Genomic DNA, 136,934 nt, shown 5'->3' with positions numbered 1-136,934 from the left:
TTTTCAAGTATTGTAAAGCACTTGAGTGAAATGTTCACACACACACACAATTATCTCACTTGTCATTTGGCAGAAAAACCCTGTCACATGTGTTTATTATAGCAGTAGATAAAGCACAACTTAGCGTGTCTAGTGAGCAGATTTGAACTCTAATATGTGATACTAAATGTATAAACAGAACAATAAATAACACATTCCCTGAAAACATTCAGTAGAAAACACATTAGCAAAGCCCAAAATTCAACAAGCATGAAACACAAAAAAATAAATTGACAAGAGCCAAAAAAGGGAGGAGGAGGGGGGGTTATACAGTAATAAGGGGAAGGGGATAATATCTCTGGCGTGCAGCCCCACACTAAAGCCACTGGTTGGTCATGGCTCTGGGCTGTAGACGGACCGTCTCCTCACAGTGCTGGGTGAATTAGGCTGTGGTTCCACAGCGAACCTCAGCCAGCCTCAGCAATGTGCTAAACCCAGACGTGACTTATGGCTACCCACCAAAGATTTGGCCTCTGGACGCAGGACTTACACCGCAGAGCGGAAAGGCAAAATAAGTTTCGTCACAAGCACCACAAAACGAAAGTGGGACAACACATTTGCCTAAAAGCACAGTTTTGACCAATCACTGCCCCACCGTGTTCACATCCATGGTCTGAGTAAAGTCATGGGGCAGAGATGTTCTCCTGAGGTCTCATGACCACAGCTCAGAGGGATACTCCCAAGTGGGATAGCAATAAATACTAGTGGTTTAAACTGGTTTGAGAACATGATCTTCTTTTAATACGATGGTTGCTTTTCCAAATTTCCCCAAAATAAAGGATTATGTTTACCCAAATCCTGGAAAGGAAATAATTGTGTATTTCTAGGAAGAGTAAATAAATCATGACACCAAGACCATCTCATCAAACAACTTAATGTTCAACAATGAGAGAATGCTATGTGTATACTTAATAAACATTTCAAAAAGTATAGCGAAAAGAAAAAAACAACACTTTTTGTCTCATTTCCAGTCACAAGGCCACAATTAAGTCATTACATAACAAATAAAACCACAATGTCTGTGCTGTATTCAGCCGACTCTGCACATTCTCACACAAAGGGATGGCTCTCTCCTTGTGGAAACATGTTCTGATAGTTTACAACTTTGAGTGAAAGTTGATACAGGACTCAGTGCCGCTCATATCACAGAGGGTAACGCTCGGTTAATCAGACTCTGTTTGTGCATCATGCTTTCCTGTTTGCCATATAATCTGTTTTTTATTCTTCAAATGTTAGACGCAATGCCCTGTTATCAGGCTCCAGTTTGCCCCAAGACATACATTGGCAACTCATGTATTAGTCAAGGATGCTTAACGTAAACCTGGACTGTATTTTTGCAAATTAAAACAATTGAATAAATTAAGATTATGCCATTGTAATTTTGCTTTGGCCCAGTTTGAATAAATGTGAGGTTATGATTTTTACTCAGGGTCAACAAACACATCTCTGACAACTTCTGCTTGACGTAAGACTTACTCTCCATCCCTGATGAGTTTAATTTGCAGCATGAAGTCCTTTATTGATCTGGGAAAGTTTATTAGCAATCCATTCCACTAGTCTCTCACACAAATGTATCTGTTATCCCTCACAAAGCAGCAGGTTTCTTTGAGAAATATATGGCTTTGTCAGTTACACTGTAGGGAGTTAAAGTTTGCCCTGCCTCTAATACACATATTGATACTTACAGCGTCGGTGTGTGCTCACGCTAATCAGAATTTTGGAAGAAGTCCACCCTTTACCTTTTTTTGTGGAGTTTATTTGAAAAGTGGGAACCACTAGCTGTTACAACTAAAGTTGTAATCAAGCAGTATTTAAATTCAACATTCAGACAGTTTGCAAAAGCTGTTCCACAACACAGTAAGTATGCTTATAGTAGTCAAAGTAGAAGTGCAAGCAAAAGCTCTACTTTCATTTTCAATCTGTTTACTGGTACTCGCGGACATGCCTTGAAGCCCCACAGCTTCTTCACTCTGATTACTCGTCTTTTTTTTAAAGTGAAAAGCATAAAATTGACATTCTTAATGCTCCATTCTGCCTGAACACGTGCTACACAGTGTTTTCATATCGTTGATATTCACTTGTACTGTACAAGACACACACACACACACACGCACACACACACACACACACACACACACTGTATTTCAACATTGCTAAGTCTGCAGCACTTACAGGAAAGGACATTTTCAATGATGTTGTTTACCTAGATGATTGTGATACAGATGCAGTAAGGTGCGGTGAGTTGGACAGATCTGAACTTATCGACAAAAATCTGGAGCAAAGGCCTGAAAACTATAACCTCAAGTACCTATGAATCTATGAAACACCCGTTAAGTTGAGGTATGCTAAAGTCTGATTTTGATAAATCATAAAGTGGGGATCCAACCTCTGCCTGGGCTGATTTAGCATCAAGAACTTAACCCAATACACCTGGATGACGTGTAATGCCACAGACTCACCCTTGCTTCCTGTTGGGATTTCAAACCACCCACTTATCCCAGAGCTTTTATACCGCTTCACTCTAACATTTTTATTGGCCATCATCAGTCTTGTTTAAAGCAACCATGCATTAGAGATGGGGTTGCTGAGGGAAATTGCCTTAGTTTGATCATGTGGCCTGCAAGAGGAAGGCTGATGATGGTGGGTGGGCTTGGGGAAGGAGACTGAGTAATTAAACTGTACCGGTGATTCATTCAAAGAGAAGGCAGCTGCATGAGAGTTTGACAACATTGCAGTGAGGACGAAGCTTAATTGCAAACGCTGGCTGTAGCTGAAATGGATTGTTCTTACTGGGGTGTCTGTCTTAACAGAGGCCTTGCTGTGAGGATGAGTTTATTTTTGAGAGCCTTTACTGCTTTCTTTTATGTGTGTTCGCTTGTGTAAATACGAGATAGGTCAAAATGATTTAGCTCGTGTTCTCAGTACCAAGCGCAGCCTGAGAAATGGAAGCCAATGCCCGACACAGATTTTCCGTTTCTTCACCTCAAGATGGGTCATGCAATTTGTACATTACATAGTTCATCTGATGTTATTGTCATTGACCACTTTGTGACGATATAAGATCATAAAATTTGAAGCAGAAATGCTACTGGTAAGTTAACAATTACATCAATTAACATGCTCTTTAGTAGGATTCTGCCTAGAACTGCTGTAGGATCTTTTGGTACGTGATTATGAAGTGAAAAGTGAATAATCTCTGTCTGTGTTGTGCAGTTTGCTATTCTTTTGCACATGCTGACACTAGATATGGCAATCATCAGATTTATGCTTGAATTATTTCATAAAAATGGTTTTCATAGGCAGGAACAGCTTCCTGAATGCTTTAATAACATGACCGAAGCCTGGGATTTGAGTTTGTAATGATCTTAAATGGCTTAATATCATTAACTTGACTGCTCATCTGTTTACAATCTGGGAACCATATTCTTGTGACCAGTTGTTGGGAGATGCCATTGTAAATAGTTAATGACTCAACATTTTTCAGGTGCCTTTATGCATGGCTAACTTGTGTCTCTGTGTCTCTGTTATTTTGCTCGACAATATACGCAGTAAAACATTATATTCTTAAATTCCTATTGAAGAATATTCTTGTATTGTCTGATAAACACATACAAATAAAAATAGTTGTTTTTTGTCAATTCTGGTAAGTGGTTTAATGTCTTGCTGCCGAGGGCATAATAAAAAAATACATATTTATAATAGTTTTCTGTCAAAACTGCGAAATAAGAGAAAAGTAAGAATGAGCAGAATAACAGCTCTAAAATGCAGAAGATAACTAAAACACGGAGTCCCATATGAAGTAACGGATTTACTGAGTTTAATCCCTTCTCAAACAGACTATACAATGAAGCTAGGCCCTAATCTCGGGGAATTTACAGTCCATTTCCAATGTTTGGGCAGAGTGGATCCACAGGGGTGTCCTGGCCTATCACTGCTATAACCTTGAGTAGGAATCCAGCTATTCCATGCACAATAATTGCTCTTATTACCAAGAAAGAAATCTGGTCTGTACTTATTTCATGCTCAGGTGAAGTCTTCTCTCACAGGAACATGTTGAATTAGTTTGTTCTCCAGTCTGACAGTGACTGAGCACAACATGTTCACTTCTTTTAACAGCAGGCTGGAGAAGAATATTGGATTTCAAACTTCCATGCCATGTGAGCTTTTTCCAGATATTCATATTCACACAGCCATAACCAAAACCTTCTGAAATTGATAAATTCCATCACCTTGGTTTACTCCACCATGTGCCTTTCATGCTAGACATACATATTCGTATTAATTCTCTACGAAGAGATGGAAAAAAAGGAAAGGAAAATAGAAATCCAAACACAAAATAAATCTATGTAACATAATAAACACAAGGCATTTAAAAGTGGCCAAATGTATTCTGGACAAAGAGGTAAGCGATGCCACCAGTTTCACAAAGAACCCTGATTTAGCTCTGAATAATTAATTCCAAAGACTGAAAAAAATGCTATTCATGACCTTGATAGTGGGCACATTAAAGAGGGGAGCATTTGCTAAACGTGAAATTATATGCGACTAGAAAGGCGTAGCTACATCACCGGAGTCACCCCAGAGTAAACAAACGAGTTCAGCAAGCTGAGGAGGGATTACCATATCTCCACTTAACTTATTTCATCCTGTGAGAATCATCAATATTAAAGGGTAAGGAGAGGGAGAGAAACTGCTGAGGTGGGCTTTTAGCAGCAGGGTGAACCACTGTGTTTAAGAAGAGAGATAAATGAGAGATCTCCCTGGAATCTACAAAGAGAGTAAACATAGTCTTTTTATCTTTGCCATACAAGGTCTCTTCCTTTTAACACATTTTGATGTCACAGCCAACGCCTTTCCCAGACTCGGCTTTTGTTGAACTGCATTTGATGGTTAACTTATGCGTCAGTTTGTTAGTTCTTTTTTGTTTTACTGTGCAGAAATTGACATGCATTTATTGACTAGATAGCGTTTTCATATTTGCAGCCATGCTAATATTTGTATTAATTCACTTGTGGTTGCATTCTGCAGCTCATTGCAGTTTTGACACTTAATGAGGATAATTCTAACTGAAGAGTGACCTGTGTTTGTGTGCCTTTCGGCTAAATGCCAGTGAATATGCTGTGTTTGCCTGTCATGTTGGTGTAGTGTGTACTGTATGGAGGTAGATACTGCCTTAGGGTTGTCAGAATCAGCACGGTGTCTTTGTCAGGTAGTGACCCTGCAGGGTAAGTGGCAGACTGATGATCTATGGACTTTACTTCTGTTTACTTCAACTGTCAGCCCAAAAACCTGTGACATTAGACTGTTCTCAAACTAAAAGCAAATGCTAACTTACACGATCGTTATACAATGCCATCTCACACTAAATATAGGCAGAATATTTGGGTCTTGTACACATATGTACACCCACAAGCTCCTGGACACATGCCAGCTGGGGCTGACACAGCTCAGCAGGGGGTCTCCAGCTACCTGCCAAAAATCCAGCCCGGACTCCAGCTGATATTAGTTATCGATATTTTACTAGCTGCCATTAAAACTTTAAGAGGCTCCGATTAGATGCAAAAACAAAGGAGATCGTTCATGAAGAGAGGTCACATGGTGTTGTAAAAGATGTCTTTAAAAGGCTTTTTTAATGATATAAAATCCACCCTGGTGTGTGAAGCTGTGGGGTCGGACAGCTATAGAGTGCTGCAAGAACGAGTCCTGAAACCTGGAAATGAGTAAGCATGTTTGCACTTCCGGTTCCCCTCAACTTGAATGGATTTTTTAAAATTGTTTTTTGGTTAGATGCCTGAAATAAGTTCTGTGATCAACACAAGCTAAAGATTTGTTTCACGTTATAGTCTACGACATAAACTATCACTAAATATCTAACATGTGAATTTTGAAGATTTTACTGATTTCTAAAAAGACATTTGGTAAAATGTGTCTCAATGAGATACCAAACGTCATCACATCAAATAGTAGTCGTCCTTTAGCTTAGTGGTGGTGAGGTGAAGTCATGTGTTTATAGTCTAATGTTAGCGTTTTACTTCTGGTGATTGCATCTACACTTCAAAAATCCTAAAAGTGGTTACTACAGATCTTATTTTCAGAAATTAGCCAACATCCAATGGAAAAGTCTCTTTGGCTTTTGGTTTGGGCGATGATAACTTCCTGATTCGCCTAAAAACATGTCATTGCACCAGCAGGTGAGTAAAAAATAATTTAGATATGCAGGTGACAACAACTGGAATAAGGTTCCCAATACTATTAAACAGACTTTAATATAAATCATAATAGAGGCAAACCTGAAACTGTTGTGGAGGTACTGTGTACTTTATCCTGTCTGTTTGTCCATATGTGTGGTTGTCTCGATGTACACATGTTTATTAATGTCTGCGTGTTGTGTTGTTCATGGTACGTGAGCCAAGGTTGGCATGGACACTGTAAGTAGGAGATCTCTTATGGCATCATTTCCATGTCCTCTGACCACGGTCATGACAAGGACGCCACAATGATGTGGAATTTTAGCATTGTGGTTACAGTAACACAAGTTGGCCACAAACAACGCCCCTCCCCATCAAACTCTCCTTACTGTTTTACCCTTTATGTTTTTTTGCTCACCTAGTATTCTCTCCTTCTTCTGTATCTCTTGTCTTTCGGTGTCTCCTTCCTCTCAAACTTCCACTAAAGCCCTTGAGGCTCTGGGTAGCCTGAGCATTATCATCAGAGGCTACGTGAGGTTGAGGTGAAAGATGAGCTTTACACAAAACAACTATGACAAGGCTGTCTGTTATTGTAGCTCCCGAACAATGGCCTCATACAAGCATCTGCAGTTACACTGACATTTCATTCTAAATGTAGAGAGTTATTAAGAACTGTATGTTTCTTTATATATTTTTTTAAAAGCAGGTCAGCTCCCCCTAGATAACCTCAGTGTAAGTTATAATTCCACAAGAGTGATGGGAAAAATGTTTTAAAGTAGGTTAAAAGTGGTGTTACGTGTGTGTCCATGTGCATGTGTTTCGTGTTTCTAGGGGCCGATGTATCAACTTATTTGTTTGATGCAGGCACACGCAAATACGCACACACACACACACTTACACACGCACAAACATACACACACACACACACACACACACACACACACACACCATGTATTTGATAACTCAAGACCATCAACATTATTCAAGGTACTTACCATTACCTGAATTAATTAATTATTATCTTGGCTCAAATAAGTGGAGTGAGAAAATGTTGATATTGAAAAAGCACATTTCTTTCAATTTACTACAAACTGTGTGCCTTCATGTCCTTTTTACTGTGGAAGCCTTTTTCCTTGCCAGCCCGCAATTTACATAAAAGCCTTTATTTTATCATCACGCCAGAAATGAAGATGTACGGATCAGGACTTTTATTCTTTCAAGGGCTATGGAGGAAAGACATTACTTGTATTGTAATAAAATGATCTACTTCATTAAATGCGTTTCCTGTAACTGGTAAAAGGTAAATTTGGTTTGGATTTGTATGGCTTCTCCTTGTCTCATGCCAGTCGATCCCAGAGTGAGACACTGAGCTGGCCTCCACACCAGACACTGAGCTGGTTTTTAAAGAGAAACTTGCAAATTCATTTAGTTCCATGTACCCTGTAGTTCTTTTTGTCTTTGCATCACTAGGCTTTCTCTGTCCTCTTCCTCCTTTCAATCTTCTCAAACGTCCCTCACCTCCAGACTTCCATCTATTAATTGCACGGTTCCCTGTGTGCCGTTACCATTCCTGAGGGAGGTTCTGCCATGAATAGCCAGCCTTGAAGGTTGGCTCTTTGGCCCGGCACCACGTCCCATTTGGCCCAGCTATGGTGGAAAAGCCGAGTGGCGACCACATAATGACTGGTGTCTGAAGGGCCTGGCTAATTTTTCATGTTCAAACAGGCGGCTGACTCCTAGGTTTGTCAGTGCCCTACAGGGGTCGTAAAACATGGCAACCAACCTGAGCTTCTGATCCGTTTTACACGATCTACACCAATAACTGCCTGACAGCCTTTAGTGGCATTGACAGACATACTAAATCACATAAAAATGTTAGACACGTTTTTCAAACAACTTCTTGATACACATAAACGTATTATGAGTCTTCCAGTATGTTTTGGAGACAGCTAAAATTTGATATTCAAGGAACGTCCTCCGTATTCTCTGAGCTACTAATATAGATTTTTAAGTGATCAACTGAGGGGTAATCAAACAACCAAGTGTATGTGATGTCATCTTGCATGTATTAATGAAGACAAACCGGATGAATGACAATGTGTGAGTCAATGAACAGTTTCACTTGTTCTCTCTGTAGCTCTGCTCTGATCTCATCTCAAAGACCTCTGAAGCAGTAAATATTCCTATAGCGTCATGTCTGCTTTCTCTTCATGCGGTCAGTTCACCCTTGTCCATGTAATCTGACACTCAAGGCTGATACTCCGGGTTCTGGCCTGTAGCTGTTGCCGATGGTTATTTATTTTTTGAGCTTTTTAAGCCTGTTGCTTGCATTCTTGAAACTCTTCTTTCTGCCTGGTGATGCTACTGTTGACTTGATTATGTGTGGTGTTGCACCAACTAACTTAAATCATACTTCCAACTGGCGGAAATATAAACACCCTCGATGTATTAGCCTTCTCACTGCAGTATAGCACAGGAAGGGAATTATAGTTTTGGAAGACCTGATTGTTTGTTAAATGCAGAGTTGGCTGCACTAGGTGTGTGGGACTTCAGATTTTAAATAGGTTAGCAAGAAGAATGCAGCTAATGCAAATGTGTTGTGCTGTCTAGATACACTAATTATTTGTAGATATAAAAAGAATAACAGATGAGCTAGAGTAAGAAAAATAGACCACCTGTATGGTGACCCACATAATCCATTATGTTGATGAAAGCAATATTCACAATGTGTGTTGTGTGGGTGTGAGAAGTTCAAAATACAACTGTCGAGATTAATTTTCTGTGTGTGTGATTGTCTCTTTACATCCTAATGCATGCAATGTATTGTGAAAATCACAGAAAAAGAAATATAAATCGACAATAAGGGATTGACACACAAACAAGATGTAACCATTTCACATGATTTGAAAAATCCTCAGAAAAATGTCTGTTTTTATTTGTGCACCAAATCAGACACTAGAATTGGGATTGGAGTTGGAATTAAATCAAATACTTTGGAAAGTGTTGTTATTTTGGTTTTTACAAGAGAACACCAGCAGGGTAACACAAATCAAGGTGATGAAGATAGCTGCCTTCATTAATTGCTGGCAAATCTGCTTTATCATGCTGATGCCTCCCTCCCTAACATAAGTAGTCTATTGACAGAGTTCCAAAAAGAAAAGCATGAGGTCATCTATGCAGTATGTATTCATATAATAATGCTCTGCCTGCGATAATGGTCCAATTAGCAAAATGTATTCATATAATAATGCTCTGCCTGCGATAATGTTGCAATTAGCAACTTTTTCAAAAACCGTCATCACACAAAATTCAAAGAGTGAGAAGAATTTGCCCTGGCTTGAACACTGAGTAAAATGAACAGAAAAGCATGCTGAAGTGCTTCTGTGATGTTTATTGACCATATATAGAACACGTACTTCATAACTATTACTCTATCAGGAAGACTACTAAGTACTGAACTGAGAAACCCTTTATCTCTTACTCGAAATACCTCTCTGTGGCTTTCCTGTGTGAGGAACACAGACCAGTTCTCAGCTTTACTGGATCCGGACTTTTTCTTAAGATCTTCTCTTGAAAACCTGCAACACAGGATGTAGATCTTTGCTATCTTCACCTCTGACATGTAACCTCAGAGAAAGTACCTTGTGGCCTTGTAAAATGTCGCTCATTGAGAGAATAAGGAATAATTTTATCAAAACATCTTCATTGTTGTACATCATTTTAAATTTGAATGATATATGTCTAGAGGTATTTCCTACAGCTCAGGAAAGTGAGAAAAGTTTACCATTTGTGTTGATTTAATTGGATGATATGCTCTGGAAATTAATGTCAATATTTTTAAAGAATCTAGTATGACCATTTTGAAAAAAGACTTTAGGGTGAGGTAGAAAAGTTTGTGAAAACCAATTAAGTAGAGGAGCTTCAACAAAACGGTGTCATTGCCTAAAGAGAGTGCTGGTCACTTGTACGAAGCAGGTGCTTTCTGATGTAGTGCACTCCATGAAAGAGTTGGTACTGTTGGTAGATTATGTAGGACGAGACTATGCAACCCTTCCAGAATCAAACCATGTACTTTGATGTAGCTTTGTTTGTGATGAACAAATATTGAGTATTATACAGAGATAAACTCATTTATTGGTTTTAAACAGCATTGGATATGATACATAGCTCGACTGAAGAGGGCATGGGTTCCCAATTAGCGTTGCTGGTACAAAATAGCAGTGATGGAATTGTGTGTTACGCCAGAGGCTGGAAATTGAATGAAAACGTGACGCAACAAAGAGTTATCTAGGGAGGAGGTTGGAAAAAAAACGGACATCTACACCCCTTCTGGGTTTGTGGCTACACACTAGCTGCCAAAGCTTAGACAAATGCCAACAGGCATTTATTGTGGCAAGAGATTCAAAAACATCAGATTAACAAAAAAAGCAGAATAACGGTCGAACAGGAGTGAGAAGTGAGTGGTTACTTCTGGAATAATTCTTAATCTGCTTTTTGAATGTACATCATGAGGGGGCAAACTAAGATTGATACTCCAGATATAAGACAACAATATTATATGATCTTTAGCTTTTGACTTCTTGATATGTCTATATGTTCACTCTCCTGCGGACCATAGAAAGTAAAGACTGTAAATCTGTTTTGTTTTACACATTTTCTGCATTTTCTATTGGTGTATATCGCTAATTTTTGTAGCATGGCTAGCCAGCAACAGAGTTTTGTCCGTGAAAAATAGTTTCAGAAAATGTGTGCAGATGAGATCGATACAGCTGAAGTTTGTTGTTTGCAGCTTTACCAAAATCGCAACTCTTAAACTGGCACATTTAGATCAACAATAACAACTTTAAGCGTACTGCTCCAAATGACCACTATACCGCCGCTTTCATGTGAAAGGACACAAATATTTGTTCTAGTCTGCACATGCGTGTATATTTTGTGTACGGGAGGAGGAGGAGCTGTCAATGACTTGTCTCATCTGCAGGCGGGCCTTACATCCGTCAGGGCTTAAGTAGTTTTCCAACAGTACATTGACCTTGAGTGCCTGGTATCGATTTCCTGTGGTGTCGCACTGAGAGGGGTCGTTACCACACGGCCCCTGCTGTGGGGTGTGATCAGGAACAGATTCCTGAAATCCCGATGCGATGGTGATGGATTGCCAGCCTCTGCAGACCATCAATCCTCACCTACCGTAACCAGGATGACACCTGCACTAAATTTATCATCATACAAGTCACAGGCGGGGCAAAGACTGCAGGTCTGCAGAGTGAAATAAACTTTCACACAGGTAGAAAAAAATATAATCTCATTCATGTGTGCTATATCTGACTTAAGCAGAGAGCCATATCAATGCATTACCTTCCCTGACAGTCCTGTTGCTATTTACTTGGGACTTGGGATAAGAGCAAAGATCAAATTTAGATTGCTGATGTGACAAGATGATTCATACGGCAAGATAAGAGCATGTCCATGTATAGGTGTTAAGCTATATATAAAAGGCACTTGCTTAAATACAGACGTCCTTCCTCTGACTCTGTGACATTGTGAGGAGGAGAAACTATGAGATAGGATCAACATCCTGTTGTAGAGTTTGGAGGAAAAAACATGACCATACCAACATAATCTCAATCTCAATTTGTAAAATATAGCAGATGCTTTAAACTATGACAATCCCGGTGCCCTTACAACGTCAGTTGTGGAAGTGCAGACGTGTCAGTTCCTGTTTGTTACATGTATACAGTGTTCACATAAAACATACAGTTTCTACTAATAACATACATATCATAGATTTTCTTTTTTAAATGCACTTTTAATGTATGTTTACTTAGTTTTACTCACACAACGAAACCAGCTGTGGAAAATGAGGTGAAAATACATTGGTTTATTATATAAAAAACATTATCTATAGAAATACAAACGCAGCTACCCCACTATTTTTCTTACATATGACTTCACATGCCTTCATGTCTCAGTCTTATGCCATCTCCATTGTTTCTCTTTCAACATCTTTATCTTGTGCATCATTTGTTCAGCATATTTTCTAAGTCCCTCATCTTCTCTCTGGGCAACGAGTATGGATATTGCTGGAATTGTCTCAAAGGGAGAGGTCTCTGGTGCCATCCAGGCCACAGCTCAGAGCCTTGACTTCAGGCCCCATGTGGAGGAGAGGGGCTTACAAGCTTTACCCACCAGGAGAACACTCCCACAGCACAATGCTCCTTTTCACTAAGTTTCTCCATAGGCCTCACACAAACCCACCATGAGACTGAGCCAGAGGTTTAAGGGCATGTACACACACTGACATAAAGGCATGAGCGCACACGCGCGCACACACACACACACACACACACACACACACACACACACACGCACACACACACACACACACACACACACACACAAATAAGTACAGCCAAGATCGCACATACATCTATCTCCCTATTTCATTAACTCTGACAGCAAAAGAGATTAATGCAACGCATCACTAATAGCAAAAAGCAGTACCTAGGGCCTGAAACTTATCGATATGCAGATGCTTTACTCCCAACATCTCCACACTAAGACTTGGATTAGGTTGCATCAAAGGATAAGGACTGTAATCAATCGATTCCTCTATTCTTTTCTCTCTCTCTTTTTTTTTTTTTACTTATTTAAATCTTGGTTCTTCCTTCTTTCACCAAAAGTAAAACTTGAAATTGCTCTTACTTTTTCATTAGAATTACAATCGCTAACATACTTAAATATATTTCCTAAATATGTTTTTATTGCTGTCTACTGTTTTTGTCAAACAAGAAAATGTATTGTATTATATTGTATTGTAACATTACCCTTTTCAGCAGTTCACATAACAAACTGATGTTACATTGATTAAAAATAGCATCAAGGATAATGATAATAATAATAATTATTATTATTATTATTGTATAAAACAAATGTCTTTGCAAAGGCTAATGCATTTTTTTCAACACTCCTCTTTGAAAAGTTCCTCTTTGATCCACTCAGTTTGACACTGGACTGTCCTGTCTCACCAGTTTGATTGAGAGCCAAAGAAGACAAGACTAATCTATCCACACATAGAGGACAGCCCACATCATGCTCCTGAACACCCTGCTTTGATAAGGAATGGCTTTGGATGATTCCTTAAACTATTGATTGGCTTGGAGATGGCATTTGAACAGCAGAAGAAAAACACAAAAGAGAGATAAAATCAAGGGATTACTACTATCATACTTTAAAGGAAAGCTTTATGGATGTGAATATCTAAGGGTGTTCCCGTCCTGGTACCACAGAGACTCAGTCTCATTTGAATATAAGATTTTGCTGCTCTTTCTATAGTATATATATATATATATATATATATATATATATATATATATATATATATATATATATATATATATATATATATATATATATATATATATATATATATAATACATCTGAACAATCTGTGTTGGTGCATAGGCTAATGTTAATCAAGCTCCAATATCATTTTCCAAATTAGGCACCAAATGAAATTATTCTGTGCACTAAAAAAATATACAGACTATAATACATTTAGCGGAGCACACCACTAATGTTAAAGGACAGCACTTAAAAATAGACCTGTACTGGCATCAAATTCCATATTTTCCTTCATATTTGTGGTTTCAGCATGGTACAAAAAATACATAAATAAAGGCATGGGCTTGGAGGGGTTGCAGTGGTTCTTCCTGTTTCCACTTGTGGTGTCCTTGTCCGTGGTCTGCTTCTGGCTGCGCTGGCTGTTGTAGGAGCAGCCTCCTTCTACCAGTTATTCACTCTGCGCACCACATAATTCAGCCTGGGAGGTACAGATCACCCCCTACAGCAAACTACTGTAGTGACAAGGCATTACTCATTTCTTCCACTCGTCCACAACTTGTCTTTCTTTCCTTTATTTTTGATGGAGAGGGGTAGGGGGTCATGACATTCTGTGTTGTACATTTAGAAATTGGGAATGAACAGAGGGCTGTGAAGCATTACCTGAAATAAATAAAATAGCAGCAAGGCAACTTCAGTACTCTATAATCCTTTGTCTGTATCTCTGGGCCCTTCCTAACCCGGTGCTCTCTTCCTCTGTCTTTCTATCTCCCCTCTCAGCATTGACAGCAGTGTAATTTGAACTGCTTTTCCCAGGGGCCTAATCGTTTACTTCCTCCTTGCAGAATATGCAGCTATTGATTAGTTATCAGACCCTAATTGGGGTGCAATCTCTCTAACCCTCAGATGTTCAAATCTATGATGGAAATGGCAGCAAGTAAATAAGCTACTAATACTTGTTAATAGTTTTGGCAGCGTGCCCTGCCACCCGTAACGACACTCACTTCTTATTCCTCCATCTTTTGAGAAGTGGAGGATTAGAAATGTACAACAAACAGATGATGAATGCATTAACATCCTAATTTAAAACCAAAAGTACAGAGGGGAATATTACCGGGGTACGGCATCTGTTTATGAGATCTCCCACTGTCTCTCTGTGCATGGTGTGCATAAGGACTGACCTACATGTCTTCACACACCAAGAAGTCTGCACAGCTTTCTCCCGTTCTCTGCTTCCCTGAGCTCTCACCTCGGCCTGGCCGCCCTGCAGCTCCGGCCACAGTTCCCGCTGTGCCAGAGCACGATGCAGAGAGTGGCTGGAATTGGAATAGACAGTTAATGGGCACTTAGAAGATGGTGAAAACATTTTCCTCTGGAGACGCAGCGGTTTGGAGATTTCTCAGTGGGACATGGCCGAGCCAGCGCCCTGTCATTCTCTGCCTCTTTTTCTCCGCTATGTCTACGTCTATTTTTCAATTCACTCACCCACCCTTTTTTTCTTCAATTCATGTAGATTGCCCCGTGTTTGTCATGTCTCATGTTCTGCTTATTCCAAATCAGGTGTTGCCTCCTTTTATCATTTATGGTAAACTTGTCAACCAGTCAGTCTTTTGGCATGACTAAAGGGTGTAGAGACTCACCATTCATACCAGCCTCAATGCAACTACTAATACTGACGGAGTTAATCTACATGAGTTATTCCTTTTCCTTAAAGTACCTGTGGCCCTATTGACCCCTTTATTTTTCCTTCATCCATTCCATGCTGCTTGTTGGCAGACACCAAAACTAGCCTGCGTACAGCCGTTTGTGAAGCTCTGAGTGTGGAGCCTTTTGCTCGATGCCCGGCGGCAGTGTCTGGTGATGAGAACTGGCTGAGCCCCAAGCCTCACGTCCAGTCCAGACATATGAGAATGCGTTTGAGTTTGGAGTCATTTCAGGATAAGCTGGAGTCTGATGCACATTTTCCAAACCTTTCAATCTGCTTTCAACTACATTGCTATATCACTGTCTCATTTCCATTCAGCCATTCTGTCAATTTAAACTTTCGTAATCGAGATAGAGATAATAGGTGTAGTCACTCATGTTTTTTGTGACACTATCTAAAGTGTGTCAATATCTAAACACACACCCAACATTTTAATGTGTTACATTTCAGTGGTTTATTCTGGTTGTATAAAACTGAAGGAGATGACCACATTTGAGGCTCCGTATTGTTTGTAATATTACATCACATTCCCACAGTAACTGTGCAAGTAAAAATTTCGGGAACGTTCAAGTGTCAAAGCCAGCTAATCACTCCTGTCTTTTGTGACCTTGTACACAGTGTGTTTTCTACCACAGTAAATACCACACAAAAAACATAGGTGCTCATGCTCTGAGAGTGAAGGATATGTGCGCCTGTGGGAGGGAAGAAATCTGCAATGGGAGGCAGAAGTGTCCAAATGTGACCCCCTCAGCAGAACCATCCAACTCTAAAGACTATCTCATTGACTGGCTGGTGCTCTCCTACCTCCCTCTTCTCCTCCAATCCCTGTGGATTGCCATCGGATGGATTGTGTAAACTTGCCCCTAATCAAGACCCATTCACCACTAATGAGAATATGCTTAATGACCAAATAATGTGTGTGTGCATTCGTAGGTCAGTGTGTCAGTAAGGTGGGGGACGCGAAAAGCTTGGAAGCTTGGAATAAACAATAATCCTGGAAAAATAAACTGAACTAAGTAAAACACAGCTTTAAAAATACATTACATATTCCTGGGAACTAAAAGCAAGGCAAAAACTAATATAGTACTCATAATTAAAGTTTTAATTTAACAAAGTCAATGATTAGCATGAGCAGCATTAACTAATATGGATAAAAATACGTAACAGACAAGTATCTGCAAAATGTGTTGTTGTTAGTATCTTGTCCACATGAGTGATGGATCACATTTGGCCTGAATGAAACCTCTCAGGAGTTATAGAGGAATGCAGTGAGAATGAATGAGTCAGAAGGAATAGCAAACCTGATTATAAATATGTTTCACTATACTGAATAAATACACAAGGCCCACTGACAACTGCAGTAAAAGTAATATTCTAGGACAAATGTGCATAGGGGACAATAAAGCATGTATTATCTTATCTATGCAAGGACTTTTAGATGGACAATTATTCTATTCGTCCAATTCTCTGTTGTTAAACTGAGTTAAAGACATATTTTGTTTTAAGAGTGAACACTGGACAAGAACAATGACTCCAGTAGGATGCCATGTTGCTCTGTTTCTACTGGATTCCTTTCAGCGAACATACACATTAGAACTTAATAAGCTGATATAAGAGATCTCTCACTCCACAGAAACTCTCTCTCTCAGTAGCAAATGCAGAAGTAGCTTCACATATTTCATCGTCTTTTTAGGCTGCTGATCACGGTGGATGTTGGGTCAACACACTGTGTGGCTTCGACGTGGTAGATGTATTCAAAGAAAAATGGATTATGACTGTGATTTTGTTTTTTATCTAAGCTATGACAGTGATTTCAAAACACATTTTTGCTATGAAGGTACGGTGACTGGTTGGAATATCAGTGTCTCTTGCTGTCGAAATCTTATGGCAGCTTTAAAACTTTGATGATAAAAAAATGAACAGAAGCGCCTTTATGCGTGTGAGGGAGAGAGGAGATAGTGGGGTTCAGGATATCATCTGATCTCAGTCTCCCTATTTATCACTCCACAATCTTCATCTCATCCATAGAGGATCTCTTCGGATGTAAATAAATAAGAAACATGGACGTCGTTTTTTGACCAGAACTTAAATAGACCCTCTAGAGTCCAAGTCTTCAGTGTGCTTGGTGTCCTTATAGAGTATAGCACTAGACACCCATTAAAAAGGCCCTGGACGACCATTTACCAGTCTCCGATACCCCTTTAAGAGCACCGGATAGTGCATTAAATGGGCTCCTTCAAGCTGATTGCATGTCATCTCCAGAGCAGATTAGACAGCAGGCAGCAGGGTCTTTGGTGGAGCAGCATGCTCCCTTCTGCCACAGGAGAGACGACTGAGAGGAGTCATCCATCATTGCTTTTGTGATGCCCTTTTGCAAGGGGATGCACGGCTAATGACTGCTTTGCTGGAGCTTGGGATGGAGCACTAGGGGATATCTGGGCCTTTTCTTGAGGTACAGACTGAAATTTGGGGTTTGGACATGATTTTGGTTGTGTGATTGGAACAGTGACTGAATGCAAAGTATTTCGAAACAGAGGGAACACCAGGATACTATTTGACAAAGTGTGTATGCATGAGTGTAGCTGTGCGTGTGTGTGTGTGTTTGTGTGTGTGTGTACATGTGTGTGCGTGTGTGTGTGTGTGCGTGTGAGAAGTTTTGGTTAGTGTCACATTCTTGTTCAGCAGCACACTGTAGACAGAGAGCTGCTCCGGCTGGATCGTATTCTCTGCCTCCACACTGAGCAGGGCCGGGGAGGGGGAAGGGAAACAGGAGATTTATGTCCTTCTGTGACACACGCTGCTCTAGGTCTCATGTTAATGGAAAATGAGATGTTTAAGAGTCTGGCAAAGAAATACAGCTCTCTTTAAATCCTCTGCTTGTCAGCCAGTGTAACAGCATTATAACTGTAGTCCAGCATGATAATGCTGTTAATGACAGTAATATGTCACGTTTTCAGTCGACTTTCATGCTTCTTTTACTCTGCATCTCAGCTCAGTCTTCAGCTTTTTCAAACACAGCTTACATGACGCTGCATGCATGGTTTATGTCAGGCCACAAGCTGCGTCTACATGAAATAATTTGATATGGCATAACGAAGCCAAAGGAGTGAAAGTAAAAGTGTTTCTTTGATTGAAACTGATCACTATTCAGACAGCAAGCTCATTCACAATAGACGCTTAGTTTATCAACATGGCTTCCCCCTCCGCGCCTGTACACTGAAAGGCCTGTCAGTGAAACAGACTCACAATGACTTACCTAAGGCCTGTGGGAAAGTGACATGGGCCATAATCGTGTAATGTTTTCCAAATAAGGAGGGACAATTTCATACTTTCCAGCCATCACAGTTAGCCTTTGTCCATCCAATCCGACATTCCCATAATGCCCACATGTTTCAGATGCCTCCTTCTTCCTTGTTTCTTCAATTCTGTGTCTGTTTACTTTCTAAAGGCCTCTCTCTGCCTTCTGTTCTCAGCCTTGCTGCCCACTGTTCTGTAGGAGAGGAATGGAGACCGTAATAGCTGCTGGACTTCCAGTTGACATGGAGGCCCATGGTATAAGATTCATTTAATGAAGGAGACACAGAGACTCTACAATCCAGTACCGGAGCTGAAATCCGCTGTTGATATTGCCATTCTGACAAACAACATGTAAAACATGAAATATAATCAGGCTAAGGGGAATCGAGAAAAACTATATTGTCTCAATTCTCACTTTTATTTCCTTTCTTTATCTTTATTGTTTAATTGTCTTCAAAATCATCTCCACGGGTGAACACTTTTGTGAATATTGTGTGACAACCGATTTAAAGCTTTACCATAATGCATTATGAGTAGTATTGTAGGCATTCATAAAGTAATTTGACACTTTATTTTTTTACTTCTATTGTTATAAAAATCCAGATCAGAACACATAGCCTACATAAATGGCATGTCTGCTACTGAACCATGAAAGACATGTTATCTCATCTGTAATGGCCTCAGCACCATCATCAAACTTGCAATATACTGCTTTGAGATAGTTATCAGTGCCGGACATCCCTCATCAACACTTCAACCCCAGCTTACCCTCATCAACCAACCAATCCCTAAAACAACAAAAGGGGAGATACAAGCAGTGCTGGGTAAACCACAGAAGCCCTTCTTCCTCTTGAACACAAAACCCATGGCCACTGCTTCCCTTGTCAGAGATTGCAGCAGGATTTCATCCAGGAAAGGATGATTATTCTCATAGTTAATCCTGCTTCTGTGGTCTTGGTGTGACCAGTCTATGTGACCAGGAGCACTACCATGAAAAGAACTGAAATGAACATTAACTGAAATGAAAATTTAAAAAACTATTAATTTAATTTCATGTTAATAGTTGTGTTTTTTTATAATATATATATAATTTTGTGACGAATTATCAGAGGTTTTTTGGTTATTTGATCTTTGATGTGGAACATAGAGGGAATATTGTTCTTCAGACGGTACTTAGTAAGTGATTTGTAACATTATAACCTACAGATTATGCTGTTTGTACTCCACACAAAGCGGCTCTATTAAATCTCATCAAGTATAACAACCCATATTATGTCGTCTCTGCCTCACACTCCTTAGAGATACAAGCTGCCTCATCTATCCAGTCTGGACCAGGTCCAAAACCCTCCAGCAAAACCTAAATTTGTGTAACAAGATCTAGGCCTTGAGACGCACGCCTGCCACAACAAATTGGCCTCATGTAGAGAGAGAAAAGAGGGGAGTTAGGGGGAGGGCTGCAAAGCTAGTGAAGATGTAAGCTAACAGAGGGAGGTAATCTTAGAGCCTCCATGGCCTGGAGGGGCCCTGCCCCCTGAAGCTCAACATTTGGCCCCGGACCAAATCGTGAGGACAAACATCATGTCTTCTTCAATTAGACACACTTCTCTCTGGGCAGGCAGAACGTGTTGCTACACAGAGTGTTTTTTTTTTTAACAGGACAAAGTGCTTAGGTGTTTTACACATGTTTTCTTACCCTTGTGCATTGAGAAACGTGTTGTTTGAAGTCAGGAGATCTGGATTTGGAAATGAGCAAAAATAATTATCGGATCTCTGAATTGTACATAAGTAAGTTTAGTTTTGTGCTTGGTTGGAAGAATAGTGTTTATGTCTGTTATGTTATGTTTTGGACTCTATGAGGCAAAAAGATAATTTTGAGCTCAATTTCAAATGGGCCAATAGGTGGTCTTTTTTTAAATACTGAGCGGGGCAGGTTCTTGCCACCAGCTGCGGAAAGCAAAGAAACAAGAGCTCCGTGGATACAGTGGTTACTTTCCATTCCTCGTTGAAGAGTTATGTTGGATGTACCTCTCCTCTTAGTGCTTCCAGAACATAATGGGTTAATACAGAAACGCTCTGTCTTGGCAGCAATCCCAGACTAGGACATGCTGCTGCATGTGGAAGTGCAGACTATGAAACAGCTGTATAGCAGCATTGTGGCAAACGCACACACTAACACACATGCAAACAATTTGCAATGCTTTATGTGCAAAAACAAAACTCAACAAAAATCATCCTTCTGGCTCGTCTTTTCTCATATTTCAAGACAATAGCACGACTTACCAATTTCCATCAGATCGAATGCAAGAACACTCAACCTTTCCTTCTGCAAACTGACAAGTCATTGGAAACGCGAGCCACAAGAAGTGAATTGAAAGATGCTGTGGTGTTGTATTTAATTGATTTGGGATTGATGTATGAAGTTAATTACCTTTCTGCAGTTGAACCTTCTTTTTTCAAGAAAATAAATGTCACATGTGTTTTTCAAAAAATATTTATTCTCATTTTTTTTCTTTCGGAAATATTTCTCATGAATAGCCACTGTTGCCGAACAAAAATGGTTTACTGTTTATCTTTTAGGGTAAAACGTTCGTATAGACAAGCAGTGCTGGGCATGATGTTTGGAAAATGTCATCAAAGGTTATTTCTTTTCTTTTGGTAGACGTTAGCTGCCTCTTTGCAGCTCCAGCCACTGCACCAAGCTAACTGTCTCTCCACTATTGGGATTAAAAACTGTCATTTCAAATCGTAAACTTATTTACTGCTAAAAAATAAATCCTATTGCTGTTTAGGCAACCTGGTCTCACTTCAGTTTGTGAAATAGACACAACATTGAAATCTAGAGATTTGTGTCAATGGACAGTCCACATTAAAACAATGCCAATGAAAGTCAAATAGGATCTTTCAACATGCTGGACACACAAATTAAACACACTTCTGCTGGGTGATAGAAGTGGATGGGTCAAACAAACTCAGGACTTTTAAACCCTGGAACTGGTGTTTGAGACATGTCCCAGAGTGTTGTTGTTAAGTGATGTGTTAGTGATGTTTTTGTGGTGTTGTGGTTTTGTTGCCTAACCTAACTGGAACTACTCATTTAAGCTTGGCCATGGTGTTTTTTCTAAACCCATCATTTGTCTTGTTGCGTAACATCTTACCGACTATAAAACGTAGTGCAGGCATGAAAGATTCTTCCAATTTAAATCTATTGGCTCATGATGTGCTTGGAGACTTTGTTGTATCATAATATGCAATTTTGAAATTAATTACAGTCAGTTTGTTGTTATAACCTGCATGAGTTAACTACAGCAGTGGTTAATCAAAGTTTAAAAAGGTCAACTCTAATACTTGTTGCTACCAACAAAAATGTGTAATGACTGAGGGGTGAGGGTCTAAGGACACAGTGCATAATGTAAAAAGGACAATTTCTCATATCGGGCTATGTAAATGTATTTCCTTGAATGTTAGTTTGAGTAATCCACCAATTTGGGTGACACACTGATTTCTGCCCCCTCCTCTCTCACTTTTACTTATGTTACATGGTGTAAAAGAGGGGCCATTTGTTTATTTAAGACCCACCATGCCAGATATGCGGTTTGCCACACTAGAGGTGTGGCGCTCTCAAGCAATAAAGTAAATGAAAATCTCAACACTTGAAAGCAGCGGAAAGAAACAGCTGTTGTGCATATGCCTTACTGGAGTGAAACTGAGGGTTTAGCTCCCTGGCCTACAACATTGTACATTTAAGATTATCAATATGGACTTAATTTACCTGCATTATTATTATTTGCAGTCTGTGAAATCTCTCACAACATATGCTTTATCTATGCATTTTTATCTCCAACTCATTGAAAAAAGCTGTCGGAGTGGATTTGTGCCCACAGGGGGTTGAGCATGTGGAATTACTACCCTGACCATGCCACTCGACTCGCTCACCTCCTGCTCCAGGTGTGTTGTCTGATCTGGTTGTCTGGAAGAGTCAATTCTCTCTTTGTTCTCTTCCCCTATTATTGTGTTACTCTTCCAGGAAAGGTACACCCTGAGCTGCCAGTAAAGCATCATGTACACATGTCACACCCCCATCCGTCGACCCAGCTTATGTCACACTCACACACTAAACTGAGGTTACGGTTCACCAAGCTACAAAAAAACCCTTTATGATCAGCAAAACTTAAGAAGATGCAGCACACGTGCCAAACCAGACAGACACCATTACAGCAATTAGGAAACATTAGATGTTGTCTTGATAAGGGATTTGAAGTTTATTTGGAAATTTATCTTTTGACTTTCCCCTCTTACAACTCAATGAGATTCATGGGATGTGTTGAACTCAATGAGAAGAAGAAGAAGAAGAAGAAGAAGAAGAAGAAGAAGAAGAAGAAGAAGAAGAAGAAGAAGAAGAAGAAGAAGAAGAAGTGTAATCAAAGGTATCAAAACTTTTCTAGGACTTCTGCTCACCATGATACACCAGCATACAGGAAACGCTGCATTATCCTAACATGCTGTATAGCTGACAGTGAACAGTGGGATTCCCCAAAATCAGAGGACATGCATACAAACATGCAGCATCACATCCTGCCTTCTTCTCACTGCTTTACCACAGCACATTAAAGGAAATACATACACACATAGAAACACATACCCACACACACAGAAACACATACACTTGAGCACATTCCCACACAACAAATGGGTTGAGTAATTTTCTGTGGTGTTTCAGTTTTGTTTTCTCTGCTACTGTACTTCACCTACTTTCTAGGCTTTTTCTTTGCCGCTTGTTTGCAGCTAAACCTCTTTAACCAACTCCAGATCTTCTAAAATATAAAAGGAAGAATGTAAAACCCTATTTAGTGTTTATCTGAAAAGGTAGATTGCTTAGCATGTAATTAACCACGCGACACAGAATTTGGAGAAAATTAAATAAACTTAATCAAGAAAGAGAGAGATTGGTTTCACTTTGTAAGTATCTGACTGAATGTCCAGTGGGCAATACTTCCAGAAAAAAAGCGCACAGCAGTGATCAGAGAGATAAGCTCTCAGACCTTCCATACACTCCTCTTCACTCTAATTGACGAGTGTAATTTGATGGCACTCGTAACAGAGTTAGAAAGCAATTAGCGTCATGGCCCATCGGAACAAACAGTGCAGAGAGCCCACCTGTGGGTCACTTTTTAATTTGGTGAAGTGCAGAGTGCTTAATGCAGGACTCTGCCTTTGATATACTCAGTAGATAGTAAATCCTGTTAGCGCTAACTCCACAAACTACACCACCGACCAATATCCATCTAATCCGCTGGTTAGGAGCCCTCCAAGCCACACAACAAATTATTATTGTGTCATCTGGTCTTGGCTTGAAATACAGAGTCCTTCGCATTAAGAGAGGAGAAAAAGTAGAGATGAAAGCAAGGGGAGTGAATTGGAGGGAAGGGATGTAGCTATGATGGGGGAGGGTGTTTAATTAAAGCGACTGATCCGTGCTGTTTGTTGAAGGACTAATTGTCTCTCCCCCTGAGGAGGCTGTTTCCTCAAGGAGCCTCTCCAAATTACACTACAGACGGTAAATCCTTGTTGGTGGGGAAGACTACAGGACTAACTGGAGAGGAAAGAATAATTCAAGGAAATAAGTTTATTTCAAAACAATATCAACACACATGGAGATTCTCTTTGTTCTATTTACTCTTCTGAGATATGGTTAGTTCCTGGCGTCTGTATTTGTTCTAATTAGGGCATCGTTGTTGATCTTGTCAGACATTGTGCTGTCCCTCTTTTTCCCTGGGGAGTGTGTTTAACATGTAGTCCCCAGGCAAGGTACTTGACCCAGAATGACCTTTGACCTCTCATTAAACCAGCTTGGGTTTATTTTACTAGCCCTGCTCCTCTGGCCCAAATGATTTAGATGTTGCTGCCTTTGACTGTAACCCAGCTCTTGATCAAGATAAAAAAAGAGCATAATGGCAGATTATTATGGTGTTTTATACCAGGATATAAAAACACAATTAGACTTCAATTAGACTTCATCATGTCCATTTTGTGGACATGATGAAGTCTAATGTCTTCATCATGTCCATTTCATGTCTACTTGTGGACTTGATAAAGTCCATCTAATCAGCACAACTGGTAAATACCAGAGGTAATATGGATGCCCAGTTGGGCTCTGACGATAGGTCTACACATGTTTACTCAGTCCTGGTGACCAACACCTGACCCAGGACACGAGTACTGGATCCAAATTACATTTATTCTAATTCATTTCGGGTAGGGTCTTGATATATTGTTATCAGGCATAGTTCTGTGTGTCATTTATCATGATGTCATTACCAGCTCTGGTCATCAGCTTTGCCATCATCATTTTAGGAGAAAAAGGTGTTTTTGGAGATGAGATGAGTGATAATCTGTGATGTGGAGGATAATCTATATAACTGCAGATGCTCATTCAGTGCTGCTGCCAGTGGTGGTGTTCTCTATTCAGGTTTGTTGGGATTGACTGCATTTTGGATCTCTGTTCCTCGTACCTGGTTTACTGAAATAGCTGGATAATTTCCAGGATAAGATGACGCAGATCAGGCTTTTCGCTTCCACGAAGCCAGTTTAGATCAATCACAATAGCAACACATCGAAATCCCCTAACCTGCTCAAGGGCAGGTTTAGTGAAAGCTCACTGGACAACTTGGCCACTCCCACCGGACAAAAAGCAGCTCCCCTCCTCATTGATGAAGGAGTGATATTAGTTATATTAGTTTTATAGGGAGACAGTTCTTCCAGATTGCCAAGATCCGTTTTCACATCATGATGACTTCCTGTACGAACACTATAGATTCTGCCGACAAGGACTCATTTATTTACGAGACTTTCTGGAGCCGTACATTGAACACCGTCGCAGCCGAGCATTGTCTGTCTCACATAATGTACACAATACATACTGTATGCAGACTGGATCAAAGAAGGATTGTGTAAAAAAAAAAAGCACAAGGCCACAGCTCGCTTTTTTTTTACAAGTGTTACATGTTTTTACAGTGTCCACTGTTCGTAACATTTATTCAGTGCTTAAGGAACTTATAGATGTGTTGAAAGCACTCATAATTGTATGAGAGTGTTACAGTACACCATACATATCATTATTGGAGAATATGATGAAGGTGGACTCATGATAAGAATACTTATCACTGCTTCAATTGATTGAATTTCTGATTATGAATAATACATACATACTGATCCGTCCATACAATTCAAACTCCTAGTTATATGGTGGTCTACACACACATACATGAATATACACATATATAGTACATGATACGTGCATACAGTACATATATCCTCATAAGTATTAATTTGTGTGCTACTGCCAGCGGGCACATTAAAATTAATATAATCTGATTGATTTGGGTGATGAGGCACTTAAAATCATCTGTAACATTTCCCCAACACTGACACATTTAACTTGTCGGATCTTTTGCGATGTTGATGTGACTGTTGTCTACCCTGACCAGCGGAGGCGGCGTTACGCTGCATTCACAACAGGAAGCGTTGCGAATATTTGCTATGCTTTGAATGTGAAAGCACCATTAGACTTTGCCATGAATATGGACTTAAATTCATCATATGTAGTCATGATCATCTTCTGCTCGTCAGCAAAGAAAAGAGACGCTCTTTATCTGAGTTTTTTTGCTCTTTTAAAAAGAGACATGTCAACATCTCTATGGGAGGATTGTCATAAGGTGGGCACAACCAAGTACACAAGATTGTCACTTTTTTTTCTCCAAAATACACAATATAAGTAAACTCACGGTATCAAAGAATCAATACAGTGAATTACGACAGAGTATTGGTTGTTTGTTTGCTAATTCCTTTATCAGCATGCTTGACTGTTATCCAACAACTACTACTGTGTCCAACAGGGTTAGTTATGTGTTCAGTCCCAGCAGACTCTGATTGGAGTATAGCAAACGGTCACTAGGCAGTTTAAAAGTCCGATTTCCAAAACTCCACCTACATAGACATAGACAAACCTCTGGCCCCCACTTAACCAAACAAAAAAGGAAAGAAAGGAAAAAACTGAGAGCTCCCACAGTGCTGGACAATGACAGAGTGTAGATTGGACATGTGAATGTGAGTGTGCTGAAAGAGAGAAAGCTAACAAAGAAGAGGCATGTCTGTATTAGCTCACTCAGTTGATGTAGCTGCAACGTCATACAAGTCTGAGTCATAATACTGTCGCCTGAGTCACTAGAGTCATACACATTGATAACATGTCAACATCGACAACATGTTCACAGTCTACTTGACTGTGTTGCGAGGAGTCGAAATGGAGTAGTGTATTGGAAATATTTGGAATATAATATCGATATTGTAAACCCACTTTGGTGCACAATGGTGCTAACATCTGCTGGTAAGCATGTGAGATCAATATGGTACTCCATTGGACATTTAATCACAAATGCTAATTCTACTGACATTCTGTAGCTACGGTTTGTCGGTGAGTCTGTGTTTAGACAGGAGAGTCTACCTGGCACCCTTGCAATATTTCCAGCCTGGTTTAATATGTTTAACAGCCAGCTGCAGCCTGAATGGGGCGCAACAGGAAACACATAGCTGTCATCAAAACACACTCTACTGGCCAGGGGTCTTGGTGATAAAAAAAAAGGGGCTTAATTTATGCAGTGATTATGTTTTCATGATCCCAGAGAGGGTTAGTGATTCCTTGTCATAGATAGGAGTTGATTTATCATTTTCATTTTATATTTTTGTTGGAGAGAGAAGGTAAAAAAAAATAAAATCCAGCAACAGCATCTCCATCTGCATTGTAAGAAAGTGAGCCGTACTGCCTGTTTGCATCAACTCTGCATGGAGTGGGAGCAGCAGTCACAGATGGTGAACAAATGTTCTTTTGAGGGAGCGTTGCACAAGACTTGGTTCTTGCGCAGCACAGCAGTGAGTTAGCTCTTGCTGCAGATGGTTTAAAAAGCAGCCTGAAACAAACATGCTTGTGGCAAACATGACTTCCATTAATTCATGATGCAATGCATGAGTGGGATACAAGTTTGCTTTATTGCATTTTTCACTCCGTTTGTGGAAGAGCACTCGCCGAATCACGTTATTCATTGATTGGTGTTGAAGCGGGCAGCTTACACATGACCTTGTTAATATTGAACTTATCAGTCATTATTTCATCATCATCCCCTTAAACTCAATTGTAGGAACTGGTTCATACTCTGAGGGCTTTACATGCGATACAATATATATAATATATTAATTTGGAAAAATCTACAGCCTGTGTAATTAGTGGCCATTAGAAACGGCTGCCAGCAGCACTGTGTCTGGCCAACATGCACTGTTTTCAAAGAAGATGTATAAAAACATTACAAGACTTCAGTAGGACTGGTGCTATTTCCATTACATATGGGATAATTTATCTCACACTGAATTACAAACCAGATTTTGTTCACAACATTGCAGCATAGGCCATTAACACATAATAATATGGTGTGAATAATTGCTGTGTGTAAGAATCACAAGCATTTGGACAGTATTTACTTTTTTAATTATATGTGTCTGAAAGAAACTGAGAAAATATTAACGGAACATGTCTGGGAATTGCCAGGAAAAGTAGACATGGTCCAAGTGCATATGAGTTAACAAATATGCTTTATTTTGACAAGCAATTTCTCCTTCACATTACTTACACACGTTTTCATCACATGTTTTTGAAAATTGATATACTGTATTGCTAAAGCCCTAGTACAGTACTCTGTTAGCTATGTCAGGACATGAAAAATGAAAATAAACAAAAACAATTATGTACATATGATGGAGCTACAGATAAATCATCATAGAGTAACTTTAAAAGGACAAAGCAATTTGAAACTCAATTGCGATTGAGTTTCCACTGGTAGCAAACACACTGGCAGGACCTGACCTGTTGTCCTGGTCATTACATTCATGTGAAAACATATGACTTCTAATGACCAAGTTAAGATTAATAACACGATTGGACCAAGAGCAGTGGGGGAGAGGGGACAGGAATGAAGGGTGTCCAAAGAGGGTTGCCCTTGTGTGCAGACAGTGATGCCCATTGTTTTCGTGAGTAGGTGTTTTGGTCTGGATTGGTGGGCCCGGTGCTGTAATTGTTGGTTGGAATGTCAGCCTGGTTAGAGGATGGGCTCCGACTACTGGGTGTCATTGTCCATGTGGACTCCAATGCCACAACTCTGGAGTCACTAAACACAATTAAGATTAATAGTTTTTATTAGCCAATTAAGTCCCTATGTCTCTATGGCTAGTGTGTCCAGCACTGGGGTCATTTGACTTTTTAACTCGTCTGAATGAACAACAACCATGTGATGTCTATCTTGAGAATTAAGCTAATTCACATAGCATACATGCATTGTATACTTGTGTGTTTTTCCATTTATATGTGTGTACGTGCAAGTGTGTGAGTATGAATGCATCTGTGTGCTGATAAGACGTTGAGGACTTTTTCGCATGTCACAAAGCATCTGAGACTTCTTACTTACAACTACACTTAGATACACATTGTGTAGGAAATTGTATGTTGTCAGCCTGTTGACTCCCTGAATAAGCATTAAACATTATCTGGCCTAATAGTGAAATCTTCTTTCAAAAATATATTGTATTTCGTCAAACTGTAGTTTGCTACTTATATTAACAAAACTGAATTAAACCTTTGAACAAATAAATTGTACAGTACAAATGCTATGACTGTGTATGACTCTAAACATATTATGTATTGTCCTTTACAGCATGGAGTAGATAGGGTACTGTGACTCAAAGGTAGGCGAGAGTCCAAGTTGTTGGGATAATAGCATGTTCCCCATGCTTCAGTTAAAAACAACAAGAACAATTGAGCCTCAACTGGAATTTTCCCAACAGTTCTTTAGTATTTGCTTGGAAAAGTTAATGTTCAAGTTCAGAAATGTTTGTAGGTATGTGTTAAGGTTTGTAACAAAGTCGCAAGTGTATCTGACAATTTGTTTCTTGAGACTGACAGAATGAAAATGTATATTAGTGGGTAATTATTTGAATGTTAAGCGGAATCCCTTTGCATTTTGCATTAATGTGTGCTAAGTGTAGCAGAGGCCTGGCACTTTAGAGCTTCTGGTGGGAATAACAAGTTAGTAAATGTTTGTATGTGTGTACAGCCATCCTGGCAGAAAGCAAAGGTTATCAAAATGTTCAGAAATGATTATCACTTCATTAATTCAGAATATCTCAATATCTCAATCTCTCTCTCTCTTTCTCTGTCTCTCTCTCTCTCTCTCTCTCTCTCTCTCTCTCTCTCTCTCTCTCTCTCTCTCTCTCTCTCTCTCTCTCTCTCTCTCTCTCTCTTTCTCTCTCTCTCTCTGTCTCTCTCCCCCCTATCTCCTGTCTCTGTCAGACAAGCTTGGAGTCTCATTGTTCTGCAGGAAATGCTCTCACCACACAAACTGCAGGGTTGTATACTCTAGATTTAACCTTATAATAGCGTTACAAGCATTTAACCAACCAGCTTCCGCTTGCTTTATGTTACAGCCGGTTCCAGATACAGAATAGACTTTGACCAGACACTGTGAGGGCCACGGCAGCAGCAGCTGCAGCTTCTGCCACTTGTAAAAACTGACACATATTTACTTGCATACACATGTGGAGGTTCTCTCTGTAACTTTCAAACACATACACGAATATGCACTTGGAGAGCAGTGCAAGAATAAGATTCCCTTTAATGGATGGTGCAGGTGTGAGGATGAGGATGTTATAATGATAGGTCCAGGAGTAGCCTCAGCTTTACAACATGTGTCCTGAGGAAGTTTTTTTTTTTTTACTGTAGCACACCTGCCCTGTAAATAGTGTCTTACCCCTCACTCACCTTTCTCTCTGTTATATCTGATCCGCCCCACTCATCCATCTCTATTGACATCTGTTTAAATTAAATAGTTACTTACATTTTAAAATGCATCATCTTGCATGAACTCAGTAAGCTTGCCTTTTTGAGGATAATTTAGCAGTGATGGATTATTTGTCCAATAGATGCTTCTCTGGTCCTTTCTATCGGCTCAGATTGGCTTTAACTATCATGTTATGTGTTCAGCTTCGTCAGTATCTCCCCAGTCTTTTTCATTTCATTAGGAACCACTTAGCACTTCAGAGAAACATTCAATTACGCTCCAATAGTAATTAAATGTTCCTCAAATGAGTTCATTTAAATCATTTTCATTTGAGCTTCAGTCAGACTTTTAATGCCGAGTGCTGAACGCAGGGCTCAAATGAACATTAAGCGCCTCACCCAGGAGTGTTTGAAGGGCCATGCTCACAATCACAGTCAGATGACATTTTAACAAGCTTAGCAGCGTAACAATTGAAAAGATATCATTATTAGAAACAGACACAGACTGCAGGATTCAAACACACAAAGGCCTTGATAATATTGGTAGCACAGTGAAGAAAAGTGATGTGCATTTGCTGGTCAGAAATAGCACTGATTAAGATAATTCCATAACCTTGCAATTTGAATGTGGCAATAAGTCTTTTTGCCACAAGACCAAATGTGACATTACCCATGATTACTTAGCTCAGTATGTTAGATTATGTCTGATTTGACACGGGTAATAGGAATACTCTGAGAGGGGACAAAATTCATCCGCTCACGTTTCATCGTGACAAAGGTTTTCATCATAAAGGTTCAGATTGTATAACAATAAAGGACTTAAATGTCATTGCAAATCCTACAATTAGGAATGGCTAGAATTCAGGACCAGACTTTTGAAGTTTCAGGATATAATGGGAAAGTTGAACATGATGAGCCGACCTCACACTAAAGCTCTGTGTTCTCTCACTCTGCTCTAATGGGTTTTCTTACACTTATCAGACAATGCACTGCACATGCTACATGTTTAGTTTAGTTTTGGCTAATGCAGCACTCCAAAAGCTGTAAATGTGTTTCTTGTGATATTAATTTCAGTGGAACATAAGTAAGTGTATTCATAAAAAATAAACTTTTAATCACCTGTATTGTGTGTTAAAAGGTCCATCTCTTGCCACAATGGCCCAAACCTGTACAGTCCAACATAATAAATGTAATAATTATGTGTTAGTGAAATAACTGTAAATCATTTAATGACCCTACAGGGCGAGAGTTATTTTTAAAAGGGGATTCATCAATATTCTCCTGGGGTACATGAAGAAAGGTCAGAAAATCTCTCATTAGACTATGAGCATGCGCATGTCTGTCCCCTTACGTGCAATTGTGTAGCCATGCATGCATTTGGGAATGGGTTGGTGTCATTGTGCCCACTTCTGTGTGTTCCTATTTACCTATTTGTGTGTGATGTGTGATTGGTAAAGCTATGGTATTGCAAGAACACAAGACAAGAGGGACATCAACAATATCCTAATCATCAAAATGCATGCAAAGTTATTACTTTTCTAATAATTATGATATTATCTATGTTATATACAATAAAAACTATCGAGGACAGATTGTGTGTGGTAACTGTTGAAGAAATGATGCAGCTTTTGTCAAACTATGGTTAGGCACCGCCATTGCTCCGGTGTATCTTCATTGCGTCAATGGCTTGTATTGGCTTATTTGACAAACACTGTACTGAATACAATGAACTGAACGTCTCATTAAATGCAGTGTAACGACCCTGTAATAAGTGAGGAATTATTTGGAAAACACAGAAGATAGGAAAATATCTGTGAGTTAAACAAGTGAGATTGTGTGATTTTTTTTTTTATTGACTAGACATGTGGACATGTGATTAGTGTGTTATCTTCCACCACTGCCACTCCCCATACAGTACACACACGAACCCACCACATCTACACATTTTCATGTGCTCAACAATAGACAACAGGGCGGAGAGTTTTACAAGACAATTCAGCTAGAGAGGACAAACAGTCGTGTTCGCTGATATCCCTACTGGATCTCTGATGTAATTGGCTTGCTAACGCTCTGTAATTGTGAAGATTATACTTTATTGTAAGTGTCAGTTTTATGCTGCAGTAGCTCAAGGGCACCAGAGCAGCTGGGGGTGGAGGCTACAGACTTGCCAGACGCCTGTAGGAGGCAACACCTCCTGCATACATTGCTGCAATTCCTATTGGCCCTATCTTTAAAGAGGTGGACACACTTATTTATGAATGCATTTTGCAAGCCAATACAATATCCTTGAAACTGACAAACCTAAATATTTTTTGTTTTGTTTTGCAGCAGATACATGTTGATAACTTATTACTCAAGCACCACACAGACAGTTAGAGATGAAGTCTCAGTTGTGTGAAAGCATCGAGGTTAACAGTTAACATACCATTAAATTGCCAGACACACTAACCTTACCCATGACAGCAAACCAATACATTATGTTCATGTGAATGTAATTATGGCTAATTTTCAAGCCACTCTGCCAGCTCTGCAATATTGACCAATCTTCTTCGATTACTCTACATGTGGTGAACCGAGCAGCCTATATTTACAGGCTAATTCACAACCGTGGTATTTAACTTGACAAATATTCAGTTAGAGTGAGAAGTGGAATAAATATGAGCATTAAAGCTCAAAACTCTATGTCCCCCCATGTCATGTGACACTCAGTCTAGAAAACATGAGTGTCTCTGCTGTTCACGGGACTGTAAGACATTCACTGGTTTACTGCTGGTCCCTCTGCCTCAAGCCGGACTGATGCTCGCTCAGGGTTGTGCGCTAGTGTTCTCCAGGCAGACAAAGCCCACAAGCTGCTGGCCACCAAATACTTTCCACCAGTGTCAGAGTGGCCATCCAAACGCTATCCACCTTAGACTACAGATCTGCTCTCTTCCTGACCTTGTTTTGTCTGCTCTGTCCTCTGTCGCACCCTTCGCAGCCTCACCCTCCTTCTGACTAATGGATTAAGGTAATAATGACTTGCTGTGCCCACATTCTGTTGGTCGGGTGAAAATTGATATTCCAGCTTTTTTGTTCTCACTAAACTGTTTATGAGATTGCATTGCCCCAGAGCAATACCAGCTCTACATCTTAGCGGAGGTGTAAAGCACGGGTAGCGTTTTTGTCTATTTCATCCTAAAGTTAAACGCGTTGCTCAAACAAAGTGTTTTTGTCACATTAAAAGCTGTGTGACTTTTTTTCTCCCAGTTTTGCCTCTGTGTTTGCAGCTGCTATCAGGTTCCAGGTACTGACCACGGCAGACAAGGACACTGCACTAGGTTCAGGTAAAGGGCTGCTTACAAAGGTGTTGGAATGTAAAGCGGCTGATTAGATGGCCTTATCGAGCGCTGACTGGAACCAAGCAACCACAACACAGACACACACACAAACAGTAACAGACATACAGCAAACAACTCACTGACCTCTGCCCGTTCCACTTATGCGCCTCCATTGCTCACCATAATGAGACGAGTTTAGACGGATACCGTCACCAGTCGTCTAATCTAGATGACGCTCATCGTGTTATTGCTGAGTTCAGGTTAAAGGATTGATGTTGTTTACATTTCAAAGTATTTTCTGAGAAACTATCAACATAGCTCTTGCATATCTCTCCAAACTTAAAGAAGTGTCAATATGCACAAGCAGTCAGTACAATGGAAGCAGTATGTTAGCGTATTTCACCAAGGACTAGGAGGACTTTTTCCTGATGTTTACTTTTTACAGGGATGATATTTCAATCGTGTTCTCCCACTTATTAAATAAAACCCTTCTGTTGAACCAAACCAAGTATTTAGAAGTCATCATCTTTCCTTCATAAGATCAGCAAGCACACATAGATAGCAGGAAATGTCATCTTGCCGCTTTCTTTTCTTATGTAATATTTTAGATTTAGCTTTCCGAGTCACCCAGCGTGATCTTTGAAGTGTCTTTTTTTTAAACGTAAACTTAATTATCTTCGCAACTACGTTCATTAACTTAATTTAAATTACTAGAATACTGTAACCCTTGTGAGAATATACTTATGTTTATAATATTAAATAAAGTAACGGTTAAATTTAAGTACTTACCTAACTCCTAACTCTGTAAACTTGATGCAGCGACCATAACGTTTCACTGAACTTGTGATGAGTACCCTTAGCAAAGTCAGATTTCAATAACAAACACCCAGATCCGTAAAGCTTGTGGGAATCTAACAAAGCAATCCATGTCCTTATAAACCCCCTATTTCTACCTGTAAAGTCACAAAATGGCCGCAACTTTCTTTTTTTTCGCCAGCGGACTATTTTGAAGGCAGAGGCTTTCCTGAAAGGTTTCTGCATCCGGGTCATAGAGCACCAGCAGAAGCGCCTGAAGATTTAAAGCAAAAATCCAACAATGTTTTCCCATAAAACAAGTAACTTTTCTATTTTTGAACCAAACGACCCTTTTTTTTTTTTTTTTTTACTAAAACACCTTTCCAGTATGTCAAAGCTTTGTTTTGCAGTGATTTTCTTCCTGTGTTATTAGTATGTGGGGTGTTGTTAAGGCCCTGAACCATAAAGATGGAAAAACTCTGAAACCGCTCGAGGACGGATTTTTGGCAAATCTTGTTCAGAATCATGCTGGATGTTATAAAATGTTATATATATATAAAAAGAAATATATCTTTTAACACAATAACACAAGTATTAGAACTCGTTTGTGGTTCATATGACGACTTCAACACGGGGAAAAGAGGTACAGACCCCCATTGGGGTCCGACATGTTGGGAAAGGACAAGGTCTTCAGACGTAGTGAGTAAAATAAAGTCACAGAGCCTTCAAACACTTGCCAATTTCACAGTGAGACAGACTGAGCCCCCACAAACATATCAGGCATGTCCGTCAAAGTATGTAAATGCCTAAAGGGAGACATTGCAACTCGGCCCTGCTCACTTTAGAAGAAAGACTGACAGTTATAACAGTATCCCATTTTTTTAACACCACTCAAGGAACAAAAACAAAAGTCATCTTGTGGCATCAAATTTATGACAATACGATGTTAAAGTAAACTCCTAAGGGGCCGATCACACCAGACGCGACTCTCAAAAACACGTCGCAAGCAAAATTGTTGTTCTCCTATGGCACGGTGCTAATATTAGTGGTATTAAATTACGCAGAGCTTTATTATTCTAGATGGAAACACGACTCTACTGCTCAGAAGACGCTCAAACTGACTCCTGCTCAGCTGAAAGTACAACTAAAAGCACTCGTCATCCAGACACAATTCGCGGAATAGATGGTGGTATTCGCTGTACTTTTTCCTCTTTTTTTTTAAAAATATTGTGAACCCAAAACTTTACGCTTTTTTCACTTTTTCTTCCTCCTCCTCATCCCACAACACAGCAATGGCAAGAGTGTGATGTCTGCTGGAATCCATTTTGTAAATTAAGTTTTATCGCCCGGTTGTGCGTGCAAGCCCGCTCAACAGGAGCGTTTTTGTCAAGGCGTTTTTGAAGCAGCTGCACTTTTAAAAGTCGAGCCTGGTGTGATCGGCCCCTCAGAATATTCTGTATATTTTGTATTTGCAAATCTAAATATTCAGCCAACGCCAGATGCTTATTTGCCATTAGTCAGTCGAAAACCTAACAATGTGAAATACAAAGGTACATGTATCACATCACAAAATCCTCCAGTTTTATTATTGTCTTACAATTGGGATTGATGATATATATATTGCTCTTTGACCTCATCACTTCTTCCTTCCTTGTTTGATAAGTTCTTTTCACAGCGGCCGGATTCCTCTCCATGTAGATCTCTCTCAGCTCTGCATCATCAATAACTTCAGAGAAACAAAAGCAGCTAAATTAGGTCCGCCACTTTCTTCTGTCATGACTAATGAGCTCTCCCTTCGTTTGTGTATTAGTCTCGCTCTGCTGTGGCTGTACCCCAGGGAATGGGCCACTGCTGTGCCTTCCCATGAACAGGTAAGCCCAAACAGATGACACGGCAACAGAATGGAAATAGAAACAATAGGGTTCTATTTGAGTTTTGTTTGAGCCACACGCACAGTGTTGTATCGACCAGATGCATCCATTTACCCCTTTACTGGAACATTCTGCAACTGGTATCGAAGCATGTGTGTTGGGTTGACTGCATTTTTGTGTCTTTCATGAACAGTCTGTGAACCTGTCTTCAACCGAAGTAGCAGACACATATTGAATTCCAGAGTTTACAAATGTGAAGCTAAAGTTCAAAGAAACTGATATACAGTATTTATCAGTATGTATGTGCACTGCAGAAACATTTTAAACAGGGGAAACTAAAAGACTTGGCCACACTGTTGGACTCCTTATGGTTATGAAAGTCTCTGTCTGATTGTCCAGATCATCTTCCAGAGCTTTTGGCAGCAGGGATGTGACTGATTTGTACTATCATTAAATAGTGTGCACCCAGGAATCTAAAAATACACAACGATGAGATCATACTTGGAAAGGGAGAGAGAGAGAGAGAGAGAGAAAGAGAGAGAGAGAGAGAGAGAGAGAGAGAGAGAGAGAGAGAGGGAGAGAGAGAGAGAGAGAGACAGAGAGAGAGAGAGAGAGAGAGAGAGAGAGAGAGAGAGAGAGAGAGAGAGAGAGAGAGAGAGAGAGAGAGAGAAAGGAGAGAGAGAGAGAGAGAGAGAGAGAGAGAGAGAGAGAGAGAGAGCGGGAGGAAGAGACAGCCTAAGATTATAGTCTTTTGTCACAGGAAAGAAATGGTTATTTGTCAGCACCATGTCAAAAGAGGCCGCAAAAGAAATCAACACTTCGACTGGCCAACGAGACCCAGCTTTATAGCTTAGATCACTTTTTTCCAAACAAATTGCATTATTATTGAATGCGTAAACTGCTATGTGTTATCAGTTAATTACATTTTGCCAGTAATGCAATAGGGAACTCAAACTTAGGGGTATGAATCCCAAACTAAAGGTATATTAGTAGATCCAGGCTAATGCTTACGAACCAAGCGAAAATAAATTATAATTAGATGGCTTTATATCAGGGACTGTCTGATGAGTCACACTCACAAGCCTGTCCGCTGTTTGTGTCAGTATCACGTCACACCAACAGTGAATTTCTGTTTGATAAATATATGAAATAAAAATATAGATGTAGCATCACAAGGGTCCTTGAATGCCCCGGCTAAATCATAAGAGTATTTACAGCGTATAGACCAAAAAACACTGTTTCATCCACATGATTAAGCCCATATGACCCTTGCACTATACACGACACACTGTTTCACTGAAAACTAGAAATACCCACACTGACTTCTTTTACTGTTGTACGTGAGTCAATTAAAAGTAGGAGACCTCTGAACCGAGATAAAGTGCAATGTACGAGAGTGGTTTATATGACTCCACAGCAACGCCTGGACTAGTGCTGAGATAAAGTGGGTTTTATGGCAGTGGGACATAACATCATGGAAGGAACACTGGGTTCATGGTATTTACTTCCACTTTGTTACATAACTCCTTTGAGATATATAAACATTGGTGTATTTTACTTAATATGAAGAAAATGAAGATACACTTCAATTGTATGGATGTTCTTTTAATCAATATATTTTTTTTTAACCCTTTATTACATCTTTTAGTTTTTGTTTGGAATTTGTGTGGACTATCGTAATGATTGAATGGGGAAGCCCGTGCACTTTTATGTCCAAAAGGTGGCAGTGTTGAGTTTTATAATGGTACGTAGACACATGACGAATCTCCTCGCTGCACCTTTCATATTTTCGGTTAATTGTCTGAAGTTACCGCTCAACATCGTCATACATGGCACAGAAATTAAAAATTAGATGTCACTTATACGCTTAAGTAATGTTTATAGAAGAGAAATAGCCTACTTGTGTTTCATACTGTCATAAATACAGCGTATTTATTGCAAGATATAAAAGTTACCCAGATGACAGTTCCAATATCTCTATTCAATAAAAGGTTGGTAGTTATGATACACGGTAGATGTTTTTAGAGACTAGATGCATCAGTTTATCTATTCAACTTTGGATCTAATGATCATTGTGTTCTCTTCTCTCGCTTTGACCAGCACAAGGATTCATGTCAATCACGTTACAGTGTGCACGCTTCACATCATTTCACTGATTTTAAACGTGAATCCATTGCTGCTGCACGTAGAAAAGGCGATTTAAATAGTAGTCAAAGAGACAAGAGCCTGTGTCCCAGCTGACAGTCAGCTGATGGCTTTTGACAGTTGCGAAAACTTTTGTTTCTGTCGGGCTACTAATATGTTAATTAGCTCTGCGAGTGTGAGACCCTATTGGCTCTTCGTCCGAGTCAATTTCCTATTTCCAGACTGACGTCAGGGCAGCTACAATGCTCTTAAACTCATCTGCTGTGTGATCCCTCTAAAATATCGCCCTACCAGTGAGCGCCGTGTAACGCGCGAGGCTGCATTCACTCCCCTACTTTCGCCTGTTCTCCCTCTCCGCGTGCGCAATGTATTAATGAAGAAACCGTAAAGTGTTAAATGTTTGAAATACAAAACCGCCGAATTCCAAATGCTGAGAAAGGACCCCGCTACTCGTGCGCGCGGCACTGGTGTGTCTGTGCAATAGACTCTGCAAAGAAAAACTACTTCCACACGACTGCAGGTCCGCGGCTGAGAAAAGGACGCTGAAAAGCTTTTTTTGTTGTTGTTGTTGTTGTTTTCTTCAGAATCAAGACAAACGCTTAAAAATCTAACTGGCTCACGTGCTTTCTAACCAACCCAGTTTGACAGCTGCTCTTCACCCCACTTGGAGGACTGTCAGCAGCAAGAGGATGGCATCAGAGCTGGCAATGAGCAACTCCGACCTGCCCACCAGTCCCCTGGCCATGGAATATGTTAATGACTTCGATCTGATGAAGTTTGAAGTGAAAAAGGAGCCGGTGGAGCCCGATCGCAACATCAGCCAGTGCAGTCGCCTTATCGCCGGGGGATCCTTGTCTTCCACCCCGATGAGCACGCCGTGCAGCTCGGTGCCCCCTTCTCCAAGCTTCTCGGCGCCCAGTCCGGGCTCGGGGAGCGAGCAGAAGACACACATAGAGGATTTCTACTGGATGTCCGGTTATCAACAGCAGTTGAATCCAGAGGCGCTGGGCTTCAGCCCCGAAGACGCAGTCGAGGCGCTGATCAACAGCAGTCACCAACTCCAGTCATACGATGGCTACTCCAGGGGCCAGCAGTTTGCTGGCGCAGCCGGAGCAGGAGGCACCATGGCCGGGGAGGAGATGGGGTCCGCCGCGGCGGTGGTGTCGGCAGTTATCGCTGCAGCAGCCGCTCAGAACGGAGGGCAGCACCACCACCACCACCATCACCACCACAGCAACGGCCACCACCAAGCACCCGGGGTCCAGTCCAACGGCACTTCTGGGTCGATTCACCCTCACATGCGCTTGGATGACCGGTTTTCAGACGACCAGCTGGTCGGCATGACAGTGCGGGAACTCAACCGGCAGCTACGGGGGGTCAGCAAGGAAGAAGTGATCAGATTGAAACAGAAGAGGAGGACCCTAAAGAACAGAGGTTACGCTCAGTCCTGCCGGTACAAGCGAGTCCAGCAGCGGCACGTCCTGGAGGGGGAGAAGACGCATCTCATCCAGCAGGTCGATCACCTAAAGCAGGAGATCTCCAGGCTGGTCCGGGAGAGGGACGCGTACAAAGACAAGTATGAGAAGCTCATCAGCAACGGCTTCAGAGAAAATGGATCCAGCAGTGACAACAACCCTTCATCTCCGGAGTTTTTCATGTGAGTCTCGACATAATCGTGAAAAATCAGATGGGTTACTCACCCCCGCTTACAAAAGTTTTCATGAAACATTTTTTTTTCTTCATTTGGCGCAAAAACTACTAGACCAAGAACTAATTTGTCAACTTTTTTCTTTTTTTCTTCATTTTATACACTCTTAAACGTCTGCGACTGTTTTTAGATGTGTAGCGCTTTGTCCTCCTTGTTTTTAATTTTGGAGCGACATATAAGGAAAACTGTCATCTACGTTTTGCTATCATACTCAGTATATTAGCCTGTTTGTTTTTCATCGTTGTTCATTAGATTTGAAGTGTTTAGGTAAAATCTGATTTTTGAAAAGTTGATCCAACTTTATGCTGCAGTATACGAAGTGTGCATGCAAGCACTAAGTATACTCCAGTGTACAGTGTACATATCCAGTGTACAGATTCCTGTCAAACTGCATCCATCAACAATATGTTTTGGTCTTTTTTTTTTACCTTTCTTTTTTTTCTGCCAAACTTGGAGGATTGCGAGCCTGTCGTTTGACGCCACCTCATCTCATGCGTTTGCTTGCTTTTGTGTTGAGCAACAAAAGACTGTATTCATTACAAACTATTCATTGTTTTTAAAGAGATGTCTTATTGAACTTCCCTGCATGCTGGACATGTATGGTTTTTTTTTTTCTTTCTTTCTGTGCTTGAAGATGTTCTTCTTGTCGGATAACTCCAGCATGGCATTCATAACTTCATTTCTGGCCTCCTCACTTTTTTGGGACAGCAACAAAAAAGTGACAAGACTTCCCAACCCCTCATACAAGTGCATTTCAGCTGTGTTGAAGTGCACCACCGCCGGCTGTCATTAGGCTGCAGTGAATGCCCTATGTTAAGGAAGCTGATCGGCGGGGATCCTGGTGCGAGAGGAAAAAGAAAAGACTTCACTGTAAAGGAAATCAACGATCCCTTTCCTGGAAGTTTAGTCCGATGCCTATTGCCTATATTGTTATTTAAAGATATTCCTCTCAGCATTTGACAACCATTAACCACGAAGCGTAATTTAAATACAAAGTTGAACAATTGCAAAATAAAACGTGCTACAGGTTGAATCCTATTAATATGATCATTATTAAAGACGATTGCTAAAAAAAGAAGAAGTGTTGAAACTGGTTTAGAGAAATTGGCTCGGCTCCAATGTGTGCAATTGTGCAGTTCATAAACAACGCTTTTGCAGCAACGTACTGACGTCTTTTGGACTGAAATGCACTAAACACCATGTGAACGTTAAGGAAAGAGTTGGTCTTCTCCACATCACACATTCTTTTACGATTTGATCGTAACATTTTGATACTTTACTATCAGTTCAGAAGAGACTGTTGTTTTGTGTAAAACGAACTCGATATTTGCAAAGCAATAACAATTATTATAATGAATAATGTCTGGACATTGTTTAGATCGTCAGGGATTGACACTGCACGTATAAAATGAGGGAGTACCATTCGCCAATAAATCTTGAAAATATGTTAATTAATATTTCATATTATATATATAGTATATATAGATTTTGCTGTGCAAAATTATTTCACCCACTAACCATATGTGATGTTCATATGTGCTCGTTCTTTTCATTTCATACAATTAAATGATATGCAATAAATGTATGTAATTGTCTTCAATAAGTTTCTCACTTTTCTTTTGACTTGTCTTGCATTTTTATTTGCTTTTGTGATTGAAACACAATGAAACCAGAATCAAAACGTGATGGAGATTATTGCACTACATATTAACACTTTTTATATGAGCAGTTGTCGCTCTTTTGTGTTTTCTTACAACGCTAATTTAAAGACGCGTCATGCACACTGACCGAATCAGAAACATGATTTTTTTATGCAAACAAGCTAAAGCTATATTAAGCTAAATTTTCCTAAACCCATACAGCAAAAATAAATAAAAAGGAAAGCAGATCAGGTCAACACACTTTCTCCGGAGCAACAATCTGGTCCGGTTTTACTGAGTTGATGAAATTACAAACAAAGATTGGCTCACATTTTACTTTTGTTCTCACACATTGTCTGATAAAAGTTCCTTCTTTTTCTTCTTCATTAAAATCCCCAAAATAACTGTTAGCCTTTTTCACAATATAATGATCCTAAAAACGACTTCTTATTTGTTGACATTTTTTCATTCAAACATAATTTAAATTCTAAATCAACTTTGTACTCAAACCATCATGTAGGATGAAATAATATCTAATCTGAAATATTTTGGGCTACAAATTACATACTCATCTGTGGAAACGTAATACATTTTTTTGTATCATATAATCACATTATGTTAATGTCATTGTAGAATGTGACCTGCGATTGGTGTGTGTCTGTGAGTCACTCTCTTTCCATCTTTGTGTGTGTGGATGTGCACGCATGCTGTGAACTTAATTAGGTGTTAGTGTGAATGTGTTTTCCTTGAAGGATGTAGTGAGAATGACATCTCTATATGACTTTCTTGTTGCTCTGCATGTTCTATATTTGCACCATCCGCTTGCCCTTTTTCTCAGCGCTTGCTTCCTGATCTTTGTATGTGTAGTGTGCCCACTGTGTGTGTTATTCAGACCCTGTGTGCTCACTGTCATTCCTGTCATCGTCTGGCTTTCCCAATTCTCGCCTGCTTTATCCTGTTTGTCAGAGGGCCTGAAGAAGACATGCTCTCGGTGAGGGGGTTGCAGTGAGGGCACAGCCATGTCAGGCATGTGAGGGGGTGCTGGAGAAGGTGCCAATGTATGTCAGCCCTTGCGGTGGGCAGAAAGAGGCTCGGCTCCCGTACCCAGTCGTGCCTTGCAGTTGCTGTTCAATCCTCTGACTTTGTCTTCTTTTAACATAACTTTTGCACTGTACCGGTGCACAAACTGAAAGGGCCACTTTTCGGAAACACAGGAGGAAAAGTTATTTGTAAGTTCTGGGACAAGAAACAGCCTTGTGGGCATCTCGTTTCACTGTTCAGAACAATTTGTTTGCTGAAACAGGAAGACCAATGTGCCAAAATCCACTTTGAAGAAACACTAAGGTTTCTGAGGACATATTCATTCTGGATTAGTTTTGCAATTTAGCCACAGTTTGTGTGTGCACGGCTGTGAGCAAAGGATATATACAAAGGGTACCTTTCATGAAAATTACCCACTGTGTCAGTTTGTTAACAAAACACTCAGTGATCAACTGTTATTCTGTGAGTCTTTATCATTGTGAATTTAAGTCTTGTTAAATTTACACACACAAAAAACAAAAAAACGTGTGCACCATCTGCCAGAGATCAGAAAAGAGAGCCTGTTTTGACCCAACACTTGTATCCCACTCTGTTTTGTGTTATTTCCTCTGAGGTGCACGCTGCTGCTGTGGTGGCTGATTTGCCCAGAGTGAGGGAGAGACTGAGACAATAGTCAGGCTTGGGCTGAATTAAATGATTTTGCTGATGATTAATAGTGGTGTGGCCCACTGGCTCCTGCGACGTAGAGATGATAAATCGTGAGTGCAGCTCTGTGCAGCTGTGCCAGTGTTGGGTCTTAGCATGCACACACCATGCAATTTACAGCCAAGCCGTTCTCCTTCTTCCCCAATTTATCTAATTACATCTATTTGATCTAAATACTAGCGCTGCTATATTTTGATATTTCATATTAACCACAAACATGCGTTGAATGCCTTTAGAGAGCATGATTATTTGCCTCTCTGTACTTGCCATTTCAAAAAGAGATTTAGTTTTTTATCCAAGAATTATGTTTTGCTTCTTTTATTTGTGTGGTGGGTTTTTTGATCTGTTTAAAGTGGTTTGTAAAAAAATGAAAACATGGTTTCTGTTTAAGGCTGTGCAGTTTGACTCTTTAACTTGTTTTTTTTTCATCGTTTCCTTATTGAAAAAGACCAGTTAGATTTAAAATGTCCCTGCAGTCAAACTGAATACTCACCACAGGGACTAGAAATAAAAACACACTCAGCCTGCAGGCAGCGGCACAAATACAAATCCACAGACAGACAATAAATGGCCCTGCATATGTTTGGGCCAGCGGAATGAAATTTGTTTGAAGACAGATCTGATTTGCAAAAGATGTTTCCCGTTATATCTGTGGCACCAGTGTGCAATGGTTGTGTAAGCAATAAATGTATTGATTTTCCAATGATGCACTCAAATGGAACATTGGTTCTATCCGGACTTACTGCACAGGACGCAGCACAAAGTTCACTCAAGTAGCAAAACGCCAGTGGACAAACCCCCAATAAGAGACCTGGTTGGGGGTCTGAATTATTCCAGGCTCGAGGTGGTGCCAGGGAAAGGGCTAAAAAAGATCTGCCACCTTGCTGTTTGTGTGTGATTCTGCATCTCTTAACTCATGCTGGCCTGTGTGCAAGGTCGATTAGTCCCTGCGTGGGTAATATGTGTGCTTGTGTGTAAATGTGTTTGAATATGTCTGTGAATGTGTGTGTGTGTTTTCGTCTCTTGGAGAAGAGGATGAGCAGAGGTCAAAAGTTGCGGCGCACAAGGCTGCTCTCAAAGTCATTAGAGTAATCCGTGCCCAGGGGAGCTCAAGCTCATTTCCTCTCCACAGAACTCACTGAATGAGATGTACATGCACATCCGACATGGGACAGTACATAGTAAATGCAACACTAGTCACTGCCATTTTGTTTTACCCATTTCCGGTATTTCACCATTGTCTCAGAGCGTTACAGTCTCGCAGCATACTCTCTCTTTATTACACAAGTACGTTTCTGAGGATTGGAACAAAATGTAATTACTTTAACACAGAACTAGCTTTTAGAAGAAGTGGTCCTTGTTCTTGTGTGTGTAAAACCTATGTTATTAGGTAATGTGTTAAAATAACATAGCTCTCAGCTTGTGGATTCAAGCCTATATGACTCAGGCTTGAATACACACAAGGTGTTTGTGTACTTACATGTATGCAGCACAAGAATGTGCTAAACGCATGTAGTGCAGGACATACATGATGGCCATGATTGTCACGGACAGTAGTTTGTTAGTCTGACACCCACATCATTCAATCTCTGACAAAACTGGTGGCTATAAGCTAAACTCATTGTTGTTCCTATTAAAATTTAAAGAGTCTGACTGTAGGTGATAAACTGGGTTTCTCAGTTTCGGTTATGAGTTCACACTTTAATCAAATCTAAAAAAAAACATATGACATCTAAGACTAAGAATTGCAATTGTGTTTTTTGCAGACAATGTGTTATCAACCCCTCACTCGTGTAGTGCAATGAGTCCAAAAGTAGAATTTATTTTTACTTTCTTGCTTTTCTATTTGAAAATGAAGTTGGCAAAACAATGTCATGTCATTTCATTAAAAGTGTTTGGATACAGTTTCTTGATGATTAATGAGTTTGGATCTGAAAAACAGCAATGCAGAAACAGGATATACTGGATGTGCAACACTAACAGAAGTCAGGTGTCTCAGCACAACCAGGTGGCAGCCACATCTGTGAATGTGACCAGGCACAAAGACAAAACAACTCCTCTCCCTTAACAGTGGACAGTATATGAGAGGTCGGTACAGAAACACGCACTCCGTCAGAATGAAACGGACATCAGGGATCAATTAAGCTGCTTATTTTATCAGAGTACACTTTGCTCTTTCTATACATTTCTTTCTTTCTTTGTGGCAGAGAGTCTCAGTGTGCTTCAAATAGACCTTAAGCGGAAACGCGCAGTGTCATTAGAGAGTTGTCCTTGAAAGACTGGCAGCAGGTTATGTTGGTAATGAGGTGGTCGGGACTTGCTGGGGTAATTTTATATGTCTGTAAATGGACCCAAACCAAGAGCCTGTGACTTGAATAAATGAAACACCATCTTTCAGCAGTACCATTGCACAAATGATGAAAGAAAAGGAAAGATTATATTCTGTCAAAGTAGCATGTGTTTTTCAAGTTCCTAAAAATACAACCCAGATATATGATCAAAATCACAGTTTCAATACATACATCTTCGGCTTTATAGTATTTGAATGAATTGTGGAGCTGCGCATTCAGAAAACACATTCAATGAGTGTTTAGTCAGAGAAGCACATTGATCAATAATCAGCAATTTGCACTTTTACTTTATAGTAGGCAGTTTTGTCTTTTTTCCAACATGCATTCTTGCATATTCCACACGGTTTATATAGTTTTTTAATAACTGTCAGTCATCAAATGAAAGATTACACTTTGTGATTTAAATGCATCGGCTCTGTGACGGCTGCAGTGCTAAGATCTCCATGCTGCGTCACTGCTGTTTTCCTGCAGGGTCTATATATTCCATAGAACCGAGTTATGTTGGCATTTATTTGAACATCCAGTTATTTAAAAGTTACTCCACTGCGGCGTATGGGCAAAGTATTTCCTCAACTGTCATTTTCCACAGCGGTTTAGAGGGACACTGCTTGGTATCAGCGCACTGAAATCAAGCAAATGTTTTGACTGTCGCAATATTTATAGGTAATATGAAAAAGCCTATTTGGACGCCTCGAGCATCATGCGTATACTCGTGAGTGTTCTGACGATGTTGCTTCTGAGAGTGTTCGTCATGAGGTGGTACACATCTGAAATTAACTCCCTACACTGTTAATTTTTCACTGTAAATTCCCTCCCTTTAAGAACAATTAGTTTTGTAATTTAATGAGATCGGCAGTAGTATAAAGGCCTTTGCATATATCTCCTTCTCCCTTTTTGTACGACGGCACACTGTGTGCTTAGATATTTTAGTTTTGTCTCTTGTGGTTACAGTGTTTTGATGCATGAGTTCTGCCAGTAGAATCTATTTGCATGCAAATTTTTACATTTCCCTCCGCATCAAACGCTTACTATGATACATGTGCTGTGTTTCACTAGACCAGCAAGGTGAGAGTGAATCTCACTCAGAAGGGATCTATTGGTTTCTTTGGATGATTGTTGGCCTGACAGGGCGGCAGAGAGTGACACAAGCAGTAGAAGAAATGAAGGATGAAGAGAAGAAGACAGCATGTGTGTTGGCCTTAATATTTATTAATCTATTCTTCTATTTTTTTGTCCAATCTTATCTGCTTCTTTAGGTCATCAAGAAAATTCCTCCATCTGTGATTTCAAGCCCCAATCCTCCGTGCCCTTCCCTCCCTGAGGTAAAACACTTGTTTCTTGATCTCTCTCTCTCTCTCAGCTGTTTGTTTTTTTATTTTCCCTGTAATATCTGTGACTTCACAACGGTGAATGAAGTCACATTTGTTAAACAGGCTTTGAAAAAAATGATCGCAGCTGTTTATTAATATCAAACTTGATTATATAATGTGCAGAATTATTACTGGTCATGTTGTTTCCTATCATGCAGCAACACAATGCAATCCATATTAATTATTCATTAATATTAGACTCATATTAAATAGAGAGAGGATACAGTCACTGCATATAATATTGAGTGTTTTATAGCATATTGCAAATGTCTGTAAGGCTTCCATTGTGGACAAATAATATACCATAGTTTGACAACTCCTATTCATATGCTAAAGAGGACACCTTCTTTATGTTGCCACTATGTCTCTCGATCACATCTCTCTCTATCTCCCCGTTTCAATAACTTTGCACAGAACTGTATGCATTTTCCCACCTTATTTAAATTCACAAAGACACACTCACACACTCACACACACACACACACACACACACACACACACACACACACACACACACACACACACACACACACACACACTACACTAATATTAGGTTTTCAGTCGTCCTGGATCAACAGAAAAAAACAGCACATTATAACCATTCATCCAAATGTAAATCACATGTTAAGATTGTTTGTGAAAAAGGCAGAGAGGAAAAGCAGACTTTGTCGTACAGAAGAGAGAGGCGGAGTGAAGAATAGTCCTGAAATCAATTCACAGGAACAGATAGGAAACTGGGCAAACTTATATTGCAAACCCAATTGTTCCTGTAATGGCGTCACTGATTGTTCCATAGCGAACGCCGCGATGTGCTTGGTCATGAAACATAAGGATGAGAGAAGATCTAAGCTTGTATTCATGACTTGGTGAAGAAGAATGTACGTATGCACAAGTGTTTACATGTACGTGTGGGCAGTGTTATTTACTTGATTGTGTCTAAGTGGGGCGTGGGATCAGTAGCTGGCCTTTCTCCAGCTCCACTTAACTTCAAGAGGGGAAGCAGGACAGAAGCCATCAGGGAAGACAAGGACAAATCATCTTTAGATGAAGTGTTTTAAGTGCTCTGATTCTCCTCCCACGTCATCACTGTGAATTAGGTGCCCTCTGCTCACTGCTGAGGGGTGTAGAATATAAACAATGCCAAGGTAACGGATGTTAAACGAATGAAAGTGGAAAACCATGAGGGTGTCTATCTTAGTCAGCCTCGTAAATCTCAGCTCCCTTGCCACGCTGCTGCGCTGTACTGATGTTGCGCTCTGACAACCTGCCAGCCGAGCTCAGAGTGGCTGCGTGCGGTGTGGTCTGGTCGATCCTGCTCCTAGCAGTTTCACCCAAGGCAGACATTGCAGGCAGAGCCATGTCTTTGTTTTATGCAAATCCATGCATATGAGGGCGTGTGGGGGGGAGATGAGCAGTCTGGCCACGTAGCTCCGGGAGGACAGGCTGAGTGATGGAGACGGAGAGCCAGGTCTTCATGTCCTTGCCTGGGGAAAGAGTGTCCTGACTCCAGCCTGGGATGCCTCGACATCACCAGGACACTGTGTCACTGCGCCTTTTCACCACCAATACAAGAGGAAAAACATTTTCCAGGCCGCACATATTTACACTTTGATGTTGATGAAAAAAGAGAGGTGAACGTTGGTATGCGGCTGCCAGTGTGTCTTACCTGTGACTGGTGTGTGTGTTTGTGTGTGTGTGTGTGTTTGTGTGTGTGTGTGTTTGTGTGTGTGTGTTACGAAGGCAGGCATACCTAAGGGGTTCATCGTGCAAAGAGACACTGGAGTTCAGAGCCCAGCAGGGAGGTGAAGGACTCAAAATATGCTGACAAAGATAAAACACCAGGTGTGTGTATATGCACAGTAAGTGTGTGAAAGAGGCTGTGAGGAAAAGAGCTGAGTGCAAATATAGATTGGGAAAGCAGGCTTGTGTGTATGTGTGTGTGTGTGTGTGTGTGTGTGTGTGTGTGTGTGTGTGTGTGTGTGTGTGTGTGTGTGTGTGTGTGTTCATAAGCATACTGTAACAGGCAGGTAGGCCACAAACTATGTGGCCAGTGTATGGCAGAGTGGTTTAAGTAAAACCTGCTGAAACACTGTCACCCATACATAGTAACAATCATTCATTTCCCATGTATTTTGCTTCTTTATAGCAATGTAGTCCACCAGTGCAGTAAATTATGTCCTGTGAATGTTTTCTAAATGTTATGTCACCCCATCCTTTCTCACTCAGCTCACAGCTGGGTGCTAACGGTAAAGCTTGAGGCTTTTCTATCACAGCAAGCTCTATTTCTGGGTGCCAGGATGTTGGTCTCAGTCATCGAGGGCAGATGAAATCGATCCAGATTGACCTGTCATGTGGAGGAGAAAATGAATAAGATAAAGGAGGGGAGCAGAGGCCATAGAGAGAACGGGGTAGCGCAAAAGTACAAAAACAACCTCCTGCTCCATATGGGTCAAAAGTTGAGGGCTGATTTACCCCCCCCCCCTCTCCCTTCTCCTCCTCTCTTCTCCACCTGCCTCTCAGAAAGGAGTGAGAAACTGGAGACTGCTCAGGAGGCATTGACTATATTTAGCCTTGGTGACCAAAGACACTGTGGTCTAACTTTAAAGTTAAAAATACAGACATCCATGTACAGTGAGATGGGCACAGTTTGCGTCACTAAATGGAACCAAGCACAAGTTTTTCATCTTGAACTGACTCAAAGAATTATTGCAGAGCAGCTTGTAGCTGTTGCTGGGCGCTTCTTTGGTCGCCTCATTCATCAGAGTTATCTTTAGTACTGCAAATTAATAAATTCAAATGTGTAAGCATAAATATAAAACGTAAACATAAAACTCCTGATTGTGAGAATGCTGCTTTCCTAGCAAAGAAAGGAAGACAGGGAAAGATTTATGGTTACATTTGTATGTGAAGTGGTAGATTTAGCTCAGTGTGTTTGGGCAGAGCTCCACTTTGCTAATTATTTTCCTGTGGCAGAGTTCTCAGCATGGCGCTCATCTCTCGCTCTGAGGAGAGAGGCTCAGCAGTAAGTGCTTAGTCAGCCCTGCTCTGGGTGTGAGATACTGTTGGGTCTCTGGTGGACTGTCGGGGAGGCAGAGCAGCATGGGACCGATCCATCGCAAGGGCGAAGGCTTTGAGGAGAGGGCAGGCCTATCATCACCCATCAACGAGAGGAAGGGGAGTAAAATACTATACTGTATGAGACAGTGAACGAGAGCTCGGTATTGTATTTACCTCATCCTCATCCTCATGTGGCAATACTGCTTTCAGAGCTGGTAGTTTGCTGAATGTTTGTGGAAATTGGATGCCTTTTGCAGAGAACTAAGTTCTTAGGAAAGTCTTTATGGCAGCAAGATTTACATATTAGCAATTGGCAAAGGCATGGACTTGAAATGGTTTAAACACATTGTTGTTAGTTTCCATACTGCCTTTGTGTCTGTGCAAGTCCGTGAGTCTAGAAGAAACTGCCTGTGTTCCGTTTCTCTCCTTCCTCTCTATTTATACTCCAATGTCAAAGTTGTCTTTCTTTCTATCTCTACCCCTCTTTTTAGAGTGACACACAGCTCCTCCTCTTCTGTCTGCCCTGCTATCCTCTAAATGACTCTCCTCCTCCTCCTCCCAAACAAACTTAGCTTCCTTCCCCTTGCCTCTGTACCCAACATCAGATCCCCTCCCCCCTCTGCCTCACACTGCACCTGCTTCCCTCCTGCTCTCTGCTCCCTCTCCAAACGTCACTTCTCCCCCCTCCTCTTCCCCTCCACTCCTATTCTCCCCCTCGTTAGCTTGATGAATGGCTTCACTGCAGGGAAAGTGCTGATTTTCATCCCTCTGTCTGATTTCTGCTGGCTGTTATTAATTTCAAACACTCAGAGAAAAGCAAGTGAGTCAATAAATAAGGAAATGAACACACTTCATCCTGCCATGCAGCGGCTCTCACAGTCATTCACCCAGGATGCGGGTCCTCTGTGGAGCCCGTCATTTATACTGATAGAGTTCATCTGCACTCTTAAATCACAACATGTTTTAGTATTTTTTTACAGCAAAATATAAAAGTCAGCTGGTACCAGTGCATCATATCAAATGTTTTTGGAGTATTTTCAGTATTTCATTTCCCTCAGACAAACAGGACCAGAGGGACTGACTGGTACAAAGCAAATAGCTCCGAAGAGACCTGCAATGTCCTATCTCATCTTTCACACAAGTTGACCATTTAAGAAATGTGTACAGAGGGTGACAATCAGAAGAGATATAGAGAAGATGCAGAGTTAAAGTGAGGCAATGAGAAACAGCAGCCTAACAGAGTTATTGCTGCACATTAAACTATGCTGTCCACACAGTGTGGCTGGGGCTCTGTGTCTAAGTGCACATTACTTACATTCCAGGCTTAATGCATTGGGCTTGCCCGTTAACATCAAATACAAATAGCCTTTGAGACGTTATGATTCCCTCACTTTCATGCTGTCAGACAGGAATGCTCGCATCAAAAGTTGTTATTCTCTATTTTATGTATTTAATTAAAATGAGTTAGGATATCTAATCAAAATAGGATCATCATAATGCATGCACATACACAGTAATTAAAGCCTGGGATATCATCACGCTGTTTACAAAGTGTTAAGACAAACAGTCTGGTGGTGTATCCTATTAATACACGTCTGAGACACATTTAAATGTTTCTCAGTTGTGTGGTCTATGCTCCGCAGCGACAAGGCTTATGTTTCCCTTGGCTCAGACAATTAAAACAACTTTTGATATCACATAAATAAATATAAGGCTTTACACACAGAGGCCAACACTTCCTAACTTTGCTGGTATGTCCTTGACACCTCTTTCATTTTTTCAGCTTCAGCTTGTTCAGCTTCCTTGGACTGTCCTCCTGACAAACATAAATATGTTTCTGTAAAACAGGTATGATATAATAAATTAAATGTAGGAGATTTGCATGTATAAATGTACCTCACACAATGTCTAGATCTTTAGTTTATGCAGATAATTAGCATTAATTCATAGAGAGAAGTGTGTAGGACCGAAAAGGTAGTGTTTAATTTAATTTTGCCAGTATTGTATTGCATTGTATTTCAGTATCCCAGGTATTATGTGTGCCTTGTGTTTTATTTGTAGGCTGTGGATTCATACACTGTTTTATAGCAAATACCGACAAAAATTGATGCACCATTTATATTCATATCAAACCCAAGTAATGAATTTGTATATAATCCAGTTATGAACCGGTACAGGTGACACTATAAAGAGCAAAGTCTGTGTAGGGGTTAGGTCGGGTTGGACAGATGGGTCTAAAAACACTGAAGTGTGACCTCGGAGATTACTGTTTGTGTCCTATGTGAGACCAGAGGTCATTGTTGACTTATTTATTGTCTAGCTTATGTACTTCAGGTGCTATACGTGATTGAAAGCATTTCCTATTGCATCTCAACGGCTCTCAACATGGCCATGGCTGAGCTGGTAGTTTGCAGCAAACCATGCTAACAGAGCCAACCAAAACGTGTTGACAGAACACACAAAAAAAAACTAAATAACTTTTCAAGTTGGAAGGAGTTGAAAACATGTGACAATATATTGAGGTACAAATTCAAAGTTTTATTTATATATATATGTATATATATATATATATATATATATATATATATATATATATATATGTATATTTGCATATATATATATATATATATATATATATATATATACATATATATATATATATATATATATATATATATATATATACATATATATATATATATATATACATATATATATATATATATACATATATATATATACACATATATATATATATATATACATATATATATATATATATACATATATATATATACACATATATATATATATATATATATATATATATATATATATATATATATATATGTGTGTGTGTGTGTGTGTGTGTGTGTGTAGTTTTTAAGACGTTGTTAAAGACAATGTGTCCAATATGTGAATACAATATGTTTAATATGTACAAAATGTACACAGCTGTAAATATCCCATTGACTTTCTCTCATTCAACCTTAATTATATACATTAATCAAATATTTTGAAAGCTGAATGTTAAGACACCAAAACCTTGCCAATATGGAGTGGCAACATAAATATAGAGGATGATGTGAAAAGAGGAGAGGGGAAGAGAGGAGCAGAGCTTGTATTAGTCGTAGCTGCAGGGGTAGTGGAGCCTGTATGTCTGCTTCATGGCTCTGTGAGCGCAGACATAACTATTGTGTTTACAAGGCTGAGTTGCTTTAACTGTTAAATTATTGGGGTGGGGGCGCGTTAAAGGAGGAGGAACAGAGGGAACGGGTGGAGGGGGTAAATATTTGTCCCTCTCGCTCATAGTTCTGGCTAACCAGACTGAGGAATGCTCTTTGCGTTTTATAATTACAGAGTTTGGGTTGTGTCACCCTTGGAGAGTACATGGCCTCAGAGACCTGACAGACGAGTGCTTTTGTATACCCAATATAGTGACTTGGCTTCAAGTGTTGTGGCTGAGGAGCGGCACACTTCTGCATGTCACTACTGTAATGAAGAGGCACGTTCAGTTAATGGCCATGTGTCATGAGGTCACTCTCTGAAGTGTAACAGAGATACGCCAGGCGAGACCAAGCCGTGAACTCAGTTGGACACCTCACTGTCTTCTTTTGTTGGCGTGTGTGACCTCTGTGAAAGAATGTTGTGGCAGAGACAAGAACTGAAACCGAGAGACCCACAGTCCTGATCTGCTTACTTGTACTCTGCGCTAAGGAAACCATCTTCTCTCACACAGCCTCTCATATAAACACACAACAGCTCCACTGATTTTCTTTCTCTCTTTGCGAACTGGCCATTAAAGGAGAGCGATGAGTTCACAGCTGATAGTCTCTGGTTGCAAAGAGCGGAGAGCAGTGTAGGATGACATTATCGGAAGCGGCTGCATATAGATACTAGAAAAAAAAGACACAAACAGAAAGAGAATACTATGGCGCACTTCTCTCAGTATAAACTTCTGTCTGCTTGGATTACACTAATGACCCCTGACAAACCAAAATAAGACACATGCATCTCGATGGATACTAGCCATGACCAAAGGAATGGCTCTGTGTTTACTTTTTAATTTTAAAGTAAGATACTCTTGTTAGCTAAAACTAAAACATCATACGTTTCCTGTGTCCTTAAACCAATAGGTCATGGTAGAAAAAAAGAAAAGGATACAAGTTCATGCATTCTCAATATACAACCCAGTATGCCACAACTACCATTAGAGAGAGGGATGTGAAAAGAGGGTGATGGAGAGGGACAAAGCTTTCCCTCTATCCCTGCGGCTGAAGTGGAATAGTTGTGGTGATGGGTTGTGACAGCTGAGGGAGCGAGGGAGCAAGAGGGGAGTATCACTCCAAAATCCCCAGGAAACAGAGAGGAGGGACGAGTAATTTAGGATCAAACGCTTGCCCTAGCCTCTCAGGCTGGCTGTTTCTGCAGGCTTTCTCAGTTTTTGGACAGAATCAAGTCTCTTTCTCTCTGACGCGCAAACATGCTTTGGGTAATAGATATTTTATTTATTAACTTTCTAGTAATATTACCATAATCATTCAGCAAATGCGTATCATCGCTGGCTCCTTGGCCAGAACTCTGGGTCAAAATCAGACATACATCAAATGCATATGCCGTACCAGAATTAGATGCACACAGGACAAGCACACCGACTCTCATTTCGTTTCCCCGTCTCTTGATAGTATCCCTAATAGACCACTCTCCCAGTGGCAGACTGCTGTTGCAACATTCACCTACTATTGCTTTAATGAGATGTCTGTGTCGTGTGTGTGTGTGTGTGTGTGTGTGTGTGTGTGTGTGTGTGTGTGTGTGTGTGTGTGTGTGTGTGTATCCATCTGTGTGTGCCTGAGAAAGAAAGATGTTAGCGATCCTTGTGGCCCTGTTTATCTCCACCCTTGTGTTGGAGTAGAGGGAGGTCAGAGGCAGGGCTGCCTGTATCCATCTCCATTCCCACGGCTGCTGTCTCACAGGCACAGTGGTCACAGGAGGATGAAAAGACTATGGATTTTTTTCTCCTCCTTCCTCCACTCACAAGAGCAAGAAGATTAGACAGAAGATGAGCAGAGCCTGGCCCATTCAAAGCAGCTTTAAGCCCAACACTGGAGGCATCTGACCCCAGCTCTCTGGTTCATGGAGCACAAGACCTGCGTGCATGCAGACAGAGACAGGCAAACACACACACACACACACACACACACACACACACACACACACACACACACACACACAAATCAACAAAGAACAACATTTCTTGGTCGACTTTTCTGGTTCAAAGCTTGGTCATATAGTGCCCGGGTGTTAAACATTGTCCCTATGACCTCTGCAAACACACACCGCTACATACACATAAAACACTGAGTGAAATAAGCTCTCACATGCACTTACCAGCAGCCCCAGATGGAGGCTGTCAGTTGCATGTGTATAAAGCTATATTTTGGGTAAAACTTGATTGACAATGAGGTGAAGAGTCAGAGGGTGAAAGCAATATGGGGATGGATTGTGAGAAAGTTGACATGCAAGCAAAGAAAAACGAGGATAAAATTCAAAGCTCTGCTGCACTCACAAGCAATTAAAAATAATTTCAGTATAATTTTAGAAAGGCCCAAGCTGTCTTATCAATTTCCAGATAAGTCTTCTCCTCTCTTCCTCTTCCTCTTCCTTCTCAACCAGAATGCATTAGAGGTCCTCATGACTGAAAGCGGACACAGCGTGCACTGAACGCTGCTGCCATATGGCCGCCCCCTAAATTCCATTCAGTTGCTTCAGCACAAACACTTAAAGTCGCATGTGCTCACACAAACAAACTAGCACACAGGTCAGCCGACAGGCAGTACCAATATTTTAAAAGTGAAGTAGACACTATCAAAAGGGAGCATCGACTCAACTGGTTATCTCCCTTGCCTGCTTTTCAATATTTTGGGGGAAATGTACTTGCTATTTGTGCGCAACTGTGTGTACATTGAGTTTTCACCATATAGTAGAACATGCTTTCTCACGTCAGCCAAGAAACAATTGTCAAACGTTTGGCTTCCTAATTGAAACCTGGGATGGAAATGTTGATTATCAGGTTACGAGAACGAAAGGGAGAGGCGCGTAGATAAAGTGTGGGTGAGCAGCACAACTACAGGGACCGAAACCTACGTCACGGTGTCTCTATACATGAGGTTTACTTGCTAAATTAAAAATAGCGGGAGTCAAAAACGACACTAAGGTAGTTGGCGTTGTCAAAAATCGGCTCTTTGGCCACAACAAAGACACACAGGGTTTTTAACGAGGAACACATATTTATTAGCCACACATGGCAAACTACAGCATCAACAACATGGGGTTGCTGGAGGGCGGAGGTCCAGGCGCAGACTGGTCTTGAAGGCTCCCGGGAGAACGGCCAGGTGCTCCCAATTGGGCTGATTAGCTCAGACTACCAGGGACCTGCAATGCACACACACACACACACGCACGCACGCACACACACACGCATACACACACCAGGGAACACGCGCACAGCAGGCCCTGCCTAAAGCCAGAGGGCCCTCACAGCGCAATGACAAACTAAAAATGTCATTGGTCAGAGTGACACTATAGGTGAGACCTCTTGCAATTGTCTTGTATTCGTTTGATACAACTAAGACTTGGTCAAGTCATTAGTGTGCAGCCTGGAAAAATTGGAGGGAGTACATTCTCCAAGACTCTTTGACCTGAGCATATGTCAAACCTACTTGAGTCAGTTTGCAAATGGGTGCCTCTCTTCCATCAAGTTAGGCCTTATGGGAGCCAGCATCTAAGGATTCCAACATAATAGAGATGATTTCACAGTGACTGACAAACTGAGTATACCCCTGGGAGACAACAATCATGTCCGATTCGTGGAGGAGTTGTTGAGGTCAATCTGTTGACACTGCTTGGTACTTGATGTGACAAGTGACAGACTTTCGGCCGTTTAGTAATATAAACATTGGTGGCAGAAAACGGTCAGTGGCAGTTATGGATGAATGCGTGTGTGGGGTAATGACAATGCGCTAGGTAGGTTTACAGCGCTGGATTAAGTTTGACCCAGTGGTCTGCTAATGCTATTCACACAGGTTGATGTCGCTAATTATGTCTGTGTAAGAAATGATACAAGGGTACAAATAGAGCACGACAACCAATATGCAAACTAGCCCTTTCCAAGACCAATGTGCTTAAATGTGCTGTTCAAAAACATGGCGAGGTGCGACCAAATTAAATTGTTATCTCAAATCCAGGGAATAACATGATTCTTTGTACTGTGATGTGAGGCTTGTGAATCTGTTTACCTTTACTTGGCGTGTCCAGAGCGAGACGGCAAGGTGGCGTAATATGTTTGCGTAATTTGGGAGGTTTGCTGGTTGTCTCGGACACACAGAGGGCAGCGTTTCAATGAACAGGAGGCGGGTGGAGTGACATAAGCACGGAGCAGTGCCCTCACCACACACAAGACTCTTGCAACGCATACATATGGAAGGTTCAAGGGCACCTAAACACCTCCTTTCACACACAAACACACACACATTTTATTGTGATGTTAAAAACCTTTCACAAAATGATATTAACTGCCTGTGCCTCTCATTTTAAGATAATTTTACTTTCTCTGTATGTCATATTGTATGTTTTTCAAAGTGGATACATATTTCGTTCAGTCTGTGAGCAGATACAGTACAACGCAGAGTGCGTCTGGCTCCATACACTTGGCAACTTCCTGCGCACACACTGTGTGAGTGCTGTAAATAGCCAGAGTGCGTCGTGCATCTCTGCTGTGTTTGGACCTATTTTAGAGCTGACACAGGAAACAGGGCCATTCTCAGAGCCACCCTGCCAGCCGGTACTGCACACAGCAGCCCCGGAACCTTCTGTCGCACACACATATACACACACAAGCATGTCTATACATATGAGCGCACACACACTCAGACATGCAAGCACACACAGAGACGGAGCAGATTCTTCCATGTTAACAACCTAACAGTGCTTCATCCACCTCATAGACTTTCACGAATCATTTAATTTCCTTTTAAATCAACACTTCTCTTGTCGCTCTGTTTTATTCCAGTTTTGCACAACCTCTGACTGGGGAAACATTTAACAAAAGCCCCCTGCTGTGTCACTTGGCAGCCCACTGTCCCTCATCTTGTCTTTAGTACTGAACATTTCAAACCTTGCAGTAAAGGGGTGATTTCACTTCTGAGCCAACTAGAGAGAATGTAGCTGCTTTGCTGTGTTACATATCCCTGCATAATAAGCAAAATGATAAGTCTGGCGGAGGGGAGCTCAATTACCCAAGACACAGGTTTTTGCTTTCAGCTACACAAGACAGCTGGAGACCTGCCACAATATACAGAGTTAATTTAGAGTTAATTCATGTTGTTGTTTTTTTGGCTATTCTGGTTTATCGTTACTGTACCGTTCTGTACTTCAAACAAAATCAAATTTGTCCACCAAGGTGATGTAATTTAATTCAGCATCTTTGTCATTTATTTCATCATTCAATACATATTTTTGAAGGACTCTGAGAGTTTATACCTAAATGAAGTGTCATCTCATTGGCATGAAAGTGCCAGCTCATTTAGAGACAGTTTGCATACAGACATAAATGCCTCTTTAAAGGCTGTAGCAGCCTCTGATGTTTGGGGTGGAAAATAAATTCTGCAGGCTGCTCCTGCCTTCCTATGTAATTATGTGCATGGTGATGTACTTTTACAGCCTGCCTAACAGTCGGAAATTATCTCCTGGAAATGAAGTCCAATTAATTGTGGCACTTTGGAGGCGTATGTGTGTGCAGAAACACTGTAATGACACTTAACAGGAAATTGGCTCCTGTTGAAATATTTAATAAATAAGTTATGATACTGTTGTATGATGCTAACAAACGTAGCTTCCTCTCACAGTATGACCCCCCCTCCCTCCACACACACACACACACACACACACACACACACACACACACACACACACACACACACACACACACCTCATTTCTCAGATATAAAGAGTTAGAAAAAAAAGGAACAGTGTCTCACAAGCCAATAGTTTACACAATACATTACATCTTACTATCACAGGTTCATTTTCAGCTGTGGAATTCAGAGAGAACCAAATTGGGATGAAAACAATAGGAAAATATAATTATTTCGAAATATGGGTGCAATATTCCAAAATAACCTAAAATGGGAACGTCTATAAAAGGAAACAGCATTTTTTTTTAGGGTTAGTGACATTGTTAGTGTGTATCAATTCTACATACATTCAATAGTGCCACGCGACAGCTCTCTATTGTAGGACGCACTCTGATGAGTGTGCACTTGCCAGAATAGCACCTTTTGTTGTTGACCCTGGGAGTGTGGGTGTTCTGCCCAGATCTACAGTCCAGACATATTTTGCCATTTACTAGTGGTATTCTGAATATGGTAATGGGGTCTCATTCAGTTTGAACCTATACGTTTTATTTCAAACTTGCACATTTTAGCTTTGAACATAATCTTTAGTATGTAAAATATTACAGACTTTCACAGGAAATAGGGAGGATTTGAACATAGAACCATCTGATCAAAAGCTTGAATGTGAAACAATTAGGCCTGCAATCTGAAAAGTCACCTGTGACATTTGTTATATCTGGACCTTGTCGATTTGATGTATAATGTATCACTTGTGAAGTAGTATGCAAAAGCTATTTATTTACATTTAATGTTTTACCAGAGCTAGAAATCATCTTTTGAACTGCAGGATTATGTTTGAAACAAGTTATCCAAAACCATGTATTGAATTAAAAATCACATTCTACAAGACAAGTTTTCTTAGATTGGTTCAGAAGTCTCTCTCTGTGTGTGTGTGTGTGTGTGTGTGTGTGTGTGTGTGTGTGTGTGTGTGTTTACATTGACCTCCAAATGTATATTTATTTCCTCATGTTTATAACACTCACATCCACTTGTTCATTACCTGAGTTTATTCTGCTCTGCGTGGTTACACTAACAGCTCTCTGGTCTGTGTGTGTGTGTGTGTGTGTGTGTGTGTGTGTGTGTGTGTGCATCTGTCTGTCTTGCTATGTTAAGGGCCTGCTATAGAGCCATTCGGCTCAGCCGTATGGCACATAAATGGCAGCAGAGTGGTGTGAGTGTCAGCCGGAACGTGTGCTTGGCAGGCAGTGGCTATGCTATTAGCAAGCGCTAACAGTTTTATTATTAGAAAATAAACGGTGCGCTGCAAAACTCTGAATGTTATTAGCACCTCACCATCTGGATCTGACAGCTGTGTTCAGCCACCATCATGGCTGAACTGCTAACGGCTATATCTGAAATCTCTACTCTTTATCTACAGTACTTTCACACTCATTCTCCGTGTCTGTCAGCATCTCTTCCTCTATTTCTCTCTCTCACTATCTTTTTTCTTCCCCTTACGCGGTTTCTTGCAGACATAAAGATAAGTGAGCGGATAATAAGCAAGCAGAGGCAAACACAAACTATTTCATGGCCTCTCTCACTCACTCACACACTCACACACACACACACACACACACACACACACACACACACACACACACACACACACACACACACACACACACACTTACGCTCACAGAAATAATGTTTTTTTTGCAGCCTATGAAATGAACATTACTGAGTATAATGTGTAGCCATGTGTAATGCCCTAATTAGTGGTAGAAGTAGGAAAAAAGAAAAAAAAGTAAATCTCACATAAACTCAGTACTCTTATTTAACTTTCTATAAAATATGTTTTACACACGACAGACAAACAGAACACAGCTTCTCTGAAGGGTAGAAATAATAAGTCAGAATACTTTAGTGAAAAAAGAGACATAGTGTTTGTCTTTGCTTGCATTATAACTTCTGCAATGTGTTGCTTTTTATGCACATGCTTGAGTGTCTGCACGGATTGCTTGAAAAAAGAAAAGGATTCTGGATATGTGTTCTTTCTCCCCTATCACACAGCTTTGCAGGGCTTTATTTAAACAGATAACCTGCTACTAGAAGCCCACAGCATCCCCAAAACAGTCTAACTCCTCTTCTTGCCTCCAAGTCTTTCACCAAAAAAAAAACCCATAGAAAGGAGACACCTCCAGAAATGAACACTTATTGCAAACACTGCAGAAAAGCCATACCCTGGAGTGCTTCACTTTCTCCAACAGAAAATACTTTTCTTCACTAAAACAGGCCAACTCCTTCTAGGGGTGAATCTTAACCTAATCTACATGCATACATACTTCCCTTATACATCGAAATGTGTGATGGCATAAAAACAATTTCACATAAAGATGCATGGTGAGCATAAAGGGATAGAATATAGAGCACAGTCATGTATTGTCTTTAATTTTAATGGCCCTCCTTCGTATTGTGATATGGTTATCCACTGTCTTCGCTGTCAAATAGGTTAAGGGAAAAGTGTTTGAAAAAAAGCTTGAAGGTAGATAAATGACTTCATGTTTATTTTTTAGATGAAATACAAAATGCGGTATAAATCTCTTTTTTTGTCTTTCATTCTTTAATGAAACAATATATGTGTTCTTGCTTGCTCAATGTTGATGTTGTATGAATAAGATCATCTTTTTATAAACAAGTAAAAAGGATATATTCACAATGACCAAGTGTCAGTAAAGTCAAAATCACCGGCAGTTACTCTGCAACTAATTTAAATTAAAGATGTACGCTGGACAACAGATTCAGCTGAACTGAATCCTTCTTATATCAGGACGAATAGTGAGATGGCAAAATTAGGAATTACATTTTTATTTAAACACAAAAATGATTTGAACATGAAATAATACTTAATGTATACAGTGTGACACAACAAAGTATGTGTGTGTGGATAGTGGTTGAAGTAGCCATCCTTACTTTAACCATTGCTTTTGATAGACACATTATAGTTTCTGTTCGCTGTTTGGGTAAAAGTTCATAGTTTTTTCCCTCTCAGTTGGAATAACTATGGTTAAGGACATTTGGATTAAGGATTTACAGATTTGTCTCTCTCGCAAATTAGTTACTCTATTGGACTCTAGAGCTGATAAAATACACAACACATGTTTTCTTCAACAGTAAATGAATACAGACTACACAAACAGTTTCTCAAATGATATCAAACACTTTGCAAGTAGGCCCATTCATTTCATTCTCGCTGAGGTTAGCAAAGGGACCTTTTCTTTTTGATGGTGCGTGTGTGTGTTTACGCAGCTAAATGTGCACATCTGTGTACTACGTGGTTAATGCACTTGACTTGAGCCTGACCACAAATCAAAGTGATGGCTGGTGAGTACCACATAAGAGAACAAAAATGAAGCAGATAAGTGTCGAGATCAAACAGACCTTCCCCAGTAGAAAGCTCCCCTCGAGGGGCAGGAGGGCTGCAAAGCACTGCTCACAGTACGTCTCATTTACTGGAGGCAGCACCGCAACCGCTAACGAGGTGATAACCAGGACAGATGATAAGTTATTAGGAGAAAAAAAGATCAGCTTTGTCACTTTTTCTTTACTCGCTCTGTATGCCGCTTTATTGTATTTAATGGCATATTTCTGAATAAATTCTCCGTGTACAGTATAGAAATATAAAATATGATTCCATTACTTCAGTGACTATGCTATATGTTAGTCTGAACTGAGATCACAGCTGAAGTGGTCCAAACACAGCAGACAATGGGACTCTGAGGACAGATGAGAAATGGCATTGATGAGAGGTTTCTGTCACTGAGCTGGCTGGGAGCCAGAAGCTAATGTGGACTGTAGAGCATTAGAGTTTGACAAGACTGAACACTGTTTGTCTGACAGCCAGCTTACTGCTCTGTATCTGAGACCAGATCATGACCAGACCAGAGCCCTTCTGCCTTCATGTCTCCCCTTCCTGCCTCCTTTTTTTTTTTTTTTACAGGCGTTTAAGTTGTTCTCTCCCCCTTTTCTTTAGCCAGACATATTTAGTCTTTTATACAACATCTTAAAAAGGCAGTAGTACGGTACTTTTTCTTGTCACTCTCTTTACCTCTCTGTCCACCAGGGTTCCCAGAGGGCGCCTCTGCAGTTTGATACACTCTGTATGTGGAGAGGCTATGATGTATCTCATACTAACACAGTATTAAAGCAATATAATCATATATAATAAGCATAGATATATAATATAATATATACTATACTATAATATAAGATAAAATAGAATGTCATCAATACAGTATTCTTTGCTCCATCCACTATCTATTTTGCGAGGGCCCGTTGCTGTATCCTGAACTTGGTGCTGCCTAAGAAGATTGTGATTGGTTCAAAGAAATTTTAACTCATCATAACCTATACTACAACGATACTGGATGGAGCCAGATCTTTCTTTTGCGCTGTGGCATTGGATAGGGTTATGCAAAACGAGAAGAAAATAAACACAGAAAGAGGATTACAAATCATTTTTTCTTAAGTAAATTCATTGTTCTGAGTGCACAGGCAATGCCTTAGTTTCCCATCAACCTGAATGAGTTAACACCGAAACGCCAGGATCACTATGTCTTGTATGGATTCACATGTGCAGCCACAGATCCACCACAGCAACAGTGTTTTCTCTGCTGTGGAGTTTGTTTCATTTTTGAATGACGACATGAAGTCATCCCATTTATGGAAGTGCTATACGTAAAGGGGTAATCCAGTCCTTCTGATCAGGCTCTGGGAATGTGTCAAAAAGAAAAGGTTGGGAATCACCGTATTTAGTTAAACATGCAACTGTTGGGCTTCCACTTTCTCAAACTGTCTACTTCCGTCATCGCCTCATTCATCTCAGGTAGTCACCGTCGGTCCAGGAGCAGTGTTTTAGCTGCTTTACTAATGACAGTGTGGCAGAATCAAAGACAGCTTTATAATAGTAATTCCTCCCTACCAACAACAAAATTGTTCTGAGGGAGAATTATTGACTTATCTCTACTATTGTCCCTGTGGTACACATTCAACCATAAATCCATGAAGACAATAGCCCATTTTTACACTTGAAATAAGGCTTGTATTCAGCTTCCTTCCCTTTTGTGTTTTGTCAGTGTAATACTCCAAAGTTATTTAGGTTTTTCAAAAGGATAGATTTGATCAGTTACGTCTCTACTGGAGGAAATGTGCAGAGTGTGTAGATATGATGGGGTGTATGTCCTGAGTACTGCATTGAGAAAATGTTATTACATAAATGGACTATGCAAGACAAAGACTTTGATATTATCATAATTAAAAGTGAGCAGCACCATATGGTGAGGGAGAGGAGCTGCACAAAAACAATCAAATTGAAAGCCTCTCAGTGAACAGAAATACATGAAATGCTCATTTCTCAGGGAGAATAACTGACAAAGTCTAAACATACACTTTACTATAACCTTCTCCTCTCCTCTCCTTGTCCTGTATGTGTGTGTATGCCTGGTCAGTGCCCTGGGCCCTGCTAGGGGTCTACAGTATGCTCCAGGAATAGTCCGGTCACGTGGCCACTCGCTCTGTGGGATCCGTTCCCCTGGCAGGAAGCTGTTATATGGTTACAGTTATTTTTGTTGTCTGTCTGGGGATAGTTTTTACTGCGCTCCTGAGGATCAATAATTGTCATAAAAAGACTGCGTCACTTCGTGCCCTCTTTGAGCAGGACAGTAAGGTGGTGCGTGTAGGTTAGGGAGGCGTGTGTGTGTGGCGAGCGCAAGTGTTTGTCTGACGTGTGAGCATGTAGAGTGAATATATAGGTGTTATGTGCACAGTCGTGCGAGTGTGCATGATATTATCTTCAGTTTCTATATGAAGGTGAATTGTTTTCAACGACAATGTCGGAGTCTGTGGGAAATCTTAAGTGTGTTATGTGAAAGGAAATGAGTTACAGACAGTGGCATGTTAGAATGTGAGGTGTTTATATGCATTACAATATTTGGTGTAAGGATGGGTTGACATGGGTCCATCACATATACACACGTATAATTTAATTTATTGCAGCCTGCACCTTTTTTCATTTGATATAATATGTAAAGTATGTTGCCCTTTACTGCTTTGACCTGCTATATCTGTCTGCTCTTCTGTTTATCCCTTCCTGTCTGGAAGGCCACACCACATCCCTGTCCATAGCATGTCTGCCGGGTATCTGTGTCTCTCCTATAGCTTGTCTACTGTATACAGTATATGTGCCATCATATCCCCGAAGCTGCAGTCAGCCCTGGGGACTCAGAGAGGAGGTCCTATAACAGCGCAGGCAGCGGAAGCTGGCTCCTAGCTAATTGGTTCCTGTGTTAGCGGCACACACAGACGGTGTCAGAGTCAGCACTTTACCTCCCTCTTCCCACATTCCCTCTCCTTTTCCCTTTTTCCCTCCCTACTTGCCTGCCAACCACAGATGCCGCAGGTCTGATATCCCTTCAGGACACGCGCTTGAGCTAATATGTACATTGCCGGATGTTTGTGTCAGTTGACAGAGGATTTGGATGTGTTGTTGGTGTGGACGCCAGTTTAAAGTAGAGCAATTAGCTAAATGTTTCCTCTTTGAATATATTCCCCTTCTCTTCTTCTTTCTATTTGTACTGTATCTGTCCACTTTATGGGCAAAGCAGATGAAGGTCACTATGTTACCGTGTTCATGTCGCCAACCTCACCTCCACCCCAACCAAAAAAAGAAACACTGACCCTCCTTCAGCTGATGGTCCCAATGACAGGGAAGGTAGACTCTCGTCCAGGTAATCACAGCTTTAGGCTCTAAATGTGTGTCGGAATGCTTTTCCTGTGTGTGTGTGTGTGTGTGTGTGTGTGTGTGTGTGTGTGTGTGTGTGTGTGTGTGTGTGTGTGTGTGTGTGTGTTTCATACTGCAAGAGGAGATGATTATGAAGTGCATCCCACTGAGTTGGAGTGGCCCTGAAGAAAACAGCCTTTTCCTGCTCTGATCACAGAGTGTGTGTCAGCCACAGCCTGGTGCTTGCTGTGTGTTTATCATTGCAGGATGTCCTCTTACAAACGGGTGCAAACTTTGTAAGCCTTGCGTTAACTCTCACTCATAGAAGTATTATCTTCTACATTCTCATGGTCCTGCCAAAGGATAAACACTGTACCTCTGTTGTATTTCATGGCAGTTAAGGTTGTTGGGAAACAATTTGCACTCCTGGAGTCATGTGTGCGTTGGAGTCAGTTTTGAATGACTATTTGATTTGACCTATTATTCAGTGTCTGTGCTTTGGATAACTTTCACTTGCCGTGTTTTTTCAATCCATGAAGGTCAAGGTGGATTTGTCTACTGCGTCTCTGCTGTTGTTATGTTGAGAACTAAATATATTGGTTATGGAAAATATGTCGTTTTTTTGGTAATAAACAAATGAGCACATCGCACCTTATGCTTCAAGTCAGAAAGATATTTAACCATTCAAACAATACTCAGATGCCAATATGTGCATTACAGCATTATTGGTCACCACTTGGTGTTTCTGTCCCCTTGCTGCAGTTGAGCAAGCAAATAAAATGTGTGGAGTCACAGAGATGGGATAATAAACCAGAAAGACAACATTTTGAAGAAATCTGATTTGACTAATGCCTGCTGCTGAACCTTCAGCTGAACATACAATATGTTATTTTCTTTTTTTTATACCTTCAGAGATATATTTTCTTGTGACCAGAGGAACAACTATAGTGACCAGTAACACTTTCAGTGTACATATGCGCATCAAAGTATTGTGTTACAACGGACTTGAAAAAATTATAACCCATCTAGAACTAAGTGGTTTTGAGTTGGTCAAACTCCCAAGAGATGTCTTGTGTGGCAGACCATTGTCTCCTGTCACACGCCTCTAACATTACTGGAGTGTCCCGCCATCCCCACAACTGCAGAGCTGACCTCCTCTTTGAGTGTAGCAGTCCAGGCTCGGCCCCTTCTCTGCCCCACTGCATTAAACATTGATGGAGCTGGAAGGGAAGGCTGGAGCCTCTCTCCTACTCTGGTATGGCCTTTGCCTATAGGTCTCTTCTATAGCTAAGTGTCTCCTTTCAATGTCTTTTCCTCACTTTGTGATTTACATCTTTGCTACTGCTGTGGTTATTTGAATGCAGCCGAATGAAGTTGTCTGCAGCAAGTGCTAAGAGACACGTCACATCTCAAAACATGAGAGTGATACGTGTCTGCCGCTGCCTGTGGCCATTTCACAGCAGTGAGATGTGACTTCCTGGAAATGTCTTTGTGTGTGTATTTGATTCCTGTATTTGCATCTCTGTCTATGTGCGGTGCATTTATGTTATGCATTATGACTCTTACCACAGAGCACGGTTATATGAAAGGAAGTGGTAGGAGACACAAAACAGCAAGACTTTCCTTCCTTTATCAGAGTGTATGTGTGTGTGTGTGTGTGTGTGTGTGTGTGTGTGTGTGTGTGTGTGTGTGTGTTCCAGTCCTGCTGCATAACATCAGAGCATGGTCTGAGCTCCTTGCTATCACCTTATTTTCATGTTGGCTTAAATAACACCTCCATATAATTAAATATTCGGTTCAAAACAAGAAACTAAATAAATGTACATGTAGTAGATATCAAATCTGAGAAAGCTACTAATAATGGTATGTTCTGCCGTTGCCACAAAAATCCACATTGCCAGCAGAACAGCTTATGGTGACAAGTTCAAACACTTCCAGATCCAAGAGGGATTTAGTTGCCTCCACCATTCCTCACCTATCGTTACTCTACAGAGTCATACCCTGGGAAATCTGCCCCACAACTAACAAGTGGTGAAGTTCAGCAGCATACCAGACCAAATACTGTATCCTGTTAAGACTAATAATGTATTTATAGAGTGCAATGTGACCCGGGTATGGGTATCAGACCGCGAGAGACATTGTAATCCTGCATTTGTGAGAATCAATGTGGTGTTTGCGAATGTGAATTTGCATGTTCGTGGAAAAGCATTTGTGTGTGTGGTTATGCAGTGTTTGCATGTGTAGATGTTTATACATGTCTGTAGTCGGCGTGTGTTAATCAGGATCATGCCTGATTATGTAGCCATATGGAGGGTTTATTGACAGTGCTTGTGTTATGTGCTGGCAGACTGGTGTGTTGGGTCCTAAGGAAGTCTGGACTGGGCCCTCGGCCATTCAGCCCTCAGGCAAACTTCTATGCAACACGGCACAGTAGGACAGTAGGCTTTTTCTCTCTGTGCTGAATTACACATCCTGCAAGTTCTCTTTAAAACAAGACACATACTTAAGAAAATACAATCATAGTGATTCTGTGCAAACACAAAGGAGATGAAAAGGTTAGGATGGCAATAAAAGCTACTTTAATTGATGTTTTGGATTTCAGATGTGATAAATTCTTCTGAATTGGCAAAACTAAACTTAAGGTTTCTCATTAATTTGAGAAGCTCAGACCAGTTGTCTGCTTCAAGGAGAGAGAAACATAGGAGAATAATCTTAAGTGAAATAATCACAGCTCTGAGCAACAGCAAACGGGGATGAATAAATAAGGCTGACTAAATAAATGATCAGTGATTGTTTGGCTCTAAGTGCTGTTGCTGTAGCTCAGCATCCTGATTTAGTCGAAGCCTTCAGCCATCCCTCAGCGAAGCTATGGTCTTAACGGAAGAGAAACGGCTAAAAAGCCCCATTCTTCTTCATACCTTCAATATTCAATGAGAGCACTAATTGCACCGTGCTGAAAGAAGAAAAAAAAAGAAAAAAGAAGGGAGGCGGAGCGGGGAGGTGGGAGATTGCAGGGATCTACTGGCTAATGGTCCGTAGGGGGAAAATAAAGGAAAGGAAAAAAAGGGGGATTTAAAAAGTTAGACATATCCTCGGGAGGTTCCTTCCTCTGTGTTTTTACCTGTGTGTGCCTTAGCTATAATGCTAATGCTCATTAGCCAGTCTGTGTGATATCCGCCGAAACACGGCTACTGTTAGCGACCGTCACCGGGAGCACTCTGGAGAAGTGAGTGCATCCAGTGGTTATGCACACGCTCTTCTGTTGTCAGCTGGAATCCAACTCTGGCATTTTTTTTCCTTTTTTGTTTTACCTCAAAAGTTAGTTGGAAAGATATCTCGGAATATATTCGCTCAAGGTGCACCCATTTGTGAGGAAGAATTGAGGGATGCATATGCATTACAAAGTCTTTGTGTGTATAAAATGCAAGCACAGCACTTTAGCCTTCCCTCATCCTTCCACCCTCGTTTCTCACTTTAATCTTTGGCTCAGTTATAATACAATAAGTCCCTATAATCATTGGATCTTCTTCTCTCGACTTACCTGCGCCAAATTAAAGAAAATAAACAGGGAGACACCGGAAGAAGGTAAAATATTTTTTAAATTATTTATTGAAAAACAACATTGGTAAAATATCATTGTTTAATGAGATTTACAATTGAACATGCTATGTACGACCACAGGGGGCAGTGTACGGGATGTCTACCAAGCTGCAGTCTCTCCTTCTCCTCTCCTCGACAGTCAGACCTTTAACTGCCCCCTGATATTCGACAACTGAAATACTGCTGATCTGAAGTTTTTCTCATAAATCACGCCATCCACCAAACAAAGCAATAAAGATGTTTGTTTGCATTATTAAAGAAAAAGTATTGGCTTGGGTCAGCTTTAAGCAGCAGTGTGTGTCTGTGTGTGTGTTCGTGTGTGTGTGTGTGTGTGTGCATGTGCATATAGGTGTGTGCGTGTAGGTGTGTCTGTGTGTGTGAATGCACATATCCTTAAAAATGCATGTTCACTTGAGTGTGTGTGAAAGAAGTAATTTGCTTAAGAAAGGCATATTTTGTTGAGTTGACACCCTTTTTCACATAGGAATAGTATTTTGATTGCTCAGCCAATCAGAATTCAGCTGCCTGTGTGTATTTGATTATAAAAGTGGTGATGACGGATACTGGGTACATGCACATATTGGAAATATGGGATTGGCTGCATGTCTGTGCTTGTAGATACAAGTGTGTGCTATTTTATATCTCAGTTTTGTGCTGGAGATCATTTAAAAGCAATTTTACAACAGCCATTTGGTGCTATTTATATTGATCAGACAGGTGGACAAGCGCAAGCTCAGAATACAAGCTTTTCCTGAATTTAACTCTTTTTCTCTCTCTAAAACTGTATTACTTTTAACAGCTTGACTTTCATGTTTCTTACATTGATACAACATGTGTTTCTAAAAGCTTTTTTCTCATATTCAGAGTGCAGACAAGCCTTGTTTAATTACACGCACGATCATGTTATTCCCACAAAAAATATAAATATGAATCCCTGACCATCACGTTTGTATTACGTGGTCTCCTTTCTGTCTGCGTGTCACACACGTACCAAAATAAGGAGAGATTGAACTATGTTGGTTCATTTTACAGAACTTGAATCAATAAAATTACTCCAGAATCACTGTGACAATTATATTATTTATAATTGTTTTTACCTTTTACACAAAATGTTGAATGCGTATATTTGATAACATGGCAAGAGTCAGGTGACACTGTGTAAGATTATTTTCCACCTTCATGCTAATTAGAGACTAGTTGGTCAGTCAACAGCATGCCAGTCTAAGCTTGAACTTGGTACACTCATTAAAACCAAACCCGAGTATTTGGTCCGTGGCAGCGTGTGTGTGTGTGTGTGTGTGTGTGTGTGTGTGTGTGTGTGTGTGTGTGTTTGTGCGTGCGTGCGTGCATGCGTGTGTGTTGAAAGCTTGAAACTTAACCTGGTCCACCCTGTTCTGGGCTATTGGCTCTACACTTGTGGCCTTCTAGCATTCAGCACTTCATTTGAGGCGGAGCATGGCAAACACACTCATTTCTACTCAAGATAGTTCCTAAGAAGGCCAAAGCTTCTCCTGTTTCCCCCTATCAAGCGACAGGTCACCAAGACAGAGCTCAATGAAACAGCAGTCATTGCAAGTAAAATGTGTGCATCTAAGAAACTGAAAGACATTTAAGAAGGACATTACCGTTTGTTGTCTACCTACTTTTAATACCTTTTATGATCCTGTTTACTGTGCTTCCTCACCCTTTCCACTCCTCCCTCTGTGTCGCATAGATGACTGATAGTAAATGGCTTTCTAGAGGGCTGCAGCAGAGTGAGGGGGTGAGAAACTACCTGCTTTTGTTATCTTAACACCCAGCGGCATGCAAGAGACAACCATCAAACATTCAGCTCCTCACTTGACATGAGCAGACTGTGCTGATGTGGAGGGAGCTGGCAGTGACATGGTTGGTTGAGTGAAAGTACGCTGCATCCTGGGCCTGGCAGCTTTATGAGCCCAGGGGGAACCATAAAGACACAGGCTTTCAGGCCCTTAGCTGCGCTTCATGTTAGGGTTAGAAAAGCATGGGACAGGGACAGGATGCCTGCTGGGTCAGAGTTCATTCTTATCTAGGAAGTGTCCTCCTTTTCACAGTAGCAAGAGTCATGGGTTAATTCTACAACCAACTAAACCTTCTATTATTGCATTCACTAAATCACAGCCATATACATGTACTACAACTAACGTCCCTCTTTTACAGACAAAATGTAAACTGTACCTGGACAAAGTCAAATGAATAGGCATTTCCAATGTAAATCAAACTAGTCATATGCAGACACAAACACGCGCATGAACACAGCAGGAGAAAAAATTAGCTCCTTCTTGTCACATACCTGTGGCATGTCGCTGACAGATGGATAGGTCAGTGTTTGTTTTAACAGCCAGGTCTGTGGATGACAGGAGGAAGCTCTGGGAGAGCTATATCAGTGTTTAGACAGATATTACTGGGCCTAGAAGACACACACTCTCCTTCCCTCAGGACACTGCTCACAGAACAAAACAAAGGCCACAAAAATGTCAGCTGTTTTGCTTGAATTTGCTAAATTTCATTTGAAATGAGTCTGTGATTTCCTGTGGAGCTTATTAAGACTCATTCCACCAGCGGCCGGTAAACCCTGTCCGTTTAATCGCTTACAAAAACCATGAGGTGTAGGACTGTTTTAACATGGCCATGATTTTTTTACTGTGTGTGTTTGCCCTTGTTTTCCAAGCTTTCGTTTGTGACTGGAGGTGGCGCAGTTGGCAGGAAGTTTAATAGTGTTTTACAGAGTAATCTTCATTGTCCCAACATCCTCATGGTAAGGAGTTAATGGGACCAGGTTGAGGAGGAGACAGGGACATGGTAAGGAGCACAGACAGGTTTAGACACAATGAGAACACACGTAGGTCTGCATGGGCATCTGTCCCACTGATGGAGAACAGAGACTTCACCATCTGCAACTCCAAGCCTCACAGGTATGCACACACACACTTACAGGTGCACAGAAACACACAGCTAAGTAGACAAGTCACAATTTAAATGCATATTAAAGATAACAAAGCTAACTATAAGAACAGGTGCCGAAAGACATTTTCTTGTAGGGACATCCTGCAGTAATGTTAATATAAAAACAATGATGCTGTGTCCCCCTGTTGTCAAAAATAAATGCAACTGGCTGAGAGACAAGGTAGAGGAGGTGTGAGTCAATGCCAGCCACAATGGTGCAATCGCACGCTGTTTTTCAAGGCATGTGAGCGAGTGTTCCCTTTACAACCTCTGACAGTAAAGTGCGAATCATCAGTTGTTTCATCATCATCACACTCTGCCTCCCTCGGGAACACAGTATGGGGGTTGTGACCACTCCAGCCTTGTTTTCTAGTGATGTGTAAGCCAACAAAGACACAAGCTTTATCTTCCTTTCTCCCCGCTTCTCAAACCAACCCCGCCTTCTCTGTCTCTGTCGTGCTTCTCATGCTCTCTGCTAGATATGGTTGAGGAAAACAAAACAACAATTCAGCTTTATCTTGAAGTGATTTTAAATTATACAGATTATATCAGATCTCCTCTTTAAAACACAACAGCATTTTATTGAAGACTGCGACCCGTCTAACTGCATCTTTATTGGAAACGTTAATGAATGAAATAACTATGAGGAGCAGTGAAATGTGGTTATAAATGCTCATCTCCATATTACACTTAACAAGATAAAACCACAGCTCCCCTATCTGCTTTTCCAAAGAAAAGTTGTGGTAAAGGTGGTCACACTGAGGTTCACAGATGTGTGCTGGATTGCGTGTATGTGTGTGCACCTGCATGCTCAAACCTACATCCGTGGGGGGCCGAGAAAAGCGCGAGAGAGGTAGGTAGTGAAGTTTCTGTTGCCACAGATACAGTATCATTTCTCAGCCTCCGAAAAGTCACCGGAATTGGGTACTGGTGCTGCTGTGCAAACGAAAACACTAACAGACTCCTAACATCTAAAATGCTCGCTGACATGTTCCGCTGAGCGAGCTTACATAATGAATGTTGGTTTTCAGCAAACTGTCTTGACAATAAATTAACTGGATTTATTGCAATAGTACATAGTGACCCTGGCTTTCTGCTGTTAGAGACAACACAACTAATGCATCCAGTTATGTGGGTGCTGTGCCTTTGTTGTCATTTGCGTGTGTTGTGGGAAGGTGTTTTATTCATAGTGATATTGTTTGACATTTCTAAAAACGTATTACTTGCGAAACAGGTGTATTTAATGGCCTTGGCGGTATGGTTTTCAAGCGCATAAACAAATGTTGACGCATGAGAATTTGGATGCAGTGTAGTAATTTAGGGTTAAACTTTGCCGGTTGGGAACAAGCTACTCCTCCTGTCTTGCATGAAAATAAAAAATCCTATTAATTTTGTAAGTGTGTGGATCAGATCGATCAGAGCGATGCACAAGTGTGTGTAACGAAAAGTATAAGTGGGGATAAACAATTGATACAGTGAAGACATCCTAGTGGGCTTAAAAAAAAAAGACTCACTGAATATTCAAAAACAGAATAATCACTTTTATAAACCAAAATAAAGTATTTACTCTGCTCTGTTTCTTTAAGCATCAGATAACAGCAGGTGCTTAATATTGGACTTAATCTAACACAGGTTGAGAAGGAAATCAGTGATCACCATTCACAGAAGTGTATTGTTATTTTTTATTATTTCATATTTCAGGAAGTATTAGGATTTCTTACTCAATGCGAGTCGAGAATGGGCCTTCAAATGTCTAATTTATTGTCTTAGAGTTGTTTGTTTTATTCTTTACTGTGATTGTCTGATATGAGCTGCACCTTCCCAGCATTGCGGAAAGAATGGTATCTATTTCTGTTCCTTCCTGCCATGGCTTCGAGCAGGCATCCATATCTTACCATAACCCCATCATAGCTCTCTCTAGACCCATATCTCTGTCAGCCTCACAGAGTGAAATGCTGCTTCCTGTTTGATTTGTCCAACCAGTGCCTCTTACTGGCTGCTCTTACGTTTCTATGTCAACTTTGACCCTACTTAACTGAAACCACTGCTATCAGCCTGCTTCGCCTCTGTCACAGGAAGTTATGCTCTGAACTCATGGCCTCAGAGACGGTTACGAAAACAGGTAAAAAGAATGAAAAGCAAAAATACAATGAGCAGCAACATAAACTCTAACACAGTCACTTTGTAAATGCTTTTAATGGAGGTGGCTTGCATACTGAAATGAAAACAGAACAATAAAACGTAGTGACATGAGAAGACTAATTGATGTTGGTTTCTCTTGGCTATATATAATTGATGTTGAGCAGTATGGGTTTGTATGCATTGTATCGTAGTGCTCTTCCTATTTGGATTAAACAAACAGCTTTAGATTTCGATCGCTTCGGGAGTCTATCTGCGGTATGAATATCATCTTTCATTCACCCTTTCAGAGATGTTTTCTATTTGACTGCGTCCTGCACCCTCCTCCATTTCTGGTGTGCTCTAAACCACTCGACTCCCACACAGAGCGCTGCAGCCCAGCAGCAGAAGGGTGAGACAAAGTAAAACATTTAAGACAGGCCTCTTTTGGCTTGGCTACAGCAGCAGTCTCACACGGCTCGTAGGCATTAAGTCTCACGCTGAATCCGAGGACAGAAAGCGTGGTGATAAAGCTCCAGCTCTTAAGTTATGCTGTTGCATGTCTGACTGCTGTTACAGATCCAAAGTTGAATGAACTGACAAAATATCTGCTGGGAATCTTTGATGAGTGAGTAATGTTAAAGTGGAGGAAGAGGAGTGGCGAGAACTTGCATGTGTGCATCTCTGTGGGAGTGCATACGGGAGAGCAGTTGAGATTGGAAAAAAGATGAAGAGACTGAAGATATGAAGGAGCGACAGACAGCGCAGCAGACCACTGAGTGTCTAAGAAAGTGAGCGTAGCACAGTATCCATCAGCCTTAATAGAAACACGCACCAGCCCATTATGGAGTGGTGTTTGAGAATAAATCATCTAACAGGCCCCTTTTCAAAGCATTACCCTGTCAAACCTAATCTAACCTACCTCTGTCTGCTCTCCCCTCCCATCCCACACTGCACCCTCTCTCCTCCCTTCCTTAGTGAGCAAAGCCGTTTGCCGCCTCAGGCAAGGGCTGGGAACACAAGAGCAAAGTCACAGCAGAGCCATAGATTCTATAGTCACCACCACAGTGTCTCCTCTTCGAAGGCATGCTCGAGCTTCACAGGAAAAGGCTCACATTGTGAACCGAACACTGAGTTAACACATTTGTTTGGTCAACCGTCGCAATGTTTAGGCCTCAAAAACAAAACAAAAATGTCCTTTTCCAAGCTCATGAGAATGTGTAATTTGTTAATTAATTTGTTTGCGAATTTGTCAAGAATTTTGAATAATAATGCCGGAGCCTTTTGAGAACAAAAGGAAAACAAGTGAATAGTCTTTGATGTGACCACTGCTGCAGTGAACATGGATGAGAACTGCCTTCCTCTTGTCTCCACTGTGTCTGTCACACAGTGCGGTTTTCACCACAAGACACATCCCCTATCCTTCTGGGAACCATAAGGCCAACCTCTATGACAGCGCGACAAAGCAGCAAATAGACTAGCAGAGAGACTCTGACCACAGGAAAGGAGTTTTAGAGAAGCCTGCAGACTGATTGTATCTCTAATGCTGCTTAAGGAGGAGCGTCCACTTGTCTCCAAATGCACAGAAGTTTGTCTCTTTATATCAGATTCATAGCATTCACACATTCGCACAGTTTGACTGTTTTTGTAGGCGTTTTTTTTAATTTAATTATAAGTTTGAATGCAAATGTATTATTTATTTTTTTTTACCTGGATATTCAGAAGTAACATCGTAATGATTTGGCAGGGTACATGATACATGAGAACTGTTTCGCACAGGTTTGCACTTCCGTTCTCACTTAAGGACAAGCCCCATTGATCGGTTGGATATGGGGCAATAAGCCTTGTGTGTTTTTCCATGGCTCCCTCCAGTTCTGAAGCAGGCTGATGCTCCAGGCTGCTATATGTGTGAGATGGCTTGGCCTGCTGACTGACAGGACTGGATAAGGTATAGTGTGTCTCCCCTCAGTGCCAGCACAGCTAGAAGTGATAAACACTGGCAACCTGATCCAGAGACAAGAGACGCCTCTGCCTCCGTTCAAACTTAATGCACTTCTATTCTTCTTGGCCAAGTCCACATTTGCTTGGCTCAACCCTGCTGAGTCTGACATGGCCTGGCCAAGTGGAGGTCAGCGGTGGCTGTTCCAGCAGTTTTTTTGACCACTTCTGATTGGATCTTCTCTTTGCCAGTCTCTCTCATCCCCATTCTGACCGAACATCGCCATTTCAGTCAGCGGCCTTTACTTTATAGCTGGGTATTTCAGTCTCCATTATTCCAAAAGCTTCTCCTGTTCAATATTCCTATTGCACCAACAGGACCTGAGTATTCTCTCTGGTCTGGAATATTTATGGAAAGTTTATTTTATCTATTTTTTATTGCTACTCTTGTGCAAATAGGCCCCCATAGAGTCCCTAGTCCCTGCCCTTGCAGTAATGGCAATGTAAACATGGGAAAGTAATTTGAATTCTAACAAAGTGGAGATTAGCTCGTGACAGTTTGTGGCATGGGCGATTATTTCTAAAATAATCCGGTTTTGATATGCATCTGCGTCCCGGCAGGAATTTTCAATTTGTTTTCCCATTGCCGCATGTAAACAAGCTCTAGTGTCTCCTTATCATGGCGTCGCACGGACAAGGAAAGAGCGTATGCCTACCTCCCTCCAATCCCCCCCTTTCCTCCTTCCATCTCACCACACAACCTTTCTCCTCCATCCTGCTTCTGGTTAGAGTCGCTGAGCAGCCGCGCTTGTCTGAGTTTCAACAAGTCTCTTTATCGAGAACAGGTAGGGGGTTTATGTGTGTACCTGCAAGTCATTTGCAAACATGAAGTCCTCAAAACGCACCCCCTGAATATGTTCTGCTTGAGGGGTTCTGCCCATTCCCCGTCTGAATAGGCAAATATGCAACATGGCAAATGGCCTATCCTACCCACAGGCCTGGGGCATGTGATAAATGTTTACACTTTTGATTGTCAACGAGGAGTTATGAAAAAAAAATTGACTATTTATTTGGATTACTGGCAAAAAAAAAATCATTTTAATTTAAAGTTACAGACTTCATCCACAATAGTCCTAAAAAATGCAATATCACAAAGATGTATTGTTGTGAGTGAGATTTTGCTCTGTCGTAGTGAGGAGGTGTTGAGACATTTCACATGGTGCGTGGAGAGCTGGTAAAGCCACACAGAGTCCTGAGCAGCGAGATATAGCTATTTGCTTTCATGTGGATAGGAAGCCAGGGGGCTATTTATCTCTCACTGATTGATTGCTCCTGCCTGAAGCTAATCAGCATGTAGCTTGTTGTGTCTTAATGTTTATGGGGATTATGCAAGGATAAACATGGTAATCCCCAATGTTGTGCAGGACTTCCAATTATCATGCCGCTTTGCCAAAAATAAGGTCACCATAGATTTAACCTATTAATACAATATAAGCCAGCCAACATCCCTCTGCTGTTAATTTCACCTAAGTTAAACTTAACTTCATCCCGACATTGGAGAACCTGACTGGATGTCAAAAGTGACTCTGCTACAGTAGGCTGTGATTGAATCTGACCAGCTAGGTTAGGCTGTGGTCACTGCCGTGACTGAGGCAGGCTTCCTTACAGATAGAGATAACAGGCAGAGGTGAACGTCTCGTCCATGCTGACAGTCAGGATCGATTAGGGATGGATCACTTACACGCAGCGATCGTTACAACCCCACCCCAGCACTCAGGTGGAGCCATTGAGTGACTCACAGGAGCGCAGAGAGGTGATGGTCCTGCCTGAATTGTGCCCTTGCCTGGATGACAGCTACATTAAAGAGTTATGAACAAAACTTTTGGCAAAAGTATCCCGCAATCTCTGATTAACAAAGAACACATGATTGATAAAGCTCTTCTTTCCACGCCACTAAGGGTGAGTGAGAAAAGAGGATGCAGAATGGCCTGGCTCTCACTGCCATCCACCTCCATATCCTCCCCTCATTAATCTACTCTAATACATTCACTGCAAAGAGCTGCCTTCTCGGTGAAGAGCAAGCAGGCTTTAAATTACAATACAGAGGAGTGGAATCATTACTACCTTTAATGTTCCCAATCTAATTGAAGCATTAATTTAAGTAGAGTCTCTAGTGAGGATTATTCATAACTGCTTTTTAATTTAGGAGGGTGATCAGAAGAAATATTCCCCAGATTAGACACAAAGTCCCTCCTCTGGTTTCGTTTCGCCTTTCAATGCTTTTTAAAGCCCCTTGACATTCGCGGGGTGACACCCCTGCGCAGCACCTGTGGTGTGTTTCCTTTTCATGTAATGTAATGTTGCTGCACACTGAGCCAAATTACACACTATCGTGGCAAGGAAAATAATCTTTCATGCAGGGCCCCAAAATCAAACTGGAGCCTGCTGAACTATAGTCAATTATCAGCTGTTGTGAATTAGTTTGAGGTATTCTTAATAAATATGAATTATTTTTGACATATTTTTCACATAAATATTAAGATATATTAATGTATATTTGTTAACAGTTTGCAACTGCTAAAAATAAACCATGGATGTAATTAATTTGATGAAAGAGTTCATTTATAGAGCAGGGCCTCAAATATTTTAAGTCAACAACAGTTCCACTACCATGACAATGAAAACACACCTCTTCAGTCATCAATGCTATTTGCAAAGGTTGTCTGCATATTTCTTATTCCTATTGATATTGCGTACCGTATACCTCTAGCAGTGAAGTTTTGAGGATTATGAGTGAGGGAACTCCATATTGAACCACAGCAGCTAAATTTGGCCAAAGGGGAGGTATCAGAGACACAGGCCTTTGAGTTTTGGGACTCTTTAAAACACACAACCAAACAAGAGCACTTAAGGGACAAGCACATGTGCTCACAGAGGCATGCACACGTACCCAAACACACGTGTGCACACACACATGCAGACGGACCATGCCCCAAGGGACTCGAGTCACACTGATACAGTCGTAGTACCCCTGTGGCACTGGAGCCAGGCACGACATGCCATCTGGAGCTGGGAGGAGCGTTTGTTGGAGGGGTGTTGAAACCGACCGGTACATGCTTCGACCGTGTGGCTGACCATCTGGCTTGGCATACTGTGTACCAGTAACTTTGAGCAGTCCTGCAAGAGAGAGGCGAGAGATGGATGGGTGGAAGCGGAGGGGTAGATAGCTGTAGGGTTAAAAGCAGTCAGAGTTTAGTGGCAGCGATTTGATTGATGTATTCGGTATAGCGCTCTTTCTTTCTCTCTCTCACTCACTCTCTTTCTCTTTGTAGAGAAAGTAGGCTCAGTCATTTCTACAAATGAGATACTTTCATTAACAATTAATCTTCTGCCTTATTTTCAGATTAATCATTGATCTAGAAAAGTAATAAGTGAAATATGCCAAATTAGTCTTTCAGAACCCACGACAACGTCTTCATATTGCGTATATTGACGATTGACGGACTGAAAACAATTTGTAAAATGATATTATGTTGATTGAAAACATATTTAATGATTGTTTCAGCTCTAAGTAGTTCTAGCATGAGTATAATGCTTTGAATAATTAAACATTTCCATTAATTGAAGCGGAGAAGGTTGAAAATCAGCCAAATTACTTGATTTGTAGCTACTGAAAGGTAATAATGATTTATATCTATCTAAATATAAGTATAATATATATATATATATATATATATATATATATATATATATATATATATATATATATATATATATATATATATATTTATATCAGCTTCAGAGAGAGAGAGAGAGAGAGCGATGAAAAGAAAGTAAGAGAAAAAGAGGATTTATCTTGTGAGCCAATGTGTGGCCTGACTCATGTCTGCATTAAGCCAAGTGAGGTATCCGCTTCCCCTTAATATTTTATAGTTTCCTTCAAAGAGTTCCCGCTGCCCGTACTAAAGTCGCTGTATGGGTTCAGTGCAAGAATTCTGACTTCCTACCTGGTATCCTGGACCGGTATAGAGTTACTCTTCCCTCCTCCTGATCTCCTTCCAGACACACTTTCACAGTGACTGCCCACTTCACCTTAACCCACGAACAATATTCTTGCTTCACACTTTCAGTGAACACGCGGCTGCATGTTGTCAGCTGCTTTAGATGAAGGGAAACAGAAAAAAGGACAACTTATTAGACTGACATTAGCTCATGAAGGTCCAGCTAAAAGTAAAGGGTCATTTATACTCGGGTTTTACGCAGAGATGCAACTGCAAAGGCCCCTAGCGTAGTCACGTAACCCCTCTAACGTGCTTGAGTGCAGTGATGTCTCCAAAAACAGTCTACGACCAACGATTCACGAATGTAGCCTTGTTACGTGTCCCTTCAGAAGTTAGGGGGCCTTTTTGTTTTGGATCACTCTCAATGCCACCCCCCGTTTTGTCAACTAGCATGACCACAAACACACCTTAACACCGACATGCTTGACCTCCATTACACATCGTAGCCACCTAGGATGAAGTTTTTTTGGACAAACCGATATAGTGAACTATGGAGCTGCTAATCACAGCTAAAAATTTGAACAGTATGTACTGTATATATATATTATATATATTATAGTTTTCTAGAGATGGATGCAATCTGGTACAGCTTTAACTTCAAAGGCAGGGAAGAGTATAGAGTTCCTCAACACATCATGCATATTGAAGTTTGTAAAGTCACTTTTTCTGAGAGAAACTTTTAAAGAACTCCACCAGCCTCCTCCAGCCCCCCAACTTACAGTAGCTCCTAAAGGGACCGCTCTGTTTGTGATTACCATTACTACAGCCAGAGTTACATTTATAGGTCTGGATGTGATTAAAGTTACATTGATGTTTTCTTTTAGTCTGTGTATGCATGCTTCTTTCTTTCTCCATATCCAGATGTGTGGTGCAGAGCCTTCTCTGCAACCCCATTTTTATGTCTGCAAGTCAAGACGGTGACAAAGTGCTACTAAATCCAAATAGGTCTGAGTCAAAGCCAAAGTGTCATCCATACTTTGTATTTCCCTTGATGGAGTTCTCACCTATCCAGATTCCATGGTCCTATCTTGGGCACTGTGCTAATAAGGAACACCCCATATTTAAGCTGGGTGAGGCTCTGTCAAGAATTTTGGTTCAAGGCTAAGGGTGCCTACACTCAGACACACTGCCAGATTGAGATGAGAGATGAGGGTTAGAATATATCACTCCTTCAGCCATTAACTACCTATAAATAGGTAAGGTACTGTGTAGCTGCATTGGTCTCGATGGCTAAATGCAGTAAGAGCTTCGTTGCATCTTGTCATACGATACATGTCCATCTCAACCCTGCCTACAACCAAATAGATTTGCAAAAATCTAAAATAACTTAAATTAGCTTTTCCAAATGCATTTTGAAGAAAAAACATAATTTCTGCTACGTTTATTGGCAATTTTTCCTTATCAGAAAATCTATTTTTATCAACTCTTTTCATTTTTTTCCATATATTTTGTATGTGCAAATGAAAACAGGTGGATGAAAGGACAGGCACAAACAAACAGTGAACATTTTTGTTTTATTGACAAAAAATGTACTGAAATAAAATGGCTGCATATACAGCACATATATGTGTAATCTTTAAGCTGCAATGTAAATCTTAAGTTACTTTTGGTATTTAAAACTCATGACTGAAATAAAATGCAGAGAGCATACAGTTGCTTGGTCCTTGGAAGCAGTGTTTGCATATCTTCAAAGCAATTCTTTACAGCTGATTCTGCCTCTCATCTTTTCATCTGAGAACAGAGTCTCAGCAAGTCTTAACCTCTATGAATATGTGAACAGACTGCACTGATTAGTGTTTCATTAATAAAGCACTGCTGCAACTATATATATATATATATATATATATATATATATATATATATATATATATATATATATATATATATATATATATATATATGATTTGAGGATACACATGAAGCTAAAACACAGTTATGTTTTTTGTTTGTCTGGCTCTAGTATTTTTACCCCTGAGACATTGCAACAACAGTCACTTGAGCTCCCTCGGGCAAGGTGCTAAACGACTGAAAGGACTGGGAGAGGATTTTGTAAAAGACTGAAGACATGCCTCTGTAAATACGCATGCATCTTTGCACTGCTCTCACTTCACACACTAGCTCTCCCCAGCAGAGTCAATAAACTGTTTGTTTTAAGTGTCTCTCTCAGTTTCATTCACTCTCTGTATCCCTGGCTTAGCTCTCTGTACCCATGATATGAAACGTCTCTCTCTCTCTCTCTCTCTCTCTCTCTCTCTCTCTCGCGCGCTGCTCAACTTGCACTGCAGCGCAACAGGAAGCCGTTTAGAGTATTGTCCCCACTATTGTTCCAGACTGTTTCTCTCAAAAAGCTTTTATCGCTTCTACTAAGCGCTCTGCTCGGGAAGAAACAAAGATTTGTTGATAGTTTGCCGCTGCTAAAATTGCACCCTGGAGGTTCGCACACTTAACATGTGGAACATGTAATAAATTAAGAAGAACGAGATGCAGACTTGGATGATGGAGGATGTTCCTGTGAGTGATGACAGCAGGGTCGTGTACCGTGGCAGGGACACTGCAGTTTCCTCTTTGTTATCTCAGGGCCCTCACTCGAGCTTTCCTGTTGCTCTCAAACGGTTCTTCTCTTCCTTGGAAACAACTGTGCTTTTGCGCTGTAGATAAATATATCATAAGTGGCTTGACTTGACCACTGCATGTTACTAATCACTTACCAGAACCCCAGAAACAATGCTGCGCTATGCAACTTTCTGGCTATGTGCATACTATATGAGTTTTTATTAATAATTAAAAATCTGTAATTTGTATAAAGAAAGACAGAGAGAAAGTCAAATGGAAAAGATGTATGCCACTGCTCGCTTTCACAATACCTGGCTTGACACAAGTGTAATGCACGGAAAATTACAGAGACCGAGACCTTGGTAACTAAAGGTTACATCATGAGTCAGAATAGCATGAAGATATCATCTTTTATATTGATCCATTTCAGCAGTTTAACAAGTGCTTTGTATTTTTGAAATGTTTAAACATTATCACATTTGTGCATGAAATAAACTGTATACTTCATATCAATATCAATATATCATATATATATATATATATATATATATATATATATATATATATATATATATATATATATATATATATATATATATATATATATATATATATATGGGTGTTGGTGCCCTTTGACATGTCGTCTCTTGTCTTCTTGGATGCTTAAAGTTTAAGTCTGTTCCTTGACCCTTGCTGAGCTAAGCTGCTTTTGGATAATCAATGGGCATAAGTTAAAGTTAATTGCCATGTCACAATATCACAGACACCATAGACTCACCATTGAGGACAGTGGAAGGGGTGGGAGGGTGGGGAGAGGGGGTAAGAGGATTGCAGAGACCAGATGTCTGTGTGTTCAGTTTTGGCTTTAGCCCAGACAGGTACAAGTCAGACAAAAGCTAAACACACTATTTTTATGTTTCTGAAAATTGTGCATCTCGTTTAGAAGCCATGGTGTTCCACGATGCTGATAGTCATGGTATGAAAACCATATCATAACAAGTAGAGCATTATGTTATCATGGAGAAAAATCCCCCCATAACTTCAATACAGTACTACACTAACAGGGATACTATTTGTTGTTATTTATTGCATAACATCATACCTTTATGTAAATAATTTAAAGTGCTACTTGAATTATTCATCAAAAGTGGCAACAAAGCCAGAGGAGCTCTTGACATTGTCATATTCCATTTTTTATGTTAATTTTTGTTGTGAGTAAATGTATTTATTGTTTAGGGAGTCACTGCGTTGGTTTGTTGACGCCTGCCTGCATTCACTGTGAATGTATGCAGTCCTCTGTGTGAAGATAAGAGCTCATAATGTTGCCATGTTGTCTACTTGGTGTAGTTGCACACTGTGCATTAGAGTAGTGCGAAGCTGCTTATAATGTGGAACAATATTATATATAATCTGAACTTCTTCAGTTAAAGGTACAGGTATTGAAGGATTCATCTTGTTTGTGGAAAAAGCAGCTGTTGGCTCCCTGCTCACAAAGGAGCATGGAGGCCTCTGGCTGTCATATGGGTGTCAGGGGAGAGACAGAGTAAGACACTTTAAATGTATACTGTAGCAGTTGAGCGGCCACACAGGATATTGTAGATGTGCTCCCTGTTTAAACCCACCAAACCTCCAGCCGTCATCTTGAAAACATCCATCATACAGCCCCCCTGTCCTCTCTATGTGATGAGGGATGTGACTGAGGACAGACCTGAGCTGGTTACCACACAGGATTTGGGACTAGAACTACCTCTTTGGGCCTGTACCTGAGGCTGGAGGCAGCCAACTGTAGCAAGCTTTTGTCACCCTGTCACCATCTCTTTTCTCTGTGACTTATGTCCCCTCCGGCATCTTTGGGACTCCATTACCCCAGCGTGTATTGTGGGAATGTCAGGACCTCCCTGTGCGGAGAGCTCGTGTCTCAGATTGATGGGCAGAGGTCTAACTGTGACCTGGCTGACTTTCACTTTCACTCTCACTCTTACGGACAGCTTTACATGGTACACGCATGAAGCTTTTGTGCATTATGGGAAAGGATTGTGAGGCCCCTGGATACAAGGCCTTGGGTACGGAAATGTCTTTAAGACGAGCACCACGCTGTAAAATGCACATAGCTGCGCAAAAGGTGAGAAACCATGAGATGATGATTCCGATTATACGTGCAGAAAAAAAAAATGGAGTAGGTTGGCATGAAATAGTGTGAGGGTTATAGTTAGAGTGCTGGGCATTTGCACTGTGCACGTGCCTCAACAGGAATACCTCAAGCTTTTCACGACTTTTAAAGGTTCAACTCAGTATCCATATTTAGAGTAGGGTTACAGCGTGCCCTTTTGTAAAACATGTAAACTACTGGAATCGTACAAACAACATATTCAACATGATTTATTGTGGTCGACCTACACTGTCAAATTCCTATTTTAAATTAGCTTTTAGTTGCTACTACTCAGCTAATTCTTTTCAAATTGTGACACAAGGTACAAATACACGTGTTGATGTAAAGTAAACATTATTAACATCCATATCACTTTATCAGAACTATTTGTTTGTTTGTATTTTTCAGAATGTTAGGAGTTGGTGGATCAACACATGGACACAATTGTTATACAAGTGTGATAAAAACAAAAGTCACATTTGTGGACTGTTACTGTAGATCATTATATGAATATTTAACAGCACACCCATCACACACACAAGACCTGCGAAGGTTTTTTGTATGCTGGTTTACTGCGTGGTTAAACCATGTAAACCTACCATTTCGGGGAGTGGAATCCTTCCCACTTCCCTTCTACAGCGCCTGTACATATCGAGTTGTCAGTTCATTGGGTTGAGAAGGGTAGTGGGTTTTTTTCCCCTTTCAGAGAAGAAGTACAGGGCTCAGAGCAGAGAGCTGAGGCTTTGTAATCACTATCCTGTCTCAGCCTCTGCATTTCTCAGTCTGTGTTTTCTGTTAGTATTGGAGCTGACAGCCTGTCAGTGGAGGAAGGGCTTTGAACCTGAGGGCTCCTCTCTCTACCAAAGGCTAATCGCTACTTCAGAACAGGGGACTGCCCCTAAACAAACATTTACTGCTGTAAAGACAGGGTCGGCCCCTAACGATGTAGGTCAGCGGTGCTTTTTACAGCAAGCCCTTTATGGAGACGGATGCCAGAGATGGACAAATAGCAGGACATTAGCTGTCAGCGGCACCAGTAGGAGCCAGATCTGGCCGCACTTTAATAGCTGTTTGTTGGTGGAGAGGAAGAGGCTCATAAAAAGGAGACTCTTATCTCCTGTGGACCCTATGTGTTTGTTTCACAGCTAATACTGACCATAATGATAATGTGGGACACAACAAGAACCGTCCAGGCCAGAGGAAAACTACACTCCATCTAATAATTGCAACACATCCTATTTACATGGACCACAGGGCTGACTTATAATACGACACCTTACATGATTTCATAACACAGTACATACATCTTTCGAGGAGAGTGTAATGTAATGCTAAGATTTTTCAGACAGGATAATCAGTTCATCCAACAAGGTGTTATTTGGTGACAGTGCTGAGGGTCTTTCTCTGCCTGAGGAGCTCCGCTCTCCCTGTCCACATGCTCACACCTTTAACGACTTCTTAAATGTCACAGAATGTCAGGCGGAGGGATAAAAGCAGAGGACCTCCTCATGCTTGCCAGTGATCCTCGGTAGTTTTTACTATGCTACAGTGCTGCCGGGCAGGACATATGCACTCAGGTGTGGCCCAGATTTCACCGGAAAGGACCGGTGACATGATTTAATACACTTGTTTCTAAGGAGCCGAGTGAGAAGAGCGCCTTGTGAGGGGAAGAGTTCTGATTGAGCACAGTGTGCCCTTACAAATGTCTCCTTTGTGCATTCTACTAAGAAGAAAATCATTCAGATTATAAAGCATTCTCTTTAGAGAGCCAACAGGCTCCCTCAGTAACAGCACAGTATACTTTTTTCTTTGTTCAGAAAGATTTAAGATCAGTGTAAGTTGACTGTGTATTCCCTACGGAACGGACTACTGCTGTGATGAAATAAGCATCAACTCTGCTCAATTTTCCGTTGGGCTAACCAGGCAGCTCATCTCCATTAGTGTTAGTCTAACCAGCTCTGCTCTGGATCTCTGTAGCTGTGATCTCGCCAGAAGCCAGCTGGGTGTTATGAGTGTGTGTGTGTGTGTGTGTGTGAGTGTGTGCGTGTGTATGTGTGTGAGTGTGTGTGCCTGCACACGCTCGTGTGATTTTGTGAGAGCTCAGTACTCTGAGCCCTACAGCTGTGAGAGATCTGAGTGTAAGGCCATGATGGGGCTCCGTTAAGCTCAACAGCGTGAGCCTGTATCAATTACGCTGCAACAGCGATACGAACACAGCGTGCAGTCTTCAAAGACAAAGACTTATGACCGCCCAGTGTCTCCTCGGTTGCTTTTGGCCACAGAGTCAACTAAATAACCTTCAGACATCTCACACTTAAGAGGAGGAGCATCGGGATGTACAGACCACGATTCAAAACATTATGGGGAGGACACAATTTGGAATTCTGTGCCACAATAAACATTGGAATAATGCTGTGTGTACCTAACATGTTATTTAATTTGGATTTAATTTGAAAGAAAGCTATCGTGCCTGCCCGGTGACCTGTTTCACCTCTTGGTAGAGAATCTCAGTGGTCCAGCGCTCCTTTGAACGTCATATGGATCTAGTTCCCGGGCTGGAGACTCGTGGTATAGATGAGCTATAATCCATCTAGGTCTATCTCTACTTCCAATCTCCTTTATAATACCTTTGTACCGTTATATTCAATACCACTCCAAAGGCAAGCAAATGCCTTTGAGGACAACCACCAAAGTTTGAGAGATTCTGAAGGCAAAACTGTCATGCATAATAAGTGTGGTATTTTTCTAGACTCCTTGTTAAGTGAATGACTGCCATATCAGTCAGTCAGGTGTGGACTGTAGCGAGATAGAGAGAGAAAGTGTGTGTGTGTGTGTGTGTGTGTGTGTGTGTGTGTGTGTGTGTGCGCAGCACGTGTGTGTGCGCATGCATGTGTTTGCGTGTGTGCGTGCGTGCGTGTGTGTGGTAATGAATGAAGGTAAATGGCAGGGTATGAAGCCTTTCCTATCGTAATTTCACACTTGTCAGCTCTTGTGAGGAAACTTCACCTTTACACAAGGATAGCAGAGAATGTGTCTTGATGTTGTGGGATAAATTATCTATGCAACAAATTTCCCTTGCAAATATATCTATTCTCAATTGTACTAAAAAATGGGGGAATTTACACCCAAATACAAAAGTTTAAAAAAAAAAAGTTTTAGTCAGGAATTCTCAAAATTTCACACAGTATGCAATGAAAGCTTCATACATTGATAACAACATAAATTAAAAATACAGTGAGTCACTTTTTTTTCCAGCAATTATTGTATCAGTGAATATATTTGTGTGCATAATGTGTGCAAGAGAGCGTTGGGGAAGAGTAGTGAGGTGTCTCTATTAGAGACGGGTGAAATAGGGGGAGGTTATCAAATGCATGTAAACAAGCCTCACACAAGTTGGGTGGTTTCTAATTAAATTGTGAGGTGTAGACAGGAAGTAAACACAAGAAATCTATTCAAACTACTTCTTTAAACAGCACCGTTACCACTTTGATGGAATTAATGAGGCCTGGATGTGGACTATTTTTCAGTGTTGACCCTTGTGCAAATGCTATCAGGTCGGCTCTGATTTTTTGCAGCTTAATGTTACTCAGACATCTCACACTTAAGAGGAGGAGCTTAATGTTACTTTTTCTTTATGAAGTTTTGAAGCCAGGTTCCACTTTGCAGCATGAATGAACATAATTTGGCTACAGTTACCAGTTCGATCATCTGTTGAGTAACCTTTCCTGCATAAAAAAAATGTTGGATTGTTTAATAAACCCCACATAAACATTTATGCTCAACATACATTTTAGCCGCAGTCTGTTTAAAACCTAACCTCATCTATATTCACAAATACATAATGCTTACTCAAAGCTTTGCATCAGATGTAACGCCAAAGAGATGCTTTCTGAGCATATACATTACACATCTGAATCTTTCTATGTTGGTGCAGCACATCAGTACAGCTCATTGTATACTGGAAACTTCCTATCTAAGGAAAAATGTTCCATATATTTCAAATATAAAAACCATGTACTTGTCTTCCTTCATTTACAAGTGTAACACAATAAGGATAAAAGAAAATCAAAAAAATATGGATAACATTACATATGCACAAACTTAAAACATGATAAATTGAGTAACCTACACGTGAAGTTCATCTAATTCATCCTAGGGAAGTTAGGGAGTGTGAAGGTGGTTCTGCGAGTGTGTTTGAGTGTGTGAGTACGAGAGAGATGGAGCAGGGAAAAGGAAGGGGTGAGTAGAGGGAGGATATGAGAGCCTTCTCGGGGGACCTTAAACAAACTGACTAAAGTGGTCCTGTTTTCTGATCAGGCACAGAGAGGAGAACACTTAGCACTGCTGGAGACACTCTAAACAGCCACTGAGGAATTAGCCTGTTACTGGGAAACTTCACAGCTCCTGCACTGGGCCATGTCCCTGACTAAGTAATACAGAAAATAGAACAGGCAATAAACAGCAACAAACAAATGCATGTATGCACACACCCATCTATTTTCCAGACACACACACACACACACACACACACACACACACACACACACACACACACACACACACACACCCATACACACACAGGTGCACAAGGACATGCTGTATGTATGCCAATAAGCATTGCTGCTCAAATCAGCACAGATAAACAGGAAAACACATACACACACAGCACAAGATGCCATATGTGCTCCGGTCTCTCTGAGGAGAAGCGGTAGATAATGAATGGGCTCCTCACACACTCCAGAAAAGTGTCGCGAGTGACTTGAGACAAGGAAAAATATGTTTTCACTGAGGAAAAGCAATGACCTTATTCCTTCTCCGCGTACAGTATTCTTTTAGCTGCATCGCCAGGTTTGGCCAAACAAAGATGAGCTTAAATTTAGGCCCCATGATGTCAACACAAACACAGGATAGAAAGTTCATGTTTAATTAGGTGTCCCCCCTTTTTTAAAGTTCATTTCAATTAGTCCCACCTCGGCCCCACTTTCAGGTCTCAGTGATTTGTCAATGCCTCAACTTGTATAAACCGCAGTGTGGTCATAATGCTGCATGTGTGTGTGTGTGTGTGTGTGTGTGTGTGCGTGTGTGTGTGCATGTGCGTCCGTGTACAAGTGCGTGCGTGTGTGTGTATATATGTTTTTGCATGCGTGTTACTGTTTATGTTTTGTGTGTGACCTCGACAAAAAAGGGACTCATGTGCCCTTGACATTTCCTTCTCGTGCTTATGATGAATTGCAGGGGTTATTTACTAGTGCATGGAGGGATTCACAGATCTCTGCTTTGTCCCCAAACACTTGCAAAGGATGCAGAAACATCCATAAAAAGAACTGCTCAAGGAACTTTCACCGTCATTCCTAATAACTGGGATAGCTAGAAATGCTGAATCTACATAAAATAACCTTAAATTGATATACTACCCAATATATAATATTTTAAACATTTTTGAATTATTCAAATGTGTCCTATTAGTTTCTCTTTGCGTATGTCTCATAGCACTGCAGATACAATTTGGAAATAATGTTGTTCTGTTTAAAGCTGTCATGGTTTTGTTTATATAATGGAGATGAGTTGTCTGTTTTTGAGAATACTAAAATAATAATATTTGTGACATGAAAGTAAAGCATATTAGCAGTTGAGGCATGTTATTCTAATAGCTTTTGTACGAATGTTTTTACACTTTTTGTGTTTGTTTTTGCTTGTGAGCCATGACAAATACCTAATCCCATCTGATTGACAATTACGTTTTTATTATTAAAGTTTTGTTAAAATGTAAAGTAGCAAAGCAAAAGCATTCTAAATACTTTACATTGTTTATGTATGACATTCAATATTTCAGATACCTGCAGACTTATCATTCAGAGGTACTATGCAGCACAAGCTTACTGTATGGGGCCATGGTTAGATGGCCTGTACGTCCTATAGGATCCTGAAGGTGTACTATGTCTGCTCTGTCCATTTTGTGACACCCTCACATAAGCCGATCAATCAGCTGTAATGAAACCCATCAGGTCACCTTTGAAATTTATCATTTTTTTTGTGTGCGTAAAATGAAACGCCCCATGACGGTATGGATGCTAAATTTAGATTACCTATATGCTAACACGTCCTCCCCTCAGACAGAAAGGGTAAAAAAAAAGGTCATAATGCTGAGGATATGCCAGTGTTTTTGTAATATCAAAACCCTGATTTCGGCCATTATACTTTGTTCGTCCCCGGTCTTAGTGTCTGTAGCAATGTATCTAAACGGCATCGCTGAGTCGTTGCACATTTCTTCAACACACATAATCAAAAAGTTTTAAAAGGTAAACATAATGTTGTTTTGTTGCTCATCAGCAAATATAAATTGAGCAATCACCTGACTGTTTGACGTATCACTCTCCCCCAGTGGTGTGTTTCTCTCTGTGTGTTTCTGCCGCTTGCAGAGGTTTGAGGTGCTTAGCATCTCTTGTTTGCACACAATCCGTTTGTGATTATTGCCCGCTCCAGGCTTCAGGCACTGTGATGCGTCTTTTCACAAAGCAGCCTCATTTGCATAGATTTTGCCAAGAACCTCTCAAATCTTAAGGAGTGCACTTGAAGACGAGTTAAAGATGAGCAATCATGACGACAAATCGCCTTGTTTGTGCTAAAGGCAGGCAACATCAGTATCAGCTCATATGAGTTCGCTTTCATGTGGCTGGAAGGATTTCCAACCCTTTAGTGGATTTTCCACAACTATTTTTGAATAGTCAGGCCAAACCTGTGCAACTGCAATCAAGGTCCAACTATACAGTTTGTTTTCTGCAGATGGCACACAAAAAGTCCCTATTCAAGCATTTACAAAGAAAAACGCTTTTCGTATGTGTTTGTTGATTTGTTTATTTATTTTGTTGTTGTCATTTTTTTCTGCTGAACACAGCTGCTTGGGCCCCACCATGCAGAAAGGCCCAATATGGCTCTGTCTGTAAATCGGAGTCCGGGGGCCACGAGGCAGAAAACAGGGGAGAACCACCCGGCGAAATTTAGCGCACGATGGCTCCCAGCGGGCATCATTTGGGGACCAGAGAGATTCTTTTCCCTCCTTCTCTCTTTTCTTTTTCCTGCATGGTGAGCAGGTTGGAAAGCTCAACCCTAACATTGCTGCTGACACAACCACTCAGGGACGGCTGTAACAGCTCTCTTAGCATGGCACCTGTTATTGAGCCGTCAGAGAGAGAGAGAGAATGAGAAGGAGAGTGTTAGAGAGGGAGGGAGAACAAAGGAGGGAGGAGGAAGGTGTGCAAGCAGGAAAAGAGTGAAACTCAATTGTAATTTCAGGGCTGTCACAGTTCTGAGAGCCGGTAATTATTCTGCCGTATCGGTGAACGGACATGTTCAAATGCCTCTCTGTGCTCAGACTGATCTCTTCCTTTATTGTCCAGACTACCTATATGTATACATTACGCAATGAGTGAATTAATAAACTAACTCTAATTAGATTCACATCAGATTACTTTGTAAACAGAGAGCAGAGTTTGCGTCTATATGGTGGTCACACCCCTGCTCTCTCTATTTTGTTGTGTTTTCCCAGTTTAACACATTTTCTTTCCACTGTCTCTGTTTTAATGCAACTGAAATTACTTGGACAATCCAGTGTACCTTTCATGTATCTCTTTATTGATTGTCTTCTTTTACTAACTGAAATAGACTTTTTGATTATTTATTTTTTCAAGATTCATAATGCTTTCATCAAACTGATAATGAGTATAAAGAGTCCCCAAGTGTTATGAGTGACTTACAGTAAAGTAAAAGAGGAGGTACAAATAGAAGATGAAATGGTTTCAATATTGTGTATTTTGCATGATGTGTTTTCATTATGGCCACTATGAGCAAAGAGAATGGAGATATTTAAAAGATTCAATACAAATACTGGTAAAACAAAATACTAACAAACACGGAGGAACAAAACAAAGAAGGAAAACCACTCCGGTTTATTTCCTCTCCCAGCCAATCATCAGAGGTACACAGATGTCCATTCAAGCAAAGCAGTGGCATTCCTCTGCAGAGCAATCAAAATGGATTAAACCAACCACGCTCCAGCTGCCACCACGCAAATCAGATATGCCTGTGATGATGATAATCAATCCATAATAAAATAACACAACATAAATCTGATAGTGTTGTTCCAACAATTTTAATAACATAGATTTAAATATTGCCATGTGCACTGGAGTGATTTATTGAGAAAAAAGTGCTATCAAGCTTATATACACCCTGTTTCTGGTGGCCCGCCAATAATGCCATTAACTGCATTGTTCAAACTCATTATGTGATGAGAAACACAATAATAATCGCAGGACTACAAACACACAATTTCTCCAATTGAGCTAATCACTTTTGCTGGCATTATTCGTCTCTTATCCTCTCCCTCTCTCCCTTCGTGCTCTCATGCTCACTTCATCATAAATCCTGGGAGAGGAAGGTGTATAAATCCCTAGTCCTGAATTAGTATTGTAATTTCTGGTATCTATGCATACTTTGCCAGCGCAGACCCCAGAGTTATTAATCTGGGGGGACAGGTGCCATAGAAACAATATGCTGAGCGGTTGGCCTGTATACTGCGCTGACCCCTCCCGCGCAAAAACCCCCAGTGCATTCAATTACAATTACAAGAAATGGACTGAAGCCCAGCTTTAGTGAATATAAAAAAATATGAAAGCTGAAGGGATTTGACATCTTTCATCATTAAAAGTTTATATTTATTCTCTATAACATTTGCATGTTCGGATAGATTAAAATATGTATTTATATACGTTGATGAACAAGTCTGAGTTGTTTGGAGTCCCACAGCGTGTGATATCGGGTGGTTTACCACCTCTCCGATAGAAAAGCTGTTACGCCGCACATATGGCCGACTGACAAACATGACAGATGAAACACTTTGTTTGCTTTTGTTTAAGCACCGGCTCTCCTACTAATACGAGCCTTTTAAGTGATCAAAAAGGCCTGGCGATATTTGATGTTGTCTGCTGAGAGAGGGGGGTGGCAAAGGAAATGTCATCCGGTGAAATACAGCTCCAGTCCTCTGTCACACAACGCAGTGTCTGCTGGGAAATAATCTGACATCTTGTGCTCGACACATCCAGGCGATGAGTAGAGAAGGAGGCAGGGAGGGGGAAGAAGAGATGGAAGGGAAGAGAGTGATGGGACAAAGAGGCGAGGGAGAAGAGAGAGGCAGAGGGAAGTGGGAGCGTGAGCGGCAGAGTGAAAGGAGAGAGAGGACGCAATCAATTCAGCAGCCCCTTCTCCATCATGTCATTGCCTGTCAGCATAGATTTAAGAATAAAGCTTTTGAGAAACCTTCCAGAGCTACAGTCTGATCGATGCTCTGGCAATGTTGGCCCAGATGTCACTGACACGCATCACACGGCCGCACACAACTTCACCAGTCGCCACACGACCGGGAACTACCAGCGACCCCTGCGCTGAGTTTGGAGTGGGCAGGGCACACTTTCCAAAGATCTCAAGTTGTCGTCCTCATGCGTGCTGCTCCGCACTCCACAGAAGTTATCACCATCGTGCCAATAACTTGAATATGCCAGTCGGGATGGAAAACGGGAAGTGCATATGGGCAAGACCATTAGAGGAAACGGAGAGGCAAAGATGAAGATATAGTGACGGGGTGAATAAATTGAGTCATTAAGCATGTGTTTTTGGGAGCCTGGCTCCCATATGACGGCGTAGGGCGGCAGGATGCTGCTGCTGCCGTTTCCCCGCAAACAGACAACAGATTGGCTCGTTTGCCTCTCTCTTCTGGGCAGCTTTTGCCTCCTGCTTCCTGGGGAACGTTTAGAACTTTCCTCCCCTCGGTCTCTGAAGAGACGCCTTCTTGTGGTGTAATTTCAATTTGTAGCATGGCTCCTTTTAATTAATCTACACCACAGTCAAGTGTCAAACTATAATGTTGAAAGCAGAGCTCACCCAATTTAGTTGAAATGTAAATGATGTAATTAAAACATTTACTCATCACAGTGTTGTGAATCATTTAAACATGTTTAAATCAAAGAACTGTATGCACATTTGTTGGTTCTCAAATGGTTGCTCTCTTTTCCTTCACATTCCTCAAAGGAGCAACTGTGCAGCACTTTTTAAGCCTGCAAGATAAATAAGTAAATCCATCTTGTGTACCTGTGCAAAGAAAGACAAAACAGATGAGTCAACTACCAAACTGTTTTCTGGTGCAAACACTCTCAATGTTCTTTTTTTTTTAATTCTAAAAAGGGTTTGGCAATTCAAACTACATTTTCCAAAAACTCACAGGTCATTTATCTCCTAGAACTGGCTAAAATGTAAATACAACTCCAGACTCAATGTGCATACTTGTGGCTTTATGCTGATAGCCGTCGAGGACATGTTCCATCAGGTCCATCAGTTTCCCGTCACTGACTGCTGCCAACTAGCAGGTGGAAAAAATGACATTGAAATGAACTATTAAGTTGTGTATATGTGGATAGAATGATCACATGTGCCATCTTAGATAACTGAAAGAGATGCAATTAACTGAAGTGTCAACCCATTCTGTTCCTTATTTGTGATTTTGATCAAAGAAAATACTGTTTTAAACATATTAGATTGTTTTACTTTTTTCATACTTCATTTTAAATGTCTGGACCTAATACAAATTCAGGACAAATTAAGTTCTAAAATTACATCTTCCAGCAGAGTGGAACACATTCTTCTCTGACCCGTGGAAAAATTAGAAATAAAATTGGTTATTTTTTCCTCTCACTGTTAATTTTCCTCAAATGCCTTTACTTCTTTTTCTTCAACCCTCTCACTTTGTCTTGTCTTTTGATTTCAGTGTGGAGGGCAATCGTTATGTGAGTGATGGTACCCATCAGTGTAGTGCATGTGTTGTAAAACTGTCAGCTACTGACAGATTGACTGAGATGTTCCACCCTTCGATCACTAGGGTTAGAGGGAGAAAGATACAGAAGGAAAGACAGAAAGATGAGGCAAAACAGGTGCATATGGGAGTCATGTTGTATTTAATTTTTTTTCACGAATCAAATCTGGCACAAAATTAAAAACAGTGAAACAAACATGGTTAGATTTAAACTGAATGCAAAAGACTGATATATAGAGAATGAGGGTGTAATTTCCAACAGCTGTTGATTCAAAGGGAAAAACTTTATTTGGTCCAGATGGTCTCAGTCAGTGGCAGAATGAGAGAGCTGACTTCATTGGCTCCAGCCATGTGTTTTTCCTCCTGACAGAAATTAAAATGGTCGTTCGTTTGTCACCGCTCACTACACAGCTTAAAATGTAGCAATGAAACGTTCCTTGGCGATAATGCACCATAATTACTCAAACGCCTGTTCTTTATCTGCAGCAGAGGGAGGACAGAAGGAACATTTTCCTCAGATGAGATTTTAAAAACACAAAGAGCTTGCACGAGATGAAGCACACAGTCAAAAGTATTGTTTTTTTCAGGCGGAGAAACCCATAAGTCTGTCATCTTCTTTGTTGACACAACTGACAATCCTTGTGTGATGTGACCTTTTTTATCTTTTACATAACAGTAGATGAGAGATTGAGCATGCTGTGGCGGCATGGTGTAGCAAGTATCCGGGTGTGATGAATGAATTTATTTGAACAGTCTGATGGATATTGATCTCCTCAGCGACTCCTCCACGGGCTAGCATTATGGGACCCTGAAACGGAAGAGAGTGGGCGGCTCTCTACTCCACATGTACAAACGAGGTGAAAAACACACTGTTGCGGAGGAGTGGAAAGGTTAACAGTGGCTTCCAAGTGACAGTTCACTGACAGTTAAACGTAAAATCAGTCATTTATCGGAAATATAGTAAGAGCATCTCAGCAGTCACCATTACGGAGATGAAATACCGGAGCATGACAGGAGTTGAGTCACAGGAGGCACGAAACTGACACAAAGCAGAAAATACAGCCACATGCTTGTTTTTTTTGTTTTTTTCAAGGCAGAGCTGCACATCCAAAGGCACACATGTGTAGGCTGGAACGGCATGGGCATGTAAAACTGAAGGCTGTGACCTGTGGTTGTTTTACTCAAACATCCACATCCTCTTCCCTGTAGCGCTGCATCAGCCGTGAGTGAGTGAGTGAGTGCACAGTGAATCATGCAAGGAGATTCTCTGGATGACTGTGAGTGGCCTAAACTTGGCCGCAGGCTGAGGCCACTCAGTGCTTTGCGAGAAATATCGCAGTCACTCGTCTCCAGCTGAGTTTCCCTTCTGTATTTTTCTTCTGATCTACTGTCTTTGTCAACACCTCTGCATCTGCGTGTGTTCAAACAGTCATAGATGATTTATTGAGCTTTTGCCATCTGAAAATGTCCGCACAGATATAAGGTCTTTTCTTTTAAATCATTAGGTCATAAATTAATAAAAAAGTTTTTAAAAAAAGGAAGAAAAAAAGGTAACTGTTTACTTTTATATTGAAAATACTATGCAACTCGAGAAAATGTTGTATTGACATTTAGGAACTAATTTTAAAAGATTTTTTTTGAAAATGTGATTATTTTCTACTGAATAAGAGCATCTGTGGCACAAATGTAACTCAAGAACAATCAAAAATGAATCACCATTTTGGCAGATGAGAAAGAATAATTTACAAAGAAATTCAATTTGAAGTTCTTTTTAGATCTTCAGTGTTTTAACAGCATATTCATCTCCAGACTCAAGCTGAATACTTGTTTAAAGCAACTAAAATGAGGGGTAAAATGTGTTTGTGCTTTTTTGCAGAAATTGTTTGAAGTATGTATTGGTGTGAAATTTAATTAAACACACTTTTATGGAACTATAAAACAATCTCAGCAGAGAATGAGTTCTGTTTGCACTCAAATAAAAAATTAAACACAATCAACAAAGGACAGAGAGCTGAAAGACCGTCACTTCAGTGTGTTCGGCTGTGCAGTGACTGCTAAACGGCCGCAGATTGTGAAACACTAAATGAGTGCGGTGCCGCTCTCATTGTGGCCATGTCTATAAATGCACAGTCTGATTGGGTAATCGGCATCTCAACTATAGTCTCTTTAACGGCAAAGTTACCTCAAAATATCCACATAGATTAGGGCTGAGTACTCCTTGACTCGCTGCTAATATTAATGGGGCAGCAGCCGTGTAGGTGTAGAGCGTTTAGGTTCATCATAATAAGTAATATCAGATTGCAGAGTTACACTTGACCCCACAGATTACATAAATGAGCTCTCTCTGAGGAGGACACTTTTTACCTCATTCAGTCACTAACGACATTCATAACACAACAAAACTATATTAAAAGAACCATGTAATCTACAGTAAGTTACAATTATTTCTTAGTCCTTCCTTTAAAGCTGCAAATATTGTTAATATTACAAGCATTTGCATTATTTATTGTTTTCTTGCTCTGCAAATTTGGATGCGTGTGTGCATATGTGTGTGAGAGAAGCGCTGAGACAGAGTCAGTGAGACGAATAGGATAGAGAGAGGCTATGGGCAGATGAAGCACAAGCATTTGCATCTCAGGAAGTGCGTCAGCCACACGGGACAGTCCCACAACCAAGAGCCTCAGTGCTTTTATGCCCTATTTTTCACACACACACACACACACACAGCTTTGAGATATATTAACGACAATGGAACATTGAATGAGGTGGTTAGCGAATGTATTGTCTCAATTCTATAAATTAAGAATATATTTTGGGGATATTATAATGTTCAAACAACAGACATGTTTCATGTCTAAGTTATGTCTCAAAGCTACATTTATTATGTCTCAAAGCTACATTTATTTTAATTCTTTTATTTTTCCCATTATGTTATTCTATGTTATTTTATCCGTTTTCCTCTTCCAGTAATATTGCATTGGATTTCCAATATTCGTGGTGTGTTTTTCCATCTTTCACAGATCAAGACTTCATGGACTTTTTAGATGGAAAATTATCAATACAACATGAAGCATCAGCAAAAACGCAGTGACACATTGGCAACATGCTTTTGTTCCCGGTGCCAACATCAATAATTCAGCCACTCGCTCATAACTTTATTTTCAATGCATAATTGAGAGCAACCAATGTTTTCTTTGGCCGTTTATACGTCAAGCAATTTTTAAACAATAAGAGGATCGGTCCATTAAGCTTTTAACATCTCTTTTACGCACTCTAATAGATGGCTGGAACGTATGGACAATGGAGCCTGTTTTACTCTTTGTGCTCAGTGATGTGCGGGGTACGGCGTGCGTTTAGATGTTTTCACTTTGCAGTTGTAGCTTTTGTCAGCATGAAAGTCTTAAAACGATAACTGTGGGAACGCTGTGGTAAGTCAGTGAAAAGGTGTAGACTCCACATTTAAAAAGTGTGGTCTGGAAAGGAAGGGGTCTTTAGCGTGAGCTGAGGTTTCTGTACCTGCGTGTGTGTGTGTGTGTGTGTGTGTGTGTGTGTGTGTGTGTGTGTGTGTGTGTGTGTGTGTGTGTGTGTGTGTGTGCATTGCTGAATGCTACTTTGAAGAACCTATCCTTCCAGTGACTCATTATATAACCTGATTACATTCCTCACTTTCTTTGTACTACTAGAATAAATATTGATTTACTATTTTAATTACATGTTAATCTCAAAACACAAAGGTGCCAGGGTTATGACTCTCTCAAGTCATACTGCAAATTTCCTTGTTGCAAATATTTATTGAGGATGGCATCCTGAGAGGGCAATAAAAGTGAGTAGCAATCATTAAACAGAGACTAGCTGTCTACAATATCTGCACAAGTGTCAATATTAAGTACACAGGTCAACCTAACTACTCATGAATCGCTTGCAATCTTTCATTTGCACAATCAAATACAATTATTCAAAAAGGGGGGGTGCAACAAATTGTCTGAAAAGAAAATGTTTGTCAAGCTGACATGTTTTTATTTAAATCATATTGACAGATTGGATAGCCAAGTGTATTTGGGCATAAAACCCATCTGAACTCATAATTATCAAATTAATTTAGATAATAACCATCTATGTTCTATAGCTGTGAAGTGCTTGCTATCGCCATACCTAATTATTTCCCAAACTGATTGCTTTGTGAAGCATAACTTACCAATACACCAGAGGGGATTTTTCATACTTCTTAGGAAATGGCGCCCAAGAGTGTTAAAAGGGGGGCAAATAATAGAGCAGATCATTGAGGCTATTTTCTTCTTTTTGCAAATTGCTTTATCTCCCATTCACATTAGAATATGTTATCGTACGCCATTTGACAGCAGTGCATTAAGGAAGGAGCATACACTTAGTGTTGGATCTGGCAATTAGCTCCAATAGGTGACCGGAGAAGTATTTTTTTATTTCTGTTCAACACACATGAGGCTTTACATGTAATCTTTAAAAATAAAAGAAGTAACAATGCACTCGAGAAAAACTAAATTGTTCTTGGTGAGCTCTTCATAAAAGGTCATCATGCCATGGAGGCCTGATGGTTTTAGTCCACCAAAAGGCTCCAATTGTTTAAAGTTGTTATTGTCAACCTTTGCCTCAATAACATGCGTAAATGAATTCAAACAATGTGTAGTGTGTAGTATGTTCACACTATAAAATGGCCAACAACTTTAAAAAGCCAGTGTGCATGCAAAATATTGGAACAAATAAAAAACAAATGTGTGTATTCAAATGTAATACCATCAGGGAAAGCATAACAAGAAGTATTCTTTACTGGAATCCACTGCTATAGTCTCTGTTAGAAATGGCAACTAGCAGACTCTTTTTTCAGGGAAAATATGGGAGTAAGAAACAGTAAACAACATAATTTTAATCTCATCTGGCCTAAAAACAAATGGAAAATGGAGTGTGAAATATGTACTTTAAATATAAATTTGTGATTGGGAATAACCCATGCAGCGTGTTGTGTTTGTATGGTTTGTTCTTGAAATCAAGTGTGTTGGTTTAATTTGAGCATGTACTGGACACAGGTCTGAAAGAGCAGGCAGAGGAGCATCGATAAACTATGAAATGGTTCCAATATGGCCAATCGATAAGGCTTTTTGAGCAGCTCCCTCGGGTCTTTGATTTTCCTTTCAAACAACAAACCAGGATCTCTGCTCTTCAAAGGCAAACTCCATCTTTGCTGTTATTGTTGTTATTCCTTCCCCAATGTTTGAGTGATGTCACCGAGGTCGATGTTATCCATGTCCATAAAGGCTCTCCCACACTTGAATCACCCGGGAGACGGCTTCTGTTGGTCTGCGCAATGGTAACAACAACCAATAAAGGTCAATCTCCCATGGTAATGGCCAATTGGGTTTGTTCCCATTATTGGCCCCTCTGATCCGTGGTCAACAGATGGAGCGCTGGCATCACTGACACAAGTTACACTCCAACCTTAAAGAGGCTCTGCTCCGTCTCCAAGCGCGGTTGTGTGATTCCACTCGTTCTCCCCCTCAGCTTGTACTGGCCAGAACATCACTCCATCATGTGCAGCTCCTGTATAAGGAGACCTGTCGCAGTAGCGTCACAGGAGCGCTGCCAGTGTGGGCTAACCGTCTAACCATTTCAGCTAATTGCCTCATTAATGATTCACCGGTGTTAGGCGGCTCTAGCACTTCGCTGTGGGGAGCAAATTGTTCTGATTGGTTTGCCTCTGTCAATTATTGATGAGGCAGTGAGCTGAAGTGCTAACACCTGGCTTTGGAGGTCCAAATGGCCCTGCATTCCCATCACACACTCGGTTATCACACACCCTGAGACCACATTCATTCTTGAAGGGCTGGAGTCTTGACTGTTGGTGTTCTCCGAGAGTGGATCTAGCATGCCCCGGGGCAATGGCTGTGATCTCAGTTGTTAGGATATTAGCTCATAGAACATGGCTCACTGCTGTGCAGAGGTGGACAAAACACAAACGTATAGCTCACAGTGGCTCGTGCTTAAAGTGGGGAAAAACACACAGAGACAATGTCACATGAGAGGCCACTGAGAAAGAGTGTGTGGGCGTGGGCGTGCGTGCAAGCGGGGATATAAGAAATAACTTCATTAGAATTTTTAACAAAAATGTTGTCTTCACCCTTGTCTTCGGAGAGGGGGGGGGGGGTGTTGTAAATATAAAAATTATACATCTTATGGCTGATAAATTAAACTTTCTTTGGACAGATTGAGTGTATACAACTGAGATAATAACTTCAGATTTTACAGGCCTGAGTGGAGCTGTAACGGTATGCAAGGCAATGTCAATACTTGCTTTGTTTATGGTGATTTATAATGGGTGCAGGCGAGACACCTTCACTGTAGGGTCATGTAATTGGATCTCTCGTAGATAGTAGCTGAATTGTGTCCAACGGCCCACCCACAAAGTGCTCCTTCTGGCGACATGAATCACCCTTACCCAGCGCACAAGCTGCTAAAGGGTCTCACCAAATGTGTTTTTCAAGACACAAACACAATAAAGAATTGTAATTTTGGGAATAAAATGAATAGAAAGATGTAGACATGGTGGAGACTCATCCACATTGAACTTGCTCGGCTCTCCTTAGCCTTAATTAAAGCTGATTAAAGAGTCACCCCCCATGCTGACGCCACTGTCATTCTGAATCTCAGCCAAGTGGGCTTGTCATGTACACTCACAGGGTGGTCATTGTGTCTTTGTTTTTTCACCGGCACAAGTGACAGCAGAGAGCCTCCCCCACCCCCAAATACAGTTGCTGTGACTCGCTGTGTGTCACCATAAACTCTTGACTGGGGAACCAAGTTTAGACGAAGGTCCGCTCACTGCCTCATGGTGTACAATATACTGTATATATATATATATATATATATATATATATATATATATATATATATATATATATATATATATATATATACAGTATATATATATATATAATATGATATATTGATATTGATATGAATTCTAAATTCTAAAGTCTATTTTATGCACAAATGTGATAATGTTTGAACATTTCAAAAATACAAAGCAATTGTTATACTATTAATAGTAATAATTAATATTAGTGCTGTCAAGCGATTAAAATGTTTATTCATGATTAATTGCATCTATTTCATAGTTAACTCGCTATTAATCGCAACTAATCACACTTTTTTTTCATTTTAATGCTTTTAACATGAAAAAGTGGATTGGTTTGCTTTATGCAAATGTTTTATTTTATTGAAAAAAAACAACTGCCAAACAGGGTGGTTCAAAATAAAATTATAAAGTGCACATTTCAGGTAAACAAGGGCAAGAGAGAGAGGTGGAGAGATTATTTTTATTACTTATTGTTGCTGTGAACTGAGCTATCATCGTAGCTGTCCAGTCTGAAATACCACTCGATAGCCAAGCACACAGTGAACGTTAACTCTGCGCCCTCTCGTCATAGCCAGACACGAACGGATGACTTCAGACAGAAACACATGGACACCACAACAAAGAAAAAACTTACTGCAGCCACAGCTAAATGGATGCTACTGCGTGTAGCCTGTTAACGTTGTGGAGGACGAGGATCAAGTGATATAATACACATCACATCCAACGACAGTACCTACGAAGCCTGATTGCTATGTTCACCTCCCCCTCTCTCTCTCTCTCTCTCTCTCTCTCTCTCTCACTCTCTCTCTCTCTCACTCTCTCTCTATATAAATATATATATATATATATATATATATATATATATATATATATATATATATATATATGTATATATATATATATATATATATGTATATATATATATATATATATATATATATATATATATATATATATATATATATATATATATATTATTTTGTGTGTGTGTCTGTGTCACACTTTAATGGCATTTTTTTCTCTTTTTCCCAACCCCTCCACTCTTCCCTCTATTTCTCTTTCTGTCAACAGAACCCAACGACAGAGCAGTGATGACTTCCGAGCGGCTGACCAATCGTAGGAAGACAGCTACAAAGCACAACATTCAAAAATGACTTCACTAAAAACAAGACAAGACCCGCTGAGATCCCTCGAAATCCTTGCAGTGAAATTCTTGAGAGCCTCAAACGCTCCCTTCTCCCTGATATTTTACCTCCAGCTTTTTTCTACAAAACACCAAAAAGAAGAAGAAGAAAAAAAAAGACCGACTCATGAGATGGTTGACAATGTCAGATATTTGAAGGACTATGTTCTCTTAGGTGGGGAGATCCTTGATGCATGCCTCTGTAAATAGATCATAATAAATCCCTATTCGTATTCCTAATATAGAAAACATACCAAGTCGCTCCCTCCAACTTCATAAACCACCACGACTGTGGATAGAGTACTCATGGTTCAATATTTTCCATATGATGTCAGTTTTCTTCTTACCTCCTCAGAGACATGTAATTATCATTTCCAATATAATTTCTCTATCTTGGGAGTTATTTGGACTGTAAAAATTGTACTTCCTACTCTTCTTATTCTCTTTACATAACAGCCTAGTCTTCCTCTTGAATATCCACACTAGTACATGTATATAGAGATAAATGAAGACCACAGCATGGCACAGACTAGTGTTTATTTACCACTCGCCTATTAGATCACAAATCTTAATTAGTGGATATTTCTGACAACCTTTTTAAAAGTTTAACAAACTTCTTATAGTTATAGGTATATTCCCAGGTGTCTGAACACTTTCCTGTGAATTTAAATAGACACATTAAAGCATTAGCTATAGGTAATGGTATTATTTGACCACCATACAAGGTTTTTTAAGGCAGCAGTTCCTTTGGTATCATCAATCAAATGGTCACACTGAAGCAAATGGTCACACTGAAGAGGAAAAGACCAAAGCCACGAGTCTACCGGGGCACTGCTAAATATTTAGTTTTTTACATTTTATTCTATATTATTTCACCAAAATGTCCTACACCTACCAATTTATTCTCTTCCATTGCAATAATTGTCCTCTCCCTCCCATGTGTTGGTTATAACCGCTTTAGTAAAGCTACTGTCAACCTGAGAGCGCCAACTTTTCCTTTGCATCGTTTGAAATGGTGCTTTGATCCTGAGCCTACTTATTGGACAAAATAACACCTCATTGATTGCAATGTAGACATGAGGACCCTCCATCTTCTATGGACTACGAAGATAACCAAATGGACTGACATAATATGCCGTGCCAATGAAGGTACAACCATCACTGGTGAAGACAGAAAACCTTTGCATGGACAACAGGGAAAATACCAGGATGTTGAACACCTCATCTCTATCATTGTGCATCCTCTACCTCTCAGCTTGTGCTGTGCATCTAGGGAACCATGGCTTATCAGTGACCCCTCTTCTGTCCCCACAGTCCGTTTCTGCACTGCATGTCCTCACAGTCTCACGAGGAAAGTGTCCATTCTACTAATGGACGCACATGGCATTGTGGGAATACAAAACAAACACTGGTTCACTTTGCCACAAACACACTCACACATACAAGCGCATGCATACAGATGCACAATTAGACATAGCATCACTCCAATATGTTGCTGTATATATGTACAGTATATCAACTATGTAGTCTCAGATGCTGTTCTTTGCATGTTGACTTGTAGATAGAAAGTGACCATTATTCACAGAAGAGGTTGTGCAGGTAAGCCTAGTCACTGGATTAACTCTCTAAGCCAAAGCAAGCTCTGCATCAGCTCTACATCTCCCTCTTTATAATTCAAGCAAATGTATAGTTACATGACATAAGTTGTTTGACCGCCCTCCTATCGTGAAAGGTCCTCTTCAGCCAGACCACAGCGCTGATAGATTTAAAACTCTTTGAAGGGACACATAACCTCATCCTTGCTGTCAGACAGAACCTGGCCACAGTGAGCGTGGGTAGGAGAAGAGAGAAGGGAAGGCAAACTGGGGCGCTCCAATTAAGTGGCAGCCCACAAAGTGGCATGGGGCAATATGCCAGCAACTGTCTATTCATCCTATGTCAAAGGGATTTGCACATCTCAATGATTCTATGCACTGCCAGAGAAGTCTGAGAGCAGAGCAGAGAAAGGAAGCGAGGCTCTGGAGAAAGGATAGGAGAGGAAAATATACCAAAATGTAAGGCGGTACTGAGCTTATGTTCAAGTATTCTCCTGGTCTTTCCAGATATAGAATATTCTTTTCTAACCGGCAGCCAACTTGTAGAGTTCAATAACCCCTGAACCTAACACTGTTCCACCGTCACGCGGCTCTCTGGGCTGTCATGACCTCACGTCCTGTCTGAGGTTAACTTTGTGTTAATGAGTATGGCCCTCAGCTCAACCAGATGTTCAGCCCTGTGGTTAAATACTTATACCCTTCTGTCCCAATGCCTGCCCACAACAGCTGTACATTTTCACAGACACTCAGAAACTCATGGTAGACCATGATAAATTCGGTGAAATTGTATTAAAACAATGTATCACAGGTGTTTTCCGTTTCACTAAAAACAATCAAACTGATCACAAATACAGCCTATATCAAGAAAAGTTGTAAGTTCAGCAGAATACAGGTATATAGCCAATTTAGATGAAGAAATATTCAAATATTGTCAGAGCACACTGAATCCCATGAGTGTATTTACAGTCAACATGTAAACAAACTTGGACTTATGACTTAGCAGTGATTATTTAAAGAAGATTTAAAATACAGAAAGGATGAAGATGTCACTCAAACATGAGACGTTATATGTGGTAGGAAACAAGACATTGAGCAAGTGCTGATCTTCTCTGAGCCTCAAGGCTTTCCACTTTCTTAGAAGTCAAACAAAGCTCCATTTCTACGCAGCTGTAGGCAATGTTTGACAGGCTGATTTGTTTTCCTCTGCTTTTGAATGCAAGTTGTTCCGCCGTGATAGTCATGGCAGCATGGGGGCTTTTATCTAGCAGTGACCCTGACCGGGGTCAGCAGAGGCACGTAAACACGCAGAGATGTACATATTCAGAGACACAATGTGTGAAAGTGCACACAAATGCACAGAGGCACATCCTTGCTCTTTTCCCTCACTCACACCATGCTAATCTAAACAGCAAGACTGTATGTAAACAGATTTTCGACATAATGGGATTGTTTAGTGTGCAAACAATAAGCTGTTAGCGTAATCACAGGTCAAAGATATATTACCCAGAGGGCCACGCTGTAGGTATATTAACATGATGGATATGTGGGAGAGAGAGCAAGGCAGGGTTGCGAAAGATATAGAGCACTACTGACTCAGATTTACCCCCTATTGGGCCCCGTCCGCTGCCTCTCTCTCCTCCACCTCCCTCGTATGGGCCCCACTTAATCAGCCTTTCATTCTCTTCTTGCTCCTTCCCACATTCACACACCTCCTTCTTAGACACCAGGTTCCTATCTTTCTTTTCTCCGCTCCAACACCTCAGCCCTGTCCTTTTCTGTCTTTAGTCCCTATTTCCCCCACCCATTTCTCTCTTTTTTTGGACAAATATAATCTGTTTCAGCAAAGCGGTCCATACATCTCAGTAGTCAGTGTGAGAGCAGGATAAAGCAGCTCCACAATCTTGTTTTTGGATTAAGTAAACAAGGGTCTGAGTGAGCAGAACACCAAGGACTGGAAAGAAAAACAGCATAATGTAGCATGATGAATTTAGCAATTCAGAACAATGTGATACATAGTTGATAGAAGTGCATCAACACATCCATCCCGTTATCTTCACTTGACCATGTTGAAAGGACCATGCTTGTGTATCTAAATGAGTAGCAGCACACAAGTTCCATGCCAGGGAAGATAAATCCTGTGTAGCTTACTCCATTGCACATACAGCTTATTAACTTATCTCCGCTTTATTTGATTACCACCTCGCCCATTCTTTCAACTGGTTAATACGTTTTTGTCCTCCTGACTAAACACTCCATTAGTGTCATCACTGGCTGGCTTGTGTGTGTACTGTGTACGTCTGTGGACCATTGAGGCCAAGTGAGTAAACACAGAGGCAGAACACTGGGAAGAAAAACAACCTATAAGACACACAATAGGTATAAAGGGGACCAGTCTGATGATGGCACTAACAGTCAAGACACTCTGCCTTATGTTTGGCTTTAGATGTGGTCTCAGCCACAATACAGTCATATGTAGGAGTCAATATGACCACAGATACAAACAGGTGTTCAATTTCAACCAGCCTTATCAGTAATAATTTAAATTGAGTTTGACAAGTAACAATTAAACACTTTGAACATTTTAAGCATCATCAAAAAGCTAAAATATATCCACTTCACAATGCATAATACAGCTGCAAAGTGGAAGGAGCAATGTACTTACACTCAGTGCAATCAGTGCTAAAGAATAACAAATGCATTTGAACATATCTGCTACTTTGGTAAAAGAGTAGAAGGCAGAAGTCTGTTTACATCTGTTGTCCACCTCTGGCGGACAACAGTAGTTGCGGCTCATGGCTTATAATAATTATCACATTAAGAGCCATCTTCATGCCAAACTGGAAGATTTCTCAGATTGAACGTTTAAATGAATACAACTAGTGGCCATAATATAAACATGTTTTTTAAGTTAAGTAATATTGAGGATATTGTTTAAGTAAAATTTGAAATGGGAATACATAATGGGGGAAAAACAGCAGTGCCTCACACTTACCAACTCTTTAGGGCAGAAAAATGCAGGGGCTCACACATCCATGCTCTTTTCCTCACTCCCTCACACACACATGCCTGCACAGACAAACACAGTCCTGTTCCTGTATGTGTCTGTGTCTGGTGGGGTGTCAAGATTAACAGTGACCTCAAGCCAGACATGGTTGGAGCAGTGGGGTCAAAGGGGAAAGGATTACAGTGAGGCAACTTGTGTCAACTGCTCTGCTAAAATCCTGACTGCCAAGCCGAACCAAGACTCTTGACAAGTGATTCATGTATGAGCTCAACATATAATGTGTACACACTGACACTACTCACACAAATACTGTATTGTTTGGGTATTTTGACTTTGACGTAGCATTCAAAGCAGCATGGATTTCGATTTGGACATAGAGATGAAGTGGAAGAGGGTTGTTCTAATAGCCAGACAGCAGCAAAGAAAGAACAGACCCCCTTATGTCACATAGCTAATGACAGGGATGAATAATACAGCCTTTAAAGCCCTTACTCCCACCTCATTCTGGCCTGCGCATAAGCTTATGCCCTGGGTGAGCAGTTAGCCTTCAAGCCCCTCACTGAGATGAGATTGGCTCCCAAGAAGATTTGTTGAGGGGTTAGAGAGAATCAGATTAACCAAAATGCCTCAAACGGAGTATATGCGTTGGGCTGGTCTCAGTGTAATACCATTAATAAATGCTGTTAACCAAAACGTTAGCACTTGATTAGGTAATGAGGGAAAACACATTCTTTTTGCAAACATTATCCGTGGTGGAGTAGCCCAAATCTTGCAAAAATATCAAAACACAAACAGAATGAGTTTTAATCGGAAGCAGTCGGGACTTTTCCAAATAGCCAAGTCGCAACTGCAGAAATAAATCAAAAAGGAAAATAACAAATGTCCAGAAGCTGTGGACAGGTGGCATTTCAGCCCGTGCACCGTTTAGCTGTGCAGTCTGGTTTCTGACAACTTGATTTAGTCTTCTGCACCTGAGCCAGAAAAGAGAGAAAAATGAACTGTAGCGTAACTAGGCTCCAATTTGGGTATTTTAAAACACTATTGATGAGGCTAATGTATATGGAGAATGGACTTTCTGGTAGCCATACCAAGCCTATTGTGGTCGTGAACATACTCTGTGCACTCGGTCAGATACAACGAGAAATAAGAAAGACAATAGCATTGATTTGATTTACTCTGCCATCTGAGTCTGGTTATCCTTTGGGGGACATTAGGGTTTGTCTTTAGGGTGTAAAATGGAGATTAAAGGGGCTCAAGGGGAGACGCTAGGATGCATGCTGTTCAACCTGCTGTGAACAGGATGTAATCCTTCAGTTTCAGAGAAGTGAAAAGTTTACAGAGTCCAGAAAGTTACACATACATCCCTTCTGGGCCCCCTACAGAGCAGAGAGTGTGAGACAGCAGGGGATAACCATATGCTATCAAAGTGTTCTTCAAAGCTCCCATCTTTAGTCCACTAAATTATACAGTATCATCACATATACCTGACAAATATAGAAGAACAATAATCACGCAGCTTAACACACAGACAACAAACAAAAAACATTACATTCCTGAGAAATATGTTTTAAGAAATCTGTTGCCTTTGAACTGTGAAGGGGGCATTTCTTTAATATATTTTCGAATGACTTAGTTTAAACTTTGTTGAAACAGTAGCCAAGTCCCAAGAGTGTGTGTTTGTGATTTTGCATTTACATGCTTTTACATTACTGCTGCTAGTAGACAATTACAAATTCATGAATCCTATCACAGTGAACCCCTCTCCGTTAGCAGAGGTTAATTTGTGCTAGCCCCTCGTTTCAATTGTACTGTACTAAATGTCCACATTATTTCCCACATGGGCCTGGATGAGGGGTTTGATTATCCAAAGGTAGGCCTTGGTTGGCTCTGTTATTGTCAGAGGGGTCGTAAGCAGCAATAACGGCTTCTAGGGTCTTATTGCTATGGCTATCAGCCCCTTGCCACTTGGCCTCTGTGACCCCAGTCAGAGATAAGCTTTATGGGAAAGCACATTAACATGCTCCTGCAGTCACCTCCCTCCTTTATCAAAGGCAGTTCTGTGAAATCAAGTGTTTATGGACCCCCGGTGATGGTATAGTGCTGTTCATTGCCTATATTAGAGGTTGAGTGTAAATGAGCTGGAGGTGGACAAAGGACCTGCACTAGTGGGGGGAATTGAGGATGCAATACTGATGTTATTTTCACGAAATGAGCAATATCTTTAATGACTGCAACACCCATGAGTTGGATTATAAATACTGGTTGCAGTCTAAATATATCCATGTCTTCCAATCTTTCTACAAAACCAACACTACCATAACCTAAGGAAGGTAAAATGTGCAAATAGATATGATGTAGCATTGTTATGCATTCTGTTAGCTCTACCGTATACTGTAGGTGACACAGATTTCCTTTACTGTCTTCCTCTTTGTGTTACACCAACTACTGATCTTCTTAAGTCATTTGTCCAATGGATGCACTTTTTGTTTGTTCTTTTTTCTTTGATTTGTTTATTTCTGGAGCTCGCTATGTTGATATGGGCATTTTCCTGTGGCTATGAACGACACTAGGAACACATGATAAATTAAAACACTGAGGTGTCAGTAGTGTGTTCCTGCTTACAGCCTTATCACTGGTGAAAGATCCTTTCAGTATGTCTGTAATGATGGATGGTGATAGCCCTGTGTCTTTGTACACATCAGGGGGCCCTACTGTTGTCACTGGACAGATAAAGGGAGCCAGAAAGAGAAAGATGTAGCCGCAGCTTAATGTCCTTCTCTGGTGCTGTGCATGCTCTTTCCTATTTGCTTTTCCCTTCACGGCACGGTTAACATCGTAAATTAACCTTTCGAAGCCCCCTGTGCTCAGAGACTGGTGCGCAATATAGACAAAGGAAAAAAAAATAGATCTATGTTATGCAATGCAGTAGCACTGGTCAGAGACATAGCCTGTTACAGAATTGAGCTATTCCTTTTCAGTGATAGGGAATAAAACAACACACTTTGTTCAGTCAAGCAAACCTTCTATTTTATGTGCATGTCCTGTGTGCTCTGCAAATTGGTATGAGGCTGCGTTTTGTTCTCCATCTTAGAAATGTAAATGAAACACATGAAAGAAAATGTATTGTAGATCCTTCTCTTCTTAATTCAAGTCTGTAAATATGATGTAAATACCAAACACCTATGCATGCTAATATACAAGCAATTTGTTCAGGTACTTTTGTAACCCAAACTTCTCATATGGCATGTAATGACAAAAAAAAGAAAATCAAACATGAAAAACTGAAATTGTGATCGAGGATATGGTTTGTAAACAACTTAAAAACTGGAAAATATATGTCTTTGCTGTTAATGTTTTCTTACTGATAACTAATGCATTGGCCTGCCATTTACTACAGTGCTCTGCTCATGTTACTTGTTATCTTTTTTATGTTTCATAAGGTGGGGCTGAGGCAAAAAGGACCATAAATCCCTGATTTGTGGAATAGTCGGGTTGGAGAATAAGATGAGGGGAAGGATGGCGGTCTGCTACACTCTTTGTAGATTTTTTTATTGCCACTGCACGTTCACATGCATACACATAATACTTAATAACATATCCTTAGTGTCTAACACAGCCAATAAAATGCCAAGGCAAAACGTTTGCTTAAAAGCAGTAGAAAATGGGCTGCCATTTGGGTTATCTTACCAAAAAGACGTATCACCAGCTCTAAAGTGTGCCGTTATTTTAAAATGGCATATATGTGTTTCTGAAGAATTAATACAAAATCATTAACAAACTATAAAGCTGGTACAACAAGCAATTTTGACTCATTCCAAATTCTCTGAATCATGATTCGCACATGAGGACATTTAGAATTTGATTTTTACTCATTTCTAATATTATGTCAAGTGACAATGATGATTATCTATATGCCAAATTTGCCTCTGCCCTTGCAACTCTAATGTGGCATTTTAAGAAGACAGTGATGGTGAAAGTAAGGAGAAATCTGTTTGGTTTCTAAGAGTGTTTATTTTCAACCATGTTAGAACCATGTTGTATCCCAAGGCGTTCATGGTAGATGGAAGTGTCTAATTTTTATCCTGTGCTAAAGATATTTTAAATTTAATAAATAATTATTGTAAGAAGAAAACATGTGTGTGTCGTGTTCTGAACCAACCTCTTAACTTGTTCATATTTTCTATAATTATATTTTACAGACGTGAAGGATGCAAATCATGAAGACAAGAGAGACTGAAGAGAATGAAAGAGTTTAATTATAAAAAGCCTTTAGGGGCATTTGTGTCTGGGTAAAGTGCTCTCCTCTAAATGTAAATGTAAGTGATGAGTCTTTTCGGTCATTATATCCATTATGAAATACAAAGAAACCAGAGTCTCAGAGACAATGATCTTTGAACCCTGGCTCTCAGTTGTAACATAGAGGCTTAGTTTCACTTCACCTTCAACCACCAAAATATAACACCAATTCAGATAAATGTAAATATATTTATCTTGTGTAGCCCAAAAAAATGCCTCACAGGGCTTGACCATCTGTACACATATGACATCTTCTGTCCAAAGACCCTGGCATCGGAACAGGAAAAACTGAAATACCTGAATCAGGTATTGTGCTCATGAACTTTTACTCATAATCGTAAAACTACTTGAATACAACACCGCAGTTACGTTAGCCTCTCATCAGCTGAGCAGGAAGCCATGCAGTGGCGCTGCGGTTGAAGTGGCCAACAAGCTACCCAGCTGAAACTATAACCAATGCACAAATCGGTTACATCCATCATCTATCACCAGCTGCAGTGTTTGTCTCCAGTTCACCTGTATTGGTGATGTGTGATGATGAGTATGAAGTCAGCAGTGACATCATAGCTGTGAACGCAGCAGGGCAATGTGTGAGCAGGTTATTTGTCGCTGAATATATGCTACAAAAATCCTCAAGACCCGAGACAAGCTCTCGTGTCATGCATGCAAGCCACCTGGTGATTGAAGTGAAGGGTTTGCCTTGAATGCAGCCACAACTCAGGCTCAGGCTTTTAAAAGGCGGGCTGACCTTTAGGCTAACCAGATATTCTCCATTGAGTGTCAAACTTTGCTCAGCTTGATTTCTTCCTAATAATTATTTTAACTTCCAAACACATTGACAGGTAGAGCAATGTAAGTATTTGTGCTCGGTCTAACAACTGGTGAAATTGGTGCATCCCTCTGTTCTGGTTTATCAATAGGATTACTCCTTGCCGGCAACAAAAGGCATGGGTCATAGTTTTGTGAAGGTTATCACATTTCTTCTTCAATTAATTAAAAGCTACTCACAGTCACAGACAGCGAGGCAAGATGGAGCGGGTTTGTGTTTTGTATGTTTTAACTAATTGTTTACAAGAGGACACATTCAATTAGTTATTTCATTATCGCCCTCGGTGTAATCAATTGACAATGCCGATAACAAAAGCACATCAATTTGTGAGCCGACTCCAGCACATTTCTCTAAATGATTGAAGAGCAGCCCTCATAGGTTCTTGTCTGCTCTGGGCATTTCAGCACAAACCCATATAATGAACCGTGTCATCCTGGACACCATGAGAATCTTTTCTGTCTTCAGTGATCCCAAGTTGTTTTAGATACTGTACATGACCCAGAAATCCCACATCTTCTGTGGAGAGTGGGGTTCTGTCTCGTCTCAACCCCTCCTCCCTCCCACCCACCCCAGATTTCCCCTTGAGTGATATATGGCAAAGACAGAAAGAAAGAAGCCCCAGCCCGTGGCGCAGATAAACAATGCGAGTGACAGTCTCTCATCACTCAAGAGGCTGAATCTCTGGCCCTGACCCGATAACATCAAGTGTCTGTGTCACCTGTCAAGTGGCTTCTGTCACACTTCAGTGGAAACTCTAGAACAAGACTATGTGTGTTTGAGTGCGTGTGTGTGTGTGTGTGTGTGTGTGTGTGTGTGTGTGTGTGTGTGTGTGTGTGTGTGTGTGTGCGTGCGTGCGTGCGCGTAGTTGATTGGGGGATGGTGTTGTGGGTTTAAGAGTGCCTGTTGGCATGCAAGCACAGGCCTCTCTAGGCATGAGTGGAGTCGAGAGTGGCGAAGGGAGGTTGTTGTGCTAGTGAAGGTAACCAGGAAACTGAGAAAAAGGAGGGGGAGGCACAACGACTCAAATGAGAAGGACTTGTGCAGACACTGTGAAACTATCTCATTTTGTAGGCTCGACTAGTCTCATTCTCATGTTCAGACTGAGCAGGGTAATCTGGGAACGCAATTATTTTCACCTATAAAAGGCAACATATGCCAAGATCATAAAAGTTCTTATTGGACAGTAATTTATTAAAGCAAGTCATAGAAATGGAAAGAGGTAGGGCACAAGCTATAATGTGAGGGTGTCGTTCCGCTTCTCATTAAAGACCTGAGTGTCAGTGAAATTCAATACCCCAGGTGCTTGACAGTGGAGGGATAGATGAGATAAACAGAAGATGTTCTCTCTTTGTAAGATCCTGGGGAAATGGGAACATTTACTGCAGCCACATATAGTGTCAAAGTTCCATTCGGCGCTTTACTGTAAACCTATATCTATTCAAGTGTATAATTAAGCTCATTTCACAACCACACACATCTTTGTTGTATTTACTTTTTGCAAAACATTCTCTCAGTGCATCAGGCAGCTTTTCAAGGGGAGGTGCTAACTTTGAGACTAACAATGATCTACACCCTCCAAGCAACACACAGCTGTTACTAAGCAAAACTGGCATCCTCTTAAATAGATGAGTGATCTGAAAATGTACGTTTGTTCATATCATGCAAATGTTTAAATCATTGTTGAGCTCTGAATGAACAATAATACACCATCATTGTGATCCTCACAATACTGAATGATGTGGATTAGCCAATGGGGAGCAGATTGTATTGAGGAACTTATCAGCATCTTCTCATTATCTAATGCACAAAGTGCAGGGGAAGATGATTACGCCCGTGGCACATTTTACACAGAACAATGTGAGCTTGTGTACCTCTGTTCATTTGTTGCTCAAAATGAACGAGGCGGAGATGTGCTATTGTCTGAGGTTATTGTAATGGTAAAATACAGTTTTTGTTAATGTAAATGATTGTAAATGACTCTTCTTTCAGACAAGAACGAGGTTTTTGAATCTTTTACCGAGATAAATACCGTCACAAATGAGGCTGGACAAAACAAAAGCACAAGAGAGAGAAACAGGCAATTGTGTAAGAGGGAAGGAGGGTTTTGTGCACACCTATTGTGTAATGTCTGGCAATGCACTCGCATGTTTGTTGTCGTGTTTCACAGTGACAACCGCCTTCTGACAACAGTCACACTCAACACAAACAGAAACACACACACAAATAGAAACGCACACACACACACACACACACACACACACACACCACGCACACACACACACACTATGTTACAGGCCTGGAAATATGACACAAACGCAATACAAAAACAAATACTTAATATGCTTAAAGTTGCAGAGTGCAAATTGTGTTAAGCTAAGAGGTATCTTTACACAACACTTAGTGTTTCATACGAGATGTTTGATAGATATGTTATTGGATTATTATGAATATTTTGTCTCCCTAACTGCCATTTGCAGCATTCAAGAGTGTTAAAGAAGCAACAAGAATAATAACTTTATTGTGGCTTTTTTTTAAATTGTTTTTGTCTTTTTCACAATAAACAATAGTATAATAAGTACATATAGGCACTTGGAGATATTTTAAATAGAAATATCAGTGGCATGTTTTGTTGTTAGGCCGCAAACAATTAAATAACAGTAGAGAGAGACTGATATGTATGTATAGATAGATACATTTCATACCCCACAAACAGATTGTTTCCTTAGGCCTTCAGCCTATCAGCTGTTGTGGCCCTCCACTCGAAGGCCTCTGATGTAGTTCAAGCCACTGATCTACCAGAGCAACAGCTCCAGCGGCCACGCAGCAGACTATGTGGCCGCTGGAGCCTTCAGGCTTCCAGCCTGCCAGCAGTCTCAAGGCAGAGTAACAGAGGAAACTGTGCAATGTGGAAATAAGGTAAAAGGGAAAAAATATTGTAATACATGGAGTGTATTTGTGAAAAACAATTACATTATAAAATAGCTATGTTTTTAAATTATGTATATATATATATCAATCTTTGCAAAGGTGTTGTACTTTCCTTTAACTAGTTTGTAGAGGGTAAGGCACTGTATACACAACAACTTTACATGACAACTACATACAACTGATTTGACGTTCTTCAAAAGTAAAATGTCATAAAAAAAGCTAATGTTAGCTAAAAACGTGCTAATCCAAGCACTAATCTGAAATGCCTTGAACATTTAAGAAGAGTGTGTGCAATCATGAACCATCCAATCAAGAAAAAATCACACAATTGTGCCAAACTCTGAATGTGTAATGGCATGATATTAAAAGACGTTTCCTTTTGGTTATTTCTAACTCTACATTTTCCCATAACCTCTGTGTTCTGTTCAATCACATATTGATGTAAACTTGGTCAAGGTTGCACGGGCCAGCTGGTCAGCCTGTCGAACATGTCCAGATCATGTCTGCTGAACTGTCCAGAGAACACAGAAAGCTCTAATCCCTTGTTTACATTGGAATCAATGCCATATTGATCACAGCCTAATTATATGATCATACTTTTGTTAATATCAATTGGAATGGATTTGTAGATACTCATTTGTTGTATAAAAGTGCTGTTTCCTTGTGGAGGAGCAGAAGCGCTAATTCTGCGGTAAACACACAATGCGTCTTGTCATTGATCCCACAACTATATGCTAATTTTGTTAACACCAAATGAAGGAGGCAATTTGAAGTCCGGCAATGAACTTCATTAGTCACAGGCATGCACACTTGCACATATACAGTACATGCACATGCATCACACACCTTCACTCATACACGCACGCACACACGCACGCGGGCGCACACACACACACACACACACACACACACACACACACATGCATGCAGCCCCTTGGACATGTCTCATTAAATTCAGGTGAGCAGATTAATTAAAATGATATTTAAATCCCTCAGGACTGTAATCTGCACTGCTTGTGTGTATGTCACACACCCACACATACAGGTAGGGCAGCAAACATTACATAGAAAGGGGTAGTGGGGGAAAGATGGGTAATTTGCAGGTAAGCAGAAACATTTGTGTGACCTGTATGTACAAGCAAGGACAACTATGGAGCGACCCGAGTTTTGACCAAATCGCCACAATATTGTGAGAGACAAAGTGAGGAAATCAGCTTCAGTGAAATTTAAGGTGAAATTAAAATGCGTCATTGTGAGGAGCTTCACACTGCAAAGCCTTTTCCGTTTAACTGATTTGACCTTGTGTGTTCCTCCTCAACCCCCCCGCCCCTCCATCCACTCAGCCTACTCATCCACAGCACTGACCTTAACTGCAGCTGTGATTGGTAGACCAGAGGTACGCTTTGTTAGCCTTCTGTAAATTCTGTAATAACTTCACTGATTGCCTGACACTGTCGTATTTTGAATGACTCTGCTGGTGTTACACTGAAGATGAATAAGAAAGGGAAAAAGAAAAGGCTCCTTGTATCAATGCTTAAATAAAAATTTTACCAGATAAGTGTTGGCTCTGGAGTTGTTATCAAGAGTAAAAATACATAACGGCACATGAGTCTTAATGTTTTTGCATGAATCAAAACTTCAACCTACGTCAATACATGGTGACACTTGGCGTTCCAGAAAGGTGAACCAGCTATTGAGACGGTGGCTGACATCAACTCAGTATTATGTATTGTGTTTTTATTGGAAATCAAGAGAGTGTCACCTCATACCAAATACAGAGGAGACGGGGGTTGTGTAGGAGGTGTGTTTCTGCATATGCTCGGCTACTTTCCTGCCAATCAGATCCAGACAAGAAGGAAAGCGAAACTTGAGTCCTGGCGTTTCTATTATCAAAAGAGAAATGATGACAGGAAGTGTCAGTTACACAGTGAAATTAATTTATATCTTTAGAGCTTCGTCAAGTTAGTTAGTTTTTAACATTTTCATTTTGGTCCCTGCATTTTGTGTTGTGTAAATATTGTTCCATAGCTCATAAGAAGCTCAGGAGTGGACATGAACAGAAATGAAACAAGAAGAAAAATAGAAGAAAAAGAAGCTGTCAACTGCCATGCTGTGCGCCCTCTCCTGACCTTCACCTGCCGGAGAGGCAAATTCTATTAGAGAATGACATGTCATTCATCTGGGCCGTACTTGGAGGATCATTTAGCTAATTTAATGATTAATAAGTTTAACACCTCTTAATAATTTCATTTGGCCCTGTGATTGAAATCCTGGCGAGCTGGGCTGAGCGCAGTGGGAGGCAGATGAGGATGTCTGGGATTGAGACTGTCTGTCTGAGAGCAGAAGACAGGGAAAGGGAAAGAGAGAATCTCCCTGAGGACTACATATCAGTCTATTACCACATGACCTTTTCCCTCCACTGGCTATGCCATTAGAGAGAAAATCTGAACGTAAAGCCTTGATTAACACAGTTTTTCAACATGTTGAAAGAAAAAAATGGAAAAGGAAAAATATGTTCCTTCATTAGGAAAATGATCTGCATTATTAATGTTACTGAAGCCAAGCTAAGTGGACCTTAGAGCATTACGGATTCTTGGTTTAACCAGAGGTGATCACTGTAGAGACTCACAAAGTCTATACTGTACAACATGTTTCTCTACAACAGTGTGACAGAAGGATTTACTGGAAACCTTTGGAGAAATGTATCTGCAACAATTCAACAAAGTCCCGGTTCAAAATGAAAAGCAAAAAACATGACATTTATTCCAATTTGATAATGTCTGAGTTATGACCGGTTTACCATTTGCTAATCATAACAGACAGAATACATTACAAAATTAAAATATGTTGGGACAATTTTCAAATAGATGTGCACAAAGTGTTGCACGTTTTAGCCAAATGTGCGTTTTCCTTTTTCCAGCACATTTATTTCCGTCATTGACACACTGCGGATGTACTGCGTAACAGCATTAGCATGTCAGTTCTCACGATCTAGCAGCTCCCACTAAGAACATTAGTATTTTCACTCGGTAATAGTGCTCTCCACTGAAACCTGTGACAATGTTCCGGGGCTGAAAGTAAGCAGAACAAGCCGGAGTTGTGGTAAGATAACCTGATCACAGCGCAGTGACAGATACCTCGTAGGTCGGATGACTTCAGACAAATGCACCCACATATATACTTAACTCTCACACACACACACACACACACACACACACACACACACACACACACACACACACACACCAGCTCAAGTAATGCCTGGCGCTCGCTGTTGCAGTTTCACCTCAAAAGTCAGTTATCTCCATTTCTCAGTTCTCACAGATTCGGTCGGCAGCAGAGGAATGGTCACAAGCTGAAACCAAACGATATCACAGCTGAAGCCTGCATGCCTGAGGGTAGCAGCCACTCAATATACTTGTTAGATCTTAGACACCTTGCGTCCTGACGGACTAGCTATTAAAAGGCACCTTGCTCTCTTGTTTTTCAGATCGGATCACAAGAAAACACTCACAGAATGCTTTGATGTGCAACATGGGAAAGAATCATGTTCACCACAGCATTAAATTCAGATTGGATTTAAACAGGACTTTGCCCCTTTTCACCTTGGTGTCTACATCTCCCGATAAGCCCGTTTGTGTGGTCCATGTCAACTAACTAAACAGCCTCCTACTGCCCATCAAATGAAACAGTGACCTTGTCCCAATCTGCTTAGGACCATGCTCTCCACCTCAATCCCATCCTTTTCCTCATGACCCTTGTCCCATGCCACACAAGGTCATGACGGATCCTCCTACATTGCTTTCCATGTCCTCAGAAAAGCGCTGTGGTGTTTGTGTGAATGCAGAGCTGAAAGACCTCCAGACAACCTTGGAGGGCCTGTTCCAATCTATAGAGCCAGCAGGTGATGCTTATCTCTCGTACGGCAGGAAGGGGTCCGCTCCAATTGTGTGAAGCCACATATTGTCATGGTGGACAAAGAGAGTCTATTAAGTTCATAATATAAGGCCCAGATGAAGCAAACCAAAGACTGACGTGTGAAAACCAAGCCAGCTGCCATCAGCTACCCGAGTGTGTGTGTGTGTGTACTTTAGACCCATAAATTAATGTTACATAAAAAGGGTCTTCAAATGTCTCTAATGATCTTATATGGCTAAGAAGGAAGCACTAAGAAAACCATACCTCTCTTAAAAGACTCACAAATTGAGCCACGCCCCTTTAAAGCACCAACAGTGCGAAACTGAGGGTATCTCTTTTTTCTTTTTTCTTTCTTGTAGAACATTCCACAAAATTCCTGGCCTGCAAAAATTAGTCTCGTCTTTACAACAAACTGGTGTGTCAAAAACATGCAGAGGTCTGTGGAGGGACACGTAGAGAGGAAATGGCTAGGATCTCTGTGATAATTTTGGTTGGACGCCGACACACATCGTGTGTGTGCTTAAAAGCATTGATGAAACTCAAACCTTTTCAAAAACTACTTATGAAAATAAACTCAGCTCCTATTCCAAATAAACGTCTGTTTGAAATGAAATGTTGGACCAATATTTTGGCTTTGGTTATAACCTAAAGAAAGTATTGAAAACATTTTGTAAATGGACTTTTCGTAGAAGTGTAGCTCAGGGGATTTTCACTTTGAGGGTGGTGTAGATCAAAGGTTGTGCACGGACTGTTTGTTAGGGCAGACAACCAACAGCCACATATGTCTGGCAATAGAACCCTTTCTCAACAGGGTGCACCTGGAGAACACTGAGGCCAGTGTTTTGGCTAGAAAAGTCTGCAGCTTTGCTTTCAACACCTTCACTCCCCCTTTTCTGGGACTGAAACAAAGGCTGAAAAACACCAGTCACAAAACTGCAGAACATGCATAGACCTATAGACATGTAATGAAATACAGACACACACACACATATCAGTGGTGGGCCGCCAGGGCCTTCTAAGCCTCTAAAGGCCTAAACAGAATCGGCTCTAAAATCACGGCTCGCCACTGATATATATATATATATATATGTGTGTGTGTGTGTGTGTGTGTGTGTGTGTGTGCTCACAAATATATGTGTGTGTGCACAAATAGGTACAAAAAGAAACACAGCCACACTTACTCTTTGGGATTTGTGTTAATTGCCATTTAGTTGGGGTAATCATTGCTCCTTTTCAACTGAGTCCTGTTGAAGTAAGGCCGAGGGGGTTAATACGTATTTCATTTAGCAATTATTATTCTATCAGCAGCTTTTCCTCTTCTGATTGGTGTACTCAAGCTGGTGTAGCTACCGTGGGTGTTTTTAGTTACTCATTTCCGTTTTAATTGCCTGCCTCCACCTGTAGAGAAAGGAGTGGAGAGGTTTTCCCCTCTCACTGACAAACACAGTAGGCTTTGAGATGTCAGCCGCTCTCTTTAACGGGCCAATGACAGTTTCCTCCTGTCACAACTCTGACTTCCTGTACAAACATAACCTCATTAAAACTGCCACCCTGGTCTGTGGGCGGGCCTCCTGGTCCTCCCCTCCAATTAAGAGCAGTAAGGGCTGTCGCACTGACAACTCCCACTTTGAGTTAAAATCTGTGCGCTCAAGGGGCCAACGCCATGTGTCAAAACATAATTATGATCTCAGCCATACCTCTGTCCAAAAGAGAAGAGGGAGTGTGTGTGAGAGAGAGAGAGTCAGAGAGAGAGAGAGAGAGAGAGAGAGAGAGAGAGAGAGAGAGAGAGAGAGAGAGAGAGAGAGAGAGAGAGTTTGGGTCAGCGAATGGAGGCGGTGGAGGGAAAAATGAACTGAATGGGATAATGAGAATATTTGACCATAGTACTTTTATCACCTCTCCCCGACACGCCTGTGTCTTCAAAATAAAGAGTAATATTTATTCTTTGTACATCTGGACAGGGCAAGGGCATGTTCATCCCCTTTTCTGTTGACACTGGTTCCTCCCACCAGCGAGAGTGGAGTTCAAAGGTTGAATCACAGCCTGCTCGTGTAAAGGAGTTCTGGGTATGACAGAGTGTGATACCCCTTATTCAACCCATTATCCTTTAACAAACAAACACACACACACACACACACACACACACACGCACACACACACACACACACGCCTGCTATGCAATCAATCCACTCCCTCTAAACTCTTATCCCAGCATGATTTGCGAGACATGTTTTGCATGCCAGGTCCTCCAGCTGATATGAGTTTCCCCCGTTTTTTCCCAAAGGACAGGAGGCAAAGATCAGGAGGGTGAAGAGAGGGGAGGATGCAAGAGGGAGGTCACAGAAGAACGTGACACCACAGGCCACCCCCTGACTGCAGTGCACAGCGTCACAGCAAGGTCTCAGTGACCCAGTAACAGGACACTGCAGGGGCCAACACACTGCAAGCTGTGCCCACTGTCACAGCTGCCAGTCAGCCAGGTTTGATAACTGACAAACGATGTTACTCATGTACCCCACCATGCGAACCACACACTGATAAAGGCTCTGTAATTACACTTCCATTCAAGCAAATTAACAATGCAATTATTGTCAGTTGTGATTTTTTTGTCTCCCGAGATCTTTTTGGTTGTGAGCACACACAGATTTTCTTCTCTTTTGTTGCATTTTTGAACAACCGGTTTGTCCTTTTCCTCGTTAGTGCTGAATGATGGGGGCGAGATGCGGTTGAAGACAGAAACAGACAGGTGTTCAGGTGTGTGATGTTTGACATGCTCACACAGCATGCGTTCATCACAGGGAGGAGACATGTTTGACAGTAGCGACTCCCTGACCATGATTACATTATCTCTTGGTGTGCTGCTGAAGGTCAGGGGATAGCCCGAGCGAGCGAGCAAGAGCAAACACTTATGAGACAATGTTACCAAAACACCTCGATAAAAATCATTAAAAAAAGGGCTCTGAGTTTTAATTTACCCAATATTACATGATTTTGTTTAAAATGGTACATATATAGTGGTTCCAGACAGTAACTTGTTTAAATTATTACTGCACCAGGGTAAGTGAAAGGCACATTCTGGAAAGAAGATGGACCCAATGTGGTTTGAATCTTTTAGGATCATCAAATTTACCAAAGTTAACCAGCATTTATCTTTCCCAGACTAAAATACATTTTTTTATTTATAAAATGTGTCCCAGCTAATATGACAGTTGAAGTGAAGGCATGCTGTGTTTACATGTCCTGATGCAATCCAGTACTGCATTTCAACGTGCTCTTTGGGACCACCAATGACAGGATACACCTAGTTAAGTGTATTTGCACACTCGTAAACAATAAAGAACATAGGACTGCTAAACCTTCAATTAGAACAAAGGAATTAATTAGGAAAAGAGTCACACAACATCTACTTTTTAAAAGTGACCTTGGGCAGTACTCCTCGCAGAGATGTATCATGTTTCAAGCAAGGTCTAAGCAGGCAAAGGCAAACAATGATTCAATGTTGGCACATCAATAAAACACGAAGAGTAAAACATGTGATTCGGCATGGGGCGAATATGTCCATGCAGGGTGGACGATGAAAAGAGGAAAGGACAGATCATTCCAGGTCAGCTGCAAAGAAAAAAAAACAATCAAAGTCTTGAACCTCAGAGTAAAACGCTAGTCAGAGGTAAATTGCATAATAAAGTGGTTCCTATCTCCTTGGAATTAACACAGTCTAACTTGGCTGGAAACAGGAAACTACTCAGATTAAATATGAATATTTGATCCATGAATTATACAAAGCTTGGCGCAATGAAACAATTATTTACTCATTCGTTTTTTTTTTTTCTTGTGTGCTCTTCAATTTTTGTTGAATATCAACAAAACCGACCAGCAAAACAATAAACATTAACTGAATAGAGATGTCAGTTACAGTGGCTACAGAGCCATTATGTGGCATTCTCCCTGGGGTGGGCAGTGTGCAGGAGATGGGGGTGGGGGCACTGGGATAAATGGGCCCAGTGTTTGTAATGGAGAGGAGTGTGGCTGCTGGCCAGGGATTTGAGTTAGCAGGCCTTGTCCTGGAGAGGAACACTTCACACTCTGCCAACTGGGGCTGCCCGTGCAGGGAATGGCATGGGAGGACCTCTCGTCTCTCCTATCTCCTTATCCTCTTTTGTGTGTGTGTGTGTGTGTGTGTGTGTGTGTGTGTGTGTGTGTGTGTGCATGCGCACTCGCGTGTTTAAGAGAGAGTGATTAAGGAGAGTCTTCTGAAGCACGCTACTCGGTCCTCCTCCTCTATGTAGGCTGACAAAGAAAGCACTGCTCTGGCCTGTTCACAGCATTTCCAGCTTGAGCTGCGGGGTAGTCATAGTGAACTTGTGTTGAGATGCCACATAGTGCGAGCTGCTATATCTCTGTTGAGAAGGTCTTCATTGGGCTTTAAACAATCAATTTTAACCATGTGTTTTCGGAAAGCCGATTTTACCTTTACACACACGTGCAAACAACACAGAAACACAAACACACACACTCTAATTGCTGTAAGTGAGTGAGCGCTTGGAGCGGGTGGACAGGTCTGGCTGAGTGGACGGTTTCACGCGTTCATGCACTGCTGCTCCAGCGGCATAATGAGGTGTGACGCATCAGACTAAGTGGCTAATGGGGTGTGAAGTCATTAGAACACTGCCTGTATCCCGCTAACCCTCCCTGTCTCTAACTTCATCTCTCCATGCAACTCTATCTCATTTGTTTTCAGTATCACCACACTCCCCTTCCATCTATTCATCTTTTTTTGATTTTTGCAGTCTCTTTTCATGTCATGACAATGAGTTTTGTGTATCATTTCTTCGCTGGCTATGCCACTGGATGCCTCAGAAACATGCATGTTACATAACCTTTCTTTTAATTGTTTTCCCTACAAGTTAACACCTGCTAAGATTGCACACAGTAAACGATACAAGGAAGCCAAATGCTCCTTTTTTGTTCTGCAAATACACTATAGGGATTAACTCTAAAAAAAATTATGAACGTTTGAACATGCATGAGTAAATGGGGGGGAGAGACTACCATCTGTTCCCTGGGATCAGACATAGTTGTAAACAGCTTTAAGAATAGAGAACAGACTGAAGACAGTGAAACTTAATATCGTTGTCCTGCTGTCATTTTGGTATTTTGGCTCCTAATCCTCGGTTCACTCTTGCCCACGAGGGCACAGATGAAGTCATCACTATGTGCACTTTGACCTTCTGCAGCAAACCAGGACAAGAAAAACGGCACAAAAAAAATAGTCTGTTATTGAATAAAAAAATAAATTAAAAAAACCTAGTTTGCAGTGTCTTCATCAATACTACTGCATTGCAGTTTAAACATATTCTTGATTAAGTTCATCACTAGTGTAAAGTAAACTACTTCTGCGTATTAACGTCTCTCAATCTGGTGGATCTTGTTGTTGCAAATACTTTATCAAATAAAATGTGCTGATATTGCAGTCAGCAATTTACAAGTTTGTTTTGCAACCAAATAACTCATTCTGTCCTGCTTCCCACGTCTCTATTAAATGAGCCTGTGTGTGAGAGCGCACACCTGAAGCTGTTGTACTCCTCTGTGTAATTTCATTAACCTTTCTACGGAGCAGTGCATGTACACATCCTCGCCAGCAGATTATAGTCTCCCACACATCTACTAAAAGTTACAGCTGTACTGTGTAAAAGTTTAAGGTGGTAATCTAAAACATTCTTGTTTCACTAAACGTTTGGTGATAACCTTCATTGCTTTAGTGGTTTGCACTCAGTGTTGGCACTTTCTCAGCATAAATAGCAGTACTCAGTGACTGTAACTGCTAAACAATAGCGGAACCAGGAACAGTTCTCAGTAAAACAAGGTGCATCCTGATAAAGAAGTGGCAGTCTTACTGAAATGTGGTGTCAAACTGAGTCGAAATGCAATTTGAATAAAATCTCCCTCTGTTTAAAAGGTATGCAAGTAATATTAACATTAAATAACATTGCAAATGTCCTGTGGGGCTAATAAAGCATTATCTTATCGTAATATAAATACAATATAAATATGTTTCCATCATGAACTGTGGAAGTTTGAAAAATGTAAGAATATAAAAAGTTCCAAGAGTAGAAATGGCTTGAGAGATGTTCATTGGGAAATGTTCTCCCTTGTAAGGGATCATTGGCCTCATTAAGTTTGAAAACTATGTTTTAGACCCCCAAACATGATTTATTTTGAAGCTAAATCACTAATGTAAAGAAATAACTGGCAATCGAGAAAAATGGTTGTAGATATTGTATTCTACTAACACTATCTCTTCATCTGTCATTTCTCTGTTTTCACTGGCAAGCATTTTGTGAAAGAGTCTTTTAGCGAGTACATAGGGGTTGATGAAATAATAAATTACCTGACAAATAAATAAAAATGCAAAGAAGTGTGTAGCCTTCAACAACTCAGAAACCTACTTCCCGGGCTGGTGTAGCTTTCGAAAACTAAAACGCTTTTATGTGTGTGTGTTGTTTCTGTCCACACACATCCAAGTCCGATATGAGAAGAGAGAAGTCTTAGCACGCGGTGAAACATCATATTCCCTCGACAAAGGCAGACACTGTCCCCAGGCACTGATCCAGGTTAACTTTCACTTTATATCATATAACAGTGAGGTCAGGGGCTTTGATAGGAGAATCTGATTCCACAGCAGACCATGGTGATAGCCCTTCCCATGGAGCATGTCTCCTCCCACCAGGGAGAAGGCGATAACACCGACAGGCCGGGAGTCTCAAAGACTGGAAGAATCAACAGTTTAAGGCTCCAGACTTCTCACAAGTACAATCAGACCTCATCAGCACCTCATGATTTTTGCTCTTTAAAAGAACCATAACCAGTGGCTTCGCCAGTCTTGACCAGTGTACTATAGTTCACATAACCTTTACAACGCAAATAGTCTTTTTGTAAACCTCTCTGCTCTTTTTTATAAATGTGAAGGTATTTTCTCTACCATTCCAGGTGTCTATTGGTTCATTCATATACTGTATGAAAATTAATTGGCAGGTTTTCTCAAGTTGTATATTGCATTACAGGAAACATTAGGTTTATTTTTTGTCAAAGTTATCAATGGCAGGTCAGAACAGAGCCATCTCAAGATCAATTTAGTATGACTTGATTTCAGGGGTAAGAATGCAATTCATTGCTTTCACTAGAAATATATATTTTAGTCAAACTCAAGTGACTCATGGATTCGTGTGCACTCATGTTTCCGTCTTTTTATACCTTTGTGGACAGCTTCTTTTTTTTTTTTTACTTGCTGCTGCCTTACGTTCTTCTTTCATGATCCGACTTCTGCCTTCCTCTGGGCTCTGGGTCCTGTTTGCTGTCTCTTTGGGTCTTTCAGGGTGTTTTTCAGCTAATGAGCCACACCTGAGCCTGGTGTGGCTCCAGCTTTAAAGTCTCTCTACCTGAACACGGCTGCTGTTTAGAGCCGACATTACTGATAACTGACTCTCCATGTTTGTTTGGCTTATCTATTCTTTCAATAACTTTTAACTCGTCAGTCTCCCATTTACGGTACAGTCTTTGGGCCGAGTTGTAACAAAATATATACAATGATTCTTGGTAGCACAGGACATGACCACTGAGATAATCACAGATTAAACACATCTACACATGATGACAACAGGAAACACTTATCACATCATCTGAAAGAATTCAAAAAAAGAAAATGTTTTTTTCCCTGCTATTGTTTACTAGATCTTTAGATGTATTTGGCCTTCTTGCTCAGAACAAACATGGTTGTTTAAAAATATTTTGAGCTTTGCCTCTACGCATTATTCTTGCTCAGTGATTAAATCAACCATCTATTTTTCAACAGCACAGCTGTGGTATTCCTGCGAGCCAGCCACGTTGGGGTACATATTTATCTAAAAAGGATTCACTTACATAAGCACAAAACTGTATTTCTTTACAAAATAAACAAAACCAATTACATGTTCAGTCCAGTGCACCACCTACTACCAAGGGTACATTACATGGCCTTTGGCAATGCAAAAAAATGTTTTACAGGGGGAAAAAATGCCTGTTGTTTGTATGTCCTTGGACATTTGAATCCAGGTTTGCATGAAGATAGAAGCATTTGGCAGTGGTTTTTGCCACTATTCCAATGACAATGAACATACACCTGATCATATCACCTTTATGACAGGACCTAGATTTATTCATAATAGTTGTTTAGAAAGATAGAAAATAAACTGGCCATTGTTATGAAATCCAATCCAATAGTCTAGTAATAAATACATACATTTGGTGCTTTTTGCATGTTTTTAATATTGTCTCATATGTAAATAAGGTAGGAAAACTTTAATTAAACATATCAGTATATTATGTCCATACAACACCACTTAGTGCTGCCTCAAATCTATTTGAGTCAATAAGGGCGTGTACCCACTTTCACTGTCTGGGGATAAACAAAATCACCATTTTATTTGTCAGATTAATTGTCAAACGGGACACACTTTCTGTAAATCTGTAAAATGTCAAGCTAGAGAATAAAGAGGTTTAATCTGGGTATTTGTTTTTACTGGCAGGCAACCAATAGCACCAAATTCCAAATTGAATGTTGGAGTCTGACCCAGTACTACACATTACTACACAGCAGTCTGACAAATCAACATGGGCTGGGTGCTACATGCTGAACTCATTTCATTTTCAGCACTCTCAAGAGAAATCCATGTGTAATTAGATCAATACTTACATTTGATTATTTATCTCTTAATATGAAAAGATTAGAGGTGTCCCCAAAAGGATTAAATGTTCATTTGAGGACCACTGGCGTAGGGCCATTACTCTTGAAAGGATTACGTAAACTAATTAAGCAGAATTTGCATCTGGAGCTAATTAGGTGGACACATTCAGAGAGTTGGAGAGATTCAGAAGGTCAGGGTTTTGTTTTATTCTTCTTTTTCACAATTCAGAAGCTGGGTTTATGAATCCAGGTGACAAATCAAATGAAATTTAAGGATTATGGCTGGAACACAAAAAAAAGGCAAAGTGAGAATATGGAAACCCTTGAGGAAGTGGTGGTGAGATAAGTAATGGGACGTATTATGAAGAAAAGAGAAAGACTCAGATTAGTTGGTATGAACAAAAATGCATCACTAATACCAGTTCTCTTGGCCTCAGCCCCTGTTAGAAGTGTCTGGTCATCTGTGAACGGCCACTGCTGTGAAGCAGGTGTGTAGCCATATGCACATGGCTGCAGAAGTGTGGCCTGGGACGCATGAAGAAAGGAAACTGGGGCCTCATTGAACTGGTGCTTAACCAGGTAAGCAGCAGTGCTCAAAAGCACCATACAAGGGCAATTTCAAGCCAACATATTGAAGAATACCTGAGCAATGCAAACTAAAAATATGGACATGACCACAATTTTGATAAAGAACTTAACATCTATCAAACTGAACACTCAATGTCTCACTCTGTCTCTTCTGCCACACATTCCCCGAGCTCTAACTACCAACAGATAGCATTAATGGCAAATGACTCTCTTTGGCCGTTCCATTACACCAATGGTTCCCCTTTATATTACGTGTCATTCTGCGATAGTCATGGTCATAACAGGCAGAGTGAAATTCACTTGCCATAACAGTCTCACTGTAGTGCATATGTCAGACTGAAGCTCTGTGGCCTAGCCAAGGGGTCAATCTCTCAACCCTAATGGCCCTCTTTGGGTCATGTGACTGCCAAGTGCTCTGGAACACTCGTTACGGCAAATAGGAGCAGGAAATGATGATCGGGAGGTCAATTTATGCACGGGAGAGGCGGAATGACAAAGTGAGAGGTCAGAGCTTGCCCATATCTCTTCACATTAAAGATTGACGTGCAGAATCTGAGAAGGCTCCCACGTTACCTCACTCCATACCACACCACACACACACACTTGTTCATTTAAATATCAGACAGACGATGAAAGTGCAGCCATTAAAATGTTCGCAGAGTGCTTCAGGAATGAAATGGGGGAGATAAAATAATTCCCCTGGGTAATCAACGGGGCTATGAATTAGCCGTGTGTTTTAGTTTGGGGGGGTTAAAGATCTGGTGCATGTTTAACTCATTTGTTGTTCATACCTTCCAAAAACATCAGTCCAAAGAGGATGCTAAGCAACTTTACACTCTCCAACCTATGGTTAAAGCAAAAGGCATTGGCACTTGACGGCACTTAAGGCATGGGGAAAGCACAAAAGGCCCTTTACTGTCTTCTATATACATATCTTGGGTGTTTATGCACAAATTATAATGCTCACTTGTTCTATTGGTAAATGTTGGGGTCACTTGGTTAAAACCTCTGTAAATGATGTTCATAGTGGCCTCCATTTGGATGATTGAGCAGTCATCAATCCACCAGCCACTGGTTTTAGGCTGGTATAAAACAACGTAACCTTCCACTGTTGTACACTGCATTGACTAGTACACCTTTCTAGAGATAGGCAACACTGAGATGGTCAGAAAGGCAGGACACAAAACGATATGTTTAACATGCAAATGATCTACTAAAAACAACAACTGACTGTTATTTAAAATATAAAATAATGTTCAATTGAATACTAACTCAAAAGTATTTATTGTCATGAATACTAATGAATAATATATATATATATATATAAAAAATGTGTCCTGAATTTTAGAAGAATTATTTCAACTGAATTGTCCTGCAGCTTTAAATTTGGTTCATTCAGGTGTGAAGGGATGTCACCCAAAAAAGTACACGCTATTATATTCTTCTCATCTTCTAATAAGAGAACATTTTGTGCATTGACCTTAACTGTAGTTATTGTTTTGCTCAAAACAATTGTGCTTTGTCTTGTAGTGGTGCTTCATATGCTCACTTCTAATAATCGCCACGGTCTCTGAAGATGAGACATACTGGTTTTAAACATAAGAATCCATCCATAAAGCCTCAGGTCTCGCAGTCCACTTTTCTCATTTTGGAGAGCGTCACATGAAACAACTCTTGACTCACGTTCTCTCCGAAGCTTTCTCTCCCTGTTTCTGCCGTGTGTGTTTATCTCCTCAAGTCGAGGACTATATTTATCAGAATACACATATTTGATTGGCCTAATAGCATCACGTGAGATGATTTACAACACATGTAATTGGTAAATGTGTTCCCGGGACTGCTGAACGAGTGCCATAAAGGGTAGAAAAGCTGCGCTGGTAGAGACGCTCTGTCAAAATGTAATAATTATCAATTAGGTCTGAGTCCAGAAACAATGGTGTCTGTGTCTAGACCCAAACCACGGCCCACCATTAGTGTCCCCTGCTCGTCACCACAGAAGTAAATAAGGATATTGTGTGCATTTGCTTCCATTTTTTCCATTAATATCTTTGATTTCAAAATCAAAGATATTTGAGATTTACATCAGTCAAAACACTCAACACATTTAGTGATATCATATGTCAGATTAATTGTCTGAAATAAGTGTCCATATGTGTATTATTTTTACAACTACTAAGGTTCAGAGTAGGTCTTTTGAAGATCTTCTGTCAGAGCTTAGGTTTTGAAACATTATACTGTGTATGAGCATGTTCAGCTTCTTTGTGAGTTTTTCTTCGTCAGTACATTGAAGACACTTCAGAGCTTTGAGGAATCCCTTGCAACTAAAATCAATATTACTGACTTTATTTCCCGATTCTCTTCTGGAATCACTACCATGGATGTTGTGTTGGAATTTCTTATTGTAACATTATTCTAGTCAGGCATTTAAACAATAAGCTATTGTTTATTGCTGAGACTTGAGTCCACATCCTCAACAATAATTCAAACTTGTTTTGAGCGTGTCGGGGTAATTCAAAGGTTGTGTTTGGTTCCGATTGAGTTTGTTGTTTATAAGGATGCCAGCTTTAAGCAAGGGAATGTCCAGTTTTGTGGCTTGCCTCTCTGCTCTTTTCTGATGATGTAGTCTTAGTGACTTTATCAGGCTTTTCCCTTCACTGGATGTACTGTATAGCCTACAGCTTGTATAGATCCCCAGCTTAACGCATGCATTTTGGGGGGTTTCACAAGGCTAATTAGGGATACTGAGTTTTCTATTCGGTGAAAGAGTACATGGTTAGAATACGAATTTCCCTATTGTGAAGTTCGGAGGGAGGAGACATAGATGATCATACAGAATAATTGGTTATATTAAAGTTTTTTTTTAGTGAGGCCTTATCATGTTTTACACCATCTTTCTGTTGCAATGCATAGAGAAAGCCATTCTACCATCAGATAAAACTGTCTGCAAGGCAATTTAAACCAGACGTGATATCATTCAGCTGCCTAAGAATGTACACATTGTGTGCCCTGAGCAATAGTTCCTTCATGAACATTTTGCATGGGGAACCCACATGGCTTAGTTGTATCAGGGGTACAAGAGACAACAACATGTCTTCCTTCTGTTTACCATAAAATGAGATTAAAATTTGATTGACAGGAAACATATGGCATGGTCATTGTAAGGACATTTTCCATAGCCTCAGTTGGTTGTGTTGTCTTCTGAATTGTTATTCAACACAGTCCGATGAATTCCCTTCAAGGGCTATGAGAAGTTGCGGAGCTCTCAACAACTATAAATAGAGATATCATTTAATGAACCAAAGAGAAGGAAAGTTAATGCTGTACCTTATAGTAATTGCCAAAGGTGGATGATAACTACTATTAGAATAAATATGTCACTTGTAGAAAACAGTTATTGGTACTGTAATTATACTTTGTACATTTGCAAGAAAACTTAGCTTTTTAAAGGCCAATCAAAATATGTTCGTTGGAGGTGCTTATGCCACAGAGGTGGTATCACTATTTATCTGAAGTGCTATCTGCAATTTCTGGAAAAATGTTCTCCCTTTCCAGAACAGTCACACACAGCTTGAAACAATTAAAAGTTGTCTTCTTTTTTCTTTTTCTTTTTTACACGGTATACAGCTTAATTCTTAGTTGAGCATTGAGAATTTGTGAATAGTTGGCCTGTTTAGGTAATTGGATCATTGTCAAGATCCAACTGCACTTTTTTTGGTGGTACGTACACACACAAAAAACGCTACTGATGGTGGTGTCTCCTTATTTGAAATGTGCTCAAACTAAAATATGGAAAGAAAACCAATTGACAAGGAATGAATATGCACTTTCAGAACCAGCAGCCAAGGTGTTAACACTGGAGCTTGTCTCTGGGGTGGGCTGGCCTGATGCTAGCTTTTGGAGGATGACTGAGGTGAAGGGTTAGGAGAGGAGCAAGCACAGCTACAAGGGCCTCTGTCCCAGGCCAGGCGGTGAGCTGCAGCCCTGTGCTGATAAGACTGTAATAGTCCTCCTTAGAGGACCCAGGGCTCCGCTCCCCTTATTAGTCATTTATCACACCTGGCAGCCTCACTGAACCATAATTACTCTTCCCTTATCCCCCCGCACTGTCATGTCCATGAGAGCGAGTGGGGCAGAGGGGGAGGGAGAGAAATAGCTGCGAGAAACAGTGTTCAGAGAGAGAGTGGACTTAGAGAAGGACAGAGGAGAAGGAGAGAAAGGAGAAAGGGAAAGTGAAACTGAAGAACAGTCATGAAAGGACAAAGTCTGAACTAGACATTTGAATAGTATGTAATACATATAGTCGTGTATCAAATACAACTTTTTACACTTGCTTGAGGAAGGAAAAAACACTCTTAGGGTTGCCAAACTACAATTTATTTCACAAGCAAGTTACCTGGACATTTTCTCTTTTAAGCGTTTACTTTGTCGCCACGTGCCTGGCTGTCGCAAAAGCGCCCTCTGCAACACTGTAAGCAGATCCAGATGTGAGCCGCATGCTTCCAATCACAAACTGAGGCTAAGATACTACACCCCAAACCACCAAACTCTTAACAATCGGAGTCAGGTCTCACACTCAGTCTGTAGTGTTTCATTAGCAAAAAGGTTTCACCTCTTACAAGAAAATGAACATACATGTAGTCAGTACACTCTTCAACAGAGCTTTGTTTTGTTACTGGACTCCTTTTACTCCTCCAGTTGTCTTAAATACAAAATATCCTTTGAGACCAAGATCCAGTCCAAGCTATTGTAAGTGATTGTGTTCTAAATTGATTTTAAAAAAAGTTCCTCAACATACACAGCAGAACAAGTATAACATGTCCATGTGTCTCCATATCATTTTTTTTAATATAATAAAACAACATTACTCTTAAAAGATTACGAGTAACACAATGATAGAGGATTTATCTTCATTTTTTAAGAATGTTAAATCAGATCAATTATAAAAAATCTCAATACTGGAAGGACAGACAATCAGATTAATGTAGACACACAACTAAATTGCCATGGAGAAACTGTTTGAATGCACAGATTTAAACAGTCCCTGGATGTCCTGTTCAATCGTGAGCCGAGCTCATAAGAATCCTGCCAACAGTTGTCGTCCTTCACAGATGGGGAAAACACCAGGGCTCGCACAGCTATGTCCAGATGTGTGAAAAGGGGAAGAACAGAGGGACGACTCCAAAAAGAGGGAGGGCAGAGAAAGTGGGAAGAGAAATGGGATTGCATGAATTTTGCTGTCATTAAAAAACCCAACAGATGTGTGAGTCCCAAAGGAAAGACATCTGGGTTTTTTTCCCCTCTCCCTGTCTCTCTCTCTCTCTCTCTCTTTCTCTCTCTCTCTCTCTCTTTTTCTCTCTCTCTCTCTCTCTCTCTCTCTCTCTCTCTCTCTCTCTCTCTCTCTCTCTCTCTCTCTCTCTCTCTCTCTCTCACACACACACACACACACACATACACACAGACACTTTTCATCAGCTACGTAAGGTGAGAAAATGGTGAACGCTCTTGGCTTTTTAAGATCCGTATTGCTGTATTCCTCCATTTTAACAAGCGTTTTATGGAGCAGCTTCCTTAATAGCCACTCACTTATAAAACAAAGCTGTAATGACATGCAAATGACTCACAGGGAAACACTGTAAAGAGGATGTGATGTATGGCCCGTCTGTACACCACACACACACACACACACACACACACACACACACACACACACACACACACACACAGACACACACACACACACCAACACAGTAACACACAGACAACAAAGGAACAGTCCCTCACAGAACAGCCTGCAGAAATATTTCTTATTTTCCCGATTAATAACCAATACACATTATATTTGTATTACCTGTTGTTTGATACTGGAAAAAAAATATATAAGAACAGTCTTTTACATGAATTTTGCTTAATTTCACAATAATCACAGTGACAATATCATTAATCACGTAACTCCTATTTCCCTTTGAAAAAGTTATATGTAGAGAATTCAGTTGATTGGAGTGTAAAACAATTAATCAGGCTCTTACAGAGTCATTCACACAATGCACACACAAATCCATACACGCTTTCAGCAGGCAATTCACTGTATAATACAGCACAGAAGATCTACATGAGAGTATCAGGGAGCAGATTTCAGCAGCAGTTTTGACCAATAAGAAAATAGGAAAGAGGAGTGTCCTCTTTGTGTAGACTAGAGGTTTGTTTTACAAAAAGGTCATTCAAAAGGTTACCGTGACCTACCGGCTGTCAGTTTCAAAAGCACGTTGCTCTTGTGCCAGAGGTATATCTTTCTGTCTTGATTTGTAAAAAATGGTTTTGCTACCAAAGCACAAATAAGTCACTATTAAAAGTAGTACAAATGTGTGTGAATGTGTGTGTGTGTGTGTGTGCGTGTGCGTGTGTGTTTACCAGCTATTCTGTTTAAGATCACGTAGGGCCTGAGTGAGACAGATATTAGATGGGCTAGTTCTGGCTCTACTGGACACATAGGGGCAGGAGCCTCTTCATTATTAGGATAAAGAGGGTTTGCGATGGTGAAACCATTTTCCAGTGTGGCGTTGAGGAGCCAACTGTCTCAATGAGATGTAAGCCTGGAGACAGGGGATCATTAGCAAGCTTACCTCATGTTTAAGG

At 40.6% G+C, this 136,934-nt stretch overlaps 1 protein-coding gene across 1 annotated transcript; it reads left to right on the top strand.

Annotated features, from left to right (window-relative positions):
* Positions 1-38,910: 38,910 nt before the first annotated feature.
* Positions 38,911-113,138, top strand: mafa (MAF bZIP transcription factor a). Its single transcript, XM_068583120.1, has 3 exons — positions 38,911-40,227; positions 47,272-47,337; positions 104,313-113,138. Exons 1-2 carry the CDS (start codon positions 39,260-39,262, stop codon positions 47,297-47,299), a joined length of 996 nt encoding a protein of 331 aa, XP_068439221.1. The 5' UTR covers positions 38,911-39,259; the 3' UTR covers positions 47,300-47,337; positions 104,313-113,138.
* Positions 113,139-136,934: the final 23,796 nt, after the last annotated feature.

Source organism: Clinocottus analis, unplaced genomic scaffold (assembly GCF_023055335.1).
Source record: "Clinocottus analis isolate CAN_PGR_092001 unplaced genomic scaffold, fCliAna1.0.p SCAF_1, whole genome shotgun sequence".
NCBI classification, from domain to species: Eukaryota; Metazoa; Chordata; class Actinopteri; order Perciformes; family Cottidae; genus Clinocottus; species Clinocottus analis.
This window is presented reverse-complemented; position numbering and strand designations above follow the sequence as displayed.

Excerpts from the sequence above, each read along its gene's own strand:
- mafa (XM_068583120.1), top strand. The coding sequence starts at position 39,260 with ATGGCATCAGAGCTGGCAATGAGCAACTCCGACCTGCCCACCAGTCCC. Across the intron at positions 40,228-47,271 it reads TCATCTCCGGAGTTTTTCAT|GTCATCAAGAAAATTCCTCC; the intron begins GTGAGTCTCGAC and ends CTGCTTCTTTAG.